The 110,335-nt window shown below is 41.4% G+C and overlaps 1 protein-coding gene, 1 long non-coding RNA gene and 1 other non-coding gene across 4 annotated transcripts; 2 read left to right on the top strand and 1 right to left on the bottom strand.

Moving 5' to 3' along the window:
• Positions 1-14,806: 14,806 nt before the first annotated feature.
• On the bottom strand, positions 14,807-16,689 carry LOC136387299 (uncharacterized). Its single transcript, XR_010748101.1, has 2 exons — positions 16,417-16,689; positions 14,807-15,171 (listed from the first exon to the last, which is right to left on the bottom strand). It is a non-coding gene; the product is annotated as an uncharacterized lncRNA (long non-coding RNA).
• Positions 16,690-16,694: 5 nt separating this feature from the next.
• Positions 16,695-105,071, top strand: EP300 (E1A binding protein p300). 2 transcript variants are annotated; one of them, XM_066358509.1, is made up of 32 exons: positions 16,695-18,033; positions 39,206-39,258; positions 43,406-44,022; positions 54,996-55,172; positions 56,044-56,305; positions 56,989-57,102; positions 58,599-58,844; positions 59,248-59,341; positions 60,131-60,268; positions 61,736-61,853; positions 63,122-63,296; positions 70,120-70,197; positions 70,843-70,952; positions 75,098-75,235; positions 75,799-76,236; positions 77,475-77,654; positions 78,070-78,214; positions 80,359-80,477; positions 82,506-82,745; positions 83,169-83,257; positions 85,153-85,233; positions 87,890-87,946; positions 88,471-88,548; positions 91,566-91,633; positions 92,904-93,054; positions 93,175-93,321; positions 93,990-94,103; positions 95,409-95,574; positions 96,660-96,824; positions 97,908-98,069; positions 101,306-101,587; positions 101,824-105,071. In XM_066358509.1, the coding sequence occupies exons 3-32, from the start codon at positions 43,594-43,596 to the stop codon at positions 104,014-104,016; spliced, it is 6,954 nt and encodes a 2,317-aa protein (XP_066214606.1). In that variant the 5' UTR covers positions 16,695-18,033; positions 39,206-39,258; positions 43,406-43,593; the 3' UTR covers positions 104,017-105,071. The 2 variants fall into 2 exon arrangements, with proteins under 2 accessions (XP_066214606.1, XP_066214605.1); XM_066358508.1 differs by lacking the exon at positions 39,206-39,258.
• Positions 92,635-92,737, top strand: LOC136390329 (U6 spliceosomal RNA). The gene has a single exon (XR_010748734.1). It is a non-coding gene; the product is annotated as a U6 spliceosomal RNA (small nuclear RNA).
• Positions 105,072-110,335: the final 5,264 nt, after the last annotated feature.

Consider the following 110,335-nt stretch of genomic DNA (forward strand, 5'->3'; position numbering starts at 1 on the left):
CGGAAAAATACAAAATACAAAAAAATAAAAATAATAATTATGTGGGATAAAAGTGTAAACTGTGACTATGCTATACAAATTGGGGTGTCATCTTTCATATACATAGATGTATAGGTGCAATGTGGCAGAGAGAAAATCATTTATTTCCCTAACATATGTTCTTCACTTGGTCTGTAAAATTTAGTTGTGCACATGGCCACCCAAAACAAATTCCAGATTTCCCAGGCAGTAAGGTGTAGCCATGTAACTAAGTTCTGGCCTGTGAGATGTGTAATGGCAGGTGCAGCTGCTGGGGGAAGCTTTACAGGGAGAGACATGCCTTCTTCTCCCATTGCTGACTGGAATGGACATATGGTGGGTGCTAGATCTTGGAGCAGAGTTAACTCAGGGAAAGATGCAGAAGGCAAAGTGAGGGGACAGAAGGAAGTTGAGTCCCTGATACCAGTTTAAGTCCCAAACCAGCCCCAGGTCACCTACCCCTGGCCTTCTACTGGAGAAAGAAATAAATTTGTATTTTGTTTAAAATTTTCTATTCCTAATTCTTACAGCTAGTCATTGATTATTTTAATACTCTAAATAGGGCAGTTGTATATTGGAGTAAGTATGGCAATCCAACCCAGTCTCTGTCTTCTTTTGTTTTGTTCAGCCCTAGACTATGTTGAGTGCCCTCACCTTTCACACCTCCTCCTCACCTTTTCTCCTGGGCCTTTTGTTCCCCCTGCCATGGTGAACAAAGACCCTCAGAGTCCCCACTCAGAGCCCACTTCCTCCAGCAGCTTGTTTTCGCTGGCATCTGGCCAACCTGGCTGTGTCCCAGCCACCACAGGAGCAGAGGCTCCCTGGCTCCCGCACCTCCTATGCCTCGGGTTGTACCCCGCAGCCTCTCCCCGCTGGTTCATCATCATGATTCCTTCCTCCTTATGCCATTCCCTGTCACTCTGTCACACTCGTGGAGAACCCAGCAGCTGGCTCCCAGTCAGGACCAGGCATCGGAAAGCAAAGGGGCCTAAGAGCTGAAGGGGCTAGTGGGGTCCCCACGAGCTCTCAGTACAATCTTGAGATCACAGCACCTCAGAAATCTCAGTCTTCAACATCCCCTCTAGCCGTCCCACTCCACCATGCCCTCTGCCTTTCAGAAATCTTCAGCCTCCTCATTCCTTCCTTCTGAGCCTTTCTCCTTCCCACCTAACTTCAATCATGCTACTTTTCATCCTGAGCTTGGGCCCACTGTCACTCTCTTGAGCCAGTTATTCCCTCTCCAGCCTCACCAGCATCTTTGAATGACTGTGCTCCCAGTCCCTCCCCCTGCCTCCTCTAGGACAGGAGTCAGCAGACTTTCTGTAGAGGGCAAGGCAGCATAAACCCACTCTGCTGGCTCTCTGCCCATTACTTATCTAGGTGTCACTTACTTCATTAGACTTACCTCCAGCCACATCTTCTATTAGGGAAACCCCTGCCCAAGGTGGATTTATTTATTTATTTATTTATTTATTTATTTATTTATTTATTTTTTAGTTTTATTTCTTGATTAAAGAGAGGAAGAGAGAGAGAGAGAAAGATGGATTTTTTTGTTCCAGTTATTTTTGCATTCATTGGTTGACTCTTGTATGTGCTCTAACTGGGGCTCAAACCCGCAACCTTGGTGTATCAGGATGATGCTCTCACCAACTGAGGAACCCAGCCAGGGAACCAAGGTGGATTTAGATCACTTCTCCTTCCTCTGTTCTCTCACACCATCCTGTGTGCACCTACCCCTTTCAAAGCACAAGGCTCAATAATCTCACTCCTTCTTGGCCCTGAAGTTCCACAAGGTCAAGGACAGGGTCTGGTTGGTGGTCCCCGGTACATAGTATTTGGTGGTACTTGGAAGATGCTAAGCAAAAGCATAAGTACATGTGTGGGATTTTTCACCATCTATTTCCCCACATCAGCCAATCTCCCATACTGCTGCTGGAGTTATCAAGGTTTGGTCACATGACTTTGCTGCTTATAAAACACTGTACTGGTTCCTCTGTGCTCTAACTTAGTTAGCCAGAGTCGACTTGCATTCACTGCTTTTGACCACAAGCACTTTATGCTGATTATGCCCAAATTTCTGGCCTAGAATTTTCTCTAGTTTTATAATAAAATTGCCTATTATACTTACCTATTTGAGTGTCTTGTAGGGAGCTGAAACTTAAAGAGCAGATGATCATTTTCCTCCTTAAACCTTCTTTCTCTCTTGTGTTTTTTTTTCAATAAAAAGCATTATCACCCACTCAGTTCCCCAAACCTGACATCTGGAGTCACCGCTAAGAGATGGGTTACGAGCATAAACTTGGCAGCCAGATAAATGGCTTCCAATGCTGCCTCTTTCACAAATACCTATGCGACCTCAAGCAAGTTCCTAAACCCTCTTGGACTAAATATGTAGACTCTCATCGTGGCAGTACCTACCTCTCCAGGTCAGTGAGAGAGGGCAGAATGATAGATCAAGCCAAGTTCTGGGCAGGTGCTACCACTTAGTAAACCCTGACCAAATATTAGCCCTTATTATTATAATGATCTTCTCTCTCCTTCACCCTATCATCCAACAAAGTCTGTAAATTCTATATTCTCATTATCTCTTAAATCTGTTTTATCCTTTCCATCCCCACTTTTATCTTCGTAATCCAGCCTTTTGTCCTCAATGGTCTGATGACTGCAGGAGTTTTCTAACCGGTCTTCTTGACTCCACTCTTGCCCCTTTTCAATCTTTTTTTCCCCATATTTCTAGTGTGGCTTTTTCTGGAAACCAACTCAGCCCGAGTCAGCTTCCGGCTGAGCTGAACTTCTTTCAGTTCCTCAAAAGGACAGAAGTCTGCTCTCCCTCAACAAATGCTGTTTCCTTTGCTGTGGCCTCTGGTCTCTGTAAGCCACTGCCACAGGCTGGCTCCCTCTTCTTTCTCTCCCCATGTAAACGTCAGGCTACCTGTCCACCTCTAGGGCTCTGTTAGAGATCCTACTTTCCATCAGCTTCCTCCAAAGTACCTCAGTGTCCCCTATTATAGCATTTGCCACATGTCACCAAATGATGTTCCCAGTGATTATTTTCCATCGCTAGCCTGGGAGCTCCATGAGACAGCCCCTGTATTGTTCACCACCATATGTATCTCTAGTATATATTTAACAAGGCCCTGGCCCATAATAGGAGCTCAATACATTTTATCAATTTGTTATTCCACTTACTTCTGCATTCATTGGTTGATTCTTGTATGTGCTCTGAAAGGGGATCAAACCTGCAACCTTGGTATATGGGGACAACATTCTAACCATTTGAGCTACCCTGCCAAAGCCCATTTTAAAATTATTTAATTTATTTTTAATGGGTAAATCATTCATATAGAAGAAAATCCAAAAGGTGCAAAGGGACATATGTAAAAGTAAGTATCTCTCTATCCTGATTCCCCAACCACCTTCGAAGTATCCTTCTAAGATATTTTATACAAATACAAGTATATAGGCACATATACTGTGGTTGTGGTAGGACCTTATACACAGTATTCTACACTGGACCATTTTCTTACTTAACAAAGTATCTTGGAGGATATTCCTTTTCAGTCTATATAAAATGTGTTTTTTTAATCTGCATTAGTTTTCCTTTGTAAATATGTATTATCAATTATTTAAATAGGCCTCAACCACTGGTATTTAAGGTTCCAACATTTTCTGTTATAAACAATGTTACCCTGAGTATTTTTGAACATGTTACTTCACACATAAGTGAATGTATTCAAAGGATAAAATCCTAGAAATGAAATGACTGAATCAAACCATACCTGCTTTTCATAGTGTGTTAGATATGCCAAACTAATCTCTGTAGATGTTCACCAACATACACACCCAGTCTGCAGTGTACTACTATGCATTCTTCACATGCTTGCCAACACAGTATTATCAAGCTTCATAATCTTTGGCCAATCTGATAGTGACAAAAAGAATAAAGAAGACCATCATAGTTTTGTCATCTCTTTTATAATTATAAAGGTGAGCATCTTATCATACCTGAGATCCACTAGCAAAGCTGGACAAATGACAAATTATTTTAATCAGACAAAGACAAACCAATGAAAAATTGAACAAACACTTGAACTAGTACTTCATAAGAGAAGAAATCCAAATGGACATTAAAAGAAATACATATTAAAATCACACTAAGTACTGCATACCCTCCAGAGTGGTTAAAATTAAGATGTCTGACAATACCAAATGTTGGTGATGAGGTAGAGCAATAGGAACTCTCATACACTGCCGGTAGGCAGAGTGTAAATTGGTAAACTGCTCAGAAAAACTGAAGATATAAATGTCCTTTACCCCCAAATTCCATTCCTAGTACCTAGGTTGATTGAGAAAGCCTTGCTCATGTGTACCAGGAGTTATGTAAATGAATGTTCAGAGAAGAACTGTTTCTAATAGAACAAATATAAAAAATCTTGGCCCTGGCTGGCTGGCTCAATGCTAGAGGGTCAGCCCAGCTTGTGGAAGTCCCCGGTTCGATTCCCAGCCAGGGCACACAGGAGAAGCGTCCATCTGCTTCTCCACCCCTCTTCTTCCTCTCTATCTCTCTCTTCTCCTCCCACTGCCAAGGCTCCATTGGAGCTAAGTTGGCCCAGGCACTGAGGATGGCTCCATAGCCTCTGCCTCAGGTGCTAGAATGGCTCCAGTTGCAACAGAGCAATGCCCCAGATGGGCAGAGCATTGCCCCCTAGCGGCTTGCTGGGTGGATCTTGGTTGGGCGCATGCGGGAGCCTGTCTTTCTGCCACCCCACTTCTCACTTCAGAAAAATACATAAAAATAAAATAAAAAACCTTAAATGTTCATTTATAGTAGAGTGGAAAAAAAGTTGTGGTTTATGAACACAGTGAAAAAGTAGCCAGCAAGACAATGAGCAAATCACAACTTCATGCATCAACATGCCTGGTTTGCATAAAAATGGTGAACTAAGTAAGCATATCACAAAAGAAGAGTGAGATTCCCTTTATATAAAGGTCAAAATGGGCGAAACTACACTACTGTACAACGTCTGTGGATGCAGGTATCAGTGGAAAAACTATACCAAAAAGGCAAGGGGATAATAATGGCTGAAGTCAGTGTGGTGGTGGCCATGTCTTCAGAGAAGCAAATGTAATAAGAGAGACCACCTACCCTGGGGCAGAGCTGCTAGGATTCTGGCTCTGTTTTATTGCATGACCTGCATGATAGTTACACAAGTGTTGCTTTTGTCTTTAAATTGTACACATATCTTTCATACACTCCTTTGTATGTGTGATGTATTTCACAATAAAAAATACATTAGGCCCTGGCCAGTTGGCTCAGCGTTAGAGCGTCGGCCCGGCGTGCAGGAGTCCTGGGTTCGATTCCTGGCCAGGGCACACAGGAGAGGCGCCCATTTGCTTCTCCATCCCTCCCCCTCTCCTTCCTCTCTGTCTCTCTCTTCCCCTCCCGCAGTGAGGCTCCATTGGAGCAAAGATGGCCCGGGCACTGGGGATGGCTCTGTGGCCTCTGCCTCAGGCGCTAGAATGGCTCTGGACGCAACAGAGCGACGCCCCAGAGGGGCAAAGCATCGCCCCCTGGTGGGCATGCTGGGTAGATCCCGGTCGGGCGCATGCGGGAGTCTGTCTGACTGCCTCCCTGTTTCCAGCTTCAGAAAAATGAAAAAAAAAATATATATATATATTAATATATAGGTTCAGGACAGCATATATATAATATCATATACATATTTTAAGGAAAATCTGAAGAAATATAAATTTGTTTGCTCATATATGCACTGATTAGATCTGGAAGCATATGCAGGAAGTTAGTAACAAAGGTTTTCACTGGGGTGGGGCATTGGGTGACTGGGGGACAAGGGTAGGAGGAAAAATATACCTCTTAAAGTTAATATATTAACTACTGAAAAATATATTTACATTTTTTTTAAAAAGAAGTCCCATTTGTATTTCCTTTCCTCATCTGTTGTATTATTTATTATTATTATTATTGATTTTGGAGAAAAAGGAAGGAAGAGAGAGAATATCAATTCATTGTTCCACTTATTTATGCATTCATTGGTTTATTCTTGTATGTGCCTTGACCAGGGATCAAACCTTTGTATATTGGAACAATGTTCTAACTGACCTGACCAGGGCTGTGTATTAGTTTTCTCTTGTACATAATAAGTTACCACAAATCCAGTGGCTTCAGATGATCCATACATTTATTATCTCATAGTTTATGTGGGTCAGGAGTCTCTATAGATTATCTGAGTCCTGAGCTCAGGGCCTCCCAGGGTTGTAATTAGAGTGCAAATGGGGTTACATTTTCATCTGGAGGCTCAAATGGGGAAGAATCTGCTTCCAAGTTTATTCAGAGAGTTGGCAGAACTCATTTCCTTGTAGCTGTATGACTGAGGGCCTCCCCCCTGGCTTTTTGTTGCTTTTGTCTACTGAACTGCAGTTCGAAGAGACCACAATGTAGAGGCTTTCTCAATGTGGCTGCTGACTTTGTCTAATCAGCAAGGAGAATCTTTTGATGCAACCTGCTAAGGCTTGATGCCATCTTTCTTAACATGGCATGATATCAGAGTAACATCCCATCACCTTTGCCATATTTCACTGGTTAGAAGATCTACCCATACTTAAGAGGAAGGGATAACACAGTTAAGGACACCAGGAGGTGGATATTATTGAGAGTCACCTTAGGGTGTGTCAGCCACAGTGATTGTTGTTTGGGGAGGTTTACTTGCTTGCTTTACTCCCCCATTTTTTTCCTTATCCATTTACGAAAGCTCAGTGGATTAAATAAATTAACACTTTGTTTGCCACACAAAGTGCCAATTCAATACATTTTGATAATTTAATAAAAGATTTCATGAATGTCCTACACACTTTTAGCTGCAGCAACAGTGACTTCATCAAGCCTTTGTAGAGTCTATTTCCCTTACCTGGAAAGCTGAGCTAGGTCAAAGAACAGAATCTAATTGAAGTTCAAGGATGGGTGAGAATATTGATCTGAAATTGCTCTGACTTTGATTGATGCCAAAATGAGTCAAAGAAGTAGTGCAAAGAATAAACCTGCAATGAGGCTGCAGGTAGGAGGACATAGCAGGTATGCCACCTGTTCTCAGGGAGATGCAACTGAAGTCTTGGGGAATGAGATGTGCATCAGGTTGGCAGAGTGTGGAGCCATGGGTTTCCTGCTTTGTATGTCTCTAATGACCTCAACACCCCAAAACACCTTAGGTTACTGGGTGATGCCTTATATTCAGCTCCATTAAAGCCGCATCACAGGTGCCCATTTTCCAGGTTCTGAGCTTCATGATGTTTGCTGTGCCAGCTTTGGGCACTCTCCCTTTACTTGTGCCTGAACTGCAGAGCCAAGGAGTTATTTACTTGTTTCGTGTAGGCCTGTCCTTCTTTTTTCACCAGGATAACCAGTCTGAATCAGTCAAGACTTAGCTCCTAGGATGTCTCCTAGAACATCAACACTTCTAGGCCAAGGTAGTTGTGCCATCAGATTTTTGTGAGTCTCCAGGATAGCATTCAACACAGGGTATTTTAGTCAGTGATGGGATTAAGCCGGTTTGCACTGGTTCTGTAGAACTGATACCTAATTTTTTGTTGAGTTCAGTGATCAGTTGTTAAAATAGCACTTGTAATCAGGGTTCTCTCTAAAGTGGGTGCCTGGGCAGCTGCCCAATGTTGAAATCACAAATTTACATTCCTTACTCTTTTTTTTTTTTTTTTTTTAAGAGTCAGAGAGAGGGATAGACAGACAGGAACAGAGAGAGATGAGAAGCATCAGTCATCAGTTTTTCATTGCGACACCTTAGTTGTTCATTGATTGCTTTCTCGTATGTGCCTTGACTGGGGGGCTACAGCAGACCGAGTGACCCTTGCTCGAGCCAGTGACCTTGGGTCCAAGTTGTGAGCTCTGCTCAAACCAGATGAGCCCGCTCTCAAGCTGGTGACCTCGGGGTCTTGAACCTGGGTCCTCCACACCCCAGTCCGATGCTCTATCCACTGCGCCACCGCCTGGTCAGGCTCCTTACTTTTTTTTTTTTTTTGTATTTTTCTGAAGCTGGAAACGAGGAGGCAGTCAGACAGACTCCCGCATGCGCCCGACCGGGATCCACTTGGCACGCCCACCAGAGGGCAATGCTCTGCCCATCTGCTGCGTGGCTCTGTTGCGACCAGAGCCACTCTAGCGCCTGAGGCACAGGCCATGGAGCCATCACTAGCGCCCGGGCCATCTTTGCTCCAATGGAGCCTTGGCTGCGGGAGGGGAAGAGACAGAGAGGAAGGAGAGGGGGAGGGGTGGAGAAGCAGATGGGTGCTTCTCCTGTGTGCCCTGGCCGGGAATCGAACCCAGGACTTCCGCACACAGGCCGACACTCTACCACTGAGCCAATCAGCCAGGGCGCCTTACTCTTTTTTAACATCCATCTGTGCAACAGCGTACTCTAAGCACCTGTAGTAATGTTCATTGTGTCCATAGGTGAAAAAAATTGCAAGTGAGGATGCCAATCAAGAGGCAGTATGGAAATATCTTAAATAACAGTTTTATTGTTTTTTTTCAGGTATTATTATTATTATTTTTTTAATAAGATGGTATCTAAGTATTTTATCTTTATTCATTTTTAGAAAGGAGAGAGAGAGGGCCAGAGAGAGACAGAAACAGAGAGAGAGAAGGGGGGAGGAGCTGGAAGCATCAACTCCCATATGTGCCCTGACCAGGCAAGCCCAGGGTTTTGAACCAGCGACCTCAGCATTTCTAGGTCAACGCTTTATCCACTGCGCCACCACAGGTCAGGCTTGTCAGGTATTATTGAATATTTTTCCACTAATATTTTAAAACTCTTTCTTATAACGTAATCTAATTTTGTGTACCTCTTTTATTGTTCTTATTTAACTATTAAATGCATGAAATAATAAATTACTTTTCGGTATATCTTTTTTTTATACTTAAAATGATCTTTAGGGCAGAGAAGCGGTTGTTAAATTATTTGAATCTCACCACTGATTGTAGTTGATCTACTGTATTTACATTTCTATCTCTCAATCAGTAGCAAGACCCTCCAGGGCAAGAACTAGGTCTGATTTCCCTATGAACCTGTATGTCCAGCTTCCCTGGGAGATCTTCATATGTGTGTTCCACAAGCACATCATCACATTCAAAACTGAACTCATCTGAAGCACCTAAGTGACCATATACACAAGCCTCTATCATTACATCTTGCGTGTTATATTATGGTTTCCTGTTTACAATACTATCTTTCCTACTAGATAGTGAGCAACTAAGAGCAGAAAGCATGTGAATTTTATTTATTTTTACATCCCTGGAGCCCAGCATAGTGCTTCCCATATAAGAGCCATTCAATAGGCCCTGGCCGGTTGGCTCAGTGGTAGAGCGTCGGCCTGGCGTGCAGAAGTCCTGGGTTCGATTCCCGGCCAGGGCACACAGGAGAAGCGCCTATCTGCTTCTCCACCCCTCCCCCTCTCCTTCCTCTCCTTCCTCTCTGTCTCTCTATTCCCCTCCCGCAGCCAAGGCTCCACTAGAGCAAAGATGGCCCGGGCGCTGGGGATGGCTCCTCGGCCTCTGCCCCAGGCGCTAGAGTGGCTCTGGTCGGGGCAGAGCATCGCCCCCTGGTGGGCAGAGCATCGCCCCCTGGTGGGCGTGCCAGGTGGATCCCGGTCGGGCGCATGCGGGAGTCTGTCTGACTGTCTCTCCCCATTTCTGGCTTCAGAAAAATACAGGAAAAAAAAAAAAAGAGCCATTCAATAAATGTTCATTGAACTGAACTGGATGTCTGTATCTTCAGGGGCAGGTACCATGGGTGGTATCTAGGAAATGCTCAGGACATGTTTGTTACATTATATTCTAGGAAAGATGGTTCTCTTAAAGCTCTCTATTCTCCCTCCTCTGGCAGGCTTGGATGAACACTGGAGAGCCAATAGTTTGTCACATAGCAACAATAGTAAAGAATGAGCTACTGCCGAATAGAGCAGAGGCTTGCCTGACGCAGAGAGCAGAGCAGAGCTATTTTGAGATCCTTTAGGTACAGTCACAGCCTGATAGGCTCACACATTGTGGCAATAGTTACCATCGGCTTAGGGGTACAAGGCATTGATTAGCTTATTTGCATATCTGCCTCCTTTGCCCTCTTTTGAAGTACCCTTTTAGAATACAAAAGACTAAATTTGAGGTCATGGTTTTCTTATTTTTAAGTCCATCAGCTTTTATTTATAATGCTGCTAACATATTTTAATATTCCACTGAATTACTGTAGAGATGTGCCGAATTTTAGATCAAATGACCACATATTTCAAACAAAAAGCAAGACCTAGGTCTCAGGCCAAACTTCCTAGCATGGCACACATGGTTCTCTGTGCCAGGCTAGGCCCCCTTTTCTATAACCTTCCCCACCTGGGCACTCTCATTAGCATATACTCCAGGCTTGGTGAGCAGTATCCAGGAGCTAAAGTGACAAGTGCTTTCACTCACAAATTATTCATTTTTGTTTGTTATGAGGGAACCTCCATCACTCTGTCTGGTAACTATTTCTATGAGTTTCTCTCCAACTAGATGATGTGCCTAGAGGACAGGAATAGTATCTTGTCCATCTTGAAATTCATAGTATCCAGCAAAGTGCTGGGTGCAGAGAAGATGCTCAGTAAAGGTTGGTTCAAGGTATAAGGAGTATAAGTTCCTTGCTACTCTGCTTCAGTTCTAATGGTAGGATACCATGCTTAACACTATTGAAAGTTACACATTCTATGGTTGCTTTGGTAGCTTTGGCACTCTTTGTTCTAATTTTATAGAAAAGATACTGTGAGTATGCGCATGTTTGTGAGTGTGTGTTTATGTATAAGCCTGCCTTCCTTCCTTCCTTCCTTCCTTCCTTCCTTTATTAAAAAAACACTCATTGGCTATTACTTCTGTGGCAGTTTCTGTACTTGGACCAGAGACATGAGGAAGCATAAGACCTGCTTCCTGCCCTAAGAGTTCAGTGGTAAGAGGCCTGGAAGACCTGAGTTCAAGCTTTCCCTTTATCTTAGCTTGGGATCCTGAAGGTCATTTCACTTGCGTTAGAGACCCAGTTTCCCAGATCACTAATGAATACAAACACTTATTCCCTTTCTGTTGTAATTATAAAGTCTCTGAGTTAAGATAGTCAAGATTCCAGGAGAGAGGAAGATTGGCTGGCAAGTAAGATTGGCTTTTCAGGATGAGAAAGTCCTTGTTACTGCAGTAGAACAGATCCATCCACCCAGATCAGGTTCACAAATCAATGCTATCCATTCATTTGTTGAAGTTTTAGTTGAGCTCTTACTATGCATTAGATCCTGAGTGAGGCACTGAGTGAGGGTGGTAGAGAGATGGACAGCATGGTCACCCTTCCTGCTGTTACAGAACCAGGCAGATAAGGACTATAACACAGTCTGAAATATGGGGCGATTCAGAAGTACAGGATGATAGCCATGGGATGGCATAGAAGGATTGCATAACCAGAATTGGAGGCAGGGGTGGGGTGGGGGAGATCAGCAAGGGATTCACATAAAAGGTGATGTATAAATTGAGACCTGAAGGGCGCTGGGATTAAGTGGGTCAAAGTGGTGGCAGTGGTGAGTGCTGCAGACTGAAGAAGTGTATGTGTGAATGTTCCAAGGACAGAGAAAGCATGGCACCAGCAGAACAGAAATAATTCCCCTTGTCTATAAGGAGGGAAGATGAGGGAATGAGATAGGTAGACAAGGTCCATCTCTTGCACGTGAAATTTTATCCTAACAGCAAAGAACAATTGAAGGTTAGTTTTATTTTTTATTAATGCTTTGAGTTCTGATTTCACACACCACAAAAATATATTATGTATTCAATAGAATGAAAGCTACCTGTAACACTTCTCTTAGCCCAACACTGTTGAGTTTGGCACCTTTTCTCTCACCTTCTAACTCATTATTATTATTTATTACATTTATAAAAATAGAGTCATTCTATACCTGCTGTTCTATACTTTTCTTTTTGTTCTTAGCAATATATGGATATCCTTCTATGGTAGTACATGTGTACCTACTCATTTTTATTTTCATTTTTGTTTTGTACCTATTCGTTTTTATTAAAGATTTTATTTATTCATTTTAGAAAGGAGAGAGAGAGAAACAGAAGGGGGGAGGAGCAGGAAGCATCAACTTCCATATGTGCCTTGACCAGGCAAGCCCAGGGTCTTGAACCAGCGACCGCAGTGTTTCAGGTCAACGCTTTATCCACTGCACCACCACAGGCCAGGCTGTACCTATTCATTTTAAAATGACTGTATAATATCCCATCATCGTAAGGCTAAGGGATATTCATTGTTTGTTTTGTTTTGTTTTTTATTTTTTTTATTTTTTTATTTTTTGTATTTTTCTGAAGCTGGAAACGGGGAGAGACAGTCAGACAGACTCCCGCATGCGCCCCACCCGGATCCACCCGGCACGCCCACCAGGGGCGAAGCTCTGCCCACCAGGGGGCGATGCTCTGCCCCTCTGGGGCGTCACTCTGCCACGACCAGAGCCACTCTAGCGCCTGGGGCAGAGGCCAAGGAGCCATCCCCAGCGCCCGGGCCATCTTTGCTCCAATGGAGCCTTGGCTGCGGGAGGGGAAGAGAGAGACAGAGAGGAAGGAGGGGGGGGGGGGTTGGAGAAGCAAATGGGCGCTTCTCCTATGTGCCCTGGCCGGGAATTGAACCCGGGTCCCCCGCACGCCAGGCCGACGCTCTACCGCTGAGCCAACCGGCCAGGGCTTGTTTTGTTTTTTATACTGTGGTAAAATGTCTATAACATAAGAGTTACCATTTTAACCATTAATATGTTAAAATAAATTGTGGTAAATTACACATCATATAAAATTTATCATGATAACAGTTTAGTGGCATTCAGTAAATTTACATTGTTGTACAACCATCACCACCATTCATCTCCAGAAGTTTTTCATTGTACCAAACTGAAACTCTGTCCCCATTAAACAATAATCCCCATTCTTCACAGCCCCTGGCAACTACCATTCTATTTCCTGTTTATGTACATTTGATTATTCTTAGTACTTCATATAAGTGGAATCATATCTATAGTGTTTTTTTAACCATTCATCTAGACATAGGTTGTTGGTTTGTTTCTTCTTTTTCGGGGTGGGAACGGGACTCCTGCAATGCTGTGGGGAACATTTTCATATACAATAGTTCCCCCTTATCTATGATGCACATTCCAGGAAGCTCAGTGGGTGCCTGAAACCACGGATAGTACCAAATCCTGTATATACTATGTGCAAATTATAACGACTGTTTGGCATATTTAAATTACCAGCATCACTATTCTTTGAAGCTGTTATTAAGCAAAATAAGGGTTACCTGAACACAAGTACTGCAATATCTCAACAATTTAATAACTGAGATGACTATGCATATACAGTATAGAGAAGCTGAACAAAAAAATTTATATCCCAGCCCTGGCCAGTTCTATCCCCAGTCAGGGCACGTACAGATTGATGTTCTTGTCTCCCTCAAATCAGTAAAATTAAAAAAAAAAGTGATATGAACCTAAAAGTTTGTGTCATGCCTTATTACCACTAACAGTATATGAAAAGCACCAATTCTCTATGTCCTTATGAATATTGGCTATTAAAATTTATTTCAAGAACATATTTTATTCAATTTGTGATACAAATAAAAATGTATTCTTGCAAATGCTGGCAATGTTTTAGAACAGTATCTAAATTGATAATTCCTTGTAATAAATGTTCAGCCACTTTCACAACCCTGAGCACACTTATATTTGCAGTAGCAACCCAAGTTCCTGAACCATTCTCCCCTTGATGACAAGTACTTTGCAAAAACTTGAGGGTACACTAATAAGAGGCCTCTTTAATTATTGTTAATAGATAATACACATAGTTCAACATTATTTGACTTGGGAGGTAATTCAGGAAGTAGAATCCATAGCATTTGATGATTGAGTGTGTAGAAGGAATAGGGAAGACTATGTGGATTCATGGATAGCATTCAGGTTTCTAACTGGACAAGCAGGGGATAATGGGATCATGCATAGGAATAAGGAACACACACAAAAAAGGTGTAGATTCTGGGGAAAGGAGTATGTATAAACTAAGGCTACAGTGCCTGTGGACCATATGGTTAGCATCCTGACCAGCTGCAACTGATGAATTTATGCTTAGGTAATACCTTTCTCCTCCTACTCTTGTGCTCACTATCTAGGGGTCTCCTTTTTGGCAGTCAGGACACCTGGACAGCTGGATTAGTCATTAGAAGGTTTTAAGGTGAACAGAGAATGTCTTAAAGGGAGATGGATGATCCTGTGAGACATCTCCTTCTGACTCTGGAGAAGCCAATGCGGTAGCCCAGGGACATTTGCCAGGCTCTGGGTGCTGTTAAACACCTTACATGCAGTAATCACATTTTCATTCTCTTAACAACTGTTTGAGTCAGGTAAATTCCTTTCCTTTTGAGAACAGATGACTGAAAACAGCTAAGGTGTACTGAGTGCTTACAGTGTGCCAGGCATTGCGATAAGCATTGTTCATTACCTATCGTGTTTAATCTTTGCAACAATAAAGTAGGTCTACTCAGGAAATTCCTTTTACTGATGAGAAGCCTGTCTAAGTCATACAGCTGCTAAGTAACAGAACCAGAATTTAAACCCAGTCCTGTCTGACTTCAGGGCCCCACCTCTTATCAGAGTCTCTGCTGTCTCTTATGTGTTCCTCTCTCACCCTCTTCCACCCCCCCCCAAATACTAGTAGACAATTCCTTCCTCATGAATGCACTTTTAATCTACACATAGCACTCCAGAACTGATTACATTTTCATTTGATTAGGTTATATATAATCCAGGCTGATGATTCAATTCTGCTTTCTTGAAACCATCTGAAGTCTCACTTGATTGCATTAGTATGATCCTATTTTCTCCAGCCACTTCCAACATAGTTGACTTCAGGGTCCTGGGTAAAAAGCCAGAAAAGCACATCCAGGAAGAATTTCCTTCTAGACAGGTCCAGGCTCCTGATTCCTCTTTGCATAATTTCCTCATGACAGTTGTACCTAGTCCAACAGTATTTTTGGCTAGGGTGGCCCTGTCTGTTCAAATGCTGCTTAGATTCAAGCTGGATCCTCTGCAAAACTACACAAATATTTTTCCAAAGGTCAGAAACTCTTCAAAATATCAGATGAGCAACCTCCCACAAGGAAGTTACCCACCATGCTTCCAGGTGTTGTCCACATTACTTTCCTTTGTCCTATTTATTGTGAATGTGAATATAAACTATTAAAAATAACTAAAGGCCAATTTTGACCTTAGCTCTACATACTGGATCAATCCTATAACAATATTTTACAAGTGAATACTGTCCTTTACAATTTGCCTGCTTTTCTACTGAAGTTTGGATGAATAAGGCCAGAACATCATACGACGGAATTCATCCTTGTTGGCAACCTAAGTTGCCTAAGATTTTCACTCCTAGCTTCTTATTTATTATCATTCATTTAAAAAGCAAATAATAACAAAAACCAAAGTAAAACAAATGAGAATATTTTAAACATGTAAAAAAGCTCTTAACTCTTCACAGATTCTGGTTTGGGGGTTTCCTTGGGGAGCACTAACAACTTTGCCACTTCCTCAAGTACCAATTTACCCAAGGCCAAAACACCACAGAATCCTGTAATATGTAGGAATGTCAAAGCACGCTGCAAAACTTGTCTCACACAGCATACTTCAAGCATTTTCCTCCATTATTACATTTTGCCTTTCCATTTTTGCATTACTTTTAGCACATTACGTTTTCGTTTTTTCTCATAATTACATTATATTTAAGGCACTACATAAACATGGTCTTTTATTAAGCTGGTCTATTGGAGGTGGGTGAAAAGAAATGTCTTCAAATGTCCTCAGGTTCTAGATGAGTTCGGAAAAACAATTCAAGGCCCCTTTGGTGACAGTGATACCTGGTAGTGCCTTGTGGACACCTGGTCGGCAAGAAATGAATTTAGGTCTGATCCTAAAACGTCATCCCACTGCTGTGATTTTTGTTTTTCTAATACATGCTCATTGTCAAAAAATTGTAAAGTGCAGAGAAAAAATAAACGACTCGCAATCAGTGTGATTTTTGGAGGTAAACCAGTCCCTTTGGGAAAGCAGTGGAGGGGAGAGGACGCGTTAGGTCTCTGGCCCGTAATACCGGGCAGCGGGATACCCAGACCGGGGATTTCTAAAGACCGGCAGACCAAGGGCCTCAGCTGCTGGGCAATGTCAACAGCGCTCCATTTCGGCCACCTGCGCCGTGGCTTGGCGCCTTCTCCGGCGTGGCTCCCGGACTCCCGTCACCCCCGGGTGCCACCGGTCCTTCACACAGAAACCCAACCCAGGTACCTTCCCGCGTAAGTATACACCGACTGAAAATAGATCCAGAGCCCTTCCCCGACCCCCCTTCAAATCCTCCCCTTTAAAAGAGAGCCACCGGCTGACTCCGGGGGAGTTTGCGGAAGCGCCAACCGCGTTGGGGCCATGGGCGGATCCCGTGATTGGAGGCGGCCCCGCCCCCCCGGCCCTCTTCCCCCATTGTGTGAGCGGCTCGGACCCAGGCCCCGCCCCCTCACCGCCTCCCACCAGAGGCCCAACCCCTCCCCTTTTTTTCACCCCCCCCTTGGCTCATTTCCGGCCGCCGCTGCTACCGCAAGCCCGTAAGAAGGATTCGGCAGAGGGAAGAAACAACAGCCGCCATCTTGTTTGTGTGCTAGGCTGGGGGGGGAGAGTGGGCGAGAGGGAGCGGGCAGGAGTGGGCAAGCGGGACTCCGGGCTCAGTACCAACTGCGGGAGCCAGAGTGCGGAGGGGAGCCGGGCCGGAGAGAGGAGGCAGGGGCCGAGACAGTAGCAGGGGGCCCGGGGCTCACGGGCCGAAGCGACCCCTAGCCCCCTCTCGCCCGCACACACCCCCACTGCGCCTCGGGAGCCGGGCCGGCGTCGACGCCTAGGGGGGGACCATTACATAACCCCGCGCCCCGCGGCGCCTTCGCCCGCCGCCGAGAGCGGCCCCGAGCGGAGCCCCGGGGGCGGGCGCTCCCGGCATCTGGCCGCCAGGGTTGGGGGCCGGAGCGGCGGCCGTATTTATTTTCCGCGGGAGAGGAGGGCAAAGGAGGAGATCGCAGCGCGAGGGAAGGCTGCCTGCGCCGCTGCCGTAGCTGGGCCTCCTCGGTGGGCTCGGCGTAGGCACGGGCGGGCGGCGCTGTACATCTTGGCCCTCTGAGCTGCCGAGTTCCGTGCCCGGCGTCCTCGCCGCGCCCCCGCCGCACGATGTGAGTCGGCGGCGCCAGCCTGGCTCTCGGCTCGGGCGAGCTCTCTGCGGCCATTGGGGGCCGGTGCGGCGGCAGGAGGAGGGTTCGGAGGGTGGGGGCGCAGGTCCGGGAGGGGGCACCGGGAGGAGGTGAGTGTGTCTCGTCGCCTCCTCCTCTCCCCCTTTTTCGCCCCCGCCTCCTTGTGGCGATGAGAAGGAGGAGGACAGCGCCGAGGAGGAAGAGGCTGATGGCGGCGGCGGAGCTCCGAGAGACCTCGGCTCGGCAGGGACCGGCCGTGGCGGGCCGGTGACTGCGCCTTTAGAGCCGCGAGTTCTCGAGAATTCGCCGTAGCAGACTCGCTCGGCGGATTTGTTTCTGTGCCCTCCTCCGGGCCTGGACGCAGGCCCGGCCCCTCGCACTTGCCCCTACCTTTCTATCGAGTCCGCATCCCTCTACAGTCACCGCGACCGGGCGGAGAGAAAAAGGAACTTCTCCTACCCGCCTCGGGGGCCGGCGGAGCCCCCCAAGCCCACCCCAGGGAGTGGGGCGGGGACCCCATCTAAAGAAGAGATTTCCCGGGGATTCTCGTTTTCCTCGCTTGTATCTCCGAAAGAATTAAAAATGGCCGAGAATGTGGTGGAACCGGGGCCGCCTTCAGCCAAGCGGCCTAAACTCTCATCTCCGGCCCTCTCGGCGTCCGCCAGCGATGGCACAGGTTAGTTTCGGGAGCCCTCGCCTTCCACATCCCCTTTAATCTTTTTTGCCCCGTGTACCTTTATTCTTACATCTTTTCTTCCTTTCTCTCTTTTTTTAGTTCTCTCTCGATTAATTTTTAAGGTGTTTGAATGAGCTGGTCGAAGACGTCCAGTAGCCCAACCATTTTCTTTGCTTCCCAATATATTTGTTGCAACATTATGTCATATCGATATGTGTTCTGGAATTAAAGCTCTTCAGGGGTGTTACAGAAATGGCCTTGTTGCTCCCATACAGTTTAATTTTGGAAATGCCAGTGCATTTGTGTGTAAGGGTTTTATATGCGATTTAATTTTATTAATATTTTAGTTGGTTGATGAAGAATTGCAAATTCTTTCTCCTTGGTTTTTCTTACTGTTTCCTCTACTTTCCACTCTTTTCAGGATTTTCTTTGCACAAAAAAGGTGTAAAAAAGATAGTATTTATTTGTGTGTATGTGGTCCAGGATTTCAGATTTGACGTGAGGTTTAACGTCAAACCTGAAATTTGGTTTGAGTTATTTTACCTACCATTCCTAGCTCCCCCCCTATTTGCTTTAAGAATCAATATGGAGCGCAGTTCATTTTACATCTTCTGTTTCTTTGGTTTGAGACCAAAATGTCTGAAACTCTGGGTTTTCAGATAGGGAGAGAGCAGGGGCATTTTCTGTGCAGTTTGTAGTCACTTTCTCTTTGGGGTGGGCGAAGAAAAGAGATAACTGATTTTGTGGAGTTGGAAATCAAGATAGGAAATTGAAAGTCCAAATCATGAACTGCAAACATGAACTGATCGAACATGTTTGAAACGTGCATTAGGTTTTGTATTTGTCTGTTTTTGCTCTTTTTATACTTTAAACGTATTTGGAGGTTTCCATTTAAAAAGCTCTACAAATTCTTTACTTCACTAAGTTGTGGACTAACCATTTCTCAAGATCTTCAAGCAGACTTCTATCCCTTCTTTTCGGTTGGTTTGGTGCTATCCTGGTGGCTACCGACCTTCTCTTTTGCTGTTGTAGTTGTTTGAGGTGCCAGGGATAATGAAGAGGAAGAATGGTTGGCCATCTGACAAGTCCACAAGATGTTCCCCCTTACTACAGAGCATCTCTTTAACTCCCCAAGAATAGGCTCAACGTCATCCCTCCATCTGCCAGTGAGAGTGCTTAATGGAGTTAAATGTACCTTTTGAATTTGTAGAGAACTTCTAAGCATGTTTTTAAAGAGTGAAAATGTAAAGATACAGCAAAATGTTTTGGTTTCTTTGTTTTTTATCAGAAAGATAACCTGGTAAAATTGAGGATTTTTGCAGAGTTCCTAGTATAATTCAGGCTTGTAACATTCGCAGTACATGAACTTTGATCTGTCTTTATTTCTTGAAGTTTCTGTTGTCTTGAGGGACTTTTTAAAAACCTCTCTTTAAGCTCAGAATTCTTGCACATAATGAGAATTGTATTCCTTTGCACTTATTAAAGGGTCATTCAGAAATTCTTAACAGATCACCATTAGACACGTTTTAATCTACAGGTTAAAAGGGTTGTTTCTTTAGTTTTGTGTAGTATGGTAGTAGATTTTACATTTGAGTTAGCCAGTGACTTGGGATATTTTAGAGAAAACTTATTTGTATGCATTATTTAGATGACTCCTTATTTGAGCAGCTTAGTCTTAGAGTAGTGCAAGGCCTGAAAGGAAGGCTCTGCTCTGGTTTAAACACCTCTGTTCAGGTGCACTACTGCATTCTCCATACTTCAGCTGTGTATTTGATAACTTTAGCAAACTCATTTTGGTGTAGAGTTACATCTATTACACAAAAACTGTTTGCTATTTGTTGTATCTTTGAATAGTTATGAGTCCTAAGTGTATCGAGTAGGTTTTTATAATAGAAAATCCTCAACATTGAGATTAACTCAATCTTAGTACTAAAAGTTTATTTTAGTTAGCTTTCTCTAAGTTTTCTAGTGAAGGTTGATCCCTGCCCCCCAATTAAAATTCTTTTCCAAGAATTTTTTGTCCAGTTTTTAATCCTAATGGGTCTGGGGTTTTTGTTTTTTTGGTGGTGGGGGAGGGAGGTGTAAAGAAAATACTGTCCCCTTGTGAACTTACTTCAAGTTGGGCACCATTACATTGTGATTTTTTTTCTCTTGGCATCCAGTAATGTGTAGTATAAGTTTGCAGGCAACTTTTTACAGACACTTCACTTTTTAAAACTTTGAATTTCAAACTTGTAACTTCTACATTTTGACTTCTGAGTTGTCATCTAGATATTTTATAAATGTGAAAGTAAGTTGTTCTTGGTACTTGATTATGAGTTTTATCTAAAACTGGTCAAAATGATGCCAAAATTCTAGACCCAAGATACTTTTTTTTTAAATAGAGGCTTGCAATTTTAGTAGTTTTAGTGTACTTACCAAGAGTTTTTGCATGTGCCAGTTATATAGGAAAGAAAACTAGAATCCAATTGGGTTGACACACAAAAGCATTAAAAACAAATTGGTGTTTATATCCCAACTTCTGAATTTCAAAGGTTAGCTACTGGTGTAGAATACAAATGACTTTCTTAAGGATTGTTCTAAAAGATTTCCAGGTTGGTTCAAATAACTTGAATTAAGTTCAAGTTTTATGTGTTGGAATGGGGAGGAAAAGACTTATTTTTTAGCTTTTGCATCTTTATATTCCTGTTTCAGTATCTGTATTTGAGTCATTGAAAGTTTTAACCTACTATGGTTAGGTCAGAATTGTTTGACCCGTTGTGGTGGCACCGTGGATAAAGTGTCGACTTTGAGTACTGAGGTCGCTGGTTCCAAACACAGGGCTTGCCTGGTCAAGGCATGTATGAGAAGAAACTACAATGTGTCCGTAAAGTCATGGTGCACTTTTGACCGGTCACAGGAAAGCAACAAAAGACGATAGAAATGTGAAATCTGCACCAAATAAAAGGAAAACCCTCCCAGTTTCCGTAGGATGATGTGGCAGCATGTGCAGATGATGACGTAACACCATGTATACAGTGAAGTAGCCCACAGCCATGCCAGTCGAGATGTGGACGGTATAGAGGAAAGTTAAGTGTGTTCTGTGGCTCGCTAAATTTGAATCCCTGACCAAAGTGCAACATGAATATCGGCGCGCTTATAACAAAGCGCGCCACCACTTAGGAATAACATTACTCGGTGGGATAAGCAGTTGAAGGAAACCGGCAGTTTGGTGGAGAAACCCCGTTCTGGTAGGCCATCAGTCAGTGACGAGTCTGTCTATACAGGATAGCTACCTAAGGAGCCCTAAAAGATCTGCGTGAGCCCATTTCAAACTGCACTGAATAGGTATGAAACTGGGAGAGTTTTCCTTTTATTTGGTGCAGATTTCACATTTCTGTCGTCTTTTGTTGCTTTCCTGTGACCGGTCAAAAGTGCACCATACTTTACGGACACACTGTATTATGAGCTAATGCTCCCCACTCCTCACCTTCTTTCTTCTCTCTATCTCTCCCCCCCCCAAAAAAAATCAATGAATAAAATCTTCCCCCAAAACTGTTGGATAAATCAAATGACTTATCCTCCCTCCAAAAAAACCATTTGTAAAAAAAGAAATCTGTAAAATTATTGACAGAAAAGTAAATAGGTAAGTCATGGAAGAATTTCTTGACCCTGTTTCCAATAACCTGCGTTATCAGAATGATGAGGATGATATGTTGCCTTCAGTGCACCCTGGACATGTTCTCTCACTGCTCAGTAAAACAGTTAATGCTGTATGTACTGAAAGAACAGACTGTGGAAAGGAGTGACAACAACAGCACTAGGATCTGGCATATTAAGTAGGTAAAGATCCTTCTGCTCTTTGGTACAGTTTTGTGGCCCTACTGTGTACTCATGTAACCCAAGATTGTCTTGGGTTTTATGACTTTTTCATTTTAAAGGTATAGGGCAGCTAGATTATTAAATATACCTGCATATGCATATATATATATATATTATTATTATTATTTTTTTTTTTTGAGAGGAGGGAAGATAAGTGAGACAAACTATTGCATGTGCCCAAATGAGGATCTGCCCCGCAACCCCTGTCTGGCAGACGCTTGAATCAACGGGTCTATTTTTAGTGCCTGGGGCCATGCTAGAACTAGTGGAGCCACTGGCTGAGGGAGGGGAAGAGGGAGAGAAGGGTGGAGAGGTAGGGAGAGAGAAGCAGATGGTCGCTTCTCTTGTGTGCCCTAACTGGGGACGAACCCAGGACATCCATACACTGGGCCTACGCTCCATCCACTGAGCCATCTACATTTTAACCAATAGATTAATGTATACCATAGAGAAAGTGGCAAGGATTTTTTAAATGTCAATTTTACTTTCTCAAAACACCATTGTGTATTAGTGGTTTATCATTCTAACCAGAGTGTTTTTGGTGGAGGCCATTTCTTTTTTCAGCCCTTAAAGCTGTGATACTATGTTTTAGTTTTAATTTTTACTCATGACTGTTTACATTAGAGTTTTGCTTCTGGAGTGTTTCAGTTATGGCTCTTTGACCCAGTGAGGTATTACTGTTAAAGTTAAGCTGAAAGACATTTTATCAAATGTCTTGAACCTCTGGTAATTGCTTATTCTCAAGGCTTTATAAATTCTTTCATAGGGCTTCAAGAAGGCTATTTGTGCTTGTCAGGGAGGTAAAGTGTCTTTGTTAAGTGTAACTCGTGTGTGTGTTACAATGTGGGTGCCCTTTCCCAGTAGGAATGCATGTTGTTGCAGAGGTAAGAAATGTATTGGCATCGCCAGTGAATGGATGATGGGTGTTGAGGAAAGGGCTTTGCTTTGGTCGCCTCTTGGTATTATTTTGTCTTACTTTGAGTTTATACCTTCTCCTTAGTCTTCTATTAAAAGGGCAAGGGGGTGTGATTAAAATAATAAGTTGAAAATTAGTGCACAGTAATATTTGTAGGGGCATTAAGTAGTAAATAGGAAAAGGGCGGGGAATAGCAACTGTTGGAGATATAGTGGAGTGTAAAATACTTCTTGATACAAAGACATTTCAGGAGTTATTCTGCTGCTGCTTTTGTGTGTTTTACTGAGATGTTAGGGTTTCCTCCTTTTAGAATTATTGAAGTTGAATTTTTTTAGTGTGGTATACATTGGAGAAATTAATGAGCAAGTTTAAAACAAATTATACCAAGTGTAAAATTTTTACAACACTGAATTTTGCAGGTGATGTTTTTTCATGTAATGGATGGTAGTTTTATTCTGAAATTTTAATGGGAATTCTTTATTGCTCAGTTCTCAAAAATGGTTTAAGAGAATCAATATTAATTGGAGGGTTAGGCCTCTTCTAAACAATTTAGATCTCATTTGTTTTTAGATGTAGATCTTATTTAATAATGCTGTAAAAGGCAATTAAGAATCATTTAGTTAAGAAAAAAAAGAAAAAAAAATTAAGACTACTGAAAAAAGTAAATGTTAAGAGATTAGGTTTTGGAGTCACACTGTTAAGAGTTCAGATTCCAGGCCTGGCTTTATTGACTGAACATTACAGGATTGCAGTATGGAATAAATGAGAATTCTCTTTATTAAATACGTAAGCTAGTGCTTGCTGTAGCATAGTGTATGCTCAGTGTTAACTTTTTAACTTTACTACTAAAGATACAGAAAAAAGCAGAGGTATATTTTTTAATGAATATGTAGACACTGGAAAAAGCCAATTCATGAAGTTCAGAGAATAACGCCCTCCCCCCTTCTCTCCAGGATTTGCTTTTCTGCTCTCATCCCATCCTGTCATCCCCTTTCCCTCTGTCTGCTTTCCCTGTGGATCCTTTGATCCTGCCTCTGTCTCTATTCCGTTCCTCAGTTCATATTTTTCGTTGGATTCCTCAAAGGAGTGAGGGTCATATGATATTTTTCTTTCTCTGCCTGGCTTATTTCACTTAACATAATAGTTTACAGGTCCATCCATGTTGTTGCAAAAAGTAATATTTCCTTCTTTTTCATAGCCCCATAGTTATTCCATTGTGTATCTGTACCACAGCTTTTTAATCCACTCGTCCACTGACGGACACTTGGGCTGTTTCCAGATCTTGGCTATTGTAAACAATGCTGCAATAAACATGGGGGTGCATTTCTCCTTTTGAATCATTGCCGTTGATACTTTCTATTGCATTTCATTTTTTAAAAAATTGGTTATAACCTACTATATTGAGTTCATGCCCCCCTCCATTGGCTTGTGTCCTACAGTCTGAAAAATATTGGCTTAGAAGAGTTGACAAGGTAGCAGTTGTGTTGGCAATATTTTCTCTGTGGTAGGTATTTTATCTTCAATACAGGGAATACTTTGAATAATCCAGACAGATATAGACCCTTCCTGGAATTTATAGGTAAGGGGCGGAGAGCAACATTCAAGTCTGATGGGACCAGCATTGTATTTGGGAGAAAAAAAGGGGACCTATCCTATAATTACTATTACTCCAATGGCTGTCTTTGAGGAATTGATGTCTGATATTGGGATCTGAAGGATAGATAAAGGGTTAGTTAGTAAGAATGATCCTGGCTGGCCTGACCAGGTGGTGGCACAGTGGATGGAGTGTAGGCTTGGGACACTGAAGACCCAGGTTTGAAACCCCGAGGTTGCTGGCTTGAGTAAGGGGTCACTGGCTCAGCTGGAGCCCCCTTCCCCCAAGGCACATGTGAGAAAGCAACTGATGAACAACCAAGGTGCCGCAACTATGAGTTGATGCTTCTCATCTCTCTCCCTTCCTGTCTGTCTGTTCCCGCCCTCTCACTTAAAAGAAAAGAAAAAGAATGACCCAGGCTGGGAACAAAGGAATATAGCCTGTTCAGGGAACCTGTAAGTTCTTTCTGGCCTGGGAAAATAGCAAGAAATATGACCATAGAGATGAATAAGGGGCCAGTCATGCAGGGCTTCTAATGCTTACTGTAGTTTCAGTTTTCCATTTTAGCTCTTTAAAATGGATGGGGCATAATTAATTGTACTTTAGATCAGTGTTTTTCAAGAGCTGGTCCACCAGAAATTTCGTGCAGGTCTGTGAAAGTGTTAACTACCCTGATGATGTATAAAGATTATAGAGCCAGTGATCTTAGTCAAATTCGCTTATGCTCAGGGTGATTTCTCTCTTAGTGGTTCCCGAAATAATTGTTTTTACCAGTGCCTGAGTGTAAAAAAGGTAAAAAACCACTGCCTTAGATGATTGGCTAAGGGAGGAATTACTTAGAAAAAAGAGAGAAAAATAGGAAGCTGAGAGATCAGTGAAATGGCTGTTTTACAATTCTAGCTGTGATGAGGGTAGCCTGCATTAGAAGATGGAAAGAACTTGAAAAGATTTGAGGGAAGAACTTGGCAATTGATGATTGGATGTTAGGATATTGCGATGGAAGAATCAAGGATAATTCACAAGTTACAAGCTAGGGCAGCTAGGTTGGTGGGGATGCCATTTACTAAGGTAGCAAACTTAGGAAAAGAAGTATTTGTGCATAGATACGGGGGAAGGGTTGTGATGAGTTAAATTTTGGACATTGTGAAGTTGTGTGATTCTCCTGAATTGAGTAGTCATTCTTTTTCTTTTTTCTAGAGAGAGACAGGAAGGGAGAGAGATGAGAAGCATCAACTCATAGTTGTGGCACCTTAATTGTTCTTTGATTGCTTTCTCATATGTGCCTTGACCGGGGCCGGGGAGGCTACAGCCTAGCCAGTAACACCTTGCTTAAGCTGGCAACGCTGGTGTTTCAAACCTGGGTCCTCGGCATCCCAGGCCGACTCTCTATCCATTGCGCCACTGGCTGGTCAGGCAGTCAGCTCTTTTCATTTGCTGTGCCTTGCTCTCATTTCAGTCAACCTATAAATATATATATTCTTTTTAGATATTATTGATAGATATTTAGAGTGGGGAGAGAAGCGGGAAGCATCAACTTGTAGTAGTTGCTTCCTATGTGTGCCTTGACCAGGCAAGCCCAGGCTTTCGAACCAGCAACCTCAGTATTCCAGATCAACAATTTACCCACTGTACCACCACAGGCTAGGCATCAGTCAACAAACACTGACTGTCCACCAAGTTATAGACACTTGGAATTAAAATAAATCAAGGTACAATTTCTGTTTTCAAATTCTTTAGGATCTGATGGGGTTGGTTGGTATACCTGCACACACAATTTTCCCTGAAGTTATACTCTGGTAAATTTTTAATGTTCTAAATTAAGGCAGAGAATAGTAATTAATTCTTCAGGGTGAGTGTGCAGTATTGGGGGAAAACTTCATAAAGGAAATGTATATTTGAATGGGGGTAGGAGAACTTGAAGGTAACTTACCTTTTCATAGAAGTAGGACAAGTTGGGTATTCAAGTGAAACAAATATAAGTGGTTCTGGCACACTCATGGGAGCATGTCTGAGCTCTTCTAATTTCCAAGGGCCCTTCTGCCTCTGTAACTTGTTTCCTGAGCCTATACAGCGCAGCTGACTCACTTCTCCTACCTCTGTGACTTTCTAAATAAACTTTCTCTTATAGTTTGGATCTGATGTGACTGAAACACAGACTACATGGTGGCATGTTTTCAGGGGAGACAGATGGCAAAGGATTTTGGGGTCCTATTATGAAAAGACAGGAATATGCTAAGGAATTTGATGTTTATCTTACCATTAGGTAAAAATTTATGAGCAGGAGAGTGACATGGTCACGAAAAGAAGAACAACTAATTCTGGTGACACTGCAGGATCACTAGCAGGTAGAGAACCTATTGACAGGAAGACCAAGGGTATATATCATTTATCTCTTGAAATGCATTTATTTGTCTTATAAGTTTTTAGTAATTACCAAAGTGAATTGTTTATTTTTTTAAGATCCGTTTTGTTTAGCAGTTGTCATAAATGTATAATATATAGGTGCCTCTATGGTGATTCACCCAGTGAACCCATCAGGAGGCGGTGCTTTGCCCATCTGGGCATTGCTCAGTTGTTCAGCAACTGAGCTCTTCCTGGGGCCTGAGGCAAGGCCTTGGAGCCTCAGTTCCATGGGCCAGCTCACTCCAATCCAGCCGTGGCTACAGGAAAGGAAGAGAGTGAGAGAACTGGGAGGAGGATGGGTGAAGAAGCAAATGGGCACTTCTCCTGTGTGCCCTAATGGGGAATCAAACCCAGGACATCCACATGCTGGGCCAATGCTCTACCACTGAGCCAACTGGCCAGGGCCAAGCTGATTCTTTTTTTTTTTTTTTTTTTTTAAATAGAGACAGAGAGTCAGAGAGAGGGATAGACAGAAACAGACAGACAGGAATGGAGAGATGAGAAGCATCAATCATTAGTTTTTCGTTCATTGATTGCTTTCTCATATGTGCCTTGACCGTGGGCCTTCAGCAGGCCGAGTGACCCCTTGCTCAAGCCAGCAACCTTGGGTCCAAGTTGGTGAGCTTTTGCTCAAACCAGATGAGCCCATGTTCAAGCTGGCACCTCAGGGTCTCGAACCTGGGTCCTTGGCATCCCAGTTCGATGCTCTATCCACTGTGCCACTGCCTGGTCAGGCCCAAGCTGATTCTTAAGGTAAGGTTTTAATACATAATAATGTCCTCATCTTTTAGTTAGTTTTGCACCAAGAATTGTCTATACAAAGTGACAAAGAGTACAGCAGATAGTGTAAAACAGGGATCTCCAAACTACACCTCGTGCATGCGGCCCCCTAAGGCCATTTATCCGCCCCCGCCGCACTTCCAGAAGGGGCACCTCTTTCATTGGTGGTCAGTGAGAGGAGCACTGTATGTGGCGGTGCCACAAAGCGTGGCGTCACTCACGTACAGCACTACCGGTGACGTGGGACACAGGCATCACGGCTCCGGAAGTGCGTCATATCACTTGTTACGGCTAGCAGTGACTTTTAAATATTGCATTTGTTCCCGTTTTGTTTTTTTACTTTAAAATAAGATATGTGCAGTGTGCATAGGGATTTGTTCATAGTTTTTTTTATAGTCCGGCCCTCCAACGGTCTGAGGGACAGTGAACTGGCCCCTGTGTAAAAAGTTTGGGGACCCCTCGTATAAAACTTTTAAAAGCAGGCCTCCGGTCACAGTCTTGGTCAGTTATAGCACTCTATCTCTTTAAATTTTGAGACCTAACCTACCGTAAATGCATTGAGATTAAGAGTTAACCTTAAAAAAAAAAAGAGTTAACCTTAAACCCTGGCCAGATAGCTTAGCTGGTTAGAGCATTGTCCTAATACACCAGGGTTCCATTTTGATACCTGGTCAGGGCGTATACAAGAATAAACCAATGAATGCATAAATAAGAGAGACAACAAATCAGTGTTTTGCTCTCTTTCTCTCCCTCCTTTGCTCTCTATCTCAAATCAATAAATTAAAAAAAAAGTCCTGGCTGATTGTCTCAATGGTAGAGCATTGGCCTGGTCTTTGGATGTCCCAGGTTTGATTCCCAGGCAGGGTACACAGGAGAAGTGACCATCTGCTTCTCTAACCCTCCCCTTTCTCTCTCTTTCTCTCTCTTTCTCTTTTTCTTCCCCTCCCGCAGCCGTGGTTTGATTGGTTCAAGCACATCAGCCCCAGGTCCTCAGGTTAGCTTCATGGAGCCCCTGCCTCAGGCGCTAAAAATAGCTCAGATGTGACCATGGGCCCAGATGGGCAGAGCATTGGCCTCAGACGGGGTTGCCAGGTGGATCCAGGTCAGAACACATGCGGGAGTCTGTTTGTCAATCTCAAGTCATACCTCAAGATCACTTCCCAAAGTGTAGATAAACTTTTTGATGTCATGGTTGCAGGACAATGTTATGAGAAGAATATTTTTAAATTTGCTGGACATTTGCCCTTTGACTATTGGATTTCTTTTTTTTAATTTTTTTTTATTTGTTTTAGAGAGGAGAGGGAAGGGGGGAGGAGCAGGAAGCACCAACTCCCATATGTCTTAACCAGGAAAGCCCAGGGTTTTGAACCTGCGACCTCAGCGTTCCAGGTAAATGCTTTATCCACTGTGCTACCACAGGTCAAGCAACTATTGGATTTCAGAAGTCAACAGCTGCCAACATGCATAGTTATGTGATACTGTATAACTTTTTTTAAATTGAAGGGGTAGGGACCAACTAGCATTCTTGGTGTATCAGGGCAATGCTCTAACCCATTGGTCCCCAACCTTGGGGCCATGGACCGGCACTGCAGAGAAAAAATAATACATTATTTCCGTTTTATTTATATTTAAGTGTGAACGATGTTTCATTTTTTTTTAATTATTCATTTTTAGAGAGGAGAGAGAGAGGGAGAGAGAGAGAGAGAGAGAAGGGGGGAGGAGCTGGAAGCATCAACTCCCATATGTGCCTTGATATATGCAAGCCCAGGGTTTCGAACCGGCGTCCTCAGCATTTCCAGGTCAACACTTTATCCACTGAGCCACCACAGGTCAGGCCGATGTTTCATTTTTTAAAAATGACCAGATTTCCTCTGTTACATCCATCTAAGACAGGGGTCCCCAAACTTTTTACACAGGGGGCCAGTTCACTGTCCCTCAGACCGTTGGAGGGCCGGACTATAAAAAAAACTATGAACAAATCCTTATGCATACTGCACATATCTTATTTTAAAGTAAAAAACCAAAACGGGAATACAATATATAAAATAAAGAACAAGTAAATTTAAATCAGCAAACTGACCAGTATTTCAATGAGAACTACGGGCCTGCTTTTGGCTAATGAGATGGTCAATGTGCTCCTCTCACTGACCACCAGTGAAAGAGGTGCCCCTTCCGGAAGTGCGGTGGGGGCCGGATAAATGGCCTCAGGGGGCCGCATGTGGCCCGCGGGCCGTAGTTTGGGGACCCCTGGTCTAAGACTCACTCTTGACATTTGTCTCGGTCACATGATACATTTATCCTCCCACCCTAAAGGCCGGTCTGGGAAAATATTTTCTGACATTAAACCGGTCCGTGGCCCAAAAAAGGTTGGGGACCACTGCTCTAACCAACTGAGCTACCTCGCCAGGGCAATTCTGTATAACTTATCATTGATTATCATCTGATCCAAATTTGTTTATGATTCACAGGTAATTTCCAGTTGTTTTGGAAAACATTACAAGTTTTGTTTTTCTTAAAACAGAGACAGAGAGTTAGATAGGGACAGACAGGAATGGAGAGAGATGAGAAGCATCAATCATTCGTTTTTTGTTGCAAAAACATTGATTGCTTTCTCATATGTGCCTTGACCGTGAGCCTTCAGCAGACTGAGTAACTAACCCCTTGCTCGAGCCAGCGACCTTGGGTCCAAGGTCAAACCAGATGAGCCTGCTGCGCTCAAGCTGGCAACCTCAGGGTCTCGAACCTGGGTCCTCCGCATCCCAGTCTGACGCTCTATCCACTGCACCACCGCCTGGTCAGGCCATACGAGTCTTAACCATTATAGATATTTCGTTTGATTTTTGTGTTTCTTTAAATTAAGTAGTTTTAAGTGCTTGCACATCTTCTTGACCTTGTTAGGTAGGCTGTTTATGATTAGATTAATTCTGCTTCAGCCACAGATTATTAAAATACTGTTTTTAAATAAAGTACTTGCTGTGGCTGGATAGCTTGTTTGGTTAGCATCATCCTGATAGTAAAGGTTGTCTGTTCAATCTTTAGTCAGGGCACAGATCTGGAACAGGTTGATGTTTCTTTTCCTTCCCTCCCTCTTCCTCTCTCTTTGAAGTGAATAAATAAGAAAAATATTTAAGCCCTGGCCGGTTGGCTCAGTGTTAGAGCATCAGCCAGGTGAGTGGAAGTCCCAGGTTCAATTCCCAGTCAGGGCACACCGGAGAAGTGACCATCTGCTTCTCCACCCATTCCTCTCCTTTCCCCCTCTTTCACTCTCTTCCTCTTCCCCTTCTCCTCCTGCAGCCATGGCTCAGGTTTGAGCAAGTTGGCTCCAGGCACTAAGGATGGCTCCATGGCCTCTACTCAGGTGCTAAAACAGCTCAGTTGCCAAGCAACAGAGCAGCAGCCCCAGATGGGCAGAGTATTGTCTGGTAGGGGGCTTGCCAGGTGGATCCCGGTTGGGGCGCATGCGGGAACCTGTCTGTCTGCCTCCCTACCATTCACTTAATAAATAAATAAATAATAAAGTACTGAATGAAGATTTGTTTTTTGTTGGTTTTTTTTTTTTTGTATTTTTCTGAAGCTGGAAACGGGGAGAGACAGTCAGACAGACTCCCGCATGCGCCTGACCCGGATCCGCCCGGCACGCCCACCAGGGGCAACGCTCTGCTTCTCCAGGGCGTCGCTCTGCCGCGACCAGAGCCACTCTAGCGCCTGGGGCAGAGGCCAAGGAGCCATCCCCAGCGCCCGGACCATCCTTGCTCCGATGGAGCCTTGGCTGCGGGAGGGGAAGAGAGAGACAGAGAGGAAGGAGGGGGGGGGTGGAGAAGCAAATGGGCGCTTCTCCTATGTGCCCTGGCCGGGAATCGAACCCGGGTCCCCTGCACGCCAGGCCGACGCTCTACCGCTGAGCCAACCGGCCAGGGCCCTGAATGAAGATTTGGAGAGTTGTTTTACCTGATACATTTGTGAAGTTTGCAAAATTGTCTCATTTTAAAAGCTGTGATGTTTTAAAATGTCAGTCTTTTTAAACACCCAAAATAGCTGATTTAATGTTAGAATGCCCCAAACCAATAAGACCAAGAGGTCTTTGTGAGGTTGGTAGTTTCGGCATCTAGTCAAACTGTTAGTGGAATTATTAAAGTTAGGTAGATTTGACTTTCACCTTCATCCTTATTTTTAAAAATCATAAACTCCTCATCTGGAACTATAGGTTCTGTAGGTTCTGAGTGCTTTGATCCCTGCCAGCCTTACCACTCACTTTTCTCCTGCTTTGAATTTTTTTCAGTTGTTGGACTGGTCATTCATTTCACATTCTATTTCCTTCACACTCTTGTCCTGTCCAGTTCCTACTCCATCCTCTGGTCTCACCACTGGGATACATGAAAGATTCTGAAAGCTGGAATGTTCATTGTTTAAAAAGCATTTTAATACCAGTGAAAACTAATTGAAAGGAGGAGAATTCATGGATGGATTGTCTTCTCAGCAGATACTTGAGAATTGATTTGTTTTAGAATAATTCGTATGGATATTTTGCTTAATGTACACAGTTTAAGAGTGGAACTGAGTTTTGATTAGATTTCAGTTTACCTGAAGTGTAAAAATAAACCTGTTTATTCAACAAATAATATATAACTGGAAGAGATACTATTGTGCAATAGAATTAGATTTTGAACCAAAATTATCTCAATTTTAAGTTGTCTTGCATCCTAGTTAGTAACTAAAATTTTTTTTATATTTATGCTCACAGATGATGCAGTGTTTGGAATTATATTGTTAATCCTAATTTTGAAGGTTATGCTTTACTTACATATCTCATGGGGGGCAATATTTATCTAGTTTTTGATGTATTATGGACTTGTCTTGGTCTTTTGATTTATGGAAAGGAGCTGAGTATTTATTTTACAAGAGATTATCTGGCTAAATCTGCTATGAGGAGCACAGCAATATAGAAAATACCAAGGGTGATCTACATAATGAGTATGTAATAATGAAAGAGTGTTTTGACTCAATGCTATTATATAGTTTCCCACATGCTCAATCCGAATTTGTTTTTGTTTAAATTGTTGCACTTCTGATATACACAGTCCAATGAATAGACCCTGTGTTATGCTAAATTTTTCAAATATTTAACTCTACCCTTTCACATTTTGTTTACATCACTGTTTCTGAACTGACTGGACACTCAGATGAAGAAACATTTTACCTGGGCCCTGGCTGGTCTGCTCAGTGGTAGAGCATCGGCCTGGTGTATGAAAGTCCCAGTTCGATTCCTGGCCAGGGCACACAGGAGAAGTGCCTATCAGCTTATCCACCCTTCCCCCTCTACTTTCTGTCTCTTCTCTCCCTTCCCCTCCTGCAGCCAAGGCTCCACTGGAGCAAAATTGGCCTGACGCTGAGGATGGCTCCATGGCCTCTGCCTCAGGTGCTAGAATGGCTCTGGTTGCAGCAGAGCAATGCCCCAGATGGGCCGAGCATTGCCCCCAGTGGGCATGCCGGGTGAATCCCAGTTGGGCCCATGTGGGAGTCTGTCTGCCTGCCGCACCCCCCCCCCCAAGCTTCTCACTTCGGAAAAATACAAAAAAAAGAAAAGAAACATTTTACCTGAAGTCATTTTGTATTTGAGCATCATTGAATGGATAGGGGAACTTCGGTAGGAGCAGCCTGCCAAATATTGGTTGATATTTAGAAAGTAAGCAGAAAATATCTTACTGGAGATAGTATGTTTGTTCATTTCATCAGTTGTATGTGATAGTTTTGTGCTATTTGCCATGGGATAGTTAAAAGTAATAGAATAAATCTTAGATTTATAAATATATAATCAAAGAGAAAGTGGAAGAGTAAGCAAATTACATATCTAAGAACTCACCTTAATATCTAGAAAAACCACTTGGTGTCTTTTACCTCCTATTTCCATCTATTGCAGTCTGGCTAACTCCACTGAACTGCTCTTATCTATATTACTAAATATATCCTATTTACATTCAGTAAAGTCTCTCTGGAGCATGGACACCACTCACATTTCCTTCTTGGAACCTGGTTTCCAGGACAGTATTCCTGGTGAATAGGCTGGTAAATCTTGGGTTTTAGCATTATTTTACTAATCTTATTGTCCTTTAAATACTGGCAATTCCAATGGTCCCCTTAATATCTGATGGTGAGTTAAGGTCCACATTTCTCTCTCACATCACCATGTATTCCTGTTGCCCATCTGGACAGCCAGTACCACAGTACCCCTGTACTCCTAGGTTGTCTTAAAGAGCCATCCTTGTTTCTATCTATTTTTCTTAACCCCCAACCTATAGTTAGAAAAAAGAGTTCTTTAGATTGGCCTCTTTTTAATTTTTCTTTTTGATTGATTTTAGAGAGGAAAAGAGAGAAAAGTATTCATTTGTTTTTCCATTTAGTTGTATTCATTGGGCGATTCCTGTATGTGCCCTGACTGGGGATGGAACCCACAACCTTGGTGTTTCTGTGACAACGCACTAAGCAGCCAAGGCCTAGATGGCCTGCCTCTTTGATACCTCTGCTTCTGTAGTACTTCTGTTCCAGAGTTACGTGTTAACTTTTGTCATTTTCCGACAGCGGCCTCCTAACCAGTCTCACTTACTCTAGACTTGTCTGTTCAATTTATTTTTCATTGTCTTTGCCTGAGTAGGCTCTAATAAATGCAAATTTGTTCATATCTTATTTCTGCTTAAAATTCTTCAGTAGCTGAATTGTCTCTAGGATGAAAAAACCCAAATTATTATATTACAGAACCCTTTTGGTTGCTTCTTTTATTTGTTGAACATGTAAATTTTATTCAGGTGATCATAACTAATTCCTGTGAAGAACAAGTTCGGATGAAAGGCTAAAAAAATGATTTATTTGACACCCCCCCCCCCCCTTTTCTTGAAGAAAAAGGAAGAACCTGAGGAGCTTAAGTAAGAGGCATGAAATTAGGGCTGGCCAATACTAAAATCCTGTTTTAAAAGGTTTTGTTTAAATTATGCCATTTTAAATTTTAACTATTTTTCCCTTACATCTTCATACATACTGTTTTTTTGTTTGTTTGTTTAGCTTGAGATATCTATATCTGACAGAGACAGACATCAGGAAGGGGGAGAGGTGAGAAACATCAGTTCTTTGTTGCAGCACCTTAGTTGTTCATTGATTGCTTTCTCATATGTGCGTTGACCAGGGGACTCCAGCTGAGCCAGAGACCCCCTGTTCAAGCCAGCAATCTTTGGGCTCAAGCCAGGGACCCTGCATTCAAGCTAGTGAGCCTGCGTTTAACCCAGCAACCTTGGGGTTTCAAACCTGGGTCTTCTGTGTCACAGGTCAACACTCTATCCAATGCGCTACCACCTGGTCAGGCCATACATACTGTTTTTAATTTGGGGCTTGCTTTTCTGTTAGTTTTAGATCACTGGGTTACATTTACTGTTTATGACAAACTTTGGCTAAAGACATAACCTCTTAGTAGTCTTTTACAATATGTGGCTCATGAACTTGCTACTAGGATTTTTCTGGGAAGCCTTTGTAGAAAGATCTAATGAGAAAAGATTTGAAATTTGATAGGTAAAACGAACTCCACATAATAGGTGTTTGAGCTTTAGTACTCTAAGTCCTACCAGTATAGAATTGATTATTTACAGTTTGAGTTTAATGGGGTCCATGTTCAAAAACAAAATTGTATAATCTTAGGAAAGCCAATGTTAGCATCAGTTAGTACAGCTATAAAATGAGAGAATGGGTCGATTTCACACTTGGGTCCTCCCTGGGAGGGACACTGTTTCTAAGAGAACTGAGTTGGGCCTGACCAGGCAGTGGCGCAGTGGATAGAGCGTTGAACTGGGATGTGGATGACCCAGGTTCAAGACCCCGAGGTTGCCAGCTTGAGCGCAGGTTCATCTGGTTTGAGCAGAGCTCACCAGCTTTGGGCCCAAGGTCGCTGGCTTGAGCAAGGGGTCACTTGGTCTGCTGTAGCCCCACGGTCAAGGCACATATGAGAAAGCAATCAGTAAACAACTATAAAGTGCTGCAACGAAAAGTTGATGCTTCTCTCTCTCCCTTCCTGTCTGTCCCTATCTATCCCTCTCTCTGACTCTCTCTCTCAGTCTCTATCAAAAAACAAACAACTGAATTGGAATAATTTTTATTCTCCCAGTTGCTCTTCAGCCAAAACTGTTCTGCTTTTTATTTTTTGTGTTTCTAAGTAAACACTACTGAAGTGATGGCTATGCCCCACCTGGTACATAACTTTTAAAAAAGAAGGTTAATAAATTTACGGATTTATATAGAGGCACACATTATATTACACATTTATATGTTTTACAAACTATAGTTTAGAATCTTTAAGGGCAATCTCATTGGTGTTTTGTTTTGTTTTGTTTTTCTGAAGTGAGAAGCAGGGAGGCAGAGAGACAGACTCCAGCATGCGTCGACAGACTGGGATCCACCCAGCATGCCCACCAGGGGGGATGCTCTGCCTATCTGGGCTGATGCTCTGCTGCAACCAGAGGCATTCTAGTGCCTGAGGCAGAAGCCATGGAGCCATCCTCAGCACCCAGGCCAGCTTTGCTCCAGTGGAGCCTTGGCTGCGGGAGTAGAACAGAAACATAGAGAGAAAGTAGAGGGAGAAGGGTGGATAAGCTGATGGGCACTTCTCCTGTTTGTCCTGGCTGGAAATCAAACCCGGGACTTCCAGATGCTGGGCCAACACTCTACCGCTGAGCTAGCCGGCCAGGGCCTCTCACAATTCCATGAGGGAGGGTAGGGGAGGGATGGAGGGAGAGAAGATAAATTTTATTACCTTTTGATAGAAAAGGTAATTTGAGCTCACAGTTGGAAAGTGGTGGCTAAATGAGCTTAGTTTAAAGACTTGGGTACAGCTAGTGCTCGACTTATGGCCACAATTGGTTCCGACAGACCGGTTGTAACACAATTTGGTCATTAAGTTGAGTAGGCTATATGTACAGTACTGTGAAATGATGTTACAAAATTTTTTAAGTCATATTTTATCATAATTTTCTTTGTTCATTATATGCCATTTGTATCATCTCTACACCATTTTGTTTCTTATTTTTACATTTGTCAGGTTTAAGTAAAACACTGCATTACCAGTACAGCTGGTTTAATATTTGCAAAACTGGTTTAATATTGCAATACAAAATTACAAAATACAGATGCATACAAAAATACAAAATACAGGTGTAAAAAATACCATAGGAAACATTTTCCCAATTGTAAAACATATCAAAATATATAAACATGTACGAAACATTTCATTGGTCAGCACTGTCGTACACCCAGCTGGGCAATGCTTGTGCTTTCAAACGTGGAGCAGTCATGGCTAGCGATTGTGGTCATAAAGTCGAATGGTCGTAAGTTGCATAGGTCATACATCGATCAATACCTGTATTTAGATTTCTTGAATAGTGCCAAGTTAGATACTTGTAATGTCTGATGGTATTTAAGAATCATAAATGTCCACAATTTTGAGTCACAATCAAAATAGATTAGGAATAATGATAGTGATATGAGATGAAATAATAGGGTCTGTTTGATTGAGTGGCCAAAGTATATATATATGAAACTTTTACATAGTCTTCCAGATTTAATCAATATAGTCTTTAAAAATAAGTGTTTTGTTTTGTTTTTTACAGAGAGATAGACAGGGACAGACAGACAGGAACGGAGAGATGAGAAGCATCAATCATTAGTTTTTCATTGCACGTTGCAACACCTTAGTTGTTCATTGATTGCTTTCTCATATATGCCTTGACCACGGGCCTTCAGTAGATCGAGTAACCCCTTGCTCGAGCCAGCGATCTTGGACTCAAGCTGGTGAGCTTTTGCTCAAACCAGATGAGCCTGTGCTCAAGCTGGTGACCTCGGGGTCTCGAACCTGGGTCTTCCGCATTCCAGTCCGACACTCTATCCACTGTGCCACCACCTGGTCAGGCAGTGTTTCTTTTCTTTTTTTTTTTTTTTAAGATTTTATTTATTGATTTTACAGAAGGAGGTACTGAGAAGTATAAACTCAGAGTTGCTTCACTTGAGTTGTTCATTAATCATTTGTCATATGTGACTTGACCAGGAAAACTCAGGGTTTCGAACTGGCGACCTCAGCATTCTAGGTCCACACTTTATCTACTGCACCACCACAGGCATAAATAAAAGGTTTAATGTTGGGGTAAGAGAGCTTTTGTAAAGTTGTAATATCCAATCAGGTATAAATAATTATACTACACAGTTGTAGAATTGCTAGAAACATCTAATCTTTCTGTGGGTATGTCCTAGGTGCTAGGGGAAATACAAAATATTAAATGAAACCCTTATCCTTCAGATACTTAAAATTTGGTAAAGAAGTAAGATGTACACAAATATTACTTAGCTGTAACGAAAGATAGAATATACATTTGAAGTTCTTAGTTGAGGTTGTAACAAAGTGAGCCATCCTGGTAAACAGTATTGCAACTGGTTTTCATGTTGAAACCTGAGTAGTAACTACAAATAAGTCTGTTGAATGTACAGGATTGCCAGTAAAAAAAAAAAGAAAGAACAACCTTAAAAAAAAATTTTTTTTTCTTTTCTGAAATGAGCAGGCAGAGAGACAGACTCCCTCCTGCATGGCATGTGCCGGACCAGGATCCACCTGGCAAGCTGACCAGGGGCAATGCTCAGCCCATCTGGGACATTGCTCTGTTGCAACCAGAGCCATTCTAGTGCCTGAGGTAGAGGCCGTGGGCTGTCCTCAGCGCCCAGGCCAACTTTGCTCCAATGCAGCCTTGGCTGCAGTAGGGGAAGAGAGAGATAAAGAGAAAGGAGAGGGGGAAGAGTGGAGAAGCAGATGAGTGCTTCTCCTGTTTGCCCTGGCTGGGAATTGAACCTGGGACTTCCACACACCGGGCCGATACTCTACCACTGAGCCAGTCAGCCAGGGCCCAACCTTAAAATCTTTATTTTCAAGGACCACCAATGTAAACCCTCCTATTTGCTTGAAAATGGACCCTAACTTTGTAATATGATGTTCAGTTTTTTAATTTATTTTTTATTGATTTCAAAGGGATTTCAAACTGTTTCTGTATGTGTCCTGACCAGGGATCCAATTGGCAATGTTTACATGTCAGGACGATGCTCTAACCAACTGAGCTATCTGGCCAGGGCTTAAATATTTTGCATAAGCATAAAATAGAAACCACAAGTACATTAGATTGTAGTATAGGTTAAATTAAAGTCTCAGGACTCTAGGGCCTAAAGTTAGACTTCTATATTACAGTTCAAACTCCTGAAGTCCCCAGCATGAGCAAAGGGTCACTGGCCCAGTTGGAGTGACACCCCCCACGAGTCATGGCATGTATGAGAAGCAATCAACAAAAGTGCCACAACTATGAGATGATGCTTCTCATCTCTATCCCTTCCTTTCTTTATGTCTCTTCCTTTGTCTACCTTCTCAAAAACAAAAAACTTAGGATTTTGATGGGCGTTGTACTGAGTCTATTGGGGCAGAATAGATATCTTTATATAATATCAAGGATTTGTACCAGATGTTTGGGGTTATTATTTATTTAGGTGGTCTTTACAATTTACATGGTTTTTTTGTTTGTTTTAGATTTTATTTATTCATTTTCTTTTTTTAGAGAGAGAAGGGAGAGGAGCAGGAAGCATCAACTCCCATATGTGCCTTGACCAGGCAAGTCCGGGGTTTTGAACTGGCGACCTCAGCATTACAGTTTGATGCTCCTTCCACTGTGCCACCACAGGCCAGACACTACATATATTTTATAATATATTGTCAGATTGTTTTTTAGGTTTCCCCCATGCTATCAAATTGTATAAAATACCTTTCTCAGCTCTGGTCTGTTGGTTTAGTGGATAGAGTGTTGGGTACAGACATCCTGGGTTCGATCCCTGGTCAGGGCACACATGAGAAGCAACCATCTGCTTCTCTTCCTCACTTTCTTCCCTTTCCCAGCCAGTGGCTCTACCCTGGGCACTGAGGATAACTTGGTTGGTCTGAGTGTTGGTACTGGTCCCAGATGGGGGTTGCTGGGTGGATCCCAGTCAGGATGCATGCCGGAATCTGTCTATCGCCCTTCCTTTCACTTAAAAAAATGTAAAAAAGCTTTTTCTGAGCATTTATTGCTAATGTACAGAAATACATTTAATTTGTTTGTATTTGTGGTATATTTAGTCACTGCTAACCTTGCAGTTTCCATTTCTTTGCTTTGGATTTTTTGTGTTAACAGTTCTGTCATCTCTACACAATAAGTATGTTTCTTTTTAGTCTTATTATAATTTTTCTTACATTATTACTTCCTAATGTTGGTCCATTATGCATATTTGCTGTCAGTTTTTAGGTTTTGGAAGAAATCTTTTTAATAATTTAAAGAAATACCATCACTTTCTTGATTACTAATTTTTTTTAAATGTGATTTGGTGCTGAATTTTATCCAGTGCTTTTCTTAGAGCCATTGTGGTGAACCTTAAATTTTCTTTTTTCTTTGTTAATATGGTGAATGACATTTATAAATGGTCTAAGGTTCTAATGTTAATTCTTCCCCCTTAGATTCTTCAGTATTTTTCAAATGCTGGTCCGCCAGAAATTTTGTCAGTTCATGAAAGTTAATCACCTGATGTTGCATTACGATTATAGAGTTTATAATCATTGGGTGGTGGTGGTTGAAAAGCACTGCCTTAGACCTAACTTTATCATGATAATACATTTTTAAGGTACTAACCAATTGGGGTTTTTTTTGTTTTGTTTTTTAAGGATTCTTGCTTTTTATGGTCATGATTGGTACTGGTCATGTGACTTTAGAGTATTCTATTTTCTACAAGTGTTTGTGTAAGGTAAATTGTCTTTTACTTGAAAGTTCAGTAAGACGTGCCTGTAAAAACATTTAGATCTGGTGTTTTTTTAATGAAAGATTGACCAGTGATTTATTTTCTTTAATAGTAATAGATTTATTTAGGAGTTCTGTATCTCCTCCTTTTAAGCTTTTTAAAGTGGGGAATTAGAATTTAAAAGAATAGAATAAAGAACTCCCATGTGCTTATTAACTTCCAAGTTACCAGTATTTTTTTGTGTCTCCCTCCACCCCTTTTTTACAATTAGTTTGAATCAGAATCCAAACAGGGTATATCTTTTATTTGATCACAACTCCTTCCATTCTCTTTTTTTTGCCATTGATTTGTTGGAGAAATGGGAACATTTATCCTTTATCATTTCCTTTTGATTAAGGTTCGGTAAGTATTTTATTAGAATTTGTCTATTTTTGTCTCTTCATTTTTTGCATGAAGTTGGATGATAGTAGTATCACTTTCTCATTTTATTTATTTATTTTTAAACTTCTTCCAGAAGTTTGTTTTTTTTGTTGTTGTTGTTTTTTTCTTTGAAGTTTGTTTTTATAACTCTTCAAAGAAACAACTTCTAGTTTGTTTCATACTCTCTCAGTTGTATCTGTGTTTCTCTTGTTGATAATTAATTGCTTTTATCTTTAATCATCTTCCTATTGTTTTTCAACATAATAACTTGGATACTTAAGCCATTACTTTTTTTTAAGTCATTACTTTTTATTTATTTATTTATTTATTTATTTAATAATATTTTATTGCCCGACCAGGTGGTGGCACAGTGAATAAGGCATTGGCCTGGGACGCTGAGGACCCAGGTTGGAAACCCTGTGGTCGCCACTTGAGTGCAGGCTCACCAGCTAGAAAATGGGGTTGTTGGCTTGAGTGTGAGATCATGGACATGACCCCTTGGTCGCTGACTTGAGCAAGGGAACACTGGCTTAGCTGGAGCCCTCCTGTCAAGGCACGTTGAGAAAGCAATCAGTGAACAACTAAGATGCTGCAACTATGATACTTCTCATCTCTCTCCTTCCTGTCTCTCTTGCTAAAAAAAAATATATTATTGATTTTACAGAAGATGGCAGGAGGGGACACGATCAACTCATAGTTGCTTTGCTTTAGTTGTTTACTGGTTGCTTGTTGTATGTTCCTAGACCAGGCAAGCACAGGGTTTCAAACTGGCGTCCTCAATATTGCAAGGCATTGATCTATCCACTGCACCACCACAGGCCAAGCCAGCTTTATTTTCTAACTTAAGCCTTTAACTTTTGTGCAACAGTAAAAATAAATTTCTGTGTATATTTCAGGGGGGAAATAGAATACAAAATTGCTCATAAAGTGTGTATGATCCCAGTTTGTGAGTTATGTAAATATAAATGATTAAGGAAATATATCTGTATATTAAAGTTTTTCTTTAGTAGTGATGTTAGCTAAAATTTGAGACTTTATATTTCAAAACTACTTATAAGACACATTTTATTTTTATGATGGATGGGCACATACAATTTTTCAAAAGGAAAGAATAATTCTGTAGAAGTATGGGCTCTAAATCATCTTGAGATCCTGGGATACAGTTCTGTTTGATTAAAATATGACCAGAATGCTTAACTGTGTTGGCCTTTAGGCAGGGAATTGATCTGTAAGTGATAAGACGGGCTTTCCAAAGTGCTACAGTCTTTGTGCATGGGTGAGTGGGCGGGGGTGGGTTGGGTAGGAGGTGGCACTTGGGAGGGGAGAGAAAGAGAGACAGGCACACTGTTAATTTCAGTGCTGTGATGAATGCTTAAGAACAGGAAGGGCACATAGAGGAAGAATTGTACTTTAAAACCAAGATTAATTGGACCAAATAGATCATTTAAAGTGGTATCTTGTCTTCAAGAGATGAAGTATTTTTAATAGGATAATCATTTATAGATTCAAGTATATTTAATTATTAAATACCTATTAATGTCTTTTTAATGTAAAAACTACTTGGAGAATTAAAAGGGAAGAAAATGGAAATAACCTAAATATATATACATAGTGAGATTTTAAGACTCAGCAGATCAACCAGGGACAATTTTGCCCTTCCAAGAGACAGTTGGTGATACTGAAGATATTTTTGGTCATCACATATGGGGTATGGATACTGATGGCATGGAGAGGAAAGAGTGGGGATCTGTGGAGCACCTTAATAATGCTTAGGACAGTCCTCCCTTTCCTAGCAGGAACTAAGAATTCTCTAGCTCAAAATGTTAAATAGTCACAAGATTGATAAACCTTTAGGTAATTTATAATTTCATCCTCTTTTTGGTGGGGATAGTCAGGGTAGGGTAGAGTGGAGTTCATTTGTGTGTTATTCAAGGAGCTAGAGGCATGGTTTTGTATCTTATTTCAGCTAGATTTTGGTTAAGCAAAACTAGTCTGTAGGCTGAGGTCAGGTGAAAGTAAATTCAATCAGCAGATCTACTTTATGGCAGATAGTATGAAAAGAACATGGCTAAGAATTGTAGATAGCCCCTTGCTTCATGGAGCTCACACTGAATGTTCTACAAATGATGGGTCTTTTGTATTAATTGTCTTTATTATGATAGTTTAAATCTTTTGTTCTGAATTAATTTGTATATTGATGAATTATCTTAACCTCTTCTGAGGAATTCTGGAATATTCTGCAATTAAACATCTTTTTTTATGACTATCATCAATATACATTTCTGGCAACTCACAATGGGTGCTGTATTAAGATTTAATCCTTTTTCCACAGTCTTATTTTAGGTACAGTTCATTAATTGTTTAAACTTGTTAACATAAACATTTTTTAATTTTTAAGTATGTAGGATACCCCAAAATTTTTAGTATAACATGAAAAACTGCAATACAAAGAGATAGTATTTCATAGAGTAAATTATAGAAATGTAATAATGCTTATCAAGAACAAAATATAAAGCAGTTTTTAATTTTGATTTTGTCAAACTTTAACCATTATCTTTTCCTCTTGCTTTTAGATTTTGGTTCTCTATTTGACTTGGAGCATGACTTACCAGATGAATTAATCAACTCTACAGAATTGGGACTAACCAATGGTGGTGATATTAGTCAGCTTCAGACAAGTCTTGGCATAGTACAAGATGCAGCCTCTAAACATAAACAACTGTCCGAATTGCTCCGGTCTGGTAGTTCCCCTAACCTCAATATGGGGGTTGGCGGCCCAGGCCAAGGCATGGCCAGCCAGACCCAACAAAACAGTCCTGGATTAGGTTTGATAAATAGCATGGTCAAAAGCCCAATTCCCAACATGGGAATGGGCACTAGTGGGCCAAATCAGGGTCCCACACCATCTGCAACAGGTATGATGAACAGTCCAGTAAATCAACCTGCCATGGGAATGAACACAGGGATGAATGCTGGCATGAACCCTGGAATATTGACTGCAGGCAATGGACAGGGAATGATGCCTAATCAAGTCATGAATGGTTCACTTGGAGCAGGCCGGGGGCGACCTAATATGCAGTACCCAAACCCAGGCATGGGAAGTGCTGGCAACTTAATGACGGACCCTCTGCAGCAAGGCTCTCCCCAGATGGGAGGACAGGCAGGATTGCGAGGCCCTCAGCCTCTGAAGGTGAGTGCAACTTCGGTTTGTGTGCACTGTCAGTATGTTTCTGAGTGTTCCAATGGTGGAGGGAGGGCTGAGGTCAGAGACTCATTTATTTTTCTTGTTCTCTTATTTATTTATTTTTTTAATGTATTTTTCCAAAGTGAGAACCGGTGGTTGAGGATGGGGCAGACAGACAGTCTCCTGCATGCACCCTACCGGGATCTGCCCAGCATGCCCACCAGGAGCAATGCTCTGACCATTTTGGGGCATTACTCAGTTTGCAGCCAGAGCCATTCTAGAGCCTGAGGTGGAGGCCATGGAGCCGTCCTCAATTGCCAGGGCCAACTTTACTCCAGTGGAGCCTTGGCTGCTGGAGGGAAAGAGAGAGAGAGAGAAGTGGAGAGGGAAGGGTGGAGAAGCAGATGAGTGCTTCTCCTGTGTGCCCTGGCTGGGAACCAAACCCGAGACTTCCACACGCCAGGCTGATGCTCTACCGCTGACCCAACCGGCCAGGGCTGAATATCCCTGGTTTTTAATAGATATTTATTATAAGATTTTTAAAGAGGATAGTTTTCCTTATTAGTAGATGGAAATTAAGGTGTATTAATTTATTATGAAACTTCAGCTAACATTCCAGATGTTCCAAGGCCTACTTTCTTAGTTTTACTAATTAGAAAATTCTAAGTGCCTGACCAGGTATCTGTACAGTGGGTAGAGCATCAGACTGAGATGCAGAGGACCCAGGTTTGAGACCCCTAAGGTCACCGGCTTGGGCATGGGTTCATCTGGCTTGAATGCGGGCTCACCAGCTTGAATGTTGGGTCGTTGCCTTAAGAAAGGGGTCACTCGCTCTGTTGTAGTCTCCCAGTCAAGACACATATGAGAAGCAATTAGCAAACAACTAAGATGCCACAACAAAGAATTGATGCTTCTCATTTCTCTCCCTTCCAGCCTGTCTGTCCCTCTCTTTCATAAAAAAGAATAAGATGCTAAGTATGTTTTTAAAAGCCTTTAAAATGTGTGCTCTCTTATATAATAAGACATTGTAAACACATTTTTTTTGTTTATTCTGCCATATTTTTTCTGTATATTTTATTCCTTTTTCTTAAAACTGCATTACACTATATTTGTCACTGCCTGGCATGTAGTTAGTAAATATTTGTTGAATGAGATGGCTTTGCTTGAAAGGTATTGTTGGAGATGGGTAAAATTTTCACAAGGCGTCAAGAGCAAGTTTTCTTTGTGAGAATAATAATTTGAGCAGGCATTAGGACTCCTGTGTACTTGAGAAGGATGATAGTAAGAGTTCAAGGATAAAATTAAGATAACGAGCATGAATCAGGAGTGCAGGGACTAGGGTCACATGTAGATGTATGAAAGCCCTTAAAGTTTTTTTTACTATATGATAAAGAATATGGACATTACACTTGAGAAATAATTCTGTTTGGCATCCCTACCTACACTGTATTCTCCCTTTCTGGGGTTGATGTGTTTTACCTAGAATATTTGAAGTGAAACCAGAAACAAGAGGTAAATATTTATTAGATACCTTTTTAGGTCCTAGGACCTTAGTTGTGAAGAGTCCCTGCCCTCCTGATGTTCATATTCCAGCGAGAACAAGAAGGATGACAGTAACTCTTCACTGATTGCTCAGATACCGAGTCCTAACTTTGGTGCAGAAGATAGAATAGAGCAGGGAATAGACCTACTTCATGGAACTTATTTTATAGTGTTCACATGAGATATACAAATTTATATTATTCCAGTTAAGTGCTGTGAAAAAAATAAGGGCAAGGTTCATTGGGAGAATGCACATAAGTTGGAAGTAGGGCATTGTTTTATTTATAATCTAAATCCCAGGTTTCTTGAATCAGTATTGTTTGAGGGACTGGATGTATACTGTGAACAAAACATACAAAATTCCATGTCTTTGTAGAGCTTTATTTTCATGGGAAGGGGGAATTTAAATATAGAAACTTTGTTATTAAAATATTTCCTTGTTTTAATGAGCATACAGATTTTGAACCATACTACCTGGGTAGGATCTGGGCTATACCACAATCTTCTTCCTCCTTCACTGCATTTTGCAAAGCTTCTTGGTTAAGTCATTTTATTCTCTTGGTTAAAAACTTCACAAGATACTATATTTGCCTCCTAAAATATTCTGGTGACAAAAGAAATTTTAATTTTTCGAACATTCTTTTTTTAATAGCTGTCCTTTATGTTTGAAAGAAGAAATGAGTTCAACTAATAAAATCATAATTAATGATGCTACACTGCCTGAATTAAAAATAAACTTAGTCACGTGGTTGCTGAATCTCTGATTTTCGGTGTGTAGAATGCAAATTGTAAGAGTAGGTGTGGGCCCTGGCCAGTTGGCTCAGCAGTAGAGCATCAGCCTGGCGTATGGAAGTCCCAGGTTTGATTCCTAGCCAGGGCACACAGGAGAAGTGCCCATCTGCTTCTCCACCCTTCCCCCTCTCTTTCACTTTTCCCCTCCCGCAACCAAGGCTCCATAGGAGCAAAGTTGGCCCGGCGCTGAGGATGGCTCCGTGGACTCTGCCTCAGGCGCTAGAATGGCTCCGGTTACAATGGAGCAACGCACCCTGGTGGGCATGCTGGGTGGATCCCGGTCGGGTGCATGTCAGCCTCTCCCCCACTTTTCACTTCGGAAAAATACAAAAAAAAAGAGTAGGTGTGACCTACCTCAGAATTGTTGAACTAAATGACTTAATAAAATACACCCTCTGAGTGGCATAGAGTGAGCACTTATTCATGCAGTAGTAGTAGCAGCAAGTGCTTAGTATTATTGTAGTTTCCATTTTGTGATGATGATAAGATATTTTTATGGGGCAGAAGAAAAATCAAAAGTACATCATGTAGCTTTAAGCTTCAGTCTTTTTGAGGTATGGCTTTCAGCTATAATGGATGAGGATAAGTCAGTGTACCGCATAAGCAGTGTTGACTGGAGGATATGAGGGTTCTCCTAGTGTGTTAATTTTACATAATTTTGAAGGAAGGTTAATGTTCTTTAGAACTAAGGATTTTTTTTAGTGACAGAAGGAGGGAAGATAGGGACAGACAGGAAAGGAGAGAGTTGAGAAGCATGAATTCTTCATTGTAGTGCCTTAGTTGTTCATTGATTGCTTTCTCTTACGTGCCTTGATGGGAGGGGCTCCAGCTGAGTCAGTGACCCCTTGCTCAAGCAAACGACCTTTGGGCTCAAGCGGGCAACCTTGGGGTTTTGAACCTGTATCCTCTGTTTCCCAGGCCGTTACTCTACCCACTGTACCACTGTCTGGTCAGGCAGAACTAAGGACTTTTTATTCAATAAGTATTTGTTAATATTCTGGAGTTTTTAGTTTTTGTTTTTCATGGAAATAAATACAAAATAAACCTGTTTTGTGAAATAGCTTATGATTAAGTGACAGGATCTAAAATATTATTAAATAATAGTATCAGACAAATACCTAAATTAATGTTAGACTCAAATGCTAAAACCTTTCTGAATATTAATAGGCATTTAATATATGTTAAAGCTATTAATACATCAGCTTGATGAATTGTAAGTTTTATCCCATTATACAGGAGAGGAAACAAAGTTAGTTGGGAAAATGTTGTAGAGCAGTGTTTTTATTTTCTTTTTTAAAGATTTTGTTTATATTTTTTTAGAGAGAGGGAAGATGTGGGAAACATCAGCTCGTAGTAGTTGCATTTTGTTTGCCCCTTGGCTGAGCAAACCTGGGGTTTCAAACCAGTAACCTCAAAATTCCAGGTCAATGCTTTATCCACTCTGCCACCACAGGTCAGGCAGAGCAGTGTTTTTGAATTGCTGGTTCACAAAAGCATCCACCAGAAATTTCTTGCAGGTTTGCAAAAGAGTTATGTGAAGATTATATACCCAATGATTCTAGTCGAATTTTCTTAAGCTTAGGGTGATTTTTGCTTTAGCAGTTCCTGAAATAATTCTATTGTTATTAGTCCCCAAGTGTAAAAAGAGTGAAAATCAAAAAAAAAAAAAAAAAAAAAAAAAAGGAGTGAAAATCACTGTTGTAGAGAACTCTAATCTTTCTGAATTAAAAGTCTATGTTTATCATTGTAGTATGTCATTTTATTATGACTCATATTGAAACACAAAGTTATTCTGTTTGCTACAATAGCAGTCACCTCCTGACTTACTTGTATTGTACCCTATGTCTAATCTTTGCCAGACTGAGACCTGTAAGATCAGGAGCCATGCCTGCTTTCTATACTCCTGCCTTAGTGATTCCTGGGCCTTTCACAGACACAACCTTGAAACATCTTCATGTATTACTTTTCAGTTCTTACTCTGTAGTCCTAGATCTGGGGGGAAAAAAGAAAACTCTTAACCCCCTTTCCTCTGACTAGTTTCCTCACAGGCTATGAAGAGGGTTGTGTGTTATCTGGCATAGGGATAGATTCATATCCAAATTTTAGGGTTTTGTGGGTGATGAAATTGATGTGGGGAAAAAAGGAACTCGTTGAACAACTTTCAAATGAGTATTGTCCTTAGGAATAATTCCCTTTATCCTTTTCTCTTTTTAAAAAATAATTCTTGAGGAGGTAAGAGCTAATGTTTCCAATTTTGGAGCTCTTTTAAAATTAACTTTTTTTTTAAGAGAGACCGGAAGGGAGGAGATAGATAAGAAGCAGCAACTCGTAGTTGCTTTGCACTTCAGTTTTTTAAAGTTTTAAAGCAAAAGCAATGATTGATCTGTTGCATCTCTTTTAGAACTTGGATTTCCTTGGATAGGCAATGAGTGAAGCAGGTAAGAAGGACCAGTTAGGAGGGAATGAAGTGTAAGGCAGGGAGGAAGAATCCATATTGAAAGAGAGAAAGACAGGTCTTAAATGCCATACTCTTCTAGGTTTAAACAGGAGAATCTTAGGCCCCACTTTACAATTGAGATGGATGTGTTTTTAGGTGTACAGTATCAATTTTTAAGAGATTCAGTTCCTGCCTGACTTGTCATGGTGCAGTGGATAAAGCATCTACCTGGAATGCTGAGGTCACTGGTTTGAAATCCTGGGCTTGCCTGGTCCAGGCACATATGGGAATTGATGCTTCCTGTTCCTCCTCCCTTCTTTTTCTCTTCTCCTTTTCTCTCTCTTCCCTCTCTAAAAATGAATAAATAAGATCTTTTTTTAAAAAAAAAAAAAGAGGATCAGTTTCTAATGAGGTGATAAGGCCACCTAAACTAAGGCACTGGAATGAGGATAATGGAAATGAGTCTGAAAAATAATGTTTAGTATTTGGTATAAGTTCTGAGAGATCCCTAGTCTTCCTTATTTAAGCATACCCACAGTGCTTAAAATAGTGCCTGGTGTTTAAGTTGGGTACAGATACATAACATGGGCATTTACTGAATCTAGTAGGTACCTAGGACATGTCTGAATATATAAGGCTCCTGGAAAGTTCTGTCCGTTTTTGGAATAAAACAAAATACAAATTTTTCTTACCATCAATAAACTTTATTATGTAATATAATTGCCATTATTATTAATGATTTCTTGCCAGCATGAGGGCAATTTGTTTATCCCATTTTTAAAAAATGTTTTATCTTTTGATGCGAAAAATTGAACCAGTGTTTGTTTGATATCTTCTTCATTTTTGAATTTTTTGCCCTTCAAAAAATTTTGTAAGAACAAAAAACAAGTGATAGTCGGAGGGTGCTAAGCCCGGGGAATATGGTGGATGCGACAGACATGCTTCTGTAGCATTTCTTCCTTGTTGAAATTCGTAAAAATTACAGTGGCATAAATGAACTTTATCAGTAGCCATGAGTACACTATCGCTTCACACATAAGACTAACGTGAATCAACTTTTAGTTAATTTGCTACATCAGTATGTATACATTAAGTGATAAAAATAGAGAGGCACACATGCGCCAAATAAACATGTGCTTACGTGTCGAAACTTGTGATAGAAACGGACAGAACTTTCCAGTAGACCTTATACTATAATTTAGTTTTGTTTTTATTGTTAGGTGAATCTTTTTTTTTTTTTTTTATAATTTTTATTTTATTTATTCATTTTTAAAGAGGAGAGAGAGACAGAGAGGGAGAGAGAGGAGAGAGACAGAGAGAGAGAAGGGGGGAGGAGCTGGAAGCATCAACTACCATATGTGCCTTGACCAGGCAAGCCCAGGGTTTCGAACCAGCGACCTCAGCATTTCCAGGTCGACACTTTATCCACTGCGCCACCACAGGTCAGGCCTGTTAGGTGAATCTTGAAGTCACACATATGTGTTACTGTAGTACCTACAAATCTTCTTAATAGATTTTCGTTCCTTTGTTCAGTGTTTGAAAATTATTATATTTATATTTTGGGTACTATTTTATTTGTCAATGATTGTTGCTATTGTGTATTGTTTCTTTTTTCTCCAAGTTTGTGCTTTTTATATATTGAAAACTTAGAAACAATCTGTAGAATCAAATATTTTTTTAAAAGAAATAAAAAATAGCCTGACCAGTGATGGCACAGTGGATAGAGCGTCAACCTGGGATGTTGAGGTTGCCAGTTCAAAACCCCAGGCTTGCCCTGTCAAGGCACATATATATGAGAAGCACAATGAACAACTAAAGTGAAGCAGCTATGAGTTGATACTTCTTGGCCCGCCTCCTCTCTCTCTTTCTCCCTAAAAATCAATAAATAAAACCTCTAAAAAAGAAAGAGAGGGAGGGAAGGAAGGAAGGAAAGTAAGTAATCCCCTGCAGGTTCTTTTTGTTTTAGCTGCCTAGAACTGTTTATGGCTTTCTGGTCCTTTGCTTTTTCAGTTCAGGTAGTTATCTGTATTGTTGTGGTTCAGGTAGGTGGTCAGTAATTGGACATCTGGTTAACATTAGCTATGGAGAAGCGAACAAGATGAAATAATTTTAGTATAGCAGAAATTAAATACAGTATATTCCCTTCCTGTTATATTTGGTGAGGCGGGGGGGGGGGGTATTTTCTAACACTGGCAGCAGAACTTTGAGGGAGACCATAAAACTAAAGCCTGAGTCTGTTGGTCTGAGTGACCAGAAGTATCAGGAATGAATACTGCCAACTTGCAGTCTACTAGAGTGAACTTGGAGTTTCTGGGTAATGCATTGTGATTGATGGACAAAGGAATGTCAGGAAGTGATTGAAACTTGGTTGGGATAGGCAGGCAGGGCAGTGACTATGTAAACAAATGTGAAGGACCAGATTCTGCTGAGATGTAGTATGTGAAGAACGACATTATGGTTAGGCAGCTTACAAATCGCAGCATTTTATTTATGTAAATAGTAAACTTAAAAGTATAACTTACTGTCTCTTGGTCTTTTATGGCCTGTCATGCAGGTTCTGTGATAGAATTGCTTTCATTTTATATCTTACGAATTTCCATGCTAGTAAGAAACAAAATTAAGTGAAATATACCTCCCCCAAGTGTAAGTATGCATATATTGGAACTATATGAGAGTATGAATATTAGAACTTTAAAAGCATATGTTGCAGCAGAACTTGCAGTCACATTTGGCTCAACCAAAAGAAATCTGTACTTGATTGATTAAAGCCTATTTCTACATTTGATTGTCTCTATAATCTTACTGGCCAGATGTACTTATGAAATTATTGGAGATTAAATCTATAAGTTTTTTACTCTGGATGCTTTCTATTTAGGCTGCCCCGTTCTTTCTTGCTTCTACCCGAACATGCCACTTCCCTCAGTCTCGTTCTCTTTTGTCATTAGAACACTAGGCAAGTTACTTAATTCCTAGTCTTTAATCTCATCTGGAAAATGTAAATGTACTTAAAATTTTTTTCTTTATTATCTTGCCTATCCCTGATAGGCAAACCTTTGAACTGATCCAAGATGTCCTATTCATATAATTTTGCATAGCATAGATACTGCATATGATTTAAAGACCTGAACTTTATTTCCAGAGGTTCATGCAATTTGTTTTATGACTTTTATCATTTCTGTTTTCCTGAGTTAATGAGCTCTTGTCAATCAGGTTTAGGGTGATGGTTCTACAAAGATAAATTAACTATGGTTCTTTCCCTTCTGTGTGTGGTCTGAGAATAGAGGTATGCATTTTAACACATTATTTTATCACCTGTATTGTATTATAAATAAAGGCATGAACATGTATATCAGGGTAGAAAGAAAGCACTTTTACTGTTTAGGACAATAGATACTTCACACAGGGGCTAACTTTTGAAATGTATCTTTTTCCCCCATTGATTTGACAGAGAAGAGGGGGAAAAGAAAGAAGAAGGGGGATGGCTTGTGGGAAAGGGAGAGAAAGAGACAGAGAAACATTAACTCGTTCCATTTAGTTCAGGGGTCGGGAACCTATGGCTCAGGAGCCAGATGTGGCTCTTTTGATGGCTGCACTGGCTCGCAGACAAATCTTTAATAATAAAAAAATAATGTTAAAAATATAAAACATTCTCATGTATTACAATCCATTCATTTCCTACCGCTCATGTTCATGGTTGCAGGTGGCTGGAACCAATCACAGCTGTCCTCCGGGACAACACCAAATTTTTCTTGGATAATGCGTAAGGCACATGGGTCATTGTATGGCTCTCACGGAATTACATTTTAAAATATGTGGCGTTCATGGCTCTCTTGGCAAAAAGGTTCCCGAGCCCTGATTTAGTTGTACACTCAATAGTTGCTTCTCATACATGCCCTGATGGGGAATTTTACCCATAACCTCAGCAGGCGGGAATACTCTGTTCACTGAGCAACCCAGCCAGGGCTTGAAATGTATCTTAAAGGATGAATAGAATCTGTAGCTGCTTCTTAGTTACAGTTATACAAACTGAGTAAGCAACAAAAAAATGAAAATTTGACTGCTTCTTTGTGAACTTGACTATTTTATTTCCTTTATAGCTCAGGAGTCAAATGGGAGAGAAAGATACACCACTGCCTAGTTTTAGGGAAAAGGAAAAGCTGAAGGCCAATACTTGAGGGGTTTTTGTTTTTATTTGTTTTTAAGTGAGAGGAGGGGAGATAGACTCCTGCATGCACCCCAATTGAGATCCACTTGACAACCCCTCCTCCCCAGTCTGGGGATGGTGCTCAAATCTACTGAGCTATCCCCAACGCCTGGGGCTGACATTCAAACCAGTTGAGCCACTGGCTGCGAGAGAGGAAGAGAAGCAAATGGTGCTTCTCATGTGTGCCCTGACTGGGAATTGAACCCGAGACATCCACAAGCTGGGCCAATGCTTTATCCACTGAGAAAACCAGACAGAGCCTACTTGAGATTTAAGAAGCATTATGCCCTCAGATTTGCAAGTTAATGGATATGGAGAATAGGGATACCATGGAGAAGTAGTCAGGCCTTATGCACACCATGAAGGCTCTGGTATACCATGTTGTCTCCTCATAAATTAAATAAGTGAGTACAGAAGGCAAGAAAAGCTATTGGACACAGTCTGCATTGGCTGTGAAGGGGGACCAGAATTAAGACAGTGGTAGTGGGCATGAATATATGGAAAGGATTTGGAGGGTAAGAGTGTAGAGGTAGAATTTAAAGGACACTCAAAGAATTGGATCTGACTGAGGATAAAAATATGGTATAATTCCTTTTAATTGGGCAATAACTGTAGTGTCCTTAGGCATTAATTGATTTACAGTGGGATCTTACGTGCAAGAATAGAATTGTAAGTTGCTTGCATCATTGTTACCAGCAAAATGGTTTTTGAATAATTAATACCATTTATATTAATCGTTATATAGTATGATGGCTCCAGATGGACTTATATAAATACGGGGGGGGGGTTGCTGAGGGAGGGTGAGGGCTTCCTTTTAAAGTACATAGGAGTTGCAAAGAAAATGAAATTACTTCCAAGAGCCAAGCAGGTGATTTAATGAATATAGAAGCAAGGTTTAAGAAAGCAAGAAATGGTGTGGACTCTTGAGTTTATGTGCTCTGTATAAAGGATTCAGATACAAAAAATTTAAAAATCGCTGTGCCATCATGTTCCTAAGTAAAATAAGGACATATGCCCCTATCTACCAGTTTTCTATCTTTTATATAAACCAAAATGCCTGGAATAAGCATTCAAATACTTTGACATAATTAAAACTAACATACGTAGGGATTAGATGAGTTACTGAGTTGAATTCATTGAGCCCTATACTTGTGCTTTAAATGAAAGTGCATTTGACTGATCTGTGGTGATGCAGTACATAAAGTGTCAGCCTGGAATGCTGAGGTTGCTGGTTCGAAACCCTGGGTTTCCTGGTCAAGTCACATACGACAAGCAGTCAGTGAACAACTGAATGAAATAACTACAAGTGATACTTCCCACGCCCCCTCCAAAATCAATAAATAAAGCTGCATTTAATGCATTAAAACTAGAGATGAATAATAACCTTGCTTAACAGGAAAAGCTAAATGAAGATGCTTATAAGTTTTCCTAAAGCACATTCATCTCAAATGTTTATAGAAAATAGTTCTGTAAATTTACTATACCTGAGGCCCTTAAATTTTTTTTCTCTTTTTAATAGAGACAGAGTCAGAGAGAGGGATAGGTAGGGACAGAGAGACAGGAATGGAGAGAGATGAGAAGCATCAATCATCAGTTTTTCTTTGCGACACCTTAGTTGTTCATTGATTGCTTTCTAAATATGTGCCTTGACCGTGGGCCTTCAGTAGACTGAGTAACCCCTTGCTCAAGCTGGTGAGCTTTTTTTTTTTTTTTTTTTTTTTTTGCTCAAACCAGATGAGCCCACACTCAAGGTGGCGACCTTGGGGTCTCGAACCTGGGTCCAACTCATCCCAGTCCGACGCTCTAGCCAATGTGCCACCTCCTGGTCAGGCTTAAATCTTAATCTTAAAACTGCACTTTCATGAGCATACTTTACAGTCAGTTCATACATGCAGAGAATTATCTTTAAATTTTTCTTTGTAATTTAGGAAGTGGAAAAGAAAAGGGAATAGTAATGTTAATGTGGGATATAAGATTTAATTGTTTTCTGTTTCTTATTTTTAGATGGGAATGATGAACAACCCTAATCCTTATGGTTCACCATACACTCAGAATTCTGGACAGCAGATTGGAGCCAGTGGCCTTGGCCTCCAGATTCAGACGAAGTCTGTGCTACCAAATAGTTTATCTCCATTTGCAATGGACAAAAAGGCAGTTCCTGGTGGAGGAATGCCTAACATGGTGGGTAGTAATCTATCTACAAAATTATCTTTAGCCTGGAATTTTAAGAAAAAATTATGTTAAACTTGCATCTCTTCTACTATACACACTGCCTTATAATGGGTGGCCCATGTGTTTGAGGAGGTTTATGCCCTCCTTACAGTTCACATGATATTTTGTCACTTGTGGCATTGATCAGTACGGGTGGTGGTTCAAATAGGTGTGATTGGCGTCACTAAAATGAAAGTTTTGGGTGTCTGCTATAGTATGCAGTTTCTGCTTATGAGCATGTCTATAGAATAAAAAAGTGGAACATTTTTCTTCGTCTTAGTCTTTTACATTGTATCATATATTTATTGAATGCCTATATTTGATACTCTAGAAATTGAGGCAGTAGAGATAAAAAGATTAATAAAACATGGCATCTTTGTCCCCAGAAATGTTTACTTCTTTATTGGAAAAACGAAATTTCTTCCAGACTTCCTAAAAGTTAATTATTCACTCACCTAAAAGATCCTGCTTCGCAAGAAGCTACTTTGTTCTTCACAACCTTACTTGGACGGGCTCTTTAATACAGATTTCTTGCTTTTCCCTGTCCCACTCGAGTTTACCATGTTCTCTTCTTTCTGTTGCTTGCTCTATATTATACGTTATTTGATTATACATTTGGTGTAATATAAGTACTTTGTTTTCTTATTAAATTGAACTTCTCAATGGTAGGACCATCATTTATTTATTTTGGAATCTCCTATGTCAAGAAATGGAGTCTGGCTTATAGTAGTAGACTGTCCTTAGATGTTTTAATTGAAAATATCCAGGTTCATATTTATTAAAGAGATAGCACATTATGACACCTAAAATTAAGTATATCTCTTATTGTTTTCTCTTTTAGGGCCAACAGCAGGCCCCTCAGGTCCAGCAGCCAGGCCTTGTGACTCCAGTAGCCCCAGGGATGGGTTCTGGAGCCCACACGGCTGATCCAGAGAAGCGCAAACTCATCCAGCAGCAGCTTGTGCTCCTTTTGCATGCTCACAAGTGCCAGCGCCGGGAGCAGGCAAATGGGGAGGTGAGGCAGTGCAACCTTCCCCACTGTCGCACAATGAAGAATGTCCTAAACCACATGACGCACTGCCAGTCAGGCAAGTCTTGCCAAGGTGAGTGAGCTCAAAGGGTTTGCGTGCTCAGCAATTAATATTTACATCAGAGAAAAAAGAGAAAATATGATCAACTCTGCTTTAAGACCCCTTTATTCTCTGTACAATATTCTAAAATAAATATCAATTTGTACATGAGTATGGATGTGGTAGGAGAAGAAAGTTTTAAAAGACTTCCTTTTTGTGATGATTCTTCCATCCAAGTACTAACCAGGCCCGACCCTGCTTAGCTTCCGAGATCAGACGAGATCGGGCGCGTTCAGGGTTGTATGGCCGTAGACTTTGTGATGATTCTTAATATGTCCCCAGTATAGCATACTTTAAAAATTACTGAGGGTTTGCTAACTATCATGAAGCCCAAAACTAAAACAGTGTTACCCAATTTAATACAGTTTGTGTATTTGTGGAGTCACTGCAAATCTGTTTTTTAGAATACAGTAGATTGCACTGGTTGGTGGTGAAAAATATGGGCCCTGGAGCCAGACTTCCTGAGTTTGAATCCCACTTTGGGTACACTTTGACTTGGTGCAAATTACCCACGTTTTGCCTATTTTCTCAACTATAAAATGTGAGTGCTAATAGCTACCCATTAGGGTTGTTATGATGACGAAGTGAGTGAATAACATCTGTGGCACTTGCAAGTGATCAGAATTAGCTGATACGTAAAAATTTTCCGTTTTTAGTGGCACACTGTGCATCTTCTCGACAAATCATTTCACACTGGAAGAACTGTACAAGGCATGATTGTCCTGTGTGTCTCCCCCTTAAAAATGCTGGCGATAAGAGAAATCAACAGTGTAAGTGATTCAATCTTTTTAAACTTTAATTTATTGATTTTTAGAGAGAGAAAAACATCAGTCTATTTCTGTATGCCCTGACCAGGAATGCGACTGGGGATCCAGCTGGTAACTTCTACATATTGGGATGATGCTCTCTAACCAGCAGAGCTATCTGGATAGGGCAGTGATTAAATCTTTTGAATCTTTTATACTGAACGCATTCTTAGACACCCTCCCCTGCCCCCAGGGCAGGATTTAGAGCAGTGGTAGTCAACCTGGTCCCTACCGCCCACTAGTGGGCGTTCCAGCTTTCATGGTGGGCGGTAGCGGAGCAACCAAAATATAAATAAAAAGACAGATTTAACTAGAGTAAGTTGTTTTATAAAGATTTATTCTACCAAACTTAGTAAAAATCTGACATAAAGTATTTGGTAAGTAATTATTATTATATGCTTTAACTTACTGTAACTCTGCTTTATAAACTTTATAAAGTAAAGTTACTTCCCTACTTTATAAATCATCGTTACTGTGGAACCAGTGGGCAGTTAGAAAATTTTACTACTAACAGAGATACAAAAGTAGGCGGTAGGTATAAAAAGGTTGACTACCCCTGATTTAGAGTATTTGATTATGTGAAGTTCCTGTGGCTACCTAGTTTTCACTTTTCATTAATTTCATATTAATGAGGTTAGAATTGAACTGCTTATTTCCTAAAATAAAATCCAGAAACTCAGTCATTCTTTATAAAAATGATAGATGAATTTATGTTCCATTTTTAAATTTATGAAAACTTAAAAGATCATTGCTTTAACATTGAGCAGTTACTCCTCTATATTGGTGTTCTAAATATGTAGATACTTTGAAATAAATTACTTAAAGAATAAAAAAGGAAATTAAATTTGCCTGAGATGATGAGATGCTTTTCTTAGAGAAAAGGGAAGTCAAAGGTAGAGACTTAAGTGCAGCTACCATACCTCTGCTCTAAAATCAAAACATTGAATGACAATTTTGGAAATATATATGCAGCATGTGTAAAAGGAATTAAACTTTATAAAGTAATGTAGAAATCATGGAAAACCCAGTAGAAAATTTAGACTAGGATCAGAAAATTCACTAGAGGGAGTAAATACCAAAAAGTTCACTGTTCAAAGAAGAAATGAAGTATCATCTCTCCCATCACATTGGCAGAAACATTGCTCCCTAGTGTTGGCATTTGTGTGTTTCTGAGGCATTCATATATATACTGTTGCTGGGAACATTGATACAGCTGCAGGAAGGCTTTTGGGTATTTTGGGGTGAAAGCCTTTTCATGCCAGTTTGCATCTGGAAATATTTTTCAAGGAAATAATGGGGGAAAAGATGCATGTAGTGAGATGTTTCACAAAACAATAAATTTTTGGTTTTTCAAATTCATTGAAATGTCAGTTGTGTGTGTGTGTGTGTGTGTGTGTGTGAGAGAGAGAGAGAGACAGCACCTTTAATACTGTAATACCATTTTCTTTTGCCTTCTCTAGCAATTCTGACTGGAACACCAGTTGGACTTGGAAATACTAGCTCTCTAGGGGTGGGTCAACAGTCTACACCCAGCCTAAGCACTGTTAGTCAGATTGACCCCAGCTCTATAGAAAGAGCCTACGCAGCTCTTGGACTACCCTATCAAGTAAATCAGATGCCGACACAGCCCCAGGTACAAGCAAAGAACCAGCAGAATCAGCAGTCCGGACAGTCTCCCCAAGGCATGCGATCCATGAGCAACATGAGTAAGTTTGTGTCCTCCTAGTGACAGATGGAATATTTATTATGTCTTTAAATGCCGTGTAATATGTAGGATTAACTCCTTAGGGTACTTCATGTATTATTAGCCTTTGTATATGTGTTGCTGGTTATACTGCTAATAGTTATTATTATATATATGCTGCTAGTAGTTTTGCCCCTGATTTGTCACTTGTTTCTTGACTTTGTTTATGGTGATTATTGCTCAAATTTCTAATGTCTTTATGGCTTCAGAGTTTGGAGTCTTAAAAGGGTAAACATTTCTTGTGATATTTTCTTCTAGTACTTTTATAGCTTTCCATTCTTTTTTTCCTTTTTTAATTTATATTTTGTTGGTGGTGGCAGTAGTGGCATTTAAAATAAGCTACCTTGTTTTTTGTTTTGATCTAGATGCTAGTCCTATGGGAGTAAATGGAGGTGTAGGAGTTCAAACACCTAATCTTCTTTCTGACTCGATGTTGCATTCAGCCATAAATTCTCAAAAGTAAGTTTTATTTTGGTTTGTGCTCTGTGTCGTTTTCTAAACATTTGTTAGAATTTTTACAGTTTTTTAGTTTCTTTGATATAATATATCCTTGATGAATAAAAACAAATATATTTTTGTCCATACTTAAGGCTTATTATAACCTATTTGAAATCATATCATTTTTTTGAGGTAACCTACACCATCTGGTATACATTCGGCAGTTGCTAGTACGCAGCTACTTTAAAAATGAGTTCACTCTATCCTGGTGGGTTTTTTTACCTTTTTACACTTGGGGACCAGTGAAAATAGAATTATTTAGGGGGCTGCTAAAGCTGAAATCATCCTGAGCATAAGCAAATTCAACTAAGATCATTGGTTCTGTAATCTTCACCATAAGGGCAGTTAACTCTTTCACAGAACTGCGCAAAATTTCTGGGGGACCAGTCCACAGACCTGCAGTTGAAAAACACTGCTTTATCCCATTGTTAAGAATTAGTCCTTTGCCCAATGATTTCCCTGGGATAAGCTTTTAAAGTGGTAGCATAGTTTTATAACACAAGACTTAGCTTTCTAAACCGAAATCTTCTTCCTTCCCTCCCCATAATAAAATGTTGTAGGTTAACACTTTGCCTCACAGAAGCACAAACACATGTATACTCTTTTCCCCCAGACTTCTTTATGTAGTAGCTAGACTTGTCACAGTTTATGGGACCCATTGCAGTTACCACTTTCAACTCTGCTTAAATGAGATCATCTTGCTGCTTACCTCTTCATTAAAAAAAACTGTTTCACCACTCCTTTTTAAAGCCCAATAATGAATGAAAATGCCAGTGTGGCCTCCCTGGGTCCTATGCCAACAGCAGCTCAACCATCCAGTACTGGAATTCGGAAACAGTGGCATGAAGATATTACTCAGGATCTTCGAAATCATCTTGTTCACAAACTGTAAGATTGTAGGCATATCTTATTCTTAGGAGTTACCCTGTCAGCATGCTTTCAATCTGCCAGGCACTTAACCAGATGAAGAATACTGTTGATTCTTCTGTAGCTTGGCTGTTGCTGCTAATATACTTCTGTTCCTGTGGCTTTCTTGCTTCCTAGTCTGTGGTTCTCAATTTTTTCACCATCATTTGTTAAAAATCTCCTCAGCTTTAAGTGTGTGAACTATTCTGGATATGACAGTAATTAAATATATTAAACTATTCATTTTAGTGTTACTACCTTTACAAAGTTAATAATTTAAAAGAAAAAGTAGGTCTCATTAGAATATGGCAGTGGCAACAGTTATCTGTTGTCCCTAGTAAAGCTTTTATTAGGTGATAAGCTCAATCAGGTAGGATGGTGTGTGAGCCTCCAAGAGCACACACACCAATAATTGTGTGAAAGAGTTTGCATTATTTGTCAAGAAGTTGATATATACTAGGCACTTGGACTCATAAACACTGTTTTATTTAGTGCTTGTCAGAATAAAGAGGAAAAAGGCAAATAGAGTGGAAAAACATGATGCGCCCAATATCAGAAATAAAGAGCTTGGGCCTCACTGATGACAGAACTTAGATTTCAGACAGCACACAGCATTTTTATTCTTGGAGAAAGCAGTCTTTTTTTTTTTTTTTTTTTTTTTTTTTTTTTAAATCTCCACTTAATAGAAGGGTTTAATTCATCCCATCTATATTTGTTATTAAATGAACAGAAGTAATTATTTGGAGTCGATCATCTGAGTTGATGTTAGAAGCTAGTATATGCCTCTGGCATTTTTTCCCCACCATCTCAAGTATTCTTCTAAACTTCCATTTATTTCTTCTCCTGGTTCCTTCAAGTACTATACAACTGTACATGAGATAACCAAATTATAAAATTAATAGCTAGAAATCAGCATTTGTCAATCTTTAGGAACACCAGTGCCAAGCATTTTGTAGGAAATAGCTAGAAAATAAAATATATTTAGCAGAACCATAATGTATTTCTGACCCCTTTACTTTGTTTTTGATCTTTTAAGATTTCATAGTGATGATTCAGTTTTATTTTACTAGGCTGAATAAATGTAGGCGAGTGAATGATCTGAAAGCTGTTGATAATTGATACTGTAACAAAGGTCAGGTTTCCTCACTTCCTTTATGCAAATTGCATAATATAATTTTTTGCTCCAAATTAGAGATACAGGGAGGGGCCAGAGAGTATGTTTATGGAATCATTTCTTATGTTCAGGTCGGGAAAACCTTTTATTTGTCACAGAGACAATTTCATTTTTGGTCAGTATTTTATATTTGAGCACATTCCACACCATTTTAAAATGTGTACATTGTACAAAATGAGAAAACACTAATCAGAAAAAGTTTACAGCACTATACATTTCTATGGGGAGATCAAAAAGCTGACATGTTGTAACAGTGGTGGGATTCTCTATTCTAGTGTTCAAGCCATATTTCCTACTCCGGATCCTGCTGCTTTAAAAGACAGACGGATGGAAAACCTAGTTGCATATGCCCGGAAAGTGGAAGGGGACATGTATGAATCTGCAAATAATCGAGTGAGCACCTGTTTTTTTCTATATATAGTCAGAAATGGACCTGTTCTAGTTGCTTAGTTTATTCCTCTTTGTAACATGTACTTTGAAAGATACCCTTTAGCTGTCCTGTCTTATTCTCACTGCATAGTCAAGATAACAGCAATTTAAGTAATTTTCTTAGAGTATATCATCAGGAATTTTAAATTTTTCCTCTTAATAATACAGTGCACTCACATGGCACTTTATCTGGGTTGTCCTTCTGTCAACTTAGAAAGTGGTTGAGCTGTTTCCAGCTCTGTGCTCTTTTCATTGGAATATGATGAATCAGCTGCTTAGTATTTTCATTTCAAGTAGTATTAGTGTTTCTATACATCAATTCAACTTTCTTCCCTAAATTAGCACTTTTTAAAAATTTATCTATTGATAGTAGAGAGAGAAACATCAAATTGTTCCTTTAGTTGTGCATTCATTGGGCGCTTCTTCTTTGTGCTGGGACTGGGAATAGAACCTGCAACCCTGGCATAGCAGGATAACACTCGAACCAGCTGAGCTACCCGGCCAGGGCCTACATTGACACTTTTTAAAAACGTAGCATGGCCCTGGCCGGTTGGCTCAGTGGTAGAGCGTCGGCCTGGCGTGCAAAAGTCCCGGGTTCGATTCCCGGCCAGGGCACACAGGAGAAGCGCCCATCTGCTTCTCCACCCCTCCTCCTCTCCTTCTCTCTGTCTCTCTCTTCCCCTCCCGCAGCTGAGGCTCCATTGGAGCGAAGATGGCCCGGGCGTTGGGGATGGCTCCTTGGCCTCTGCCCCAGGCACTAGAGAGGCTCTGGTCGCAATAGAGCGACGCCCCGGAGGGGCAGAGCATCGCCCCCTGGTGGGCATGCCGGGTGGATCCCTGTCGGCTGCATGCGGGAGTCTGTCTGACTGTCTCTCCCCATTTCCAGCTTCAGAAAAATACAAAAAAAAAAACGTAGCGTAAAAAAAAAAACCAAAAAAAAAACGTAGCGTAACTTGTGCATGGGCTATAAATTGCACATGATATTTTGGAAAATCGACTGTAAGAGGTTACACTTTACTATGTAGATCAATAATAAAGCTGCTTTTCACATGATCATTCTGAAATGACCTCATGTTTGGAATAAATTTGAGAATGTTGATTAGGTTCTTCCCCTTTTTAGTTTCTGCCTACCTCTTTAAACGAGGCTAAAAGCTGTTCTTAGTTCATTTTTTCTGTTACCTAATGGTAGTTCTTTTTTTCTCATCTCAATTTTATTTCCAAAATTCAAAAAGGCGGAATACTACCACCTGCTAGCTGAGAAGATCTATAAAATCCAGAAAGAACTTGAAGAAAAACGAAGGACTAGACTACAAAAACAAAACATGCTCCCAAATGCTGCAGGCATGGTGCCAGTCTCCATGAACCCAGGGCCTAACATGGGGCAGCCACAATCAGGAATGGCTTCTAGTAAGTGTTTTTTGTTATAGTTGATTTGGAGAAAATTTGGTAATAAATGATTCCTCACCAAAGTCATTAATTTATGCAACTGTTCTAGAGTTTTCAGATGACTTTTTTTTGCCTTTGCAAAAAAAAGAAATCTCTAGTAAAAGTAGTAGCTAAACTGTATATTTAAAGTTTCTGGGCATGGTACTTAACATGTCTTGATAATCTGGCATCATTTTAGAGCCTAAGATACTCTTCTCTCACAGTGACACTTAGGAAATGATAGCTCTCAGTTTTTCACTGACTTGCATTTGTTAGGCAGCCAATGGATGTAGTCTGAGTAGGTTCAAAGACTCCACTAACTTGCATACATCCAAAACAAAATACCATATTACTTACATTGACAAAGTATGTTCAAAGGCTAAGAACTGTTCCTTAGAAGCATCATTTAAAATTCATTTTGACAGTTTATGTGTTCTAGTTATAGAAGACATCTCAGACTAATGAATCAACCAGATAGCCAGGATTATTATTCATTGCCTTATTTATTCAATGACACATTAGTAGGTTTCTAGCAGTGAAATGTGGTTTTAGATACATAATAGACAGAATATAAGCCATTTAAATGATGTAAAGAAAGGCTATGATAAGGAAAAGGCTGTATTTCTTGAATCAGTGTAAGTTGATGACCTATAGGTAGCGTCAGCTGAGCCAGCAAGTACCAACTCTTATATGCCATCAGTGGATTATAGGTGGGCTTAGAAATTTGTCCCCTTCAGGCCTTGAAATACTGTAGTGGAAAACTGTTGGTTGCCACTGGCTTTTAGCAGCCTCATATGTTCATTGCCACGTACTAGATACATTTCCTCATTGGGCCATGCTATGAAAAGAATTGAGTAGAGCAACAGCATTTCTGGCTGAGGAATAGTATACATAGAGGCCCATTAGTAAAGGAAAATACAGGTATTTTTTTAATTAGGTAGGAGAACAAATGTTCAGAAACAAAGTTGACCAGAGCTGAGGAGACTGCTTTAGGGCTAATGGTTTGAACTAGGGGCAAAACTAAAGTACAGAGACTAGTAGACAAATTTGTGATACTTGATTGTGATAGAATTTACTTATTTAAAAATTTGAGCCAACTTCAAGTTCTTATCAGATATTAAATTGTAGTCCTGTGTTAGAGTAAAAACAGTATGGTACAGGCCTGACCTGTGGTGGCACAGTGGATAAAGCATCGACCTGGAACACTGAGGTCACTGTTTCAAAACTCTGCACTTGTCTGGTCAAGGCACATATGGGAGTTGATGCTTTCTGCTCCTCCCCCCTTTCTCTCTCTCTCTCTCTCTCTCTCTCTCTTTCTCTCTTTCTAAAATGAATAAATTCTAAAATATATATATTTTTAAAGTATGGTACAGTGCAGGCAGGAACACGTTAGTAGCACTGAATAGTCCTAAGTATATGTTGACCTTTAGCTTATACTAAATCTGACATTTTGTAGGAGATTCCTCCCTTACTCCATATACAGAAATTAATTGTATAAGTGTCAAAAAGTTTAAACTTTAAACCCAAAACTGAAAGTATAATACAGAATACTGAAGAAAATATAAAAAGAAATGAGAAAGGTCTCTAAACTAGATACTACCTGGAAGCTTTTTTTATTTTTTGCGGGAGAGAGGGACAGATAGAGACAGTAAGGGAGGGAGAAAGAGATGAGAAACATCAGTTCTTCTTTGTGGCACCTTAGTTTTTCATAGATTGCTTTCTCATACGTGCCTTGACCCAGGAGGCTGCAGCCGAGCCAATGACCCCTTGCTCAAGCCAACAACCTTTGGGCTTGAGCCAGCGACCATGGAGTCATGTCTATGATCCCACACTCAAGCAGATCACCTCTGGGTTTTGAACCTAGGACCTCAGTGTCCCATGCCAACACTCTATCCACTGCACCATCACCTGGTCGGGCCTACCTGGAAGCTTTGAAGAAAAAAAATGACAACAAAAGATACAGTAGGCCCTGGCCGGTTTGCTCAGTGGTAGAGCGTCAGCCCAGCATGTGGAAATCCCAGGATCGATTTTCGGCCAGGGCACACAGGAGAAGCACCATTTGCTTCTCCACCCTTCCCCTTCTTCCTTCCTTCCTTTCCTTCCTTTCCTTCCTTTCCTTCCTTTCCTTTCCCTTTTCCCTTTTCCCTTTTCCCTTTTCCCTTTTCCCTTTTCCCTTTTCCCTTTTCCCTTTTCCCTTTCCCTTTCCCTTTCCTTCCTTTCCTTCCTTCCTTCCTTTCCTTCCTTTCTTTCCTTTCTTCCCCTCCCGCAGCCATGGCTCCACTGGAGCAAAGCCCAGGCTCTGAGGATGCCTCCGTGGCCTCCACATCAAACGTTGGAATGGCTCCGGTTGCAATGGAGTATCACCTCCTAGTGGGTATTCTGGGCGGATCCTGGTTAGGAGCATGTGGGAGTCTGTTTCTCTGCCTCTCTGCTTCTCCTTTCAGAAAAATACCCCCCCAAAAAATAAATAAATAAACATAATTAATGGACATACCAAGGAAAATATTTTCAATATTGAAAGGCACTAATTTCCTTAATATATAACCTGAATGGGGGAAAATAGATAAAATATTTGTGAAGTGGGAAAATAAAATGAAAGAATTAAGTATAAAATCAGTATAGACTGTTTTGGGTCTCTAAACGTTTAAATAGGTGTTACTGACGTGACAAAAAAATATATGCTCTAAGAATTTAAATGGTTATTCATTCCTTTAAATCCAGTTGCTTCATTTCTAGGAATTTAATTCCAAGCAATAATGGTAGAATTGCACAGAAATTGTCACAAGTAGCATAACTTAATGGAAACACCAGAAACATCCTAAAAGTGCCCCAGTATTATATTGGTAAACTAATCATACAGCTATACACTATAATATTGTAAAGTTGGCATCCCAGAGCATTCTCTTTATACCCAAGCGTTGGAAGACTGAACAGATTCTAACTAGTCAGCGGGAGCTGTGGACTTTTAAAAGTGAGTCCTGGCCAGGTGACTCAGTGGATAAAGCGTTGATCCAGGGTGCAGAAGTCATGGGTTCAACCCCCAGTCAGGGCACATATGAGAAGCAATCAGTGAATACACAACTAAGTAAAACAACGATCTAATGCTTCTCTCCTCCCCCTCTTCTTTCCTCCTTCTATCAAATCAATGGGGAAAATTTTTTTAAATAAAAATGATGTTCAAGCTATGGCTGACAGAATGACAGCTCTAAAGTGATCCACCTAACTCTTTTTGAGCCAAGAGCACAACCTAAGTAGGCTTGCCCTGCTACAGAGACAAATAACAATTAGAAAAAAATCTAGCCTGGGGTCCTTGAGTAATTAAAACTGCAATCAGTTTAATAGAAAAGAATTTGAGGAATTGTTCTGAAAAACTAAAGACATTTTCAGAAGAAAAAACTTAAACAGAAGAAATGAAAACATAAAAGGATAGCAGAAACTGGAAAAGCCACAGGGGTAAAATGCCATATGATCAATAACAAAACAGTAGGTAGAGCTTAAATAGCTTTATTCTAAATGGTTCAAAATAAAATGAAGAGGGAAAGGGATAGGGAGATTATAGATGTAAAAATCAGATTTGAAAGATCCAGCAAGCTAATAATGTAGGTGCAGAATCTGCATTTTACAGATGAGGAACTGAGGCACAGAGAGGTTACCTAAGTTTGTGGTAGTATTAGTGAGTGGCAGAACCTAGAATCAAACCCACATGTTCTGTCTTCACAGTCTTTAAACCATTAAGATCTTAAATAAGCAAAACTAATAAAAAGTTTTAAAGTTTCAAGAAAACTTTCTTAAAAGAAAAGGCTGAATCAGCTAACCAAACCCAGCTCATCACTCTCTTAATGAAGAGAGAGATGAGGAAGCATCCAGAAAATTAAACCAAGCTATAATGATAAATGTGGCTAAGTGAAAAGCTTGAAGTGTGCCATCAGGGAAAACGAGTTTAATAGGATAGACAAATATATGCACTCTCATGTTCATTGCGGCATTATTTATAATAGCCAAGATATGTTCATTGGTGGATTTATGTGTATAGAAAATGGGGTGTAGCCAGACCTGTGGTGGCTTGCCTGGTCAAGGCACATATGGGAGTTGATGCTTCCTGCTCCTCCCTCCTTCTTTCTCTCTCTCTAAAAATGGATAAATAAAATATTTTTAAAATGTGGTATGTCTGTCTATATACATAATGAAATAGTAGCCTAGAAAAAAAGGATATTTTGCTATTTGCAACAACATGGATGGACCTTTAGAGGGAATTATGCTAAATTAGACAGAGAAAGATGAATACCATCCAATCTCACGAATATTTTCAAAAAAAAATGAGCTTAGATACAAGAAACAGTTTAGTGTAAAATTTGTTTATTTTTGCGAAGTATAATACACTTATATAATGAAAGTGTGGCTATCGTCTGTGTATAGGCCTAGACCTGTGATGGCGAACCTTTTTATAAAAACCGTCCACTTTTGTAGTGCTGGTCAACCTGGTCCCTCCCGCCCACTAGTGGGCCTGTAATGGAGCAACCAAACAGGTGCCACGACTGTATTGTGTCTTATGAAGTTTTTGATTGTCAGATCCATGTGTGTAATTTGCATTGAGAGTATTTGTTTACTACATGCTGGTGCTTCTCATCTCCTTTTTTGTCTGTCTCTCTCACGTGCACAAAAAAGAATATTTGTTTAAATGTGAATGGTGTACATTTCAATTAATGGTTTTATTTGTAGACATCTATTCTTTATTTCTAAATATTTATCTTAAAACCTATCATCAAAATGTTCCTTCAAGTGTTCATCAGATGTTTTTATGATAAATGGAAAATTAAGAGTTACCTAATAAGCCAACAGTAGATTTTATGACAGCTGATGCCATGCAGTTAGTAAAAAAACATCATGTACATTGTAGTTGTAGACAAAGTGCTTGGGCCAAATGTGGGCAGTAGGATTATGTTTCTATCTTTTTCCTTTGATTAGTCTCACTTGTTAAAAAATCAGAATTTGCATTTTAAAATCAGGATTTCTGGCATCCTTTAAAAATGGAAGGATCCAGCAGATTTGGCCTGTTTCAGGGGCACTGTTTCACATAAGGGGCACTGTTGTCTATAGCTAGAGCAGTGGCTTCCTGTTTAGAAGGGTTGTGCTTTTTCTACTTCACTACTATTCCCTGTTGTCTCAGGCACTTGGTCTTTTCCACTGATTGATAGTAACTGCTTGGCCCCTACTGGCACTTAGCTTATAATATCTATCCATATTATTTGAAAGGAGAAAAAGTTCCTTATATATTAGGTAAAAACTTTGTTTTGTATACAGTGTATGTGAATACAAAGGTGGAAAATTAAAACTATTAATAGAGGTTTACCTCTTTGCTGTGTTCTCTAAATTTTTATATAGTGAACATAGGCTAGACATGTACTTTTGTAAGTCTTGCACAGTTGCAGGTAAGAGATTATATTACTAAGTGTTCATCACTTTTCAGTTTTCAATTTGACTGCATTATTGTTTTATTAGGGGGAATATTAGTGGTAAGTCCTTATGAACTTAGTATCTTGAATTTCAGTAAGCCACGTTGTTGTGGGATCATTTTTATTAAATGAACAAAAGTGACAGCAGAATTTGAGAATTGTCTGAAGTGCTGGTCTTGTCACTAGAGCACAGTGCACTGAAGAAGGCCTGAGTCACAGTGCTTTGAATGGGGGCTGTGTGGAGTAGAGGCTGGTCACTACAAGCTTTCTGTCTTTTCCCAGGGTGCCGTAGAAATATTATTTTCTCTGTGCACCATGATGTGAAAAAGGTTGGCTAGTGCTGCACTAGAGGGTGTGCATGTAGTCCAAGAAAACATTAGACCTTTATGTATTCATATTTTAATCTCTATTTCTGTTTTTGTATTTAAGAGGTTCATAATGTGTAGTATAGTAGAATATATATAGTATTTTTTTTTTTTCCATTTTTCTGAAGCTGGAAACAGGGAGAGACAGTCAGACAGACTCCCGCATGCGCCCGACCAGGATCCACCGGGCACGCCCACCAGGGGCGATGCTCTGCCCATCCTGGGCGTCGCCATGTTGCGACCAGAGCCACTCTAGCGCCTGAGGCAGAGGCCACAGAGCCATCCCCAGCGCCCGGGCCATCTTTGCTCCAATGGAGCCTTGGCTGCGGGAGGGGAAGGGAGAGACAGAGAGGAAAGCGCGGCGGAGGGGTGGAGAAGCAAATGAGCGCTTCTCCTGTGTGCCCTGGCCGGGAATTGAACCCGGGTCCTCCGCACGCTAGGCTGACGCTCTACCGCTGAGCCAACCGGCCAGGGCTATATATAGTATTTAAATGTTCATAGCACATAAAAACACATGTAACTGGGGTACATGTACACAAATTTGGTTACTGGACAAAATCTGGCTCTTGTCTGTGGAGATAGTCTGCTGCATACAATCCAAAGGATCTGGCTTAGTCAAATAATAGTATATTAAATGCTACACTGCTCACAAAAATTAGGGGATATTTTATCATTTCATATTCATTTTGAAATATCCCCTGATTTTTGTGAGCAATATATAATTTTTAAGATTTTACATTATTTTCCTGTCAGTACTGAAAGCACCATAGCTCATAAAGGAATGTTCTAAAACCATTTGTAGGCATTTTTTAATATATTTTAGAACTAGTGTTTTCTTTAGGTTCCTGCCTGATTTATAGTTTTTGTTTTGTGATTCATACTGAATTCTTTAAGACATTACTAAAAATATTTTGTGGGTTTTCTGTTTAAAGGAAAGGGAACCTGGCTGAAAAATGCTTTTCTGACCATTTTTCTATTCCACTCTAGACGGCCCTCTACCTGATCCATCTATGATTCGTGGCAGTGTGACCAACCAGATGATGCCTCGGATAACTCCACAACCTGGTAAGTTATGGAAGAAATCCATGTATTTTCTGTGGCCTTTATATTCTTTTCTTTGTTTTTAAATTTATTTTAGAGATAGAGGAAGTAGAGAAATGAGAAGCATCAACTCACAGCTGCTTCATTTTAGTTGTTCATTGATACGTGCCTTGACGAGGGAGGGAAGGATCAAGCCAGTGACCTCAGGGCTTTGAACTGGGGACCTCAATGCACTGGGTCAACACTATCTACTGCTCCACCACCAGTCAGGCCTTAACCCTGGCCTAATTTTTAAGCAGAGTCCCTGGTATACTGCAATATTGTACTTGCCACCTGAATTCTTGCTGGTATCATAATTACCTGCATGAGAAATCTGGAAACATTTTGGAGCTGGAGCCCAAGGAGAATGGGGAGGGTGAGAAGAGCAGGTTGTCTAGCAAGTTAAAGCTCAAAAGACATTAAATGATCAGCATCCATTTAAAAACAGCTGGCCAAGATTTATGTTAATTCACAATGCCCTACTGTGGCTGATGTGCAATAGATTTATTCACAGTTAAAAAGTTTCCTTTATTTGTCCTTATAAAATGATATAGAATCAGAAGTAAGAAATCTTTTATTCATTGATTTCATGAAGGTGTTCAGATCTAATATTTCATACTTTTATTATAGGTTTGAATCAGTTTGGCCAGATGAATATGCCTCAGCCCCCTATTGGACCCCGGCAAACTTCTCCTCTTCAGCACCACGGACAGTTAGCTCAGCCTGGAACGCTCAACCCAGTAAGTTTGACCTCTTTGGGTAATCTCTTTTGGCCTTTACCTGACATTTTTTAAATCCTTTATCTTTGTTTCTACTTTGTAAACAAGAAATCTCACACTTGCTTAATCAGCTGACTATAAATGATTAGCCTTAACTTTGATTCTTTCTGTAAATCTGTTGGCCCTAATATAGACATGATTAAATGATTATGTGTGCTTTAGAGATGAGAATAAATAGACAATGAACACTAAAATCTGTAATTTTCACCTGTCTCTCTTTATCTATAAATTGCTTTTAGGGATTTATCCTACAGATATAATCACTAAGATACTAAAAGGGGGGGCCCTGGCCAGTTGGCTCAGTGATAGAGCGTCGGCCTGGCGTGCGGGGGACCCGGGTTCGATTCCCGGCCAGGGCACATAGGAGAAGTGCCCATTTGCTTCTCCACCCCCCCCCCTCCTCTCTGTCTCTCTCTTCCCCTCCCGCAGCCAAGGCTCCATTGGAGCAAAGATGGCCCGGGCGCTGGGGATGGCTCCTTGGCCTCTGCCCCAGGTGCTAGAGTGGCTCTGGTCGCAACATGGCGACCCCCCTGGTGGGCGTGCCGGGTGGATCCCGGTCGGGTGCATGCGGGAGTCTGTCTGACTGTCTCTCCCCGTTTCCAGCTTCAGAAAAAGAAAAAAAAAAAAAAAAAAGATACTAAAAAGGTATATACTTTGACAAAAATTCATATGACAGATGTTACGTTATACATTCTGTGTTGAGGAAAGGCACGTGTGTCCTGAATGCATATTAGGAGATTTGTTAGGTCAAATCATGGTGGTACATCTGTAAGTGATAGTTTCAGAACTTATGATGTCCTGAAAGCTTTAAATGAAAAAACCAGATTTCTAAAGTTATATATATTTTTGATCCAGTATAGTTAAGAACTGTCTTGATTATAATTTATACAAAACAAATACTACGTGAAAGATTTGTTTCCAACTACTGTTACAGTCATAGTATTGGAAAGTTTATCAGAGCAGCCAGTCCTTTCCCTGGAGTTTCAGTTTTTAGTAGCTTGCACACTTTGACATAATCATCTCTTTTCTATAATAGCTGTCTTCCCCAGAAAGGAAACTGTCTTCTGCAATGGAGGGGCATTTGCCTGGTCCTAGCGACTGGAGAAAAGGGACTCTAAGCATCTTTTTGAAAGCTCTAAACCTGTTACCAACCTTTGGTTGGCCCCCACCCTTTCCCTGTCTTTGAGTTAGCTAGTACCTCTAATTCTTGAGCCTTTTTGGAGTTTTCTAGTATAACGTCTTCTATATTTATTCAGGGGTCTATTGGTTTTTATTTTAATCTGTAATACACATACTTTTCTTAGACTGTGGAGTTTTTGGCCTTTGGTACTTTATAATTTTTTTTTTAATTAATTTATTTTTTTATTATTAATTTTAATGGGTGACATTGATAAATCAGGGTACATATGTTCAGAGAAAACATCTCTAGGTTATTTTGACATTTGATTATGCTGCATGCCCATCACCCAAAGTCCAATTGTCTTCCGTCACCTTCCAACTGGCTTTCTTTGTGCCCCTCCCTCTCCACCCCCAACCACCACACTCTTGTCCATGTCTCTGAGTCTCATTTTTCTTTTTCTTTTTTTTTGTATTTTTCTGAAGTTGGAAACGGGGAGGTAGTCAGACAGACTCCCGCATGCGCCAGACCGGGATCCTCCTGGCCTGCCCACCAGGGGGCGATGCTCTGCCCAGCTGCGGCATCGCTCTGTTGCAACCAGAGCCATTCTAGCGCCTGAGGCAGAGGCCACAGAGCCATCCTCTGCGCCTGGGCCAACTTTGCTCCAGTGGAGCCTTGGCTGCAGGAGGGGAAGAGAGAGAGAGGAAGGAGAGGGGGAGCGGTGGAGAAGCAGATGGGCACTTCTCCTGTGTGCCCTGGCCGGGGATTGAACCTGGGACTCCTGCACACCAGGCCGATGCTCTACCACTGAGCCTACCGGCCAGGGCTCTGAGTCTCATTTTTATGTCCCACCTATGTATGGAATCATATAGTTCTTAGTTTTTTCTGATTTACTATTTCACTCAGTATAATGTTATCAAGGTCCTTCCATGTTGTTGCAAATGATCCGATGTCATCATTTCTTATGGCTGAGTAGTATTCCATAGTATATATGTACCAAAGCTTTTTTAATCCACTTGTCCACTGACGGACACTTTGGCTGTTTCCAGATCTTCGCTATTGTGAACAATGCTGCCATAAACATGGGGGTACATTTCTCCTTTTGAAACCACTAACTTACACCATTCACAAAAATAAACTCAAAATGGATAAAAGACTTAAATGTAAGCCATAAAACCATTAGCCTCTCAGAAGAAAACATAGGCAGTAAGCTCTCTGACATCTCTTGCAGCAATATATTTGCTGATTTATCTCCACGGGCAAGTGAAATAAAAGACAGGATAAACAAATGGGACTATATCAAACTAAAAAGCTTTTGCACAGCTAAAGACAATAAGAACAGAATAAAAGGACAAACTACACAATGGGAGAACATATTTGACGATACATCCGATAGGGGTTAATAACCAAGATTTATAAAGAACTTGTAAAAGTCAACACCAGGAAGACAAAACAATCCAATCAAAAAATGGGCAAAAGAGCCTGACCAGTCGGTGGCGCAGTGGATTGAGCATTGGACTGGGATGCAGAAGCACCCAGGCTCGAGACCCCAGGGTTGCCAGCTTGAGCGCGGGCTCATCTGGCTTTAGCAAAAAGCTCACTGGCATGGACCCAAGGTCACTGGCTCAAGTGGAGGTTACTCCGTCTACCGAAGGCCCACGATCATGGCACATAAGAGAAAGCAATCAATGAACAACTATGGTGTCGCAAGGAAAAACTAATAATTGATGCTTCTCGTATCTTTCCGTTCCTGTCTGTCTGTCCCTATGTATCCCTTTCTCTGACTCTGTCTCTGTCCCTGTAAAAAAAATTTTTTAAAAAAATGGGCAAAAGAAATGAATAGACACTTCTCCAAAGAGGACATACAGGTGGCCAATAGACATATGAAAAAATGCTCAACATCACTAATCATTAGAGAAATGCAAATTAAAACCACAATGAGATATCACTTCACACCAGTCAGAATGTTGCTCATCAACAAAGAATAAGTGCTGGCAAGGATGTGGAGAAAAGGGAATCCTCCTGCACTGCTGGTGGGAATGCAGACTGGTGTAGCCACTGTGGAAAACAGTATGGAGATTCCTCAAAAAATTAAAAATCAGCCCTGCCCGGTTGGCTCAGCGGTAGAGCGTCGGCCTAGCGTGCGGAGGACCCGGGTTCGATTCCCGGCCAGGGCACATAGGAGAAGCGCTCATTTGCTTCTCCACCCCTCCGCCGCGCTTTCCTCTCTGTCTCTCTCTTCCCCTCCCGCAGCCAAGGCTCCATTGGAGCAAAGATGGCCCGGGCGCTGGGGATGGCTCTGTGGCCTCTGCCTCAGGCGCTAGAGTGGCTCTGGTCGCAACATGGCGACCCCCCTGGTGGGCGTGCCAGGTGGATCCCGGTCGGGCGCATGCAGGAGTCTGTCTGACTGTCTCTCCCTGTTTCCAGCTTCAGAAAAATGAAAAGGAAAAAAAAAAAAAAAAAAATTAAAAATCAAACTGCCTTTTGACCCAGCTATCTCACTTTTAGGAATATACCCCAAGAACACTATAGCACTATTTATAATTCTTTCTTAAAGGCTTATGTTTGTTTGGGATAATTTAAGAAATGAAACGATTTAGATTTCATGGTCACATGAATGGTCACATGTAACATTTCATGTTACCATGAACGTTGCAAAATTTGTTTGGACACAATTTGTAACACCAGCATGAACAAAGATCTGAAATTCTGATTGACTCTCCTCACTTCACAGTGTATGCAAAGAAACAGTTACCTCTACTCAGTGATAGGTGCATTTGTGTGTCAAAGAATTTGTAACCTCTTGTAATTTCTCTAGAATAGATTTAGATAAACTGAGGCTTCCCTCCATTATTTTAGCATGAGAGTCAGCTGTTGTGCTACCCAGCCCCACCCTCCCCACAGCAGGACCAGAGCAGTTGGTGATTCCAGATGCTCTAGGGGAATAACTGTAATAGAGCAATTTGGTGCTGTGTTTTTTTGTGTGCAGCCTATGGGCTATGGGCCTCGAATGCAGCAGCCTTCCAGCCAGAGCCAGTTCCTCCCCCACACTCCGTTCTCAACACAGGGAATGAATGTAACGAATATGCCTTTGGCTCCGTCCGGCAGTCAAGCACCAGTGTCTCAAGTATGTCTCACAAATGGATTTTCTTACTTGTTTTTATGAGTCTACTGTAAGTTTTGTATCGGGAAGGGTGGCAGCAAATAGTGGATGAGAGTAGATAATTTTTTTCAAGTTATTTAATTAGAACAGTTATAATCATGGGGTATCCTGAACAATGAAAAAGATTACTCTATGGCATAACTATGCCAATTGTTGCAAACTAGGAAAGAAATTAAATTGATGGTTACTAGTGAACCCTCTAAAACTAAATCTTAATGACAGTTGCCATGCAGAATGAAGAAGCTAGCTGAAGAGAGCATAAGGCCAGAAAACATTGTGTTCCCTGTCCCTGCAGTGACTGAGGCAATTCTGCTGAATTTTTGAAGTCTACTTAACTGTACTATATGATCCAAAGATATGCCCCCAATAACAGACAGGATTTTTATCATATTTTTAAATGGAGGCATTTATTGCCATTTTCTTTTTAATCAGTTTATGTCCTTAAATGCATATAGCCTCCTTAGGTAAATATATCTTTAATACTCTTCTTTTTTATTGCCATCTCACTATCTTTTTCATTTTAACAGGCACAAATGTCCAGTTCTTCCTGCCCTGTGAACTCTCCTATAATGCCTCCAGGGTCTCAAGGGAGCCACATTCACTGTCCCCCTCTCCCTCAACCAGCTCTACATCAGAACTCACCCTCTCCTGTACCTAGTCGTACCCCGACCCCTCACCACACTCCCCCAAGCATAGGGGCTCAGCAGCCACCAGCAACAGCCATTCCAGCCCCTGTTCCTACACCTCCAGCCATGCCACCTGGACCACCTTCGCAGGCCCTGCACCCACCTCCAAGGCAGACACCAACACCACCACCAACACAACTTCCTCCCCAAGTGCAGCCTTCCCTTCCTGCTGCTGCCTCAGCTGACCCACCACAGCAGCAGCCTCTCTCACAGCAGAGCACGTCAGCGTCTGTTCCCACCCCGACGGCCCCGCTGCTGCCTCCACAGCCTACCACTCCAGTAAGCAGGGACTTGGGTTTTGGCAGAATCGTTTCAACTGAACTGTGGTGTTTGAAGTACTTCTGTGCTGTGTTGTTTCTGTTATCTCTGTTTTGTCTCTTACTGTCATATCCTCAGCTAGACTAGACTTTGTTTGTACTTCAAGACTTTCTTTTCCTTTCTTTTCTCTTTTCTTCTCCCTTTCCCTCCAATTCTTTTCTTTCTTTTTCCTGCTGTAGTACTTAGTGTAGATGGAATTCAAAGATTTTGTTTAGGTCTGGTGTTGACCATGCTATGTTTCATGTTGCATTCTGAGGCTTTAAGGCATGTAAGGAGGGTGGGACCACAAGGGGAGAGAGTCTATAGTACACTTTGTATGCCCACATAAATTTTAAAGAATCTTTTGTAAATCACGTGAGCTGTAAAATGAACAACAATAAAGTCATGGATTTATGAATGTCTGTGGTTGTAGCTATTAGAAAATTATGATCTAAGATGAGAAAAGAATGGACCTGGAACAGGTTAGCTTCCTTGTGAGGGGCTGTTTTATATATATAATGGAAATCTAAATTCATGTCTTAGTTGCGTCCTTACTAATAGAACTCTTGTGTGAAGGCTTAAAACCTTCTACTCGATCACTGATACTACTGTTTTCATTCCCTGTCCTATTGGTGAGCTGAGAGATCCTATTAGTCACAGCTACTTTATAGCACACTGTTCTTTAGCAGTTGGTTCATCCTGGCTTCTGATGGGCAAGAAAGTATGGAGTACAGAAAGGAAACTTAGTTTTACTATTTTCTTTAGGGTAGTAGTTTCTGAAAGTACTAACCTTTCATGATGAGGCTTTTTATTGGAAGACATAGGAAAAAGATGAGAATGGCCACCATTAGAATGTCATCGTTCCAAACAGCCACGTAATAGGTTCATTATAGTCTATTTGAAACTTTTCCTAATGAGAACTTAAAAACAAAAGTCATCTTTCTTTTTTTTCCATTTCTTCGTAAATGTGAGCTCCTCTAGAGATAGTCATCTCTGAAACCTCCATTGCTTGCACACTGCCACAGAATGGTAGTCACCAAAGAGCCAGTGGATGGCTCTTATTTACTACAAGGGGATGAAAGAGGCAGTAAGTGAAAGCACAGTTAATGGATATAATGGTACCAGCCTAGAAATAGGTGAGCGACCATGCCATCCTGTTGTGTAGCTTAAATTCTGGTTGTATAATTGGCATACTTTTTGTGTTTTTCCCCCTCTTACAGCTTTCCCAGCCAGCTGTAAGCATTGAGGGGCAGGTATCAAACCCTCCATCTACTAGTAGCACAGAAGTGAATTCTCAGGCCATTCCTGAGAAGCAGCCTTCACAGGAAGTGAAAATGGAAGCTAAAATGGAAGTGGATCAGCCAGAACCAGCAGATACTCAGCCAGAGGATATTCCAGAGGTGAGAGTAGGGTAATTATGATTACTTGGTTAGGAACTCAGTCTTAGGAACCCAGTGAAACATATTCCAGGAAAGTATTCTGATAATTAGGTCTCATTTCATTGATTTCCATATGAGAAAAAGGTCTTCAGATACCTCCACAAGGTGGGGAGAAGGGGTAGGATAGTGATCTTGCCCTGGCCAGGTGGCTCAGTGGATAAAGCGTCATTCCAGGTTCACTGAGGTCTTGGGTTCAATCCCCAGTCAGGGCACGTATAAGAAACAATCAATGAGTGCACGACTAAATGGAACAAGTGGAATGAGTTGATGCTTCTCTCTCAAATCAGTAAGATTGGCAGAAAAAAAGAAAAGACAGTGATCTCTTACTGCTTCTTGTTGCATGTCTGGAATACTAAAATATCTTCCTTGCCTTTAGACTAAAGCAGAAGACTGTAAAGTGGAAACTACAGAAACAGAAGAGAGAGGCACTGAATTAAAAGCTGAAACAAAAGAGGAGGAAGACCAGCCAAGTACTTCAGTTACCCAGTCATCTCCAGCCTCAGGACAGTCAAAGAAGAAGAGTAAGTCTCTCAGGCTCTGTGTTGTTGGAGGAAGGGAGATAACCAAAGAACAGGACTGGGATCAGGCATTAGGCTTCTTGGGTCCCAGAAATTGACTTCATTGTGATTTCATTAAGCTTAGAGCCCTTGGCCTGGTTTCTTTATTAACTAATGTTGGAAAAGAATTTATTTTTTTAAGGAATATTTGCTTCCTGGAATCACTAGTCAATTAGTCATACCCATCATTTCTTCAGTGTTGGGTGATTAACACACTGCCAAAATTGTCTTTTTCAAAGGAGAGAAATTAAATAACATCCTTGAAATGAAGAAAATAATAGAAACAATAGTAACATTTATTCTTATTGTGCACCTGGTGCAATGCCACACCTGCATTGTCTCATAACGTCAAGAAAAGTACAGTATGAGGCTATTCATCCCATTATATAGCCAGGAAAAGTGAGGTTCTGTAAGTTTAAGTAACTTGCCCTAACTTACTTAGCTGATAAATAAACCCAAGTTGGCTAATACAGAGTCTCTACTCTGAACCACTCTGTTGAATATTGATGAATCAAGTCAAGTTAGCAACACTGCTTAATACAGTGTTAAATAATTCTCACAGAAATTAGCTAAGTAGGACTAGAACTTACTGGGGCTGTCATGACCCCTATAGTGGCATAAGTAGAACTATCTCAAGGGAGCATCCCCTTGCTCCTGAAGAGGATGTATATAAAAGTGTTCCATTAATACAACATACTTTTAAATGTTGATGTTAACTTATTTTCACTTAAAAATAAGGTGGTAATATATTGCGGTTTTATTTTAATATAGGCTGCAACAAACCCAATCTTACGATTATATTAGGATTCTCACTTTTTAAAGCCAATCTCACAAATTTGATTAAATTGTGGGGTTTTTTTTGTTGTTGTCATTGTTTTTTTCATTTTTCCGAAGTTGGAAACGGGAGGCAGTCAGACAGACTCCCGCATGCGCCCGACCGGGATCCACCCGGCATGCCCACCAGGGGTCGATTCTCTGCCCCTCTGGGGCATCGCTCTGTTGCGACCAGAGCCATTCTAATGCCTGAGGAAGAGGCCACAGAGCCATCCTCAGCGCCCAGGCCATCTTTGCTCCAATGGAGCCTTGGCTGCGGGAGGGGAAGAGAGAGACAGAGAGGAAGGAGAGGGGGAGGGGTGGAGAAGCAGATGGGCGCTTCTTTGTGTGCCCTGGCCGGGAATCGAACCCGGGACTCCTACATGCCAGGCCGACGCTCTACCGCTGAGCCAACCGGCCAGGGCCGATTGTGTTTATTTTTAATATAGCCAAGAATGAGATGAAGAAGCGTGTGTGTGTGTTTCATGTCAGCCCCAACATTGAGGTGAAAAGTACCTGAAGTGCTAATAAATATACCCTCCTGCAGATAAAATTAATTTGTAAATAGTATAAATAACAAGGCCTCTGCTCAAGAGTGTTTTTAAAGCTCAAAACTGGACCCTTTATGAGTAGCTTCTTGAATGATACCTTAAGTTGATTTCATTTGGGACACACCTACAAAGCTTTCCTTCGGGACTGGAAATATTTGAACATTATTTGGCCAACTGAGTCCATTGTTCTGGCAGTAACAATTGAGTTCTGTTTTCTTAGACTTAAACCTCACATTTGCCATTAACACTGTAACTATGTCTTCCTCCTAAGCTCTAAAACATAATGAGGGACTCTTCTTTCATTGCTTCTGATACCTTCAGTGATAGACAGTGCCAAGTCCAATTTCTGGCATGTTAAATACTGGTATCACGAATGAGTTCCATCTATTCTTGCTTAGTAGCACCCTCCTTAAAACCTCTTTAAAAAATCTTTTGGAGTATTATTTTGACGAATCTCTTCATAAATTTTTGGAAGGGTTGTGATTCTTTTTCTACTTGGTCAAGACGATCTTAACTGTCTGAAAAATTAGCTGAGCCATGAAGATGACTAGACATGGTGTTTTGAAGGTGCTACCTAAAGCGAAACAGGTCAGACCAGGAATTAGAAACAGGAAGTTCACCCCTAAGCTATGCTTCCATGGGGATAATGTAGGCAATTTTGAATTTTGTGATTCTTGAGATATTGTCATAGCTGTAACTTTTTCTTTTGCTTGCTTGATATCTAATTTCAAATGTACTCTTAAGTTTTTAAACCAGAAGAATTACGTCAGGCACTGATGCCAACATTGGAGGCACTTTATCGACAGGATCCAGAATCCCTTCCCTTTCGTCAACCTGTGGACCCTCAGCTTCTAGGAATCCCTGTAAGTATGTGATGGTACTTCTGATTTTGTTTTTTAACGTGTTAATGGCTTTATTCAGATACAATTCACATATTGTATAAGTCATTTATTTAAAATGTACATACAATTCAGTGTTTTTTGTGTGTGTATTCACAGAATTGTGTAATCATCACTAGAATCAGTTTTTTGATTCATTTTTTATCAGCCCACAAAAGAAACCCCGTACCTATAAGTAGTTAACTCCCCTTTTCCCTCACAAACCCCTCCCCCTTCCACTACTTCCTAACCAACCATTAGTCTGCTTTTTGTGTCTGGATTTGTCTATTCTGGGCATTTCATTAAAGGGAGTCATACAATACGTGGTTCTGTGTGTCTAGCTTCTTTCACTAAGCATAATGTTTTAAAGGTTCATCCATTTTGGCCTGCCCAGGTGGTGTCACAGTGGATAGAGTGTTGACCTGGGACGCCGAGGACTGACCCAGGTTCAAGACTCTGAGGTTGCTAGCTTGAGCACAGGCTTACCCACTTGAGCATGGGTTGCCAGTTTGAGTGTAAAATCATAGACATCATCCCATGGTCACTGGTTTGAGTCCAAAGGTCGCTGGCTTGAGCAAGGGATCACTGGCTCAGCTGGAGCCCCTGGTCAAAGCACATATGAGAAGCAGTCAGTGAACAACTAAGGTGCCACAGCTATGGGTTGATGTTTCTCATCTCTCTCCCTTCTCATCTCTGTCTTACTAAAAGGGGAGGGGGGTGTAACATGGATCAGCATTACATTTCTTTTTTGTGTCCGAGCAATATTCCTTTGTATGGTTGTACCACATTTTCTTTACCCTTTCATTTGTCGATAGACATTTGGGTTGTTGACATTTTTGGCTGTTAACACTAATGCTACTATGAATATTCTTATACAAATTTTTGTGTGGTATATGGTTTTCTCTTGGATATATATACCTAGGAGTGGGATTCCTGGTTCATGTGGGGGTTTTTTTATCACTGGAGTAGCAGTAGTTCATGATAGAAAAGGAAGACCCAAATTAGTTTCATCTGCTTTTAAAGGTGCTTTTACACACCAGGCTGGTAGCAGGTTCATTTAAGGATTTTAAGTGCTTTGAATGACAGAAACCTATTAGGAACCCCCCAACACCCTGTTCTCTGGACTTGGTTTCTTCATCTCTGGGTTCCTTCTAGTGCTAAAATGTTCAGGTTTTTTAAACTTGTATCACTATACTATGTGGTAAAGCACCTGGCATTGCATCAGTAGACCATCAGCTTGTCATATGGAGAGTCTGTGATAACTCTCTTATCCTCTCTGCCCTCTAAGCTGCTTCATCTCTGTACACTAATGATTTTAAGTTTTTTTTATTTATTGGTTTTAGAGAAAAAGAAACATCAATTTTGTTCCACTTATTTATGCATTCATTGGTTGATTCTTGTATGTGCCCTGACTAGGGATCGAACTGTGCAAACTTGATGTATCAGGATAACACTCTAATAACTGAGCTACTTGGTCTGGGTATAGACTAATGATTTAAAGAAGTGTTAACTCGGATGTGAGGGCAGTCTGGCTGCAACATCTGTCACCCCATTGATCGCCAGGGTTGATTCAGCTGATCTGGCTGGCTAGGCGGGTGTCCCCTTCCTCCCTCACCGCTTCATGTGTGTCCCTCCCAAAGCTGCACACTCGGTCAAAGAGGACGACCTTTCCCGCTAGAGGAGAGGACCATTCTTCGGTCAAGGGTATACGAGTAGCTACGCTCCCCTGCTAGAACCTCCAAACAAGTCTCAAGCTCCATTTGTAGGAAAACGTAGGGTAGTCAAGCTTCTAAGACTCTAGACACATCCAAATGAGGCGCTGCGTGTGGCAGTCTGCCTTTCTTAAAAAAATAAAAAATAAAAAAAATAAAGAAGTGTTAACTCTTTGGCAATATAGACAGATGAAAGACTTAATGTTGCCTGGAAAATGAATGATGATAACAGGAAGATATGCCATCTACCTTAAATGTACTGAGACTTTCTGGTAATATAGTTTGGTGTCACTTGTCTTAGGATTACTTTGATATTGTGAAGAGTCCCATGGATCTTTCTACCATCAAGAGGAAATTAGACACTGGACAGTATCAGGAGCCCTGGCAGTATGTGGATGACATTTGGCTTATGTTCAACAATGCCTGGTTATATAATCGGAAAACATCACGGGTATACAAATACTGCTCTAAGCTGTCTGAGGTCTTTGAACAAGAGATTGACCCAGTCATGCAAAGCCTTGGATATTGTTGTGGCAGAAAGGTAAGGAATTTTTTCACAGATAAAAATTGTGTTGAAAACTTGACTAATTAGAGTCCTGAATCTTCATATTATAAGCTCATCTGGACTGGGGACATGATCACAATCTGCTGCGGTTACATACTACCTGTTATGTACTGGTTTACCTGTGTATACCAATTCACATTAAACTCCTCTTGTCCTGTTGAGTTCTTTGTTAAGTGGTGGGAAGGGAGGATATGACTGTCTAAATCTACTTGCAGTGGTGAAATAATTATTAGTAAACTAGAGTGGTTTTTGTTCTGCAAACTATCTTGGAAACAGAAAGCACATTATGGTTAACACAAATGAGAACTAAGACTTCAATTTGTTTTTGATTTGCCAGTGTAAATATTCTAGCTTGTCCTTCAGGCTTGTGTACTATTTAATGAATGGTTTCTTTTGCAGTTGGAATTCTCTCCACAGACACTCTGTTGCTATGGCAAACAGTTGTGCACAATCCCTCGTGATGCCACGTACTACAGTTACCAGAACAGGTAAGTTCAACCATGTGTGGCGCATGGTCCATGTGTCTGCTTGTCTAGGGAGTGCATGCAGATGGGCCAGCACACATACTGTCATGTTTTGTGTGTAACTTGCTCGAAAACAGCTGTACAGCACAAGTTCTGGTCTTTGTAGAATTATACAATTTTCTAGCAGAAAGTAGTCTTGTATCATATGTCTGGGCCCTGGTTTATAAAAATAAAAAGGGCAAGAACCCAAGGCCTTAGGAAGTTAAGCAACTTTGTAAATTGGTGGCATAAGTGAGATTAACATCCCAGGCCCACTTCTCGATACACTGTCCTGTCATAGCTCACCACAGCCTCAAGCAAACCTGAGACGATTTTCAAACTATTTAGTCTTTCTTTTTGTCCATGAAGTAGCTGCTGGCTATCCCCTTCCCAAAACTACCCAGAAAATTTAACCATATGTCTGTTAGCCATCTTTATCTTTTTGGAAATGTTTTCTTTTTGAGTGTGGCCTATCCCAAAGTAGATGTTCTTGAAGTATATGGAAACAGAGGAATCCAGAGTGTTTGCTTTGCCTCTATTAAGAAAATAAAAAAGAACACCTCTAAAAACAGCTCTGGGCCAGACTGTTCCTGACAAAGACGTGCATGACAGGGGATGGTATTTTAATAAATGCAGCACTCCTGCCCATTCTCCCTGCCTAAACAGTGTCTCAGTACATAAGCTGTCATGGCCATGGTTTGTCTATTTTCAGTAATGGAGTATTTACTTCGGGCTTTGAGATAGTAATTGTGAGGCTAGGCAGTTAATACTCTTGATGTTAATTAAACCATGCCCATAGTAGTGGGTTTTGCTGAACTTGTGTGCTACAGATGCATTTCTAGCTTTCAAAGAGTCACTTAAACTTTTTGTTTTATTTACAAAAAGTTAGGTGCACTCTCAGTGCTTTGTAGTCATTAGAATCCAATGTTTTACATAGTAAAACCTGGAAAAAGGTGGGTCTCAAGTTATTTTAAGTACCTTATGTTCAAAAAAGCAAGTAACAACTTGCATGAAACTTATGCTATAGTCTTAACATTCATACCACTTTTGGATTTTTAGCATCTACAGTGTTTGTAATCTTTGTAGCAAGAAACATGTGATGTGGTACCTGCACTCATTACATCCTTTTGCCTTTTTAATAACTATGTCAATTGATGGTTACAATTGGTATCTGACTGCTTATGCAGACTTTTCATTGAAAAACAAGTTATTTTTTTTAAGTGGCTTCCTTGGGATCAGAGAATTTTTTCTCCAGTCTATAATTGTTTTTGGATAATTTGTTCCCTGCTCCTATATCCACAGGGGTTTTTTTTTCTTTTTTAGAAGTGAGGAGAAGTATATGATTGCTGTGTTTAGGGGACAGGGTGGCAATTCCTCTCTCCCAGTATATTTATTTTATTTCTTCTTCTGAGTATTTGCATCAATTAGCATTAATTCTAAAATGAAAGGGTGTAGGTCTGTGTAAGTGAAACTTTTATTTGCTGTAATCATTTGCTACTTGTGATCCCATTTGAGATATTTAATGCTAATCTGTGCTTTGCCTTGGCTTTCTGCTTTGTGTTGTCTCTGCTTTTCTGTTTTTTGTTGTCCTGCAATCCCTCATTTCTTCGTTTGTTTTGTGTTTTTTTTTCTCCCTCATGCTTGTCGTTGTCTGCACTTGGCTTTGATTGCAAAAAAAATCAAAAACAAAAACAAAAATACAAAACCCATACTGTGGGGCCCATAAATCTGCATCATTGAATGTCCTTGTCGCCGTTGATGACCTGCTCTCTGCTCCCGTCCCCCTCCTTGGCCTGCTGTGATTGGTGGCTTCGTTGCTTGGCTTGGGCTGTGTTGTGTGAACGGAACAGTTCACCCCAGTATGGCCTTCTTGCCGACAGGTATCATTTCTGTGAGAAGTGTTTCAATGAAATCCAAGGGGAGAGCGTTTCTTTGGGGGATGACCCTTCCCAGCCTCAAACGTAAGTAGCTACATTATTTTGGAAAATGCCATCTAATTTCTCAGTTTGTTGTTAGGTGGTTATACTCAGGCTTCTTAGTGATCTTAGGTTACTGTCTAATAACAGTAGCCATTAGCCACAGATGTCAACTCAAATACAAACTAAAAGTAAATAAAATTTAAATTTTTCTCATTTGCACTAGGCACATATTAAGTGCTCAGTGGACATCTGTGGCTAATGGCTGCCCTATTGGTTGGCACAGGTAGAGAACATTTTCATCAAAGAACATTTCTATCAGTTCTGTTAGCGCTGATAAAGAGAATACATGAACACTGGGCGGTCATTTCAGATTTGCTTTTTCTATAAGTGAAACAGCTTCTCTCCTAAAAGTTGAAAGGTTATAATGCAGAGAAACTACATTATTAACTGTTCTGAGTTTGAGGGGAATTGAACAAAACCTTACAGCCTTCTCATATAGGTTAATAATATAGAAATCATTTTAGTTTTGAATATCATTGAGCACTAGAGCTTTAGGAGTTTCTTAGAATGACCTACAGACTTCATTGGCATTTGGAATCTTACAAACCTTTATTTTTATGGTAAATGCCAAGGAAAATTTTCAGATATATCCTGTCTCATCATGTGTCTAATCTCTTGAGATTTATTTAGACACTGAGACTCTGAATTTCAAATTTGGACTGTTTTAAGAAAAAACTTTCATATACTTCTAATATTCTTCAAGAGGTTCTTTTCTGGTTTAGCTTATACTAAACAAGCAGTTCAGAACATGGTAAAAAGTATGGAATTTTTATGTTACTAGTAAAATAGAACTTCTGAAAAAAACAGGTTAATTTGTCCAGATTGGGTTGTACTTTAACTTTTAATCACCACTGAAGTATGGTATAGTCAAGTCAGGTATTGATCTGGAGAATAGGTACTGAGTCTCCCTGAAGAGATTTTCTGACCCTTGGCTAAACCAAGGAAGTCAGCTCTAGCTACATTTCCCTAATGCTAGAAAGGAAGGCAGCCTTACTCTTGGTACTATTGAGTGTCTTGCCACGTGTTTTAAACATTAGGACACTGCTATCTTTGACTTGAAAGAATGTGGAAACCTTCTCTTTCGATTATGTAGGGATATAGTGGACCTGGGAGTCTGTGTCACTAAATAGGTTCTCTATGCTGCTGGTCTTCAGAGTACAGTCTGAGTAGCAAGGCCTTGGACCATGTAGAGATGCATCTCTAGGCTATGACTAATAGGAAACAGTTTAAATGTGAAAGTGTCCTCATTTTTGTGAAGAATAATCACCGTACCCAGAGTTGGGCTCCTGAAATTTATTCAGATACAGAATGATAAGACTTTTAGCTTCTGTGACGCTTTGAGTGTGCTGTCCCAGATTTCCAGATAGATGGGAGGCCATGTGAAATTTTTTTTTTTTTTTTTTTATAGAGACAGAGAGAGGGATAGTCAGGGACAGACAGACAGGAACAGAGAGATGAAAGCATCAATCATTAGTTTTTCATTGTGCATTGCAACACCTTAATTGTTCATTGATTGACTTCTCATATGTGCCTTGACATGGGCCTTCAGCAGACCGAGTAACCCCTTGCTCAAGCCAGCAACCTTGGGCTCAAGCTGGTGAGCTTTTCCTCAAACCAGATGAGCCCTCACTCAAGCTGGCGAGCTCAGGGTCTTGAACCTGGGTCTTCCGTATCCCAGTTCGACGCTCTATCCACTGCGCCACCGCCCAGTCAGGCCATGTGAAAATTTTTAAATGAATACTATAAAGTACAGACTTATTTCCTTTAAAATTGAAATACACTGCTCACAAAAATTAGGGGATATTTCAAAATGAATATGAAGCGATAAAAAAGGAAACATTTGCCCCATTAAAAAAATAAAATTATTTTTAAAAAAAAGAATGTGGGGTTTATAAAGCCTTAAAATATATATAAATAATAAAATAAATATAAGGTCACTAAAAAAAAAAGAAAACATTTGATTTTTTCTTAATTAAACAAGAACATTAAAAAAACAAACAAGTCAAAGAAAGTTATTCAGTTATGCAAATAAGATGCAAAATCAACTTTTATTTCATTGGTGAAAATTCACCATACAAAAGACTGAAAGTACTGGAGTATCTGTATATTCGCTGATCTTGAAAGTGTATTTTGAAATATCCCCTAGTTTTTGTGAGCAGTATATATATTCTTAATACTGAAATTTTCTATTAATGAGTATTTGACTTTTCTGAAGAAATGAGTATTATTTTTAAATAGTGGTTTAGCTGCCTCTATGCACACCATCTTTCATAGTTCAGTCTAGGAACATTAAACTACTAAAAGGCATAACTAGCTAACATGAAGAGTAGCAGGCAAGAATTAAAAAGAAAAAGAATGAACTAATATTTCTAGTTCATACTGGTTTCTCCGTTTCCTATAACAAGAGAAACAGATTTACTGTACTCTAAAATTCTTTCCAAAACACTGGCATTCCTTTATGTAAATGTGCATTTTGTAGGAGCCAAGAATGTACCTGTTTGATGTATCTTTGATATATTCTCAGAAAATTTAAATAATCCCCTTTCAGTATGAGATTTGTTCCTTGGGTTAGAACAGAGGTCAGAGTGCTTATTTTTCTGTATTGCTTTTTCTCATTGTGTCCCCCTTCTCTCCTTAGTACGATAAATAAAGAACAGTTTTCCAAGAGAAAAAATGACACACTGGATCCTGAACTGTAAGTAGTTTTCCTTGAATAGACACTTTGATTTTCCTTCTTCCTTTCATTTTCTTGGTTTGGGTGGCCAAGGAGATGGTTCTGTTTTCGTGGGCTGACATCTATACAACATAAATGATAGAAATGTGGAAATCTACATCACAGCATTTGTTTACACTTCACTAAATCAGCCCAAGTGAAGCACCCATCTACCTCTTCTCAGGGCCATGTATTCTATCCCTGTTTTCCACTGCATTTTCAGACAAGTTCATAGTCCCTTGCTTGTGGTGAGGCCTTTCAGAGCGCTGAGATGTACCATTATTTTAGGCATTCCTAGAATGGTGTCAGACTTACTTGGAGGTTTAAGCCGGAATAATCTTTCACTTTTTACTGCCTTTCTACAGTCACATTTTAAATTGTCACATTTAATAACTGAACTTAATCTCTTTTGAAATTTGCTCTACCTGTAAAGAGCTTTTTAAAAATTAAAAACATTTTAAAACTATTATCTCAAGTCTTTAGATTTTTTGGCTTTTTATTCCCAGGTTTGTTGAATGTTCAGAGTGTGGGAGAAAGATGCATCAGATCTGTGTCCTTCATCATGAGATCATCTGGCCACCTGGGTGAGGCATCAGTATTTTTTCATCATGAGTTTCAGCGAGTTTTTGTCTTTGCAATGATTATATCATATCTTAAAAGTTAATGTCTCTAAAAATTGGTTTTTGGACTGGGGAAAGGTAAATAAAATCCAGATTTATCAAGTAACCTAGAATCCAAAAACACAGATCTTTCTCTTACTTGCATGCATTGTTTTAATCCATATGCAAATATTCCACTGTTTTGTATTTTAAATTATTTTGTGGTTGGTTTGTTTTTTTGCTTTCTTTTGTTTTTACATCAAAAGTAAATTGTTTTGCCTGACCAGGTGGTGATGCAGTGGATAGAGCATCAGACTGGGATGCAGAAGGACCCAGGTTCTAGACCCCGAGATCTCCAGCTTGAGCGTAGGCTTATCTGATTTGAGCAAAAACTCACCAGCTTGGACCCAAGGTCGCTGGCTCGAGCAAGGGGTTACTCGGTCTGCTGAAGGTCCCTGGTCAAGGCACATATGAAAAAACAAGGTGTCACAATGAAAAACTAATGATTGATGCTTCTCATCTCTCTTCGTTCCTGTCTGTCTGTCCCTATCTATCCCTCTCTCTGACTCTCTCTGTCTCTGTTAAAAAAAAAAAAAAAGTGACCTGTGATGGTGCAGTGGATAAAGCGTCGACCTGGAAATGCTGAGGTCGCCGGTTCGAAACCCTGGGCTTGCCTGGTCAAGGCACATATGGGAGTTGATGCTTCCAGCTCCTCCCCCCTTCTCTCTCTCTGTCTCTCTGCTCTCTAAAAATGAATAAATAAAATAAAATAAAAAAGTAAATTCTTTTGAAGGTTTTGTCAATAGAGGTAACAAGATGTCTCTAGCACCTGGAAACTAGGGAGGTGTTAAGGTGCAATTAGATTTGCTGCGTTTTAAATATTTGCTTATACTGCAGTAGAAAAATTAGAAGATACAGATTTCTCCCTTTGAGAAAACATCATATTGTGAATATTATCATCAAATGGTAGCCCCGATTAGGATTTGATTTAACCACCTTTTGGGGGTTTTGGCAATAATCCTTTAATGGCTGTAGTAATAAGTTACATAGCTGTTGTCCAGTGAAAGGCAGAATTACATAAAGTGACTGGATACAGACAGAGTTCAGTTAACTAGCTCTTGAACCTTGAACCCCATGTTCTGTTTCTGAATATTCTCCACATATATGCCCATGTTGCACATCATCAGTGACTTTGATAGCAGAGAATGGGACGCTTACCTGCTATTGCTATGGACTACCTCTCACCTTCCAAGAATGGGGTTGATTGCAGCTCTGTTCCAAGGCAGGGGCAGAGGTTGTCTATGCATCAAGTGACTCGTTAGGATGGGATCTCTTCCCTTTTCTTAGATTATTATTGATGCTGGTTTGAAGGTCACAGGATAGAGGCAGCTCACCAATTTCCAGAAAATAACATAGGAAAATTGTAGTAGTTGATGCTTCTATGGCCTGTCTTTAGATACGAATTTTTAGTGCTCTTCTTAATTACAGAGTGCCTAAGAATAATTAAGAGACTAGGAGTGATTATTGCAACTTGACTCAGACCAGTCAGCTAGCTAATGACTTCTCACATTTTTGTAGGAAATTCAACTTATGCACACATTCTTATGTAATTGCAGGAACAAAAAGAATGTACACATTAAATCTATTGGTCCTCCTTCAGAGTGTATTTACAAACCTATCAGTAGCACATAGATTTTTGCCAGTATGACTGGCCAAAAACCAAAATTCTTGTCTTAATCTGTACTCCTTTGCCCTCTTTTCATATGTAAGCCAATTTCTATGCCCTTCACATTTCTTCATGTCTTTTGCCTGTTTGTTTGGGGTGTTTGTTTTTTTTTCAGAGACAGAGAGAGGGATAGATAGGGACAGACAGGAACAGAAAGAGATGAGAAACATCAATCATTAGTTTTTTGTTGCGACACCTTAATTATTCATTGATTGCTCTCATATGTGCCTTGACTGGGGGGCCACAGCAGACCAAGTAACCCCTTGCTCGAGCCAGCGACCTTGGGTCCAAGCTGGTGAGCTTTGCTCAAACCAGATGAGCCCGCACTCAAGCTGGCAACCTCGGGGTCTCGAACCTGGGTCCTCTGCATCCCAGTCCGACACTCTATCCATTGAGCCACCGCCTGGTCAGGCGTCTTTTGCTTGTATTTGAATTAGGCTTTTTCCCCTTTATATTACATTCGTTCGTTCGTTCGTTTGGAAATGCTACCAATAAGCTCCTTTTTTTTTTTTTTTTTTTTTTTGTGACAGAGAGAGGGACAGACAGACAGGAAGGGAGAGAGATGGGAAGCATCAATTCTTCATTGCAGCACCTTAGTTGCTCATTGATTGCTTTCTCATATGTGCCTTGACCGGAGGGCTCCAGCAGAGCTAGTGACCCCTTAGTCGAGCCAGCAAACTTGGGCTCAAGCTGGTGAGCCTCCCTCAAACCAGATGAGCCCGCACTCAAGCCAGTGACCTTGGGGTTTCGATCCTGAATCCTCTGCTTCCCAGTTCGATGCTCTATCCACTGCGCCACCTCCTGGTCAGGTTCAATAAGCTCTTACATTGTTTGTATTAACTCTTTTTTTAGTAGAGGGGGACAGATAGGAAAGGAGAGAGATGAGAAACATCAACACGTTGTGTTACTTAAGTTGTTCATTGATTGCTTTCTCATATGTGACTTGACTTGGGGGACTTCAACTGAGCCAGTGACTTCTTGCTCAAGCCAGCGACATGGGGTCATGTCTGAGATCCCACGATCAGGCCAGTGAGCCCAAGCTCAAGCCAGTGACCTCAGAGTTTCAAACCTGGATCCTCATCATGCCGTGTCGACACTGTCCACTGTGCCACCGCCTTGTCAGGCTGTATTAACTCTTCGTTATATATTTAGAAATATTTCTCTCAGGCCATCTTTTGAATTTGAACTTTATACATACATAAGATAGATTGTGTAGTATTTATTACTTTAAATGTATATCTAAGTTTTGTTAGCGAAGTCTTGGTTTACATTTTAGGTTTATCTGTGATGGCTGTTTAAAGAAAACTGCACGAACTAGGAAAGAAAATAAGTTTTCTGCTAAAAGTAAGTCTCATTATTACAGGCACATCTTTGTAAAATTTCACTAAAGCATTGCTAAGAATAAGCTCTCTAAAATGAATTGCTTTGTTTCAACCTTATAAATATATAACAAAACTACACTATTCTGTAATATACTTGGAATCAAATTACAGTGTACTTTTTAGTTTGAAATTTTGTTAGACTTTCTAAGAAAAACATTTTTAAAGATCAGGATTTGTAAAATGCAGAATCTGTTTTTCTTGTTCCTGCATTTCTCCATATTTGGGGGCATTTCTTAATAGAAACCAAGTGTGGAAATATTTGTACTTGTCCAGAATTGCCATCTCATGAGTGATTACCTCGATTTTGTTTGTACTATTAGTGGGAGCTGCTTTCAGACGTATGTTATCTCTCTTTGTCTTTAATGTTTATTGATTAAGAGAGGAAGAGGGAGAAAGAGAGGAACACTGATCTATTCTTGTATGTGTCCTAAGGATCAAACCAGCAACTTCTGTTTTGGGACAATGCTCTAACCAAGCAAGCTATCCAGCCAGGGCATGTGTTATCTTTTCAATTGACGGTTGGGGGAGGAGTGGCAAGTCAAAAATTTTATTAATATTATATAATTAGTATTAATTTATCTTAGAGTATTTGGCATAAGTGCATTTGTAGTTCTTTGCTGACTTACATGTTGTGTTTATTCCTGCAAGGTTTCTCATGATACCCAAACTTTTAAAATATTATTTTGTAGTCAGGGCAAAGTGCATGTTCTATTTTTTTAACTTCTGAAATTAGAAAATTTTCAAAATAAAAAGTTGGAGAGCCCTGGCTGGTAGTTCGGCTGGTAAGAGCATCACTCCAAAGCACAGAAGTTGTTGGTTAGATTCGCGGTCAGGGCACATATAGAAATAGACTAGTGCTCCTGTCTCTCTCTCTCTCCTCCTGCCTCTCTCTAAAATCAATAAATAAGATTTTTAAAAAAAAAGTTGGAGAAAATAACATTTAAAATGTATTGACTACCATGCTTGCTTTAACTGTACATATACTAAAATTGGAATGACATAGAGAAGACCAGCATGGGTCCTGTGCAACGATGATACACAAATGCATGAAGTCTTCCTTGGGGTGAGGGAGCTGTTTAAGTGCTGATTACATTGCTTGCTTTTAGCAAAATCCAGCAAGTTATCCTATTTGTATTTAAAAAGCAGAAATGAGATTTGATGTTGAACCTTAAGACTGACAGTAATAAATTTACACCTTGATTACTACTGAACTTTAACTTCTACATTCCTAGGGTTGCCATCTACCAGGCTTGGCACCTTTCTGGAGAATCGTGTGAACGACTTTCTGAGGCGACAGAATCACCCTGAGTCAGGAGAAGTCACTGTTCGTGTCGTTCATGCTTCTGACAAAACTGTGGAAGTCAAACCAGGCATGAAAGCGAGGTACGTAAGAGTTTTCCTGTTATCTTGTGGATCCACAGTTGTTCATACACAATTACTAATGTTGATGATTCCAATCTGAATGAGATGCTGTGGTTTTTCCCTCCCATCTGAATTGTGTAGGTTTGTGGATAGTGGAGAGATGGCAGAATCCTTTCCCTATCGAACCAAAGCCCTCTTTGCCTTTGAAGAGATTGATGGTGTTGACTTGTGCTTCTTTGGCATGCATGTTCAGGAGTATGGCTCAGACTGCCCTCCACCCAACCAGAGGTAGGGTTTACCAGGGCTGCCTTCTGATGTGCATGGGAGGAGTTTGCAGTTAGATGAAAGAGCAAAATAAGCAAGAAAGTGAGGTACTTGGTTTGGAAATGCAAATTCTCAAGTATAATATTGAAGTAAAACCAAAAACAAAGTACTGCTTAATACTGTTTTTCTGTGGTCATAATAATAAAATAAGGGTTATGAATAATAACCTTTAAGGGAAACAAACTCATTGCTTTTCAGAAAATAGGCTTAAATCTAGATTGTGTTAAGTACCTTGCTGAGACGTATATGAATAAATGTTATACAAGGTAGAATATAGTTTAGAATTTCTTGTTTCCAAAATAGTGTAAAGACCAGAATATAAATGCTTCCACCAGAATACATTTGGATCCATAAATATTAACTGATACACTATGTTTCAGGCAATTCTGGGTGCTGAACAATAATAGAGCCATAGGCTCACTAAACTTCCCAATCTAGTCATTTAACTAACTAGAATACTGTGTGATAAGTATTATAAAGGTTCACAATCTAGTCATTTAACTAACTAGACTACTGTGTGATAAGTATTATAAATGACAAGGTAAGCAAAAAGCATAAAAGAGAATTTATTTCTAGCTACATTGAAGAGAACTCATGACTTGACTTGGTTTCTTTCTCCCTGTTTGGTACAGGAGAGTCTACATCTCATACCTCGACAGTGTTCATTTCTTCCGCCCGAAATGCTTGAGGACTGCAGTCTATTATGAAATCCTAATTGGATATTTAGAATATGTTAAGAAGTTAGGGTAAGCATATTGATAACAAGTACTTTAAAAAACCATTGGCTTACACTAATTTCACTATGACATTGTGAGAAGACATACATTAAAATTTACAAATATATGATCTGCCTTTTTTCTCATCTAGAAGAACTAGAACCTCAATTTTTTTGGAAATCCTTTGATGTTACACCCATCTAAGATTCGTTTTATTTTGTTCAGTTAAGCTGTTATATACAGTTTGATTTCAGGGTTGATTTTTACTCATTTAGGGCCAGAACTTTGATCAACATTTGCATTTGAACTTTGTACATCTTGGTATCAAAACCAAAAACAAAGGTGTGGAGATAATAAAAATTTGTCGGACTGGTTCCTTACCTTCTCCGAGGTACATAAGTGCTTGAGACTACTTACCACCTCACATTGCAGGGTACTCTTCTTAATAGTTTACAACAGCTTTCTTATTGGAATGAGTCTATTTTCCTTTGTACAGTAGCTTTTATTTGGTCATTGAATGCAAGTTTGAGATTTTTGGATCTTCCAAGAATGATTAGTCTCCAGGAATCAGAGGAGAAGAAGAACTGAGCAATGTGAGATCCATTGTTAGTGCTGTGGGTTATGCCTAGTTCTGGCCTAACAATTTTTTTTTCTTTTTTTTCTTTTTTTTTGTATTTTTCTGAAGCTGGAAACGGGGAGAGACAGACAGATTCTCGCATGCTCCCGACCTGGATCCACCCGGCCCGCCCACCAGGGGGCGATGCTCTGCCGCAACCAGAGCCACTCTAGCACCTGGGGCAGAGGCCAAGGAGCCATCCCCAGCGCCCGGGCCATCTTTGCTCCAATGGAGCCTTGGCTGCGGGAGGGGAAGAGAGAGACAGAGAGGAAGGGGGGGGGTGGGAAGCAAATGGGTGCTTCTCCTATGTGCCCTGGCCGGGAATTGAACCCGGGTCCCCCACACGCCAAGCCGACGCTCTACCGCTGAGCCAACCGGCCAGGGCCTTTTTTTTCCAATTTTATTTATTCATTTTTAAAGAAGAGATGGCAGGGGGAGCAGGAAGCATCAACTCCCACATGTGCCTTGACTAGGTAGGCTAGGGTTTTGAACCGGCGACCTCAGCATTCCAATTCCAGGTTGACACCTTATCCACTGCACCACCATAGGTCAGGCCATACATAGCCTAATAATTTTGATCTAATGCTGGATTGTACACTTCATGTTATTTTGGGACGAGATCATTGCTTTCTCTACTGACTTCCTTGTAATCTAAAGTGGCTGTCTTCCCAGAATGGATTGTCATTTCTCTTGAATGGTACTTCTCTTTGTGTTGATAGTTATACAACAGGGCATATTTGGGCATGTCCTCCAAGTGAGGGAGACGACTATATCTTCCATTGCCATCCTCCTGACCAGAAGATCCCCAAGCCCAAGCGACTGCAGGAGTGGTACAAAAAGATGCTTGACAAGTCCGTGTCCGAGCGAATTGTCCATGACTACAAGGTCAGGAGAACTGGGGGGACTGAGAGAAGTAGAAATTTACTAATCCTGCTGGTCTTTATTCTGCCACTGAAAAGCTTCTGTTCTTCCATGTCATTTATAAAATTACTCTAATTTCATAAAGTGTTATTTTGCCTAAATTATTAGGATGAAGTGTATCTGGTACAGTGTTTAAAACTTGCTAAATTTAGTTCAATATATCAGTGTTTAACATTCTCTTTTATATAGTGAGATTTTTGTCAAAAATACGTTTTCAAAGAGTCTTAGATCAACAAATTTGTTTTAAAGGTGTGACTAATTAAAATGTATTTTTAAATTTTTTAAATTCATTTTAGAGAAACAGACTGGGTGGGAAACATTCATTTGTTGTTCACTTGTGCATTCACTGGTCACTTCCTGTCTGTGTTCTGACTGGGGATCAGACCCACAACCTTGGTGTTTCAGACTGATGCTCTGACTGAACTAACTGGCCAGGGCAAAAAATATATTCTGAATAGCTGTTCCTGATTATAGAGTCTCTCATAATAAGAACTTGAACTACTGAGTTTCTTACCTGTTTTCTGCCACTTGGGGAGGAAATCATCAGCTGTGTGTTTGCCCAGCAGTACAGCAGATTGCTCTGTAGCCATAGTTTCCAGTACTTATAGTATGAGTTGTGCTGAACATACTTCTCAGTGAGAGTTGCTGAGCTCCCAGGATAGGTGCAAGGCAGGCTTGCCTCCCATTACACCATACGCTGCCTTTGTCATCAAGAGTGAGTAAAGGACACGTGTGAATGCTGATGCCTCTGCTTCTGCCATTGGTCCTGGTAGGATAATTTACCACCTGGTTGTATAAAGGCAGATAAGATAGTCTCCCTGCCTTCATGGGTAGAGGAAAGAGAAAACCAGAAATACAGACTTAAGATGGCATTTTTACTGTTTATGACACTAAATGTCTTCCCTGCCTTGGTTCTTAGATACAAAATCTTTGCCACCTTTTTAATCCTTGGTGTTTGTTTCATATGTTCATTAGCTGTGACTTCTTCTATATAATTCAAATTTATTTAAATAGAAATTTCTATTTGTACCTGGATATTTTCAATACAGGATATTTTTAAACAAGCTACTGAAGATCGATTAACAAGTGCAAAGGAATTGCCCTACTTTGAAGGTGATTTCTGGCCCAATGTTCTGGAAGAGAGCATTAAGGAACTGGAGCAGGAGGAAGAGGAGAGGAAGCGAGAGGAAAACACCAGCAATGAAAGCACAGATGTAAGCCCTTCTTTTCCTTTCCAGCTTCTACCTCGGTTCCCATCTGTAATCTAGGAGTGAGCTTAAACTTTCAACTTGGCCTGAAAGCTCTCAGGTGTGAAAGAGCTCTTTAAAATGGGCAGGAAATCCTGGCTGAGTTCTTGAGGTCCTATTGGTGTGGTTTTAAACCTTTTCAGTATCACACCCCCTTTGTAAATGGAGTCTTGGATTTCCAATATGGAAACTGATTGTGGAAACAAAAAATCTGAATAGCTGATAGAAAATTACCTAGAGCAGGCAAACTTTAGTTTCTATAAAGATCCAGATTTCAGATATTTTGGGCCTTATAAGCCACATATCATCTGGCACCATCTTTTTTTAACAAAACATTTTTAAGCCATACCAAAACAATAACAGGCCAGTCCCCTGTGTACAGAGCCTGTTCTTTTAGGAGGATCATGTAAGGAACTTCCTGGTCTCTATTCCCATAGCATGTCTACAGTTTCCTCATTTAATCTGACCATCTAAAATCACCCTTAGTCTGTTAAAGAACTCTACAGCTTTGTTGTTTAAAATCATTGAATGTTTTTCTAGAGTGTTTGAGTAGACCCATAAAATTCTACACTGCTCACAAAAATTAGGGGATATTTTACTACTTCATATTCATTTTGAAATTTCCCCTAAGTTTTGTGAGCAATATAGAATGTGAGTGGAAGAAAATGAATCCAAGTCCTTGGTTCACCACTTCGTGTACCCCACACTGCTTTGCAGTGCCCTGCACTGCCAGCCACTCCTCATTCCCTGTCCTCGATTCTGGAATAGGGCTGATCGATCTGAGGGCCCTCTAAACTGTGCAGCTCTTCTGGTCAAAAAGCTAAGGCTGCCATTGTCTTATAAAGGGTTTTAGTGCGGATTCTTCATTGGGAGAAAACTAATGTTTATAGTAAATAATAGCTTAAAAACAAAGAGGGTGAGTAAAGAGCAGCTGGTGGGAGGCATAATGTGAGCTCTAGAGTCAAAGGCGTCTTTTTACCATTCTTATTACTCATATCACATCCTAACAAAGTGTTAACATTTTCTTGTTTCCTTTGTGCTGTCCTACAGGTAACAAAAGGAGACAGCAAAAATGCTAAAAAGAAGAATAATAAGAAAACCAGCAAAAACAAGAGCAGCCTGAGTAGGGGCAACAAGAAAAAGCCAGGCATGCCCAATGTATCTAATGACCTCTCACAGAAACTGTATGCCACCATGGAGAAACATAAGGAGGTGAGATGGGGCCATCGCTGATGGGAGGAAGGCTGGACAGGACTTCTTAAACACTGCTCACCATGGTTGGCATTCATAGCATGAGTGCTGGATTGGAAATTCAGAAGGAAGAAATCACTTGAATAAGAAAAAACAAGAGAGATGGATAGAAGGGTGGTAAGAACAGGAAGGAAATGATAAAGGTTTGATTTGCAGCTTTATAAATCTAGATGGTTGGATTGTGTCTTACACTTTCGTGTGCCACCTAGTGATGTTTTGGCCAGTGATGGGCTGCTTTTACAATAGTGGTCCCATAATGAAGCTGAAAAATTCCTGTCACTTAGCAATGTCACAGTCATTACAGTGTCGTAGCTCAGTGCATTGCTCGTGTTTGTGGTGATGCTGGTGTAAACAAACCTACAGGGCTGCCAGTAATATAAAAGTATAGCACATAACTTAGCAATGTCACAGTCATTACAGTGTCATAGCTCAGTGCATTGCTCATGTTTGTGGTGATACTGGTGTAAACAAACCTACAGGGCTGCCAGTAGTATAAAGTATAGCACATAACAGTAACAGTAGTAGGTTATAGTCCATCTGGGGTTGTGTAAGTACACCATGACTTTCCCACAATGAAATTGCCAGTGGTGCATTCCTTAGAACATATCCCAATCATGAAGCACTTGACTATGGAATTTGGAAGTATAAGCATAGCTTACTTTGTGGGTGGGGTGGACCTCTGTCCACTCACTGTTCAGGAGATTGGCTTATTGGATGTTATTGTGGTTTTGTTTTAAACCAAGTTCCTTAGCCCCAGGAGGATAGCTCAGTTGGTTAGAGCATTGTCTGGATTGTACGTTCAATCCCCAGTTAGGGACCTACAGAAATATCTGTATCTGTCTCTCTCTCCTTTCTCTTCTTCTCAAATAATCAATCAATAAAAAATATATATTAAAAAAATTTTTTAAACCAAATTTCTTAGAACTATTACCCAGGCCCTGGCCGGTTGGCTCAGCGGTAGAGCATAGGCCTGGCGTGCGGGGGACCCGGGTTCGATTCCCGGCCAGGGCACATAGGAGAAGCGCCCATTTGCTTCTCCACCCCCACTCCCTCCTTCCTCTCTGTCTCTCTCTTCCCCTCCCGCAGCCAAGGCTCCATTGGAGCAAAGATGGCCCAGGCGCTGGGGATGGCTCCTTGGCCTCTGCCCCAGGCGCTAGAGTGGCTCTGGTCGCAGCAGAGCGACGCCCGGGAGGGGCAGAGCATCGCCCCTGGTGGGCATGCCGGGTGGATCCCGGTCGGGCGCATGTGGGAGTCTGTCTGACTGTCTCTCCCCATTTGCAGCTTCAGAAAAATACAAAAAAAAAAAAAAAGAACTATTACCCATTCATTTGTTTGTAATGGAACTTTGGCAAAACAAAACAACAACAACAAAAGTGTTGACTATTGATTGGCCTTTCTGAAAGTGAATTGGGAAATGGAGAAAATTGAAATATTCTTGTAACCTCTTTTCAGAGAAGTTAAAACTTTGAATTATTTTATTATTTAAATTATTTACTACCTGACCTGGCTGTGATGCAGTGGATAGAGCAGAGGACCAGAGGACCCAGGTTCGAAACCCCAAGGTCACTAGCTTGAGCTCGAGGTCACTGGTTTAAGCAAGGAGTCACTCACTCTGCTGTGGCAGCAAACCCCTCCCCCCCCCAATCAAGGCATATATGAGAAAGCGATGGATGAACTTGTTGTTGTAGGGTGTGATAGGGCTCTTTTTCTTTTCAGTGTCATTGTTGAGATGAGAAGTCTTAAAGGACAATTTATGTCAGGTGTGTTTTTTTTGTTTTTGTGGGTTTTTTTTCATTTTAGAGAGGAGAGGGAGAGATAGAGAGAGAGAAGGGGGGGGGGGGGGCTGGAAGCATCAACTCCCATATGTGCCTTGACCAGGCAAGCCCAGGGTTTCAAACCGGCAACCTCAGCATTTCCAGGTCAATGCTTTATCTACTGCACTACCACAGGTCAGGCCTGTCAGGTGTTTTTGTTTTTAGTGAGATAGAGGGACATACAGGCAGGAAAGGAGAGAGTTTAGAAGCATCAGTTCTTCATTGTGGCACTTTAGTTCATTGATTACTTTCTCATAAGTGCTTTGATTGGGGGGCTCTGGCCAAGCCAGTGACCTTTGGGCCCAAGATAGAGACCATGGCGTTATGTGTATGATCCCACACTCAAGCTGGATGAGCCTACGCTGAAGCCAGCAACCTCGGGGTTTCAAACCTGGGTCCTCTGTATCCCAGGGCAACACCATACACTGCGCCACCACCTACCTGGTCAAGCTCGTGTCAGATTTTTAAATTTCATTTTAACTTTTGTTCAGACATCATAATCAAGTTCTTATAGGAAGTGGCTATCATGTGGAGAAAGAACTCAAAGCTTGAGTTTAAGCATGGAATTATAACCAAATTAAGTAAGTTTCCAGGAGCCTGACCAGGCGGTGGCACAGTGGATAAAGCGTCGGACTGGGATGCGGAAGACCCAGGTTCGAGACCCTTCAAGGTTACCAGCTTGAGCGCAGGCTCATCTGGATTGAGCAAAGCTCACCAGCTTGGACCCAAGGTCACTGGCTCGAGCAAGGGGTCACTCGGTCTGCTGAAGGCCCACAGTCAAGGCACATACGAGAAAGCAGTCAATGAACAACTAAGGTATCACAACGAAAAACTGATGATTGATGCTTCTCATCTCAGGAAACTTACCCCTATGTTCCCATCAAATGTCTTGTCCTTATGTGCTCCAGTCAAGGAGTGTGTGTCGTGTGAAATTGCCGTGCATGCCTTAGTTCCCAGTCTTATTTTCTTTCATGACATGGACATTTCATTGAAGATCACAGTATGTTTTGTAGAATTTTCCCTCCGTTTGGAAATATCTGCTTATTTTCCCCTTGTGATTAGCTTCAGATTAAACCATGGATTGCATCGTAAACTAGGTATCTCTGATGCAGAGTCTACTATACATTTGCTGTACCTGACCTGTTCTATTCTTATTTTGAAGGAATTATTAAATGAGGTAGACAGGAACAAATGTGGATTTTAGGTTCGTTGTAGATGGTCTCAGAGAAGGGACGAGAGACATGAAACAGGAGCAAGGGCTGTCACTAACTCAGTGTTCATCAACGTCACAAATGGCCAGTGTGACTCACTGAGTGCTGTTCCTGACCCAGCACCAGGTGGTGCTCCAGATCCAGAGTCAGAATGAGATTGTCTGTTTTGCAGGTCTTCTTTGTCATCCGTCTCATTGCTGGCCCTGCCGCCAACTCCCTGCCTCCCATCGTTGATCCTGACCCCCTCATCCCCTGTGATCTGATGGACGGGCGGGATGCATTTCTCACCCTTGCAAGGGACAAGCACCTGGAGTTCTCATCCCTCCGAAGAGCCCAGTGGTCCACCATGTGCATGCTGGTTGAGCTGCACACCCAGAGCCAAGACCGCTTTGTCTACACCTGCAACGAGTGCAAGCACCATGTGGAGACTCGTTGGCACTGCACCGTCTGCGAGGTAGGGCCCAGGGTGGGGGCAGGGCAGGGCAGGCCAGGCCTAGAGTTTGGAGCACCTGAGAAGCTTTCTGGGTTCGAGTGCTGGTGGTATATACTAGGAGGAAGAGACAGGGCCTGGCCTCATATTTGAGTGGTAGAACTAACGGGGCTTTTGAGCTTTAAGCAGAATATGTAAAAATGCTTTTGAATAACTTCAGTCTTGGAGAGTTGACCTGCACCTGTGTTCTTTCCCCGCAGGATTATGATTTGTGTATCACCTGCTATAACACTAAAAACCATGACCACAAAATGGAGAAACTAGGTCTCGGCTTAGATGACGAGAGCAACAACCAGCAGGCTGCGGCCACCCAGAGCCCAGGAGACTCCCGTCGCCTGAGCATCCAGCGCTGCATCCAGTCTCTGGTCCATGCCTGCCAGTGCCGAAATGCCAATTGTTCCCTGCCCTCCTGCCAGAAGATGAAACGGGTTGTGCAGCACACGAAGGGTTGTAAACGGAAAACTAATGGAGGCTGCCCCATCTGCAAGCAGCTCATCGCCCTCTGCTGCTACCATGCCAAGCACTGCCAGGAGAACAAATGCCCTGTGCCGTTCTGCCTAAACATCAAGCAAAAGCTTCGGCAGCAGCAGCTGCAGCACCGGCTACAGCAGGCCCAGATGCTCCGCAGGAGGATGGCCAGCATGCAGCGAACTGGTGTGGTGGGGCAGCAACAGGGCCTGCCCTCCCCAACTCCTGCCACTCCAACCACACCGACCAGCCAACAGCCCACCACCCCACAGACACCCCAGCCCCAGCCCCCTTCTCAGCCCCAGCCCACGCCTCCCAACAGCATGCCACCCTACTTGCCCAGGACTCAAGCTGCTGGCCCTGTATCCCAGGGTAAAGCACCAGGCCAGGTGACTCCTCCAACACCCCCTCAGACTGCTCAGCCACCCCCCCTTCCAGGACCCCCACCTGCAGCAGTAGAAATGGCAATGCAGATTCAGAGGGCAGCTGAGACGCAGCGCCAGATGGCCCACGTGCAAATTTTTCAAAGGCCAATCCAGCACCAGATGCCCCAAATGACCCCAATGGCTCCCATGGGAATGAACCCAACTCCCATGGCCAGAGGTCCCAGTGGGCATTTGGAGCCAGGGATGGGGCCCACAGGGATGCAGCAACAGCCACCATGGGCCCAAGGAGGATTGCCTCAGCCCCAGCAACTACAGTCCGGGATGCCAAGGCCAGCCATGATGTCAGTGGCCCAACATGGTCAGCCCTTGAACATGGCTCCCCAACCAGGATTGGGCCAGGTCGGTGTGAGCCCTCTCAAGCCAGGCACTGTGTCTCAACAAGCCTTACAAAACCTTTTGCGGACTCTCAGGTCTCCCAGCTCTCCCCTACAGCAGCAACAGGTGCTTAGTATCCTTCATGCCAACCCCCAGCTGTTGGCTGCATTCATCAAGCAGCGGGCTGCCAAATATGCCAACTCTAATCCACAATCCCTCCCTGGGCAGCCTGGCATGCCCCAGGGCCAGCCAGGGCTGCAGCCCTCTGCCATGCCTGGTCAGCAGAGTGTCCACTCCAATCCAGCCATGCAGAACATGAATCCCATGCAGGCGGGCGTCCAGAGGGCTGGCCTGCCACAGCAGCAGCCACAGCAGCAACTACAACCACCCATGGGAGGGATGAGCCCCCAGGCTCAGCAGATGAACATGAATCACAACACCATGCCTTCACAGTACCGAGACATCTTGAGACGACAGCAGATGATGCAGCAACAGGGAGCAGGGCCAGGAATTGGCCCAGGGATGGCCAACCACAACCAGTTTCAGCAACCCCAAGGCGTTGGCTACCCCCCGCAGCAGCAGCAGCAGCAGCAACGGATGCAGCATCATATGCAACAGATGCAACAAGGGAACATGGGACAGATAGGCCAGGTACCCCAGGCCTTGGGAGCAGAAGCAGGAGCCAGTCTGCAGGCCTATCAGCAACGACTCCTTCAGCAACAGATGGGGTCCCCTGCTCAGCCCAACCCCATGAGCCCCCAACAGCATATGCTCCCAAATCAGGCTCAGTCTCCACACCTACAAGGCCAGCAGATCCCTTCTTCTCTCTCCAATCAAGTGCGTTCTCCCCAGCCTGTCCCTTCTCCACGGCCACAGTCTCAGCCCCCCCACTCCAGCCCTTCCCCAAGGATGCAACCTCAGCCTTCTCCTCACCACGTTTCCCCACAGACCAGTTCTCCACATCCAGGACTGGTAGCTGCCCAGGCCAACCCCATGGAGCAAGGGCATTTTGCCAGCCCGGACCAGAATTCGATGCTTTCTCAGCTCACTAGCAATCCAGGCATGGCAAACCTCCATGGTGCAAGCGCCACGGACCTGGGACTCAGCACCGATAACTCAGACTTGAATGCAAACCTCTCACAGAGTACACTAGACATACACTAGAGACACCTTGTAGTATTTTGGGAGCAAAAAAATTATTTTCTCTTAACAAGACTGTTTTGTACTGAAAACAATTTTTTTGAATCTTTCTTAGCCTAAAAGACAATTTTCCTTGGAACATGTAAGAACTGTGCAGTAGCTGTTTGTGGTTTAAAGCAAACATGCAAGATGAACCTGAGGGATGATAGAATACAAAGAATATATTTTTGTTATGGCTGGTTACCACCGGCCTGTTTTCCCCTTGTGTGTGTGGTTCACGTGTGCACTGGGAGGGGGCTGAGGTCTGGGAAGCCACCACATGCTCCTGCCTTGCACCTCCAATAGGTTTTATTATTTTTTTTAAATTAATGAAAATATGTAATATTAATAGTTATTATTTACTGGTGCAGATGGTTGACATTTTTCCCTATTTTCCTCACTTTAGGGAAGACTTAAAAAAGAACATTTCTAAAACCAGAGGACAAAAGGGGTTAATGTTACTTTAAAATTACTATATATATATAGTGTATATATATATATATACACTATATATATATGTATATGTATATATTAAAATACCAATTTTTTTCTCTGGGTGCAAAAATGTTCATTCTTTTAAAAATGTAAAAAAAAAAATTTTCCCTTTTCTCCTCCCTCCAAGTCAACTTTTGTGCTCCAGAAAATTTTCTATTCCATAAGTCTGAGCGTAAAAACTTCAAGTATTAAAATAATTTGTACATGTAGAAAGAAAAATGACTTTTTTCAAAATATACAGGGGCAGCTGCCAAATTGATGTATTATATACTGTGGTTCTGTTTCTTGGAAGAATTTTTTTCGTTATTTTTACATCTAACAGAAAAAATTAAAAAGAGGGTAAGAAACGATTCCAGCGGGATGATTTTAACATGCAAAATGTCCCTGGGGTTTCTTCTTTGCTTGCTTTCTTCCTCCTTACCCTGCCCCCCAACACACACACACACTTTCTGTAAAACTTGAAAATAGAAAGCAAAAACCCTCAACTGTTGTAAATCATGCAATTAAAATTGATTACTTATAAATATGAACTTTGGATCACTGTATAGACTGTTAAATTTGATTTCTTATTACCTATTGTTAAATAAACTGTGTGAGACAGATAACTTTGTTTCACTTCTTGCCGTCACATCCTTGTCTTAGCGTCAGTTTAAATCCCTGATGTATAGGGTTCAGAGGAAAAAAGCAAAAGCATTCCCTTACAGCTTCCCTATATATTAAAGTGGACTTCAGTAAATTTGTAGTGTTCAAGAAAAACACTGCAAGTACCAGCCAAAAGTCAATTTTATCAATTTGAATTGCTACTAATTAACCTTTAATATCTTGATATGGGGCCTTCTTCCATGGTCCCCTTATCTTCCATGGTCCTCCTTCCATGGTCAACCTTATCTTACAGGATGAAAATGATCTCCTATGTTAAGTGGTATCTTGAGAAAGCAGTACAAAGTTAACACCACAATACATCCCTATTCTGTCACACTTTGTTTTTGCTGTCAACGTTGGTAAGGGGAGGTAGTAGGAAAGGAAAATGTGTGGAAATAAGACCTGGAAAGCTAAGAGAGATGAATCAAAACTGAGTCTAGCCTAACCAGGCAGTGGCGCAGTGGATAGAGTGTCGGACTGGGACACGAACCCAAGTTCAAAACCCCAAGGTCACCGGCTTAGTGCAGGCTCATCCCACTTGAGCATGGGATCATAGACATGACCCCATGACCCCCCATGGTCGGATTGAAGCCCAGGGTTGCTGACTTGAGCCAGGGGTCATTCACTCGGCTTCAGCCCTGCCCCCCCTCATCAATGCACATGAGAACAACAAAGAATTCATGCTTATCTCTCCCTTCCTGTCTGTCCCTATTTGTCCCTCTGTCTTCGTCACAAAAAATTCACAACAGTCAAGTACGCTACCAGGTGTTGAGAGGCTACTATAATGGTCCTTCCTCCAACTTCATATTAATTACATTGGCTAAGAACAAGTTTGAAAAAATACTGTTAGTAAGCTGCTTGGACATCATTTGGCAGGTCTTGTTTTTGTCATAGAGGTTTACAATATAGGATAGTCAGCTGAGGGCTTAAGAAAGAAAATCCTCTTTAAGTAGCTTTATTCAGACTCCTTTATTATTTTACATTGATTGTATCATCAAAAATAACCAGTATTGCCTGACCTGTGGTGGCGCAGTGGATAAAGCGTTGACCTGGAAATGCTGAGGTCGCCGGTTTGAAACCCTGGGCTTGCCTGGTCAAGGCACATATGGAAGTTGATGCTTCCAGCTCCTTCTCTCTGTCTCTCTCACCTCTCTGTCTCTGTCTCTCTCCCTCTCTCTCTAAAAATGAATAAATAAAATTTAAAAAAAAAACAGTATTGGCCCTGGCTGGATGGCTCAGTGGTAGAGCGTCAGCCTGGCATGTGGAAGTCCTGGGTTTGATTATTGGCCAGGGCACACAGAAGTGCCCATCTGCTTCTCCACCCTTCCCTCTCCTTTCTATCTCTCTTCCCCTCCCGCAGCCAAGTCTCCATTGGAACAAAGATGGCTCTATCTATGGCCTCCGCCTCAGGCACTAGAATGGCTCCAGTTGCAACAGAGCAATGCCTCAAAATGGGCACAACATCACCCCCTAGCGGGCATGCCAGGAGGATCCCTGTCAGGTGCATGTGGGAGTCTGTCTGCTTCCCTGCTTCTCACTTCAGAAAAATACAAAAAAAAACCCACAGTATTGGCCCTGCTTGGTTGGCTCAGTTGTAGAGCGTTGGCCCGGCGTGTGGATATACTGGGTTCGATTCTTAGTCAGGGCACACAAGAGAAGTGCCCATCTGCATCTCCACCCCTCCCTCTCCTCTCTCTCTCTCTCTCTCTCTCTCTCTCTCTCTCTCTCTCCCTTTCCCCTCCTTCAACAAGGCTCGATTAGAGCGAGTTGGCCCCTGGCGCTGAGGATGGCTCCATGGCCTCTGCGCCTCAGGTGCTAAAATGGCTCCTGTTGCAACAGAGCAAGGGCCCCAGATGGGCAGAGCATTGCCCCCTAGTGGGCTTGCTAGGTGGATCCTAGTTTGGCGAATGCGGGAGTCTGTCTCTGCCTCTCCTCCTCTAAAAATTTTTTTAAAAAAACAAAAAACAGTATTTTTTAAGATTTTTAAAATAAAGTTTTTATTTTTAGAGAAGAATGGAGAGAGAAAAACCTCGATTTGTTGTTCCATCCATGCATTCATTGGTTTATTCTTGTATGTGCTCTGACCAGGAATTGAACCCTCAAGCTTGATGTTTCAGGATGATGCACTAACCAACTAAGTTATCTGATCAGGACAATAACCAGTATCTTAATGTGAGATGAACATGCACACTCAGTGTTTTTAAAGCCCACAGGCCTGACCTGTGGTGGGCAGTGGATAAAGCGTAAACCTGGAACACTGGGGTTGCCAGTTCAAAACCCTGGGCTTGCCTGGTCAAGGCACATATGGGAGTTGATGCTTCCTGCTCCAACCCCCCCCCTCTCTCTCTTCTCTAAAATAAATAAATAAATAAATAAATAATGTTTTAAAGCCCACCCCAGAAAATGTATCAAGCATAAGCCTGGCTCAGGTCAGTGGTCCAGCAGATGTATGTACATGAAGCACCTACACTCTGTGCCTGGCCAGAACAAAGCATACGTGGACAGGATGTAGCCCTGACCAAGCCAGCCTGAGATCTAGAGAAGGTACAATGATGCTGAAATAAGGAAATATTAAATGGCATAAGCAGGAACAAGACTTGGAGTAAGGGGAAAACTTGGCTGAAGGGAATTAGGAAAGTTTCTGGAAATGCTAGTATTTAAACTGGATCTTGGAGAGGGAAATGAAAGGGGAAAGATGGAGAGGAGTGAAGAGGAACTCCACCCAGAAGAGTGCAAAATTAGATCCTGTTAAGAGCTTCAGCATGACCTGTGGTGGTACAGTAGATAGAGCACCCACCTGGAACGCTGAGGTCGCCAGTTCGAAATCCTGGGCTTGCCTAGTCAAGGCACATGAGACAAGCAACTGATGAACAGCTAGAGTAAAGCAACTACTACACCCTACCCCTCCTTGTAAAATCAATAAATCTTTAAGAAAAAAAAACAGAAAGAAAAAGAAAAGCTTCAGATCCACTTGGCTGAGACCAAATTGTAGATGGTGAATGCCTGTTACAGAAAGACTCCCATTTTGTTCCATTACTAGGGACCCAGGATTGATCTGAGCCCCTACAAGGGAAATATTTAGAATTCTAGCCATTTCCAAGCAGGAAATTTTCATCTTTAATAACCCTATCCTCGGCCCTGGCCGGTTGCCTCAGTGGTAGAGTGTCGGCCTGGCGTGCAGGAGTCCCAGGTTCGATTCCCGGCCAGGACACACAGGAGAAGCACCCATCTGCTTCTCGACCCCTTCCCCTCTCCTTCCTCTCTGTCTCTCTCTTCCTCTCCCACAGCCGAGGCTCCATTGAAGCATAGTTTGCCCAGGTGCTGAGGATGGCTCTGTGGCCTCTGCCTCAGGCGCTAGAATGGCTCTGATTTCTGCAGAGCGATGCCCCAGATGGGCAGAGCATCGCCCCCTGGTGGGCATGCCGGGTGGATCCCGGTCAGGCGCATGCGGGAGTCTGTCTGCCTCCCTGTTTTCAACTTAAGAAAAATACAAAAAAAAAAAAAAAAAATAGCCCTATCCTCTTTAACTAAAGACACCTAGGTTGGAGCATTAAACCACATTTCAGTGCAATGTTGTAAAGAAATGGGGGCAGCCTGACCAGGCGGTGGCGCAGTGGATAGAGCATCGGACTGGGATGCGGAGGACCCAGGTTCGAGACCCCAAGGTCGCCAGCTTGAGTGCGGGCTCATCTGGTTTGAGCAAAGCTCACCAGCTTGGACCAAAAGTCGCTGGCTTGAGCAAAGGGTTACTCAGTCTGCTGAAGGCCCACGGTCAAGGCACATATGAGAAAGCAATCAATGAATAACTAAGGTGTCACAACAAAAAACTTATGATTGATGCTTCTCATCTCTCTCCGTTCCTGCCTGTCTGTCCCTATCTATCCCTCTCTCTGACTTTCTCTGTCTCTATAAAAAAAAAAAGAAGTGGGGGCAGAAACATGAAATTACTATACGGGCGCGGCGGGGAGCTACCCTTGCCCAGCTCAGAGGTAATGCTAGGAAGGGACAAAACACGGATTATTCTAGAGTCAGGAATACAAGAATGTGACTTCAGTGTTTCTGCGTATTTGAAAATCATTACAATGAAAAGTTGGGAAGAGCCCTGGCCAGTTGGCTCAGTGCTAGAGCATCTGCCCAGAGTGTGGATTTCCTTAGTTTGATTCCCAGTCAGGGCACCCAAGAGAAGCAACCATCTGCTTCTCTACTCCACCCCCTCCCCCTTACCCCCCCCCCCCACTCCTGCAGCCATGGCTCAATTGGTTCAAGGGAGTTGGCCATAGATGCTGAGGATGGCTCTGTGGAAGCTCTGCCTCTAGTGCTAAAAATAGAATGGTTGCCAAGCAACAGCCACAGATGGGCAGAGCATCCCCATACAGGGGGCTTGATGGGTGGACCCTCATTTGGGCATGTGGGGGTCTGGCTCTCTGCCTCCCCTTCCTCTCACATAATAAAAAAAAATACAGACTAAAAACTGAAAGGACGAGGGGGCTAAGGAATCAAAGGTAAGTTCTCCAGGCTTCTCTTATAACTAAATGGACTGACTTTCAGACAGTGGTTTCCTGGACTATTATGTTCATGATGACATTACCTTAGTTAAAGAGCACACAGGACAGCACCAAAAGGAATAAAGTATTAATATTTAGAAATAATTTTTTTTTTTGTATTTTTTTTTCCCGAAGCTGGAAACAGGGAGAGACAGTCAGACAGACTCCTGCATGCGCCCGACCGGGATCCACCCGGCACGCCCACCAGGGGCGACGCTCTGCCCCTTCGGGGTGTCGCGACCAGAGCCACTCCAGCGCCTGGGGCAGAGGCCAAGGAGCCATCCCCAGCGCAGGGGCCTTCTTTGCTCCAATGAAGCCTTGGCTGCAGGAGGGGAAGAGAGAGACAGAGAGGAAGGAGAGGGGGAGGGGTGGAGAAGCAGATGGGCGCTTCTCCTGTGTGCCCTGGCCGGGAATTGAACCCGGGACTTCTGCACGCCAGGCCGACGCTCTATCACTGAGCCAACTGGCCAGGGTAGAAATAAATTTAACGAAAGAAGTAGAAGACTTGTACACTGAAAACAACCAAACACTGAAAGAAATTAACTAAATAAATGAAAAAGACATTCATTAACGGAAGACCAGGAAAACCTAATATTAAAAAAGTACTACTCGGCCCTGACCGG

The sequence above is a fragment of the Saccopteryx leptura genome, chromosome 1, assembly GCF_036850995.1.
Source record: "Saccopteryx leptura isolate mSacLep1 chromosome 1, mSacLep1_pri_phased_curated, whole genome shotgun sequence".
Classification (NCBI taxonomy): domain Eukaryota; kingdom Metazoa; phylum Chordata; class Mammalia; order Chiroptera; family Emballonuridae; genus Saccopteryx; species Saccopteryx leptura.

Bases quoted from the DNA above. Each gene is read 5' to 3' on its own strand.
- EP300 (XM_066358508.1), top strand. From the start codon at position 17,940: ATGGCCGAGAATGTGGTGGAACCGGGGCCGCCTTCAGCCAAGCGGCCT. The intron at 58,845-59,247 runs GTAAGTTTGTGT...GTTTTGATCTAG, and splicing joins GCGATCCATGAGCAACATGA to ATGCTAGTCCTATGGGAGTA. The intron at 95,575-96,659 runs GTCAGGAGAACT...TTTTCAATACAG, and splicing joins GAATTGTCCATGACTACAAG to GATATTTTTAAACAAGCTAC.